This window comes from Budorcas taxicolor, chromosome 12 (assembly GCF_023091745.1).
Source record: "Budorcas taxicolor isolate Tak-1 chromosome 12, Takin1.1, whole genome shotgun sequence".
Taxonomy (NCBI): Eukaryota; Metazoa; Chordata; class Mammalia; order Artiodactyla; family Bovidae; genus Budorcas; species Budorcas taxicolor.
Window position 1 is genome coordinate 18,873,996 of NC_068921.1, and position 144,179 is coordinate 19,018,174.

At 39.2% G+C, this 144,179-nt stretch overlaps 2 protein-coding genes across 2 annotated transcripts; both read left to right on the plus strand.

Annotated features, from left to right (window-relative positions):
- The first annotated feature begins 6,136 nt into the window (after positions 1 to 6,136).
- Positions 6,137 to 117,195, plus strand: FNDC3A (fibronectin type III domain containing 3A). The gene is made up of 26 exons (XM_052650072.1): positions 6,137 to 6,181; positions 26,443 to 26,580; positions 46,470 to 46,545; positions 70,515 to 70,591; positions 83,244 to 83,481; positions 86,394 to 86,663; positions 87,749 to 87,807; positions 89,178 to 89,335; positions 91,274 to 91,333; positions 92,535 to 92,673; positions 94,521 to 94,574; positions 96,856 to 96,980; positions 97,355 to 97,529; positions 99,100 to 99,186; positions 101,759 to 101,897; positions 102,429 to 102,497; positions 103,309 to 103,427; positions 104,807 to 104,912; positions 105,000 to 105,175; positions 106,514 to 106,627; positions 107,357 to 107,506; positions 107,602 to 107,885; positions 107,992 to 108,204; positions 110,552 to 110,718; positions 111,911 to 112,038; positions 116,881 to 117,195. The coding sequence occupies exons 2-26, from the start codon at positions 26,482 to 26,484 to the stop codon at positions 117,193 to 117,195; spliced, it is 3,597 nt and encodes a 1,198-aa protein (XP_052506032.1). The 5' UTR covers positions 6,137 to 6,181; positions 26,443 to 26,481.
- Positions 117,196 to 136,524: 19,329 nt separating this feature from the next.
- On the plus strand, positions 136,525 to 138,573 carry MLNR (motilin receptor). Its single transcript, XM_052650345.1, has 2 exons — positions 136,525 to 137,422; positions 138,212 to 138,573. Exons 1-2 carry the CDS (start codon positions 136,525 to 136,527, stop codon positions 138,571 to 138,573), a joined length of 1,260 nt encoding a protein of 419 aa, XP_052506305.1.
- The last annotated feature ends 5,606 nt before the right edge of the window (positions 138,574 to 144,179 follow it).

A 144,179-nucleotide genomic window follows, 5' to 3' on the forward strand; every position in this document is an offset into this window, starting at 1 on the left:
TTCTCTATCTTTGGCTGCAAAGAATATAATCAATCTGATTTCAGTGTTGACCATCTGGTGTTGTCCATGTGTAGAGTCTTCTCTTGTGTTGTTGGAAGAGGGTGTTTGCTATGACCAGTGCATTTTCTTGGCAAAACTCTATTAGACTTTGCCCTGCTTCATCCTGCATTCCAAGGCTAAATTTGCCTGTTACTCCAGGTGTTTCTTGACTTCCTACTTTTGCATTCCAGTCCCCTATAATGAAAAGGACATCTTTTTTGGGTGCTAATTCTAAAAGATCTTGTAGGTCTTCATAGAACCATTCAACTTCAACTTCTTCAGCGTTACTGGTTGGGGCATAGACTTGGATTACTGTGATATTGAATGGTTTGCCTTGGAAACGAACAGAGATCATTCTGTCATTTTCGAGATTGCATCCAAGTACTGCATTTCGGACTCTTTTGTTGACCATGATGGCTACTCCATTTCTTCTGAGAGATTCCTGCCCGCAGTGGTAGATATAATGGTCATCTGAGTTAAATTCACCCATTCCAGTCCATTTTAGTTCGCTGATTCCTAGAATGTCGACGTTCACTCTTGCCATGTCTTGTTTGACCATTTCCAATTTGCCTTGATTCATGGACCTGACATTCCAGGTTCCTATGCAATATTGCTCTTTACAGCATCGGACCTTGCTTCTATCACCGGTCACATCCACAGCTGGGTATTGTTTTTGCTTTGGCTCCATCCCTTCATTCTTTCTGGAGTTATTTCTCCACTGATCTCCAGTAGCATATGGGCACCTACTGACCTGGAGAGTTCATCTTTCAGTATCTTATCATTTTGCCTTTTCATACTGTTCATGGGGTTCTCAAGGGAAGAATACTGAAGTGGTTTGCCATTCCCTTCTCCAGTGTACCACATTCTGTCAGCATATCAGAAAGCAAAGACATCACTTTGCCAACAAAGGTCTGTGTAGTCAAAGCTATGGCTTTTCCAGTAGTCTTGAATGGATGAGAGTTGGACAATAAAGAAAGCTGAGTGCCAAAGAACTGATGCTTTTGAACTGTGGTGTTGGAAAAGACTCTTGAGAGTTCCTTGGACCAAAAGGAGATCAAACGAGTCAATTGTAAAGGAAATCAGTCCTGAATATTCATTGGAAGGACTGATGCTGAAGCTGAAGCTCCAATAGTTTGGCCACCTAATGTAAAGAACTAACTTATTGGAAAAGACCCTGCTGCTGGGAAAGATTGAAGGCAGGAGGAGAAGGGGACAACAGAGGATGAGATGGTTGGATGGTATCACTGACTCGATGGACATGAATTTGAACAAGCTCTGGGAGTTGGTGATGGACAGGGAAGCCTGGTGTGCTGCAGTCCATGGGGTCAAAAGAGTCAGACATGACTGAGTGATTGAACTGAACAGGTAAACCCATTCAACCTTCACTACAGAAGGAGAAGTTATCATATTGGATGGTAAACAAGGTGTGCCTCCTGCTCCAGTGGGAAACACAATCTCAACCTTCTAAATCTGATATACAAACATCTGGAAAAGATAGTCTAGATCAAAATCGCTGGTGTCTCTGCTTACTAGATGTGCTGAAGTATGACAGCTCTCTGAAGAATGGTCTGCCAATGCATACCATATCTCTTTCTACTAATCATACAAAAGTTTCCTCTCTCAGATCTCCTAATTGTGTGATTCAACAACTTTCCAGAATGCCAAAAGGAACCTCAGAGGACAACATTAATTTAAGAAATATTTATTGGGCAGCTATTAAATGCTAGGCACTGTGTAAGCAAAAATAGGTTCAGTCCTTCTCCTCTTGAACGGAACAATAGACTCATGCAGTATATACGCATACCAAAATGCTATGTATGTGCGCTCAGTCGTGTCCGACTCTTTGCAACCCCATGACTGTAGCCTGTCAGGCTTGTCTGTCCATGAAATTTTCCCAGCAAGAATACTGGAGTGGGTTGCCATTTCCTTCTCCAACCAAATGCTACAAACTGAGGTAAGTCATAGAGGGAAAAGTACATTAGTTGTAGAGGGCTTCATCAACAAGGGGTCTTGAACTTGTCTGGGAAGTTAGAAATGTTTTTTCCATACTCAAGTTAAAAGGGAGAAGAGGGTCATGTGCACAGAGCCTGTGCTGTTGAGACTGCAGCATGTTTGAGAATATAAAAGGTGGTGGGGAAGTCTTCCACACAGGAAGCCAGGGGAGAGTGGTGTCAGATCAGATTAGAAAAGGCAAGACCTCACATGCTCTGTTAGGCCACCTTAAGAATGCTAGTCTTATCTTAGAGCAGGGAGATGCTGTTTAAGGGTTTTATGTGAGAAGAGAAATAGTCTTACTTGCTTTTAGAAAAACTGTTTTAGCTGCAAAGTGGAGAATTGATGGAAGGGCTCAGATCATATGCAGTGAGACCAGATTAGATTGGTGACAACAGGAAAGTAGGCCAATTTGAGAGATTTTGGAGAGAAAATTGCCAGAACTTGCTGTTGCAATGAATCTAAGGGAGATGTCAGGGGCTGATTACTGCCTGATTTGAACAACTGGATAGATGAGGATAGGGCTTCCCTGACAGCTCAGATAATAAAACAATCTGCCCGCAATGCGGGACATCTGGGTTCCATCCCTGAGTCGGGAAGATCCTTTGGAGAAGGGAATGGTTACCCGCTTCCAGTATTCTTGCCTGGAGAATCCCGTGGACAGAGGAGCCTGGCCGGCTACAGACCATGGGGTCATAAAGAGCCTGACAACTGAGTGACTAAAACGTGCACACACACACATAGATGAGGAGAAAGGAAAACAAGAAGAGTTTATCAACTAAGTTGGTCTAAACTTTGTGACTTTGAGACTTTAAGTGACTGAGTTACTGAAGCAGTTGATTTGGAATTTAGGATAAGGGTCAGGGCTAGAGACACATACCTGGTAATCATCAACTTTTGATGGTAACTTAAGTACGACTGAGCAACTGAACTGAACTGAACTGAAAGTAACCGGGGTGGGTGATGATGTTCAGACCAAGAGATTATAATGAAAACAGAAAGGAACCCAGACTAAATTGTGAGGTACTCCTATATTTACCAGTTAGGGAGAGGAGAAGGAATCTGTGAGGGAATTAGAGAAATGATACCCAGAAAGGTAGCAGGAAAAGGCAAGAGTATAGTGCCAAAGGAAGAACTATTCAAGGAAATAAGTGATCCAACTGTTGGGTATTACTTAGAGCTCAAGAAAGATGAGGATTTTAAATAACTTTTATTGATAAGGAAAATGAAGCACTGAGAAGTGACTTGTTCAAAGTCAGTGTAACTTAGTGTCGCTCTCTGGATTCCCAAAGAATTCATACTGGTGGCCACGCTAGGGTTATTTATGTGTGTGATTCATTCTCTCCACAGAACATAAATTCCCCAGTCCTCACTTGACTCAACCTTACAGCATCGTATATTGTTGACTAATCTATCTCTACTTCGATGGTATTCTGAATTACGTCTTCAGTTCAGTTCAGTTCAGTCGCTCAGCCGTGTCCGACTCCTTGCGACCCCATGAATCGCAGCACGCCAGACCTCCCTGTCCATCACCAACTCCCAGAGTTCACTCAGACTCATGTCCATCCAGTCAGTGATGCCATCCAGCCATCTCATCCTCTGTCGTCCCCTTCTCCTCCTGCCCCCAATCCCTCCCAACATCAGAGTCTTTTCCAATGAGTCAACTCTTCACATGAGGTGGCCAAAGTACTGGAGTTTCAGCTTGAGCATTATTCCTTCCAAAGAAATCCCAGGGCTGATCTCCTTCAGAATGGACTGGTTGGATCTCCTTGCAGTCCAAGGGACTCTCAAGAGTCTTCTCCAGCACCACAGTTCAAAAGCATCAATTCTTCAGCACTCAGCCTTCTTCACAGTCCAACTCTCACATCCATACATGACCACAGGAAAAACCATAGCCTTGACTAGACGGACCTTAGTCGGCAAAGTAATGTCTCTGCTTTTGAATATGCTATCTAGGTTGGTCATAACTTTTCTTCCAAGGAGTAAGCGTCTTTTAATTTCATGGCTGCAGTCACCATCTGCAGTGATTTTGGAGCCCCCAAAAATAAAGTCTGACACTGTTTCCACTGTTTCCCCATCTATTTCCCATGAAGTGATGGGACCAGATGCCATGTCTTAGTCTCCTCCAAAATAGCTTTTCTTTCTTGTTGTGCCTATACACGTAGGTATGCCCCAAATATAATTTTTAATAATATAGTTTTTTAAATGACATTTTTCCCCCTCACCCCCACACCAATTGCAAAGGAATTAAATCTTGAGGGATAGATTACAAGATTCTGTCTTTTTAAAAAGCTCCTGAATAGGAAGCTTTGGAAATTACTTAGAGTTGGCTTTGGAAACCACTAGCTTAGTCTCAGACCAAATAGAGCTAGGGAAGCAATATGGAGAAGCCACCCAACTCACCCACACTCTGATAAGTCCTATTTTAAAACATACAGTTATGCTTCAGTTATTCAGAGATCAGCTTTCCAGCAATTGTCTGGAAGAGGGCCAAATCTGAAAGTTAAGAAAAGGAAACACCTCTCTCTCTTGCAGGAAAAGAACTTTTGAGAGTGAACAACAATGAAAATATCTCAAGATACCACTTGATATCACTGTCCTATTTACTGATGGGAAGAAGAGGAAGAAACCAAATCTCTCATTGGCTGATTGTGGGTATAAACACCTCATCAATCATTACCTGGAGCTATAGAGATAAAGCACAGAAGAAAGGAGAAAAGAGTGAAAAATAAACAGTAAAGTAGAAAGGATGAGAGGAAGGATCTGAGTGGTTCAAGAGGCAGGTGAGAAGAGGAGAAGCAGTAACAGATATTAGAAAAGGTAATGAGAACATTCCAAAGAGAAGAAAACAGAGATCACCTAAGAGACCCTATATACCTCAGCAATCCTTTGGGACTTTAGGTTATGGCCAAGGTATGGCATCTGATGGCCAGTCATCAACAAAGGAATTCATTAACCATTGTATCCCTTAAGGTAGGGAATAAATACATTTTCAGAGAATTCCTGTTAAAAGGTGGAGGAAAAAACCACTGCTATTTTTGAAAGGCAGCACAATTAATAAACCGAAATAAAGCCAGACAAAGAAGCCTGGTTACATCGCCATTGTTTCTGAAGAGTCAGTTCCTGGGTTAGACGCCCCGTCCCAAGGACTACCCCTATCCCAAGTCTTCGAGTAGAACCCGCAAAAGGAAGCAGCCCAGGGCAGCCCTCAGGCATTATTGCAGCGCCCCCAGTCGCTGGAGGTTCAGGGAAATTTCGGCTGCGTTCCCTTCCAGGTCTTCGGGCTGTTGCACAAATTAAGGTAATGGGATTCCATGCGATTTGACTGGGGACGAGGCCAAAAAACTAACCCCCACATTTTCAACTGGAGTAAATATCTAAGTGTTTTTTGCTTGCTGAGGAGATCCCGGGCACTAAAGCGTTTGGAATTGAAAACATCCAAGCCCACTTCGGTTGGCTTCCTGTTCCTTGGGGGAGTGTCTTTAAAAGCACCTGCCGGCATCAAGTTTTGTGCTTTCGGAAAGAGGCAGACCCGGTGCGCCTCACAAGGAGTCTTTTAGAGTTTGGACTGAAATTGTGTGAGTGGTCCCAGGAACGTCCATTATTAACTCATTCCCCTAGTGTCGCCAGCAGCCTGGCCGCCGCGGCGGCTACGACGACTCGGGCGCAGTCGGGCCTCGGGAGAGAGCCCGGAGCCCGAGAGGGCGGTGGGCGTCCGGGGTTGCGGCGAGGTGGGGCTACTCGGCCGCCCGGCGCTCCGAGGCAAGACCCGCCGGGCGGCGGGCGCGGGCGCGGGGCGGGGACGCGGGGTCCGGGCCGGCCGGGGGCGCCGTCGGCGGGGCTCGCGCAGCCGCACTCGGCGAGCCGACTCCGGGCTCCTCCTCCCGGCTCCGTAGTAAGCATGGCGGCGGCGGCGTTCGCGGTCCCTCGGGTGAAACAGAAAGCGGGAGCTACGCGGAGAGGGAGCGAGGAGCGGGGCTGAGGCGGCGCCGTCACTGCCGGGAAACCACCCCAACAGTCAGTGCGCCGGCGGCTGCGGCGGCCCCGAGAGCTGGCCCTGCCGCTGAGGTGGAGCGAGGACGATCAGGAACCCGAAGAAGAGGCACCGGGGTCGCCGCCTTCCTCCGCCTCAGAGCGGCGTGACTCGGAGGTGAGAGCGCGGGCGCTCCCTTCGGGAAAGGCGGGCGAGACTGCGGCGTCCCGGTCCCGTCGCGCCCCGGGGCAGGCGTCACGGAAACCGTTAGGCTGAGTGTGAAGGGCCGGGGCTCCGAGCGGGGGTTCGGGCCCGTCGAGGGGCGCGGCCCACCCCGTCCTGGGGGCGCGCGCTCTGCCGAGCGGGGGGGGTGGGCCGCGGGCGGGACGCATCCGCTCGTCGGGCACCTGCCGGGCCCGAGTCTCTCCGGGAGGCGCTCGCGGGGGCGCGGCCACGGCCCCGCCACCAGCCCGCGGAGGCGGCGCGGGGGCGCGGGCGGTCCTCCCTCCGCCCCCCCTGGCCGGCGGCCCGCGGCGAGCAGCGCCGCTCCTGGCGGCGCGGGGGTCGAGTGCCGGAGCCCTCCCGGAGAGGATCGCCGAGCGTCCGCAGCGCCCGGGCTTGTGGCCGCCCGGCGGCCGCCGAACTTGAACGCCCCTCTCAAGAGACTCTCCCCCCGCGCCTGTTGGGGTTCAAACCTCGAAAACCCGGCCCGGTGTGTTTGATCTTATTGGCTGGTGCCGGTACCTGGCCGTTCCTCAGCGGGCTGAGTTAACCACCTGTTCAGTCGCGGGCGGGGGTTGGACTCCAGGCTGCAGTCCTCGCCCTGTTTAACAACCTGGATCTTTGAACTTTTGACACGGCGGTGGAAGGACGTCATGTGTTAGGTAAAGGAAAATGAACTCATAATTTAGCCGTAAAATCGCGGGCAGAAAAGCGGTTATTTTAATTAATGTTTGTTAGTCGTTCTTTTATTAAATTGTTAGCGTTAAAAAAAAAAAACCTTGTTTTTTTTTTTTTTTGTAGGGGTAGGGGGTGCATAGTGGGGGTGCTAGGAATCGTAAATTCGGGATTTTCTTTTGTGAAATTTCATATAAGTTCCTTTGGACACCTTTGCGTCTGAGCATCTATTAACTAAGAATATCAGGCTGACGGGATTTTTTTTTTTTTTTTGAATGTAAAGCTCATGTGCATGTAGGTTTGTGGACTCGAAATTGAGCGGCAAAACGATTTTGCTTCTTTCCGTGTTTTTAGTTCTAGAAAGCAAAATTGGTATTTTTCTGTACTATAAGAATGAAAAGTTGAACTGTTACTATAATATTTTATCACCATGATAGTACCAGCACTAGTGCTAAACATATGCCACCCAGGAGTTGGAGCCATATGTTAGGCAGAAACTAATTGAGTCTTATGGCTATGATCTTGTATTTGGATAAATATTTAGTTTTTGTGTATTTGCTAAATCTGTAGTTCTTGCCATCGTGTAAGCTTTTAAATCACCTAAAAATAGTCCAGAGAAATGAGTCTCCTGCCTTTTTGATATTTTCTCGGTTGATTTGATTTTGCTCAAGTAATGAGATAAAAGTGCACACTGAGACAGATGGTGGACTTAAAACAGTGATAAAAGGGATTGGTTGTAACACATCTTCTATAATGTAGTGCCTAAAATTTTGCTTTCAGCTTCTTAACCCACTGATAATTCTTGCCATCACCGCTTATACCAGTTAGTGGGAAGAGAGGATACTGACTTGACAGGGAAAAAAATTTGTTAAAATTTTTATAAATAATTTTGTTTCTGAATTTTAGCACTATCATAGTAAATTTTATGAAATTTTCTTTTTTCCTTTCAGAGAACCTCTCTCAGTTTTCTTGGGTAGGTTCACTGAAAATTTTTTTATCTCAGGCTGGCTGCTTTTAACCACCTGTATGCTTCTGAATGAACTCCCTCTTTTTCCATTTTGTCTGAACCTTCAAAAGTCATTGACTGTTTAGGAAAAATTAACTGTTAGTTAACATTGGTTTCAATCAAACATAGGAGTAATTTACTTCTCCTAAATTAATGATATGCATTCAAAAAAACAGATTTAGAATTACCTTTTGATGTCGTCTGTGTCATCACTTTCCCCCTTTATATGAGTAACTGAAAGCTGATTTATTTTCCCTTGCATTTAATAATTATGTTCTAATTTTTAAAGTTCTATGGTATACTGTTGAACATATTTTATTACTGACTAAGAAAAAATTTCTTCCTCTTCTCTAACCAGCCAGGCAGAGGTCAGGATTTAGAGGCTACAAAACCCAGGAAAGAACAGGGATGCATGATTAATATTCTCATCATCTTTTGTAGCTTTACTTGGGTGAAGAGCATTTAATTTATAATTTTAGTTTAGATTGATGGTTAATTGTTATGTCTGTTTAAAAAAATTTGTCTATTTTAATATGTATATACCCAAGGCTTGTGCATCTATTTTGCCTGTATTTTTAAAATACAGTTTGATGAGATAACCTAAAGGTTTTTTTTTTTTTTAATGTTCTTGGGGCATTTTTCTATGAAAATGAGTCTAGGTGATGTCTTTGAGAATGATGTAGGGCTATGCATATGATTTCCAGTTTTATTAGCCAGGTGATCAAAAGATAAATGATTGCTTTTTTCCCCCGAGCAGTCTCTAGCAGATTTCAAATAAATTCACAATATTGTAAATCCAAAGGTTTAGAATGCTCTGCCTGCAATTCCACTGAGTCTTTTTCAGTGCTTCTGTTTATCACATTGCAAAAAGAAAAAGAAAAATGGCCCCTGTGGATATCAGTGTCGAGAGCTGCTTGCTTAAAAGAAATGAATGACCGATAATGGTAACAGACAATTTTTTTTTAACCGGTTTTGGGAGCTTTTACTATTTTCTTAATATTTTGGCCTCATTTTATTTCAGAGTGTTATGCTGTGGCCTCTTTATCCCTTGATCTTATCTCCACCCTCCCACTGTGGTAGTTTCGCTTACCTTTCACATATACTTTATAAGTTTGTGGTGTAATCTATGGTCTTACATCAAGTTCCTTTGTACGTGTCTTCCTTTGATATTTCCAATCACTTATCATCCATTACCAGGCCTCGGGCTTTTTTTTCTCAAGATAGAGAGTTGAATGTGTCATCTCTGGAGAGATGACATGCTCAGAGGATGGTGAGCTATTAAAGTGGGGATACAAAAGCAATAGGATGTGTTTCCTTCCTTCAAGTAGCTTACAGACTAGTTGGGGATACTAGACTAACACACAAGAAATCCTTAACAAAAAATACAAGATGGCCTTATTAAATTATGTGGCAAGAACTGGAATTTAAAGGAAAGTGAGGCTACTGAGGGCAGGAATGATCTTGGAAGGCATTCAGAAGAAGTCAGACTTGAATCTTAGGAAGGATTTCGGGATCAAGCAAAAGGAAGGACATTCAAGGAGACCAGTCTGAGAGAATAAGTATCAGGAGGAAGAAGAAAAGAAGGTTCAAGTCAAGATTTTGGCTAAAAGCGCCGTAACATGGTCAAGAAAGGAATAGGCAGGGCTGGACAGGACAGTTTGCCTGTGTCATTGTGAAGCCATCACTGGAAGAATGCTGCATCTACCTCGACATATTAATAACTTAAGCTTTATGTTTGAGGAATAGCTTATATATTTTATATGTGTGTGTTTGTTATAGCTTAGATCAGGGATCAGCGGACTTTCTGTAGAGTGCCAGATAGCTAATACTTTAGGCCTTGTGGGCCACTTATAGTCTCTGTTGAATATCCTTTTTTATTTGTTTTCTTCCAATCGCAGAATTTGACCAGTGGGCCTACTTTGCTGACTGTTGGCTAATAATTGGCTAGTTAATTGTCCATATAGCACATAATGTGAGCTGCCTTACATCATTTGCCTACATGGTTGTTTTGTGTGTTTTGAGTATCATTTATGTTTTTCCATATGTTAAAATAGAAATAAAGAGAACAGGCAGAAATAACTTCTATTGTAATTGTTATTTTGTGACCAGACTTCTAGCAACTGCCTAGACTGAGTTTCAGAACTAGGAAGTGAAAGAAGAAAAGCCTTTGAGCTAGTCCTTAGAGCAGTGAAAATAGCTACTCCAGGGCTTGATTTAGCATCTGAATAGGGTTAAGTATATCAACTGCCTATTCAGGTTGTACATTTTTTAAACTACAACTGTCGTTGTAGAAGCCTTGGGTGGGATGCTGCTGGCCTGTGACAACTGGGGAACACGCAGCAGGAAACAGTGTCTGTAAAAGTAGTTAAGGAGTTAGTAAAGAGAAGAGCAGTTGCAACATCCCTCAGTAACTCCGAGAGTCACATAATTGACATTCACATTGATGAGCTTGAGTCATCAAGAAAAGATTGTATCACATGTAGATTGAGGCAGAGAAAAAAGACCTAGAAATCTCTTTTAAAATATTTTCATTGTGATTGTTTAAAGATAAGTTACAGTGATTTAAAGGGTAAGTATCAGTTATTTTGAAAATTCCTCTACATGAAATATCTCTTTTGAAGTTTCTAAATTTATAGGTGTGTGTTTCGCCAGTTCTATTTCCTTCAGCACATTGTGTTTCATGTACCATTACCAGATAAATAGTGGTGCTTCAGGTTATGGTTGCATGAATAAAATTGGCTAGGGTTACTCTGTATTTTGTCTTACCAAGAAAGTAAGAATATATCATGAGAAGTTTATTTGAATCAGTAGGTATTAGTGAATACATTCTGTATGTCAGAGATAGCACTGGGTGTTGGGAAAAGTAAAGATATATAAGATGGAGAGCTGTCTGGGTAAAATCAATAGAGTTTCTTTTTTTCCTCTTAAAGACATTGAAAGCAGACAAACCAACAAAACCCCCAAACTGAAGTTAACTCTTGCCCTTTTACTTGTACTAGCATTTTCCATACTTTGTGTATGTGTTTACTGTTTTCAGTTTTAAGGCATTATAGACCTTTTGAACTAAATTTCAAGCCGTCATGAATTGCTACATAATAAAAGTTCAGCTTTTTAAATTTCGCTTTAAGGAGAAATTAACAGTTCACTCTGCCACCCCACTTTTGTCAGTATTTGAAACAGCTTCGTTATTCCAGCTGTTTCCGTTTCCTAGATAGGAGATAAAAGTACTTTGGATTTTAGTTCCAACTTTACCCTTATTGGCCATATGATTTCAGATTACGTGTTTTATTTTTCAGTCTTGGGTTCCCAGTTCTTAAAATGGAGAGTAATATATATCCTATTTTCCCCACAGAAATATCGTGAGCACCCAAAGAGATGTTGGAAACCATGATGGTATTAATGTACCATATGTTTTTACATTGCAAGCAATGCAACCTTTTTTTAGTAATACCAGAAATAAGTTCAAGCTTTATCCTCCAAAGTTCTGTAAATAATAGTATTCCAGTAAACATTTAGTTTACTCAAAACTTTTAACTGCCTTCTTGGCAAAGAGAGTGCACATTTTAAAAGCTTTCTTTCCATTCTTATTAATCTTTCATTGTCCCTATCCAATGCCTGTGTTCCTCTTTGCAGGAGAATACTGATCTATTCCAAGGAAATTCAGCTAGTCTTTCCACAGTGGGATAGAAATATGCAAAAGTGAATTCCTTATGTGTTTTTTTTTTTTTTTCAAGTAGATGACTATTTCTGTATATATAGTAATAAGATCCACTTGAACTCTGACTGGAAAGTTGATTATATTTTTTAAATCCCATATAGACTGCCAGATATGTGGTAGTACTCTCATTTTATAGATGAAGCTATTCTGATTGACTTCTATCTCTTCCTGCCTCACTTCTTGAGATTGCTTATGTGCTAGTTGTTGGAAATACAAAGTAAGTATGATATGTGCTTTGAAATAAACCTCGGTGTAAAAGATCTCTGCATTTGATAGATTGTTAATCAGACTCTATCAAAAATGTCTGAAAGTTACCGTGTTCTGCTTTCCTTCTTTAGAATCCACATTTTAACATATATTTGAACAGAACAATTTAAACAATTTAAGTGATTTCTTAGTGAAATCCAATTCCCTAGTGAGGAGGAAAAAAAATCTGCCTACTTCTCTGGCAGTTCTAAACAGATGTTTAAGTACATTTTAAAGCACAGTTAAGACATTTCTTTAAAAAGTAATTATATGCTTTCTTTGCAGGAATAGATGTCAAATACAACTGTGTACTTTTGTTGAGATCTAGCTTGAAGGGAGTAATGATTTCATTTACTTCAAAATCCATTTGTCTTTAGATTGGCGTAAATGAAAATAAAAGTGAAGATGTAATTTTTTGTGATTTTATTATGTTTTCATTCTCTAAATTTTTTGGTTGGCTTGTGATAGCCATTCTTTTTTGTTTTCCAAAGGTTTTTTTTAATTGGAGCATAGCTGATTGACAATGCTATGTTAGCTTCGGGTGTACAGCAGAGAGAGCAATTATACACGGGTCTATTCTTTTTCAAATTCTTTTCTCATTTATGTTGTTACAGAGTATTGAGCAGTGTTCCCTTGTTGTACAGGAGGTCCTTGGTGTTTATCTATTTTATATATAGCGGTGTATACATGTCAATCCCAGACTTCCATTGCATCTCTCCCTCCCATCCTTCCCCTCGGTAACCATAAATTCATTCTCTTAAGTCTGTGAGTCTTTCTTGTGACAGCCATTCTCAATCACAGTTTCATTCTTAGACTTAATTTTTTTTTATGTAATATTTTCATTTGCAATATATATTTTCCCTTACATTTTAGTTAGTGGTTTATGAAATATATTTTTGTTTCTTGTGTATTAGGACTAGCTCTTGCCAATACTTCAGATCATTATTCTTCAAAAGCCATAGTGTGCTAGAATCATATTTTTTTATCAATTACTTGAACCTGACCAAAACTGGTCTAATGTGTGTGACAGAGTAGACTTTGGGTAGAATGTGTGGGCAGCTGTCCCTCTAGTTCATCTTCAGGCTGCTTCCAGACTATTCCTTCAAAAATACAAATTTATTTAAATCATTGCTCAGTTTTAGAAATTAAACTACACTACAGTTCCTGCTGTGTCAATTATAAAGTATTCTGTCTTTATCTTAAGAGTTTGTACTCTGATGATATCCTGTGGCTGGGCTTCTTGGGTGGCTCAGTGGTAAAGAATCTGCCTGCAATGCGGGAGATGCACGTTTGGTCCCTGGGTCGGGAAGATCTCCTGGAGAAGGAAATGGCTACCCACTCTAGTGTTCTTGCCTGGGAAATCCCATGAGCAGAGGAGCCTGGCCGATTACAGTCCATGAGGTCTCAAAGAGTCGGACATGACTTAGCAACTAAACAACAATAAATTCTTTGACTATATCCATTTCCCACCACTTGCCAACTTTGTAGTATAAACAGCATGTATTTTACGTTAGGCAGGTATAGGTTTCTTTGTTGACTTCTTCCTTTACTGGCTGTTATGAACATGAACATATTACTTTACCTTAGTTTCCTTACTTTAAAGAGGGGTAATACAGGGATCTGTCTCCTAGAATTAGCTGTTACAGGGATTTAAAAAGAGCCTATTTAACATGACAAGTAAAATACTTGCCGTGGGATACTTATATCTAGACCTTTGATAGGCATTTCTAATCGTTGTTAGGTATCCAAATTCTTGTTTTCACCATTCACTTATATATCTATCATTTGTTTAAAAGCTTAAATGTTCTGGATACTTAGAATATGAATGTCACAGAAATCAACATTGTATTCCTTTTGTGTAGCAATTCACACAGTTGGATAAGAGAGAAAGGCATATAAAAATATTTTAAAATGAAAAGTAAATAAAATACCTCTTCTTTTATCTCTCTTCTCTTGTGTGAATCCTTTCTGTAGTTTAGTACTGAACTGCCGTATGTTTCCACAGTATGCTCAGAATATCATGATTGTGTACATAACATCCTGTAGCATATATATATATGTGTATATATATTTTAACTTGACTGTCTCACCTGTTAGACTGAACTCTGAGTTTGAAGAGTGCTTCACAGGTTGGCAGTTTTGTTTTGTTTTTTTTCTGTAAAGGAGCAGATAGTAAGTATTTTAGGCTTTGTGGCCATATGAACTCTGTTGCAACTACTTAACTGTGGTTTAGGAGCCTTACAAATAGCCATAGATAAATTATAAATATTGGGTATAACTGCATTCCAATAAAAGCTGGCAGGAGGCCAGATTCAGTGCACAGGTCTTAGTTTGCTGACCCCTGTAATGCTGCATACCTTTTGGCTGGCAAATGTAAGGCACTCAGTAAATGGTAACAATTATTTATGTATTAAATGCTTTCTGTATTCTGTATACTGTTGTAAACAACTTTATATATATTAGTTTACTTAATCCTTAAAACAACTCTTTGAGGTAGATATTATGGTCATCATTTTTAAAATGAAGAAACTGAAGCACAAAGAAGTTAAATAACTTGCTTAAAATCATATAACTAGTTAGTGAAAGATTTGGAATTTGAACCCAGGCATCTGACTCCAGAGCCTAGCTTTGAATCATACCAGTTCTGATACGTAGAATTCCAGGAGTGTAATATTGATTCAGTATTAGGAAATATATTAATGTAATTCACTATATTAATAGGTTAATGGAGGAAAGTGTATGTTTCCCTCTTTGATGTTAAAAAAAGAAATCATTTTCTAAAATTTGGTTATCCCTGACAACTTTTTATCAACCAAAAATAATATTGTAAAGAGACTACCAGAAACCTGTATTAAATGTCATAGTGAACTATTAGAAGTATTTTCATTAAAAGAAGGGAACATTGGTCAAAGTAGCCAGTACATTAAGAAACAAGAAAAATAACCTCTAAATACTGGGGAAGAGGAGTGAGGTGGAATATATTATAGTTACTATTTGCAGTTGATACAATTATCTACTTAGAAAATGTAAGACAGGCAACAGAAAATTATTTAAATCAAAAAGAGATTTCAGTAAACCAAGTGGCTATCAGATAAACTTAGAAGATTCATTAGCTTTCTTATAAACCAGCAATAACCAACTGTGAAAAACAGTAAGAAAAGTAGAAGCCTAAATTATAAAATACTTAAGAAATTTTTAGAAATATGTTGCACCATCTGAAGAAAAAAAGTACAAGAAGATCTTAAACTAATAGAATAATAGTATATTCCTGACTGTGAGAACTTAATTACCAAGTTAATCAGTAAAGACAGTGTAATCCTAATTAGAAATCCAACAGAATTTTTAAAATGGGATTTGACCAACTGATGTTTCAAGTTTTGAGAAAGTGCACCAGTCTTTCGGACTCTGTGGGAGAGGGAGAGGGTGCGATGATTTGGGAGAATGGCATTGAAACATTTATAATATCATATGACATGAATTGCCAGTCCAGGTTCGATGCATGATACTGGATGCTTGGGACTGGTGCACTGGGATGACCCAGAGGGATGGTACGGGGAGGGAAGTGGGAGAGGGGTTCAGGATGGGGAACACGTGTACACCTGTGGTGGATTCATGTTGATGTATGGCAAAACCAATACAATATTGTAAAGTAATTAACCTCCAATTAAAATAAATTTATATTTTTAAAAAAGTGCACCAGAATGGACAGATACGTTTCAATATGAAGCATAACCAAAGGGAATTTACCTTTTGTTTTCAAAGATAAAAAAAATGCTGTAAAATTATAATTATTAATAAAGAGTTTGGAGTAGGAATGAGCATGTTGATCAAAGGAACAGAATAAGGAATTCAGGAGGAGCTCCATGGTTACAGAAGAATTTGTTATATGATAAACGAGTAGTGGAAGAGCTAGTCTATAAATGATGCCAGCCAATTGGCTGTTCTGTTGAGGTAAAGATCATTTAAGTACTCACTTTGTGGCACTCTCAAAACGAAGTTCCAGTTGGACTAAATACATTCAGTAAGTAAAAAATAAAGTGGCAAAAATTTTGGAAGAAATTAAGTTTTAAAAAATTTCAGGGCAGTGAAAGCCATTTCAAATGAGATGTCAAACTTAAATGGCATTAAAAAAGACAAGCATGGTGGCTTGCGCTAAAATATTTGACATGTAATAGACAAAGTAATATTCAAGGTATATAAGGTGTGCCTACAAATCAACCTGGTAGAAAATGAGAAAGGATGTAAGTAGGAAATTCATAGAAGTAGAAATAAAGCCTATACAGTTTTGAAGAGATACTCAAACACACCAATAATAAGAGAAATTCAAAACATCGATGAGATAAGATGTTTTTAAATCTTTGTTAATTGGCAAAAATTGGAAAACCTCAGCTAAGTATCAGATTGGAAAGTAGCCACTCAAACTGTTGAATTTCGAGTATGAACAGTTTTATCTTTTTAGGGTAGAAGTTTAGCTATATCTATCAATTTTGAAGGCTTCCCTGATGGCTCAGAGGTTAAAGCGTCTGCCTGCAATGCGGGAGACCTGGGTTCGATCCCTGGGTTGGGAAGATCCCCTGGAGAAGGAAATGGCACCCCACTCCAGTATTCTTGCCTGGAGAATCCCATGGATGGAGGAGCCTGGTGGGCTACAGTCCATGGGGTCGCAAAGAGTCAGACATGACTGAGCAAAAAGTGTGTACTTCTAAAGTTTCATTTCTGTGTATCTGTAATACAGAAATAATGTCATAGCTTCATAGAGAATATTACATGATTTTTCCTTGAAGAAAGGGAAATACATGAAGAAAGATGAAAGCATGTTGTGCTCATCATTGGAATTATAGTGTACCCTCCTGGTAGAATATTAGACAGTCATGAAAAAGGATGGAGTAGATACAGATATACTTCTTTAGAAAACTCTTAAGACATTTTACATGAAAAAGCAAGACACTCACCAGTCTACACAGTTATATTTAAACCACTCCCCTAAACCTCATACAGGCTTCCCAGGTAGTTCAGCGGTAAAGAATCTGCCTGGCAAGCAGGAGACACTGGTGCACAGGCTTCAGTAGTTGCGGTTCCCAGGCTCTAAACCGCAGCCCCAGTAGTTACGAAATGTGAGCTTAGTTGCTCCATGGCATGTGGTATCTTTCCAGACCAGGGATCGAACCTGTGTCTCCTGCATTGGCAGGTGAATTCCTTACCGCTGAGCACCAGCGAAGCCCTGGCTGTGTCAGGTCTTAGTTGCATCTTGCAGGATCTTTACTTGTGGTGCACAGACTCTCTAGTTGCCATGTATAGGCTCAGTTCCCTGCCACATGTGGGATCTTAGTTCCCTGACCAGGGATTGAACTTGCATCCTCTGCGTTGCAAGGTGGATTCTCGACCACTGGACCACCAAGGAAGTCCCAAATTACACATATTTTTAAGAGTCACTCTTCTGGAGTACCATTAACATCAAACAGGGTAATTGAATTAATTATAATTAGTCTTAGGAAAAATATAATCTAACATCATGTACTTATTGCCAGATCTGTGAAATGTTTGTTTTGGGGTGGTGGTAAGAAATAATAAGATGATTTTGCATAGTGGTTTCTGTGACTTTCATCTCGGTAAGTTTCACTGCAGGGGGATTTTAAAATGCTCCCCCTCCTCTTTTTTAATCTAATGTAGTCAAGTTTAGAAAGTAAAAAATCGAGACATTTGAAAAAAAATAGGATCTAAATTGGAAAAGTACATTTTAGGATATCAGTTCATAAGATGAATTAGTAATTTGGATAAAAGTCCAAGTTCAAGCAGAATTTCTTGAAATTTCCCTGAAAGGATATTTAGATAGTTTATTACAGCTGGATGCAACTCTGTAGTTGCCTTGAGAAGTTGTGGCTTCTCAAGACCGTTCATTTTTAAATCAGAATTTTGATAAAAGTGAAAAAACCATAGCCATATTACAAAACAGTTGACAAAATAGAGAAAAAAATACTGTAATTCCACTATCTTAATATAGTTGCTACTGTAATTTTAATATTTTTACCTGATGTTTTTTCATATGTATATTTTCAAGTAATCCTAAAATGTAGATTTAAATGTACTAAATCTACCTTGGAGTGTATAAAAGCCTTGTGATTTCATGTGTGGCCTTGGAATCCTATAATTTTTAGTTTCATTGATTTAGACAAGGCAAAAGACCAAAAAAAAAATTGGATTTCTCAATATATTAATAAATGTACATAATTTTCCTATGTGTCTGTCAGTTACACTCTGGCTGTAATCCAAGTAGGATCTTTCTTTGTATTTTCCCACATCGTTTTTGAACAAGTAGAGCTGAAGTTTCAAACCCCCGGCCAAGCTTATTTCCATGAGTTATCTACCTTGGCTTCTAGGTCTCGACTGTTATCATTATGACAGCAGCATCATTAAAATAGAACAAGTTCATGTAGAATGGATGGCTGTTAATAAAAAGGTTAGGAAGAGAAACTTTGGTAAAATGTATGCACAAGGAAACTGGTACAGTTTCAGAATTATGACAGGGACTGAGTGAGAAAACAGTACTGTTCCTAAACCTAGTAGTGTTGTAACCGAATATCTCCTCCCCCCACCCGCCCACACAAACTCACATCTTGAAGCCCTAAACCTCAATGTGATTGTTTTTGGAGGTGGAGTCTTTGGAAGATTATTAAGCTTAGATGGAGTCATGAGGCTGGAGGTCTCATGATGGATTCACTAATTCTTATAAGACACAGAAGATACAGCAAGAGAGTAGCCATTTGCAGGCCAGGAAGAGGGCCCTCACCAAGAATCTGTGCTGGCACCTAATCTTGGACACTCAGCCTCCAAGAACTGTGAGAAATAAGTGTGTGGTGTTTAAGCCACCCAGTCTATGGTATTTTATTCCAGTAGCACAAGCTAAGACAGTAATTGGTATGATAAGTAGAGTGCAATGGTAACATATTTATCTAAAAATGTGCAAGTGGCTTTGGAACTGGGTGATGGGTAGAGTTTGGCCACCTCATGTGAAGAGTTGACTCATTAGAAAAGACTCTGATGCTGGGAGGAATTGGGGGCAGGAGGAGAAGGGATGACAGAGGATGAGATGGCTGGATGGCATCACCGGTTCAATGGATGTGAGTTTGAATGAACTCCGGGAGTTGGTGATGGACAGGGAGGCCTGGCATGCTGCGATTCATGGGATCGCAAAGAGTCGGACATGACTGAGCGACTGAACTGAACTGAACTGAATGGGTAGAGGCTGGACAAACTTGACGTATGTGCCAGAAAAGGGTGTGCTGCAGTCCATGGGGTTGCAAAAAGTTGAACGCAACTGAATGGAACTAAGGTCCCTAGCATGAAAAGACTGGGCTGGGGAGAAGGAACGGCAGTTTAACCCATGTATTTGACCCATGTTAATTTCACCTACTTGGAGAAGGGGCGGGAGCAGTGGAGAGCAGTAAAAGTCACTGTTTCTTTAACATTTTGGTCTTTGAATTACTCCCACTTCTCATTTCCCACAGTAGGACACTAAACCCAATCAGGTATCCCTTGCAAAGAGGACAAATAACCCTTGGACCCACAGTAACTTTGACTCCTCCAAGAAAGAAATGATGAGAATCAACATGCACTGAGATCCTACTGTGGGCTAGATGTGGTCCTGAGTGCTTTGTATGTAATGTTAAGTGATACAGGCAGCATTCCTGTGAAGTAAGCAGTGTCCTCATTTCAGTATGAGGACACTCCAGCTCAGAGAAAAAAGTAACCTGCTCTAAGTCACGAAGAACTTACTTGTCAATCACTTGTTGCACCATCCAGCACCAGGGAGAATAGAGCACTAAGTGGTCTCACCCAGCGTAGTTTTCCTCCCCATGAAGTGTTTTGGAAATTTGTAGAATTTATCTTCCAGTTTAGCCATGTATGTGTTGATATACATATCAGGTTATATTATTTATATTTCTCTTTCATATGACAGGTGGTATTTCACATTTATTTTTTATCTGTATAGTTAGATTGCATTACCTGTGAATTTCATTTCAGAATAGGAAAGGGATATCTCAAAATATGTGATTATATTAAGGTAGGCTCTGAGTCTGAGGAACCCAAGAACTACTGCATTAACTAGTTACTCCCAAGTTCATGGAGAGTTGACTAAGTTTTGGAGGCAAATTCTTTACCAACTGAGCCACCAGGGGAGCCCAAAGTTGTCATTAAGGGACTGCTAATGGCAAATAGTGAGAGCTTAGAAAGAAGAGAGGAGAGCTGGAAGAGAAAAGCTCCATCATTTCAGAGAATTCATAAATGATCATGGACAGAATGTTGGTAGAAATATAGACTGTAATGGCCATTCTGAGGAGGTCCCAGATGAGAATGAGAAACTTGTTATTGAACAATGGAGAAATGGTGATCCCTATTATAAAGGAGTGGAGAACTAGGCGGTGTTGTGTTCATGTTCTAACATTTTGTGGAAAGTGAAACTTGTGAGTGATAAAATCAGATATTTAACTGAGGAGATTCTAACCAAAGTGTTGAAGGAGTGGCTTGATTCCTTCTGACGGTGTATAGGAAAATGTGAAAGAAGAGAAATGAATTGAAGAAGGGTTTGTTAAGCAGAAAAGAACCAGAAGTTAAAAGTATTTGGAAAATTATCAGCCTATCCAGGTTGCAAAAATGAGAAAGCACCTTCAGAAGAAAAAACACCAAGAGTGTGGCTCACCAACCATTTAATAAGGATATTAGTGTGGACCTGAGCCAAGGACTTAATCAGCATCTCAACAGAAGCTAGGAAGAGATGGAATTATACCGTTAAAAACACTGCCAGGTGGGGCTAAAGGGCCAGGTGTGAGACTCAAGGAAGCAAGGAGAATGCAATGAAGGAAGGCTTTAAACATGTGTTATTCTTCAAGAATAGAGAAGTATCCCAAAGGTGACTCAGGGTCATCAGGGCTGCTAGTACCACAGGGTCAGAGTGCACAGGCCTGAAGGGCAGGGTACCTCCACCTTGATTTCACAGAATGGAACTTCTGCCCTGCAGAGCCACATGGATAAGACTCTGCCAGGCGAAAGGAATGTCTTTGGAAGTGATGGCACACCCCTTAGGGTCCAGAGGGCAGAGCCTGGAACCAAAGATATTCTTATTCTCTGGCCTGAAAATCTAATGGTATTTGCCTTGCTAGATTTTGAACTTCCTTGGGACCTGTCACCCTTTGCATCTGATTTCTTCCTTTTGTAATGAGAATATCTAATGCCTATTTTACTGTTGTAGTTTGGAAGCATGAAACTTAACAGGTTTCACAGGTTCACAGTGGGAGAGGAATTTTGTCTCAGGATGAATTGTACCTCAAGTCTCACCCAAATCTGATTTAGATGCAATTTTAGACTCTGTGTTGAAATGGGTTAAGACTTTTGTGGCTCTTGGGATGGAATGAATGTGTTGTTTCTGTGTGTGTGTGTGTGTGTGTGTGTGTGTGTGTGTGTGTGTTTAATTTACATGAAAAGAGGATATGAATTGGGGGGGGCAGGGGCAGAATTTAGTATGGATTAAATGTTTGTGTCCTTCCAAAATTCATATGTCATAACCCTGTACCATTATGTGTTGATATTAAGGAGTGGGGCCTTTGTGAGGTAGGTGATTCATGAGGGTGGAGCTCCTATGATGGGATTAGTGCCCTTTAAATCCAGGAAGAGGAAGACAGACCAGAGCTTTCTCTCTCTTGGCCATGTGAGGGTACAGAAAGAAGATAGTCTTTTGCAAGCTGGGAGAAGGGCCCTCACCAAAAACCTGACCATGCTGGCATCCAGATCTTAGACTTCCTACCCTCTAGAACTGTGAGAAATAAATGTCTGTTGTTTAAGCCTCCCAATCTGTGGTATTTTGTAGCAACTGGAGCTAAGTTTGCAAGTACTTTTTTTCCATTTCCATAGGTTGCCTTTTCACTCTATTCAGTGTGTCCTCTGACGCACAAAAGTATTTGAGTTTGATGTCCTGTTTGTCTATTTTTGTTTTTGTAGCCTTTACTCTTGGTGTTATATCTAAGAAATAATTGCCAAGTCCAGTGTCTTGAAGCTTTCCCCCTGTTATCTTCTTGGAGAGTTATGGGTTTCACATTTGGGCCTTTAATTCATTTCAAGTTAATTTTTGAATGTGGTATACAAGATAAGGGTTTAACTTTTTTTTTTTTTTTGGCATATGAATATGCAGTTTTCCCATCACTGTTTGTTGAAGAGACTGCCCTTCCTTGTTGACTGGTCTCGGCATCATTGTCGAAGATCATTTGCCCATATAAATGACAGTTTGTTTCTGGGCTCTCTGTTTTATTCCATTGGTGTACTTGTCTTTATGCCATTATCACACTGTTTGATTACTATGGTTTTGTAGTATGTTTTTTGAAATCAGAAAGCTTGAGTCGTCCAACTTTGTACTTTTTGAAATTATTTTTCTGTTTTGGATTCTTGAGATTCCATAGGAATTTTAGAATGAATTTTTCTGGAAAAAAAAATGCCATTGAGATTTTGATAGAGATTACATTTGCTCTTTGATCTTCCCTGGTGGCTCAGAGAGTAAAGCGTCTGCCTCCAGTGCAGGAGACCGAGGTTCCACCCCTGGGTGGGGAAAATCCCCTGCAGAAGGAAATGGTAACCCACTCCAGTATTCTTGCCTGGAGAATCCCATGGATGGAGAAGCCTGGTAGGCTACAGTCCACGGGATCGCAAAGTGTCGGACACGACTGAGTGACTTCACTTTCACTTTTCACTTTTCACTTTCACATTTGGTCTGTAGATTGCTTTCGGTATTATGGACATCTTAACAATATTAAGCCTTCTAACTATGAACACAGGATATCTTTCCATTTATTCGGGTCTTCTTTAATTTCTTTTAGCAATACTTCATGGTTTCAGAATACAAATCTTTGTTCTCCTTGGTTAGATTTGTTCCTAATTATTCTTTTTAAAAGTACATGAAACAGATATCAGATTGTTTCAGTTTATAGAAATGCAGCTGATCTTCATGCATTGATTGCATGTCATGTATTTTTACCAAATTTATTTGTTCTAATAGTTTTTTAAAAAAATCTTTTAAAAGATGACCCACAGAGATGTTATGGGGAGGGAGGTGGGAGGGGGGTTCATGTTTGGGAACACATGTAAGAATTAAAGATTTTAAAATTTAAAAAAAAAAAATCCACATCCACATCACAAAAATAAATTAATTAATTAATTAAAAAAAATAAAAAAATCTTTAAGGTTTTCTACATTTAAGATCCTGTCATCTGTGAACAAAGATAGTTTTACTTATTTTTCCCCAGTTTGTATGTCTCTTATTTCTTTTTCATGCCCAATTGCTTTGCCTATGACTTCTAATACTGTGTCCGATACTATGAATAGGTATGGTGAGAGTGGGTATCTAACCTTTTTCCTGATCAGAAGAAATCTTTCAGCCTTTCATCACTGAGTATAATGGTGGCTCAGGTTTTCACACATGGCCTTTATTATGTTGAAGTAGTTTCTTTCTGTTCCTAGTTTGTTTCGTATTTTTATCATGAAAGTTGTTTAATCTTATCAAGTGTTTTTTTCCTGCATCAATTGAGGTGATCATGTGTTCATTTTAACTTTAAAAAATAATTTTATTGAAGTATATGCAGAGAAGTACATACATAGTATAAAGCTAAATTTATAATACACTGAAAGTGAAGTCATTCAGTCATGTCTGACTCTTTGTGACCCCATTGACTGTAGTCTTGCCAGGCTCCTCTGTCCATGGGATTCTCCAGGCAAGAATACTGGAGTGGGTTCCCATTTCCTTCTCTAGGGGATCTTCTCCACCAAGAGATTGAACCCAGGTCTCCCACATTGCAGGCAGATTCTTTACCCTCTGAGCCACCAGGAAGCTTATAACATACTAGTAATTACCATGTAACAGCCTCCCAGGTCAAGATGTAGAACAGTAGCAGCAGCCCCAAAACTGCCTTCGTGCCCCTCCCGGTCCCCATCCTTTCTTCCTTTCCAAAGGTAATCACTACCTGATTTTTAATACCAGACAAATCTAATTAGTTTTTAAACTTTCTATAAATTCTTCAGTATGTACTCTTTTTTTGTGTGTCTGGTTTTCACTCACATTGTATTTATAAAATTCATTTTTGTTGTTCTCTGTATCACTAGTCCATTACTTTTTATTGCTGTATAGTAGTGAGTTGGATGAATCAGATACCGTGTTCCATTTACTGTTGAGGGACATTTAGATTACTTACAGATGGCTATTAAAGATGAATGCTGCCATATATACCTTCATGTACTTATCTTTTGATACACATGCTCATGCATTTCTTTTTGGCATATACTAGGAGTCTAATAGCTGAATCATAGCCAGGTCATAGAATATTCATATATGTTCAATTTTGGTAGATAATATCAAACTGGTTTCCAAAGTGATTTTTATGAGTTTTCATTCACATTCCTTATGATTGTGTCAGTTGCTCTGTAGCTTCGCTAATACTTGATATCATCAGTCTTTTCCATTTTTATCATCCTAGTATGTGGTAGGCATTTCATTGTGATTTTAATTAACTGTTTCCCAATAATGAACTTGAGAATCTTCTCATATGTTTATTGGTATCTTGAATTTCCATTTTTGTGAAGAGTGTATTCAGGTCTCATCTCATTTTTCCTTTTTTTAAAAAACTCAATTTGTTAGGAGGCCTGAATTTGCTAAATATGTGCTCTTTTACAGTTATATATGTTGTAAATATCTTTCATTCTGTGGCTTGCTTTCTCATTCTCTTAAAGATTTTTTTAAATGAATCATAGTTCTTAATGAAGTTCAGTATGTCATTCTTTTACTTTATGATTTAAGAAACATAATTTATACCCTGTTTAAAAAACCTTTCTCTGTCTCACAGTTATGAGATTTTCTTTTGTGTTATCTTTAGCAGCTTTTTTGTCTTACCTTTTGCATTCAGATATGCAATCTGTCTGGCATCAATTTTTTAAACATTGTTTAATTTGACATTAGTTAGAAAAAAAAATTTGCAATAGTACAAAGATAGCCAGCTATTATTCTTCACCCAGACTTGCTAGATGTTAAATTACTATCACAAATATTGATATATAGATATCAAATATTGATATATAGATACAGAGAGTGATATGTTGGAGCCATCTTGTACTTATGTACAAAAGTGATTGTTCAAAATTCAGGCATTTTCAGGTCAGTTTTTAAACCATGGTGGCTTGGAATGGACTGTGGGGGAATGTGTATTCATTCCATAGAAATTAGCAAGTGTGACAAATCACTTCTCTTTTTTTTTCACATATCAAATTTACTTAAAAAAAAACAAGTGAAAATAGATACATAGGATTCATGTTGATGTATGGCAAAACCAATACAATATTGTAAAGTAAAAAAAAAAAATAGAAAATAAAACAAGTGGGTATTTGTGGTCACAAGATGAGAACATAGGAACTGAGTAGTAGCAAAATTAAAAGAAATTGATTGAAAGAAGCTGACAGTTCTCTGGGCAGGAATGAAAGGAACTTTTAGGTTTCCAGATGCAACATTTTAGTTGCATGACTGAAGTTTCCAGTTTGCAAGCTGAAGTAAAACCAGCTGCTTTGCATGTAGTGTGAATATGGCCATACAAGAAAGCAATCCAAGAAAACTGCAGGGGGCGAGGGTTTGATACCGGTCATGGAACTGAGATCCCACATGCCGTGCAGCACGGCCAAGATGAATAAGTAAAAACAAAATTCCATTTAAAAAAGCTAAACATTTTGACCCTACTGAATTGTAGACTACTACAAGCATCCAACAATGTTTATTTTACCTTTCAGTATAGATTTGATAAAATTTACGATTGACCTCAGTTGTGCTCATTTTGACATGTAATTTGCTGACATTGGTTGATGTTATACATGGTAGATTGATACTACCTCAAATCTTTTGCTTTTTATTAAAATAAATAACAGGTGATACTGTGTATACAGTTAAAGTGTTCTAAATGTATGAGCTTTTCTCACTGAAATGATTTGGCTTATTGTAAGGTTCTTAGGAAGAAACAATAAAACCAGAATGACAGAAGACCAAAGCCAGAACTTAACACTGAAAATTTGAAGTTTCTTTTTCTAATCCTGAGGAAATTTTTCTACCATTTTGCTCTGTCTGAGGAATCAATAAAAGATTGTAGTTCTTGTGTAGCTCCTAGAGATTGATAGGGTGATGAGAGTTAATTGTTTCTTCATAAACACCTTCTCAGCTCAATTAAAAAGAACCAGTGATAGAGCTGCCTCACTCAGTCATGCATTTTAATTCTTATTCCAGGGTTTAGCTAAAGTGTAGTGGTGGTTAAATTAAATAAATGGTATGTAGAGATGGAAGGAATAGACAGACAGACATGGAATTTAAATAGAAGCTCCTAATAACATATCTTGATTTGCTGTCTACATTGACAGATGGTTGGTAAACAAGAAATGTGTTTCCTTAAGTGATCTGTTGACAGAAAGAAGAGTCAGAATATCTCTTTATCTTGAATGCATTGTATTTTAGTGTATTTTTAAGGATGTACATACAAATGGCTATATATTTTTGTTTTTCAGAGTTGGAGGGTTATCCGGTATATTAATGTCTTATTGATAATGGCAGAACATCCACCACTACTGGATACAACTCAGATTTTAAGTAGTGATATTTCTCTTCTGTCTGCCCCTATTGTAAGTGCAGATGGAACACAACAGGTAAGGAAACTGAAATGTTTATTTTCTAATATCTAGTACACGTGTATTTCTTTCAGAAGAATGCAAAATTTCGAACAGAATGAGGCATCACAACAATGGGTTCCTGTTAATATTTTAAAATCCAGTTCACACTGTTGTTCTGGTTTCATAGGAAAATGAAGTGAGACTGTTTCTGAAGCTGCTTCTAAAATGTCTCACTAATTAATGGTTAAATTTCTTGTGTTTCTATTTAGTTGCCACTGAACTTGTTTTTAACATTTTACTTTAGGCAAACAGTATACTAGTCCCTGAACGTTTTTTAACTAAGTTTAACCTTGTGCCTCAATGGTTAGTATAGATCATTACTTCAAATCAGTATGAAATCATGATTTAATTATATGATTAAATGACTGCCTGCATTATATTATAATAAAATATTTTCTTCTCACCAGAATCCCTCTCCCCCCTAAAAGCAAACACACAATTCCTGGTGTGTTTTTCTCCCAGGGCTTTATAAATAAAGTTCTGTTATTTCGTTGATGCCTCATTCCCTCAGAAATCCTAAAGGGGTGAGAATGATGGGCTTTCATAAGTACCTGTGATGTGCCAAGCTATGTACTTAATTCTCACGGCTACCTTGTATGTTCTGGATTTTAATATTGTGAGTAAGGAAACAAAGATTAAGGACATAATAAATAATAATGAGGGAAGAGAAGGAACAATTCAGCTTCTCACTATGGGAAAAACATGTGCTAAGAACTTTATGATCTTATTTAATTTTTTCAGCAATCCTGTCCCTATTGCAGATGAAACAAAATGAGTTTCAGAAAGGCCCAAGATCACACAAAGCTTTTTTGCTCCATTATTCATATTGCTTCCTTGGGAAACTAAGAGAAATATAATCATATTTTGTTATTTTATAAACTTAGTATCTACAGTGGGCAATTATTTGCTTACCAGATAACGAACTACTTTGTTCACTTTGCTATTGAAAAATTGAGTGATGAGCTTGTGTTCTACATTTTTCTGTTTTGAATAAACGTGGTATGAAAAGTATACACTGGTTTTTATTTTCACGCATGCTCTGATAGCTTGTAGCAGCAACTTCATTTCACTAAAGTTGCTTTTTATGATAAAATTCAAGTCTCTTAAACAGGCTTTTTCTCCCTTAAAAATAATAGATGTGGCAGATATTCGTTTACTTCAAGGCTCTGGGAGTGCCTTTTATCATTGTTGCCTCAGGCAAATCACTGGCTTCAAGTTGTTTATAGTGTAATACAAGAAAGAATCTGAAGCTGTTAATTACAGTACACTGATGTAGTTCCTGTAGTGTATAGTCTGTTAAAGGGAAGACAATAGGCTGAAACAAGACCAGCATGCCCTCTTAAGACTTATTTCTTTCTTTTCTTTCAAAAGGAGATTCTTTTGGCAGAATTTTTCTTGAGATCTTAAGAGTACCATGGCTAGCATATAGTAGTGACTGTGTAGACGGATACAGAGAAAGGAGCTGGGAATAGAAGAGCATACTAGAGCAAGATTTGAAGGATCAGGTGGAGTCAGTAGTTCTAGAAGACAGGTTTTTAGGTAGGCTTTGAAGTCAGGTGTCAAGAGGTGGAATAAAGCCTTAAATTCTAACTAGCACTCTTTGCTAGTTAGGGGAGAGATATCAGTGAGTGGAACGAGCATAGGATTGGTCGATAGATTTGATTTGGGTGACTTAAGACAAATAATTTAACTTCTTTCTGAGAGAGAGGTAATAATAACTGCTTACAGTAGGTGTACCTTTGAGGGTGAAATGAGCTTCAGTAAATATTTTCTGAATTTGAATTGAAGCACTCAGTGAATGCTTAAAAGACTGAAGAAACTCTATAGGTATGTCAGTCAGGACTTAAGTCAACAGATGTAGTTATAGTAAGCTGAGAAATAATCATGACTGATACTGAGTATAAGTGTAACAAAATAGACCAATAGCTATGGTAGACTGTAAGGAGCTGAAGCTAACAATAAGTAGGTAACGGTTGACAACACACATCTCTCTGTCTTAACTCAGGAACTTGCTGCTATGCCAAGCATGGCCAAACTAAGAGCTTGCCTGTGGTGATATGACACCACCTGGTTGGTGCCCAGAGTAAAGAGGCAAGCTGAAGACAGTTCCTGACAGAAGGAAGTCTTGTGTACATGCATGATGTTAACAATTTAGGATAACAGACAGGTTGTCCTTTGTCTTTACTGTCTTGGGAATATCATTCTGTTTCTTCTTGGGAATATGAGATGATTTCTGTTCCGCCTCTTGAGATCAAATTAATTTTCTTATGGTTGACCATCCAGATTATCTAAAATACTCATCAATATTTTCTTACTTTTTTATAGCAAATGCATTTTATACAATGTCACATACATAGTGGGTCTTTTGGCTTATGAATTACACTGGAAGGAATCACTCCTGACATCATTACTGCTAGTGTTGCTTTTAGGGAAGCTATGATAGACATTTATGTTTCATTTTGACTGGCAGCACCTGAACTGTTTTTTGTGTTTGAAAAATTTAATTCATCTTTTTTAAATTTTTGGAGTGTTTTAGGTTTACAGAAAAATTGAGCTGAGAGGTTTTCTCATTGACATCTTACACACAGTTTCCCTTATTATTAACATCTTATAGGAACATTTGTTGCAATTAATAAACCAATGTGCTTAACTGCTCGGTTGTGTCTGACTCTTTGTGACCCCATGGACTATAGCTTGCCAGGCTCCTCTGTCCACAGGGATTCTCCAGGCCAGAATACTGGAGTGGGTAGCCTTTCCCTTCTCCAGAGCATCTTCCCAACCCAGGGACCAAACCCAGGTCTCCCACACTGCAGGCAGATTCTTTTCCATCTGAGCCACCAGGGAAGCCCAATAAATAAACCAATAATAACCAGTATTGATACATTATTGTATCAGTAAACCCATATTGATACATTATTAAGTTCCACAGTTTACATTAGGGTTCATTCTTGGCATTGTACAATTCTGTGGGTTTTGAGAAATGTGTAATACTATGTATCATTATTATAGTATTATACAGAACAGTTTAACTTCCTTAAAACTCCCCAATGCTCCATTATTCCTCCCTCACTCCCCACCCCCTGAAACTTTGGCAAATAGCTGTATTTTTACTGTCGCTATAGTTTTTATCTTTTTCTGGAATATCTTATAGTTTGAATCATGCAGTATGTAGCCTTTCAGACCAACTTCTTTCACTTAGCAATGTGATCTAGAAAGTTTCTTTTTGTGGCTGTTTTAGTAGCTCATTTCTTTTTATTATTGTATGAATGATACTGTTGTATCAACATTGTATGATTGTATGAATAATACATTATATGAATGATGCTTCATTGTATGAATGTACTGCTCAATTCATTTACCTATGAAAGGACAGCTTGGTTGTTTGTAGTTTCTGGCAATTATAAGTAAAAGTGCTTTAAACATTTATGTGTAGGTTTTTGGTTAGACATAAGTTTTCAACTAGTTGGATAAATATCTAGGAACATCATTGCTCGATCTGTGTTTGGCTCTATAAGAAACTAACAAGCTGTTTTCCAGAGTGGCTGTGTCATTTCACATCTTCAGGCATGTGCTTGATCTGAGATTGTATCTTTTCTTGGTAAAGCCCTTATGAGTGCTCCTCCTACCCTGTTAGAACCCACACGTGTGCTTTAGGGAATTTGAGCTTTAAAGTACATAATATGCTCTTAGTTCTAGTCACTATTGTTACCAACAAAACGAAAGTGCAGATATTTTGGTTTCTTGTGTGGTTCAGCACTTTCCTATTTTAACTTTTACCTTCTCTAATTTCTGTTCATTTACCTTCCAAAAATATTGAATGCATGTAAACTTTTGGTAATCTGATCACACAGACCACAGCCTTGTCTAACTCAATGAAACTAAGCCATGCCGTGTGGGGCCACCTCAGACAGGTCATGGTGGAGAGGTCTGACAGAGTGTGGTCCACTGGAGAAGGGAATGGCAAACCACTTCAGTATTCTTGCCTTGAGAACCCCATGAACAGTATGAAAAGGCAAAAAGATAGGATACTGAAAGAGGTACTCCCCAGGTCAGCAGGTGCCCAATATGCTGCTGGAGATCAGTAGAGAAATTACTCCAGAAAGAATGAAGGGATGGAGTTAAAGCAAAAACAACACCCAGTTGTGGATGGGACTGGTGATAAAAGCAGGGTCCAATGCTGTGAAGAGCAATATTGCATTGGAACATGGAATGTTAGGTCCATGAATCAAGGCGAATTGGAAGTGGTCAAACAGGAGATGGCAAGAGTGAACGTCAATGGCAAAAACAAGACTGGGAGCTGACTGTGGCTCAGATCATGAACTCCTTATTGCCAAATTCAGACTGAAATTGAAGAAAGTGGGGAAAACCACTAGACCATTCAGGTATGACCTAAATCAAATCGCTTATGACAATACAGTAGAAGTGAGAAATAGATTTAAGGGACCAGATCTGATAGAGTGCCTGATGAACTATGGACAGAGGTTCATGTCATTGTACAGGAGACAGGAATCGAGACCATCCCGAAGAAAAAGAAATGCAAAAAAGCAAAATGGATGTCTGAGGAGGCCTTACAAAAAGCTGTGAAAAGAAGAGAAGCAAAAAGCAAAGGAGAAAGGAAAGATATGAATGCAGAGTTCCAGAGCATAGCAAGGAGAGATAAGAAAGCCTTCCTCAGCGATCAGTGCAAAGAAATAGAGGAAAACAATACAATGGGAAAGACTATAGAGATCTCTTCAAGAAAATTAGAGATACCAAGGGAACATTTCATGCAAAGATGGGCTCAATAAAGGACAGAAATATTATGGACCTAACAGAAGCAGAAGATATTAAGAAGAGGTGGCAAGAATACATAGAAGACCTGTACAAAAAAGATCTTTATGACCGAGATAATCATGTTGGTGTGATCACTCATACTCACCTAGAGCCAGACATCCTGGAATGTGAAGTCAAGTGGGCCTTAGGAATCATCACTATGAACAAAGCTAGTGGAAGTGATGGAATTCCAATTGAGCTATTTCAAATCCTAAAAAATGATGCTGTTAAATGGCTGCACTCAATATGCCAGCAAATTTGGAAAACTCAGCAGTAGCCACAGGACTGGAAAAGGTCAGTTTTCATTCCAGTCCCAAAGAAAGGCAATGCCAAAGAAGGCTCAAACTACCGCACAATTGCACTCATCTCACACGCTAGTAAAGTAATGCTCAAAATTCTCCAAGCCAGGCTTCAGCAATATGTGAACTGTGAAGTTCATTCCAGATGTTCAAGCTGGTTTTAGAAAAGGCAGAGGAACCAGAGATCAAATTGCCAACATCTGCTGGATCGTGGAAAAAGCAGGAGAGTCCCAGAAAAGCATCTACTTCTGCTTTATTGACTATGCCAAAGCCTTTGACTGTGTGGATCACAATCAACTGTGGAAAATTCTGAAAGAGATGGGAATACCAGACCATCTGACCTGCCTCTTGAGAAACCTGTATGCAGGTCAGGAAGCAACAATTAGAACTGGACATGGAACAACCGACTGGTTCCAAATAGGAAAAGGAGTATGTCAAGGCTGTATATTGTCACCCTGCTTATTTAACTTATATGCAGAGTACATCATGAGAAACACTGGGCCAGAGGAAGCACAAGCTGGAGTCAAGATTGCCAGGAGAAATATCAATAACCTCAGATATGCAAATGACACCACCCTTATGGCAGAAAGTGAAGAAGAACTAAAGAGCCTCTTGATAAAAGTGAAAGAGGAGAGAAAGCGTTGGCTTAAAGCTCAACATTCAGAAAACGAAGATCATGGCATCTGTTCCCAACACTTCATGACAAATAGATGGGGAAACAATGGAAACAGTGGCTGACTTTATTTGGGGGGGGCTCCAAAATCACTGCAGATGGTGATTGCAGCCATGAAATTAAAAGACGCTTACTCCTTGGAAGGAAATCTATGATGAACCTAGACAGCATATTAAAAAGCAGATATTACTGTGCCAACAAAGGTCCGTCTAGTCAAGGCTGTGGTTTTTCCAGCAGTCCTGTGTGGATGTAAGAGTTGGATTATGAAGAAAGCTGAGTGCTGAAGAATTGATGCTTTTGAACTGTGGTGTTGGAGAAGACTCTTGAGAGTCCCTTGGACTGCAAGGAGATCCAACCAGTTCATCCTATAGGAGATCAGTCCTGGATGTTCATTGGAAGGACTGATGTCGAAGCTGAAACTCCAGTACTTTTGCCACCTGATGCAAAGAGCTGACTCGTTTGAAAAGATCCTGATGCTGGGAAAGATTGAGGGCAGGAGGAGAAGGGGACACCAGAGGATGAGATGATTGGATAGCATCACCAACTCGATGGACATAGGTTTGGGTGACTCCGGGAGTTGGTGATGGACAGGGAGGCCTAGCAGTTCATGGGGTCGCAGAGTCAGACATGACTAAGCGACTGAACTAAACTGAAACTTTTGGTTGAGGTCTTTCAAAACTCAGTGCCTGTCTAGTGTCTTTATCAGAATCTTCTCCATTTCATTAATTTATTAATTGTTATTTTATAAATCTCCATTACTATTTTATCTCACTTGTCCCTGTAGGATTTTAATTTATGGAGGTGACTTGAGTAATGACAGAGAGAGACTAAATTTATGTTACTTATATTTCCTGAAAGAAGAGAGCATGCCATGCCATGTTGGGCCACAGGGAAAACACCAGATTTTGGTCCGGAAGTAGAAGCAGAAACAGGCAGGAAGCCTAGACCAAAGCCATTAATTAGTGCTTTCTCAGGAAAGACACAACAGGGTAAACAGCTTTGGATTGGCTGTTCATTAGTTGTTGCAGGGAAGAAATAACTATTGATCAGGTTGTGGAGAACAGGGCACTGTTGTTCACTGTTGATAAGAATGTAAATTGTTGCAGACATTATGGAAAACAATATGGGGATTCCTCAAAAAATTAAAAATAGAACTACCACATGATCCTGCAATTTTACCTCTGGTATTTATCTGAAGTAAGTGAAGTCAGTGTCTCAAAGAAGATATATGTATCCCTGTATTGTGTTTGTTACAGCATTATTTGCAATAGCGAAGACATGGTATGGTCTCACTTATATATGGAATATATATTTTTATTAATTAATTTATTTTAATTGGAGGCTAACTACTTTACAGTATTGTGGTTGTTTCTGCCATACATTGACATGAATCAGCCTCAGTGTACACCTGTTCCCCATCCTGAATCCCCCCTCCCCATCCCGTCCCTCTGGGTTGTCCCAGTGCACCGACTTTGAGTACCGTTTCACGCATTGAACTTGGGCTGGCCATCTGTTTCACATGTGGTGATACACATGTTTCAGTGCTGTTCTCTCAAATCATCCCACCCTCTCCTTCTCCCACTGAGTCCAAAAGTCTCTTCATATCTGTGTCTCTTTGGCTGTCTCATGTATAGGGTCGTTCAGTTCAGTTCAGTCGCTCAGTTGTGTCCGACTCTTTGAAACCCCACGGACTGCAGCACACCAGGCCTCCCTGTCCATCACCAGCTCCCGGAGTTTACCCAAACTTATGCCCGTCGAGTCAGTGATGCCATGCAACCATCTCATCCTCTGTCATCCCCTTCTCCTCCTGCCTTCAGTCTTTCCCAGCATCAGAGTCTTTTCAGATGAGTCAGTTCTTCACATCAGGTGGCCAAAGTATTGGAGTTTCAGCTTCAGCATTAGTTCTTCCAATGAATATTCAGGACTGACTTCCTGTAGGATGGACTGGGAGGGTCGTCATTACCATCTTTCTACATTCCATATATATGCATTAATATATTGTGTTGGTGTTTTTCTTTCTGACTTACTTCACACTGTATAATAGGCTCCAGTTTCATCCACCTCATTAGAACTGATGCAATGCATTCTTTCTAATAGCTGAGTAACATTTATATAGAATATATTTTTAAATGAGCTCATAGATACAGAGAACAGATTGGTTATTGCAGACGTGGGGAATCAGGGTGGTGGGCAAACAGGGTGAATATGGCCAAAATATACAAACTTTCAGTTGTAAGATAAATAAATCCTAGGAATGCAATGTACAGCAGAATGACTGTAGTTAGCAGCACCATATTTGAAAGTTGCTTTTGTCAGGAGAAGGAAATGGCAACCCACTCCAGTATCCTTGCCTGGAAAATCTCATGGACAGAGGGCTGCAGTCCATGGGGTCGCAAAGAGTCGGGCACGACTGAGTGACTAACACACTTACTTACTTACTTACTTACTTTGTGGATCACAATAAACTGTGGAAAATTCTGAAAGAGATGGGAATACCAGACCACCTGACCTGCCTCTTGAGAAGCCTATATGCAGGTCAGGAAGCAACAGTTAGAACTGGACATGGAACAACAGACTGGTTCCAAACAGGAAAAGGAGTACGTCAGGGCTGTATATTGTCACCCTAGTTATTTAACTTACACGCAGAGTACATCATGAGAAACGCTGGGCTGGAAGAAGCACAAGCTGGAATCAAGATTGCTGGGAGAAATATCAATAACCTCAGATATGCAGATGACACCACCCTTATGGCAGAAAGTGAAGAGGAACTCAAAAGCCTCTTGATGAAAGAGGAGAGTGAAAAAGTTGGCTTAAAGCTCAACATTCAGAAAACGAAGATCATGGCATCCGGTCCCATCACTTCATGGGAAATAGATGTGGAAACAGTGTCAGACTTTATTTTTGGGGGGCTCCAGAATCACTGCAGATGGTGAGTGCAGCCATGAAATTAAAAGACGCTTACTCCTTGGAAGAAAAGTTATGACCAACCTAGATAGAATATTGAAAAGCAGAGACATTACTTTGCCAACCAAGGTCTGTCTAGTCAAGGCTATGGTTTTTCCAGTGGTCATGTATGGATGTGAGAGTTGGACTGTGAAGAAGGCTGAGTGCCAAAGAATTGATGCTTTTGAACTGTGGTGTTGGAGAAGACTCTTGAGAGTCCCTTGGACTGCAGGGAGCTCCAACCAGTCCATTCTGAAGGCGATCAGCCCTGGGCTTTCTTTGGAGGGAATGATGCTCAGGCTGAAACTCCAGTACTTTGGCCACCTCATGCGAAGAGTTGACTCATTGGAAAAGACTCTGATGCTGGGAGGGATTGAGGGCAGGAGGAGAAGGGGATGACAGAGGATGAGATGGGTGGATGGCATCACTGACTCGATGGATGTGAGTCTGCGTGAACTCCAGGAGTTGGTGATGGACAGGGAGGCTTGGCGTGCTGCGATTCATGGGGTCGCAGAGAGTCGGACACGACTGAGCGACTGAACTGAAGAGAGTAGATCTTAAAAGTTATCGTCACAAGAAAAAGCTTGTAACAGTGTGGTGGTAGATGTTAACTAAATTTACTGTGGTAATTATCTTGTAATATATTCATATCAAATCATGCTGTACACTTAAAACTACCAATACAGTGTTTTGTCAATTAAATATCAATATTAAGAAAATAAAAAAATGATTCTGGCAGATTTGGGGCTATACAGGTGGTCTTTAGTTGCCTGTTATTTGGCCCTGGGATGATTTAGAGCATTAGAAATATTGGCTTGTAAGAGTTCAGTAAGGGGGTTAGTTGGAGCTGTAGACTTGTAATTGGTTGGTTTGCATATGAGGGGTGTGCTCCTAACTGAGCCCTTTGCCACTTCTAAGAATTGGTTAGCCCTGGGATGGGCAGTCTCTTCCCTAGCCAGCTCAACCATAAATGCCAAAGCATCAAGAACACAGAAACTAAGAAAATATGGTTAAAGTAATTGGTCCTGTGATAAACAGATGCCAGAAAGAGAATTTAAGAAAACAGGGAACATGCCCTCAGCTTACTCTTTTCAAAACATGTTTAAATTGTAAACTATAACCTATATAGATAGAGAAGTACATAAAACAAAGATATAATATAGCACATGACTATAAAACATAAATTCTTACAACTGCCAGCCAGACTAACTGCCACCATCGTAGAAATCCCCTGTGTGTGCCTTCTACCTCACAATACCCTCTATATTTGGAGGTTACCATTATCTTTACTTTTATGGGAATTACTGCCAGACTCTTCTTTACAGTTTTATGTATGTACATATCACTAAGCAATAATGGTTTAGATTTGCCTATTCTTGACCTTTAAAGTAATCTTTACTATAGCTGATCTTTTGTGTCTTCCTGGTTTTATCCAACAATGTGATTCATTTATTGTTGTATGTTGCTGAAATGTGTTCTTTTCCTTGCTGTATAGGATTCCATGTATGGATTTACAGCAGTATATTCACTTATCTCTTCTATTCTTGATGAACATCTAGGCAGTTTCTAGTTTGTTGCTGTTTTTTTCTTTCGATTTGTCAAAACCCTTTGTATATATTCTGGATATAAACCTTTTATCAGGCACCAGTGTAGTGAATTAGAGAAGGCAATGGCACCCCACTCCAGTACTCTTACCTGGAAAATCCCATGGGCGGAGGAGCCTGGTAGGCTGCAGTCCATGGGGTCCCTCACAGTTGAACACAACTGAGCAACTTCACTTTCACTTTTCACTTTCATGCATTGGAGAAGGAAATGGCAACCCACTCCAGTGTTCTTGCCTGGAGAATCCCAGGGACGGGGGAGCCTGGTGGGCTGCCGTCTATGGGGTCGCACAGAGTCGGACACGACTGAAGCGACTTAGCAGCAGCAGTGTAGTGAATGTTTTCTCTTATCCTTGTAACCACACTTTTCAGTATCTTGATGAACAATTCTTAATTTTAATGTAGTCACGTTTATCAGTTCTTTTATCTATTTGTGTTTTTTGTTTGTTTAAAAAATTCTTCCCTACACTGAGGTAATGAAAATGCTTTTCTACATTATCTTCTAAAAAGTATGGTTTTACTTTAAACATTTTATTCAAAAATTCACTGGAGTTTTCTTCTGTGAATTGTGTTAATTTGATTATTTTTCCATATATATATCTAATTATCTCACACCATTTATTGAAACAACCGTCATTTTCCTGTTGCTTCACAGTGATATTTATGCCATAAATTAAGTGACCATAAATCTGTGGAATCTTTCCTGAATTATTAATTCTATTCTGTTGATCTGTTTTGATTATCCCTGTGCCAAGAACACACCAATACTTTAAATGATGTCTTGGAATCTGGTAGGGCAAACTGTCTCACTTTGTTGTTCTTTGAGAGTGTTTTGACATGCTTGGCCTTTGTGTTACATACAAATTTTAGAAATAGCCTCTCAGTACACACAGACACAACCTTCTGAGATTCAGATTTGGATTACTTTGCATCTGTAGATCAAATTAGGAAAGAATTGACATCTTTACAGTATCGATTCTTTCAGTCCTTAAAGTTCAAGTTGGTATATCTAAGCTATTATAAATTGTATGCATGTATATAAAATATCATGTTCTGTTGTTGGTAAATAGAAACATAGCTTATTTTTGTATATTGCTTAGTATCTAGTAACCTTGCAGGATAATAATCTTTTATTATATTTTTATTACAAGAGAGTGGTATCCCTCCCATTTTTATCCCTTGACTCTTGGACTTGGACTGGCTATGAGAGAAACAGCAACATATATTGGACACCAATTTAGAGCATATGCCACCTCCTAGGAAACCTTGCTCCAGCCCTGCAATGTATTGACGCTTAGCTGTTTCTATAACTTGAAACATTAAATTTTTTACATTATTTTAGTGAAATATTTATGAGTATACACACACACTTAAACCTGTTGTGGAAGACAGAATCATCAAATCTAAAGGGAATAGCATCTTAGTGAAATAAAGCATAATGGTCATGGAATTTTGATGGACTCTGATCTAAAAACAATAGATATTCTATTAAATTAACTCCTGGATAGTATACAGTCAGAATAATTCCTAATTCTCTAGTTAAGGAACTCTGTACTTAGTCAGCTCCTGTGCCCCAGAATCATGTAAGAATTGTTGACTTTTAAGAAATGTAAGTTGGACTGAAGTGAGGAAGAAGTAAAGAATAACTGGTAAGCAGCACTAAATAAATAAGGAAGTGCGTTCAACTGAAATTTATCCATGGGATACTGAAAATTCTTTAAAGTGAATCTGATTATAAGCTTCTGTAATAAGAGACACTAAATGCAAAGGAGCCTTCTTACAAAGATGGTTTTTCCCATGATCTTTTGTATGTTCTTACGTTAGCTTAATACAAATCGAGATTTTTTTTTTGTCACAAACTATATAGATGTTTGTAGAACTAGAAGTTGAATTCTGCTTTTTCAGTTCTCATAATGTTTCCCATAATAAACTTATGGTTGTTTTATATTCAAGTGCTGTTGTATATCTACTTAGCACCAGATAGAACGCCCAGGATTCAAATTCCTGAAATGCATTTATGTGATATTTCAAAAAAGAACATTTTGAAAATCAGACAAATATGCACAGGTATATAAATACATGACAGAAAATTATACAAGAAATTATAAGCAGGGACTGACCCCAGAAGAAGAGTTTACATTTTATACAACATTTTGTACTGTTTGAGTATTTTTTTAATCTTGTGGATTTATTACTTTTTAAACTTAAAAAAAAGTTCTAACAATTTGAAAAAGGTAAAAAGCTATGCAGTTCCAAGTGTACATACACATATATCATAAGAAGAAAAGCTCTGTACACATACATATCCATTTATTAACAGTGGTTCTTAGGAAAGAGGAGTTTATTGGCAAGAGGTTAAAATTTTGCTTTATCTGAAATGTTTAAGATTTTAAGAATGTCTTTATTTAAAACCAACATAAGTCAGAGAAGTGCACAAATCATTTCTGTACAGGCCAATTAAGAAAACTAAAAGGAGCGTAACCCCTGTAGCCATCCTCAGGTCAAGCAGTAGTACTTTACCAGCACCCCCAAGAGGCTTCTTGGGAAGGATTTGAAAGGTAATCAATCCCAAGAAGTCTCTTGGGAAGGATTATGCTTTTAATCCTTCCGAGAAGTATTCCCTCTCTCCCAAAGATTATCTATCCCTTTTTACTTCCCCAAACCAAAGATTAGTTTTGCCTGTCTTTGAACTTTACATAAGTAGCATTATACAGTATGCATTATTTTGGTCAACATTCATTCCTGTTACCATTCATAGCTGTACATAGTATTTGCTGTATAATATTCCATCCTATAAATATGCCTCAGTTGCTTCAATTTATTGTTGATGGAAAATTGGGTTGTTTCCGGTTTTTGCTTACCACAAGTGATTTCTTCAAGAACATTCCTGTACACAACTTCTGCACATGTATATGCTTTTCTTTGGGGTATGTACCTGGTAATAGAGTGCATGGGTCATAGGGAATATATTAATATATGTTCAAGTAGTAATGCTATTATTTTTGTTAGTTTATTTCTAGTTATACATCCCCAATACCTCAAATACAATTGAACTCTTCTCATATTCCCTCAAACACCAAGCTTTTATTGCTGCTTCAGTTTTTCCTTATTGTAGAGGACTATAATTTTCCTCAAATAGCTACTGCTTCCTTCTAGGGTAAGATTATTTTTTCCTGTCCTACTATTGGCAAAAAAAAAAGGTTTGCAAAGAGACAGCACCAGTTCTACAAGCAGTATGTTTTTGGCTATTGCTCTGCAGTCAAATCAACATTTGGAATTCTCTGTTTGTTTCATTTTATCTATTATCATGATAGATATATATACTATTTGAATTTTAAAGGAAATATCCACATGCCTCTTGTGGAAACAAAAATCGATATGCCTCCACTTGGGGAATATCTGAATAAAATACCTATTATTAGTAAACATCAGTTCCAGTGTGTCATAAGTATCTGTGAACATACAATTGACCGCTTATTGGTCTGTGTACCTATGTGTGCTTCCCTAATGGCTCAGTCGGTAAAGAGTCTGCCTGAAGCGCGGGAGAACCAGGCTTGATCCCTGGTTCGGGAAGATCCCCTGGAAAAGAGCATGGCAACCCACTCTAGTATTCTTCCCTGGAGAATCCCATGGACAGAGGATCCTAGTGGGCTACGGTCCATGCAGTCACAAAGAGTCGGACACTACTGAGCAACTTAACACATGCCTGTGTAATATAAAAACTGATGTTTTAAAACTAAAACCACTGGTAAACTTAACTGGCACATTAATGAGTGCTTAGTGTGTAAGGAAAGAATTTCATGTTAGCTGCAAAGTTGGCAACAAAGTGCCTGTATGTAACAAACTACCCTATCTTCTTGGGATGATTCATTGGACTAATTAAGGGTTTTGGGAGAAAAAGGAGTTTGGAACTGTTTTGAAGAAGGGAAATGCTAATTAAAACCTTAGTGATAATGTAAATATTAAGAAACCTGAAATATAGTAAGTCTGTGGAGCAGTGGAATCCTTCATACACTGCTGGTGCAACTCTTTTTGGAAGTAGCCTGGCAATATTTAATAAAACTGAAAAATGCAGACCTAAAATCTAATATAATATTCTTCTAGGTAGTTATCCTACAGAAAATCTTATACATGTATACAAGGACACATGTGCGTGCCTGTTCATTGCTTTGTAATAACAAGAAGTAATATAAATATCTAACAGTAGAGAAATGAATAGGATTTAGAGGATTCATATGATAGAATGCGTGTGTGTGTGCTGTCACTTCAGTCATGTCTGACTCTTTGATACCGCATGGACTGTAGCCCACCAGGCTCCTCTGTCCATGGGTTTATCCAGGCAAGAGTACTGGATTGGGTTGCCATGCCCTCCTGCAAGGGATCTTCCCGACCCAGGGATCAACCATGTGTCTCTTCTGTCTCCCGCCATTGGCATGCGGGTTCTTTACCATTAGCGCCAGCTGGGAAGCCTCATATGATGGAATGCTAGAATATGATCACCAGTATTCCATTGTCTGAACCTATACTATGGCTAAATCTTAAAAAGTAAAAGGGTGCATGAAACAGCAAATTAGAAAGGGATATTATATATGATCATTATATTACTATAATGATGCCACTGACGTAAACTGGAAAAAAAAAAGCCTTACAAATCAGTAGTTATGTATCAGTACTAATATTAGATATATACAAACATGAATATTGAACAAAAATGAAAAAGATACACCACAAGTTTAGGAAAAAATTAACTATAAACACATTTCTTTTTTCCAAAGAGCTTCTGATGCAACATTGTAAATCTGTCAGATCTTGTATTCAGAATATTTACAGAACTCTTAGAACTCAGCGATGAAAAGACAACCCAATTAAAAACTGGGCAAAGGTTTTGAATGCTCATTTCTTCAAAGAAGGTATGTCCATGACCAATAAGTACATTAAAAGTTGTTCAACATCATTAATGTTTCAGTTCAGTTCAGTCGCTCGGTCGTGTCTGGCTCTTGGTGACCCCATGGACTGCAGCACGCCAGGCCTCCCTATCCATCACCAACTCCCGGAGCTTACTCAAACTCATGTCCAGTTAGTCAGTGATGCCATCCAACCATCTCATCCTCTGTCATCCCCTTCTCCTTCCGCCTTCAGTCTTTCCCAGCCTCAGGGTCTTTTCAAAACAGTCGGTTTTTTGCATCAGGTGGCCAAAGTATTGGAGTTTCAGCTTCAGCATCTGTCCTTCCAGTGAATATTCAGAACTGATTGCCTTTAGGATGGACTGGTTGGATCTCCTTTCAGTCCAAGGGACTCTCAAGAATCTTCTCCAACACCACAGTTCAAAAGCATCAATTCTTCGGCACTCAGCTTTCTTTATAGTCCAACTCTCACATCCATACATGACCACTGGGAAAACCATAGCCTTGATTAGGGGCTTCCCTGGTGGCTCAAGAGGTTAAAGCGTCTGCCTTCAAAAAAGGTAGACCTGGGTTCGATCCCTGGGTCTGGAAGATTCCCCTGGGGAAGGAAATGGCAACCCACTCCAGTATTCTTGCCTGGAGAATCCCATAGACAGAGGAGCCTGGTGGGCTACAGTCCACGGGGTCGCAAAGAGTTGGACACGACTGAGTGACTTCACTTTCTTTCTTTTTGGCATTAATGTTCAGTTAATTTAATTAATGTCATCATTAATGTTTAGAAAAATGCAAATAAAACCATACCCAGTAAAATGGCTAGAATAAAAAAGTCAAATAGTAGCAAGTGTTAGCAAAAACATGGAAAAATTTGAACGTTCATACGCTGCTGGTGAGAATGTAAATTGGTCTATCCACTTTAAAAACAATCTGGCAATTCCCCAAACAATCAAAATGCAGTTATGATGTGACCCAGAAGTTCTTCTAGGTATTTACTCAAGAGAAGTGAAAACATATGTCCATATAAAAATTTGTACAGCTTTTTTATTAATAGCCCAAAGGTGGTAACAATCCAAATGTCCATCAACAAATGAATAAACAAAATGTGATGCAGTGAAATGTTATTCTGCCATAAACTGTAATGAAGTATTCCACAGTCTAGATAAAAGATTAAATGCAAAACAAAAAGAATCCTAATTAAAGGAAAAGTTAATTGTTTTTGAGGGTCTGCTGTATATCAGGCACTGTGCTGGCATTTTACATACAGTGTTTCTGTTAATCCTTCAAAAACACTACATTTTAGAAAAGAGGACACTGAAGTTCATGGAGTTTAAGTAATTTGTCTAAAAACCACATTTATTAAGCAATAGAGCAGAATTTCAGTATAGAATTGTCTAATTCCAAATTCATATTTTTCTATTATAGTGCTTTTATTTCTAAAAAAGCGATTGTGAAGACAGATGACCCTAATAGAAAGTATTTTCTGTTTATCACATTTTATATTGCATACCTTTTCTAGCTTAGCATTGTAATTGGCTGTAACTAATTTCCCTTAATGATTCATCCGTATATCCTCAGCTCTGCAAAACATGCCTAACGTTTAGTATTTGCTCATTAATTACTTGTTAACAGATCTCAATTGTTTCTCTATATGCTGGTATTCTTACCTGAGTTTGAAATTGATTTTCCTTCATAGGACTAAGAATTAAACTCAAATTCATTAGTTTGATAGCTGCCCCTTTATTTACAGTTGTTAATCTCTATGTAGACTTCAGCTGACATGTGTTACATCAGCCAGCCCCGCTACAGACTGACAGCATCCAGTGAAGAACAAAGCATGGTTCAGAGCTCTTAATAGTGAAGTCAGCTTAATAACATTTTGATGTTTAAGTAGTTCATGCTTGTTTGTGAAATCAATTTCCTGGCTTAATTTCTTAGGAAAATCATATAATGAGTTTAAATTTAGACATAATAAGATTAGGTATCTGTAGTTTATCAAGGTAAGTAAACCCAGAAATTAGTTGGAAATACAGTTTTGGAGTTTGGGGAATCTAGAGCTATACTCAGTAGCCATTAACTACATGTGGCTATTTAATTAAAATTAAGAAGATTAAAGAAGATGAGTTCTTCATTCTCACTGGTCACATTCCAAATGCTCAGTAGCACTTGTGTACATTTTCAGGTCATGTATAGCCAAATATAGCTAGAGGCTATTATCAGACAGCACCATTATAGAATACATTCATCATCACAGAAAGTTTTATCAGCTAGCCTTCTCAAAGCCAGAAGGAAAGATTTAGGAGCTATTTAGAGACTGAACACTAGTGAATTCAGCAAACATTTCTTCACCTTCTGTAGTCTCTGCATGTAAACGTAAATAGACTAAAAAAAAAAAAAGCAAATAGACTGAAGTAAAAGGCTCATGTGTGTTGTAGCAGAGCTGACAACATGCAAACAAGTGAATACAGTCATGCACCGAGTATTTTAATAGAAGGATATACAAAGTGCTGTCTCTAATACAGGAGTTACCTAACTGTGCTTTAGGGTGTCAGCTTGTTGAAGGATGAGTAGTGTTTCCTGAAGAGGGAAGTACTTCCTCATAGGAAAATGTCAGCAGAAGTCAAGTGTGAATCAGATTGTGCTGGAGAATAGTAAATAAGTCATAGGCCAGGAAATGAAGATGAAACTTCTGACTATGGAATATTAGATTGAACGGGATAGAGCAGACAGATAGCTGAAAAGCTATAGGATGGTCAGTACAGGAAAATGCGGAAAGTAAGAGGCAGGCAGGTGTCCAGCATCAGCTCAGGAGAAATCTTATAAACAGTGTGTCCTGTGTGTGTTCTTTCTCTGTCCTGTAAATTTGTGCGTTTCTCCTGCGCTAGAGAGCATATCCTTAAAGCAGCAGATCTGCACTGATAAAAATAATAAAAAACTGTTCACTCATTATTGTGTTTCCTTTAAAATATATGTAGATATTACTAATAAATAATTATGCCCTGACATTTGGATAAAGTTAGGCACTTTTATGTAGTAGTTCAGATTCCAAGGTGGTAAATGTTCATTTGAAATTGCCTCACTTTAAGTAGTTAGCTGATAAGTTTTAAGTCCACTGCACTGGGAGTTTACCTTAAGGGAAAGTTTGTTTGAATGGTCTTGTAAAATGAAGTAACTTTTCAGTAACAACGATAATCTCTTATTGTACTTTTAAAGAAATAAATCTGTGTTGGACTAAATGATATCTCGGGTTTCCTTAGCTCTGACTTTCCCCAGGCTGTATGCCGTTTGTTTAGAGGTATTCATGTCAGGCTTGCTGATTTCTGTTATCTATCTATGCATCTTGGTCCTTCTCTTTCCTTCTCATTCCAGAGATGTCTTTTTCTTCTGTCTTGCTTTTTTTTGAAAATTATTTCTTTCTTTAAGAAAATAATTTTATATTTGATACTCTTAAATTTTATCTGTTCCATAACTTCACCAAGCCACTGTATGTTTTTTAATTATTATTTCTTAGGAAATTTAAGAAATGTTTAGTGTTAATCACATTTTTCTAGATTTCTCTAGTCTTCATTAGTATATATACTAAGCATGGTTGTAACTTTAATCAGGGACATTTTCATTATACTTCTTTGTGTTACGTTTATGTAACATTTTTTATTAGTATTTGCATGTGTCATAAGTCACTAAGTTGTATCTGACTCTTTCAACCCCATGGACTGTAGCCCTCCAGGCTCCTCTGTCCATGGGGTTTCCCAGGTAAGAATACTGGAGTAGGTTGCCATTTCCTACTCCAGGGGATCTTCCCAACCCAGGAATTGAACCCACATCTCTTGCGTTGGCAGGTGGATTTGTTACCCCTGAGCTACCCGGGAAGCCTATGTATCATCACGCCTACTTGTAAGAATAATTTAAGAGTCTCCATGATATGGCATTATTTACAGTCATTGTCAACTTTAATCTGCCCTTTGGTGGTAGCCATCTTATCCAAAACATATGTTTCAAGCACATGTTTTATCTGTTATTCAGGAAGTAATATAAATATTAGTAGTATGAGTATTTAAGTTCAGAATGCTTAATGCTCAATAGCTGTATGTGTCTCTGTTCAAAATGCTAAGAGAGCTAGAAGTTAACTATTGGCAAATATTCAGGCAATTCCTTTTATCAGTTGTCCACTCACCCCCTGTTGACAGTATTAACGGAAATCAGGCATTAAAAGCATTTTCTGTAAAGAATGACAAAAGAAAACTGCCTAGCTGATCTGTCCTGAGAATTGAGTGAGGTCTTAAGCATGGCAGCATGGATACGAGGATGTAAGAAATGAAAGAAGCTGAGTGGAGAAGAGAACCTATTCAGTAATTTTACAGAGTGTAGTGTAACTGTCAGATCTGAACTCTGTTTTTTTAAAGGGGTTAGGAATTGGAAGGTCAGCAGTGCAGTGTCTTGTTTTTATTCCCTTACTTTTGGCTTAAGTCTGATCTCCAGAAAAGTGAAGTAATTAATTTTTTCAACAAATGCGTAGTCCCCATTTTCCTTCCCTATTAAATAGCATACATCTACTCTCTTAACTTGCAACATTTAATATCTTGATATGCAGATTTGATCTGCTGTTCTTATAATTAATACTTCTTCCCCTCATTTTAAGGTTATTCTGGTACAAGTTAACCCAGGGGAAGCATTTACAATAAGAAGAGAAGATGGACAGTTTCAGTGCATTACAGGTAAGAATGGTAATTTATTATCTTCTGAGACAAGGCTAAAGTTTATGATAACATAAAAGTGTTATATGTTTGTGGTTTCTTCCTTTCTTTCTGACTGCCACCACACCAAGGCATGAACTTCGCATACTTTATGGCTTAACTATTGTAGTAGCATCCTAATTAGTCTCTTTCCCAGGGTTTCTTGGTTAATATACTATAATGTTGTTCATGTCAGTCTCCTGCTCAAAAATCTTCGGTGAATCCAGTTCAGTTTCCTTAGTCTTTTTGAAAGATCATTTCATCATTCTCGCTTGCTTTTTTCCCACTTTCCTTTCAATACTATTTTCCTTTAGTCTTGCTAAGTTGGCTTATCTGCTATCTCTGAACCCTTTTTATTTGAATACTTTCTGTACCGTTCTTCTTATCTACAGTTTACCCATATCACCAATACCTCCAGCCTATCCAAGTGCTTCCAGACTGAGCTCAGATCTTATCTTTAAAAGGTTTTTTTTTATAAAGACCCATCATTATGTGTACTCATGTACTGGTTGGATGAATAACTACACAATTCTTGTGTAGTAAAAGAATTTTGGTTGTGTAAGTTCCAGCATTCATTCTAACTGAAGAGTCCTTGATTCCAAAGTAACCTGTTAATTAAACTAAAATCTTAGTTAATTTTGGAAGTGAGTGCTCTGAATGAGAGTCCTAAATTTAACAAGTATACCTATGCAGAGGCACATTTCAAAGAGTAATCAAGCTAATGAATAGTTATTGCTCCTAATAGACCTGTATAAATAGGATGCCCACTAGCTAATTTACTAATTCAAATTCCTAATGAAATAAACACTTGTAAGAGAAATTTCCACTAAACTTCAAAACTTACAGAAATAATGATACTGTCTTTAGCTTGGTACATAAAACCTTACTTAATAAAAATGTTCAAGGAGTAATAGCTTCCTTCTGTTTTGATTTCTTAACAACAAAAACTGTGTCATTTTTACTTTTGATTCTCTGTGCTAAAATAATGCCTTTTGCTTAGTAGGTGTGCTGTTGATATTTATTAAAACTAACTGCTAAAATATTTTTAAGTATATTGGTATGCTTGTTTGCCTTGGTAACTACTATGTACTGAAAATATATTTTTATACTCAGAGGTATTTTAGTGCCTTCGAGTTTTCAATATGAGCACCAATTAAGATTGCATGGTAATATGGAAATTTTAATGTAAAAATATAAATGTAGTGAGCCATAAGTAATGCCTAGATGTCAATCATTTAGCCACATCCTGGATTTCTGGCTATTTTTTTATGATTTGACTCTCACATGTAAAAAAAAATGTTAAAGTAAATTCAAGTTTGTTGAAAGCAGTAGCTCACCTTACCTCGAGAAGTCAGGAACTAATCGGCAGTTCCCCAGCGTGTTAATTCCACGCCCCTTGACCCGCTACAGTTAGTGTGCCATTGATGCTACCTCTGCCTCTAAATCTTCCTGCTTTCCTTTTTGTTTCCAGGTAGCTCTGACCAGCTTCTCAGTGGTTACTGATGTGTGTTTCACCATTTTGCTGCTGGTGTCACTTGCTAGTCTGCCAGTGGGAGGTTATTGGACCCTTGGTGCTTCCACTGTCATCTAACTCAGAGAGCGACCAGCACTGTTGCTCCTGGGGCGGTTATTGTCAGCACCTCTGTTCCTGTTTGTCTTCCCTTTACTGCTGCTGCTCTTTATTACTGCTTTTCTGCTCTCACATTATCTTCTCATACACCTGATCTTGACTCTCCCTGCCTTTATAGGGGCTTCTGAAGTTAGGGAAGGTTTGTCCCCGCTAGTAAGTACCACTCTGTTCTCCATGTGTTTGGGGATCATGGTGAGGATAAGCACACACGTGGTCAGCTCTTTCATATTTGCCATCTCCTTTGCAGAGCATTTTGTTAGTAAGTCTCTCCTAAACTGAGCCACATGACATTTAGGTCCTTAGTAAAACAACATTTTGTTAAATACTTACAAGCTCTGTATCCCAGTTATCCCAGCTCTGTTACCCTAGAGTGAGTTCTCTGCACTCCAAATGTTAGCACTTCCGGCCTCTGTGTTCTAGTCTGAATCCTTGTACTCGTTAGGTCTGTTCAGAATGCTTTTGTCTTTATAGTTTTACCTTTGCTAGTAGTAGCTTGTAAATGAAAGCATATACAGAATTTTCCGTTTGGCTTCTTTTCACTTAGTATAACAAGTTTGAGGTCCATCCATGTTTTCATGTGTCATTAGTTCGCTCATTTTTATTGCTGAGTTGTGTTACATTGTGTGAACACCCCCATATTGTGTCTGTTAAATCATTTGTTGAGGGACCTTTGAGTTGTTTCCAGATTTTGGCTAACATAAATTAAATGGTTGCAAATATTCGTGTTTTAAAAAAGAGCCATTTTCTCCCAGGATGTCTTTGTTGGGGATGGGAGAGGAAGATTTCATCCAACTAGGACCCCTAGTGACCTGCTCTGATATCCTAGAATCCCTGAGACGTGTACAAACTACACCTTAGGCCCCATGAATCTTGTTAGATATATCAGATCTTTGATATTAAAAATGTCTGAAATTTATTAGAAGTTAAATGTCTGTTTTATATATCATGGTCACTATATTGTTTGCTATAATTACTATAACTTGCAGAATGAAATATAATTTTTCTTACTAAATTCACAATAAAACTTTAAAGAAATATTAATAACAAAATGTATGAATTACTTAATGGTGTATTTTTAAAGGTACAAGTCTGGGAGTAGGTCAGCTTGGGTTCTGAGACTAGTGGGTGGGAGTTAAAGGAAAACAAATTTAGCTTAATATGAGGAACAACTGTGTAATAAACAGAGCTGTCAGAGAGACTCAGGAGCAATCAGTTTCCCATCTGCCTTTGTAGGTGGTAATGCATCTACTGAGTCTTCACTTGATGGTGCCATTAGCAGGTTTAATTTCTCTTCAATGGATGGTTGGAGTTAATGCCTTTTAGGTTCTTCACAAGTCTAAAATGTTCTGATTGTATATCCTTCAGTAGATTACTTAAATTCTGCCCATTATTTTGCACATCTGTGAAATGAGGATGCACTAGTGTGAATTAGATTCAACTATTTTCTACCAACTCTCAATTTTTTAGATATTCATAATTATGGTAATATCTTATGCCATATCTTAAATTTATTTTAATAATAAGTAGATCAGGCTTCAGCAATAGGTGAACTGTGAACTTCCTGATGTTCAAGCTGGTTCTAGAAACGGCAGAGGAACCAGAGATCAAATTGCCAACATCCGCTGGATCATTGAAAAAGCAAGAGAGTTCCAGAAAAACATCTATTTCTGCTTTATTGACTATGCCAAAGCCTTTGACTGTGTGGATCACAATCAACTGTGGAAAATTCTGAAAGAGATGGGAATACCCAACCACCTGACCTGCCTCTTGAGAAACCTATATGCAGGTCAGGAAGCAAGAGTTAGAACTGGACATGGAACAACAGACTGGTTCCAAATAGGAAAAGGAGTATGTCAAGGCTGTATATTGTCACCCTGCTTATTTAACTTCTATGCAGAGTACATCATGAGAAACGCTGGGCTGGAAGAAACACAAGCTGGAATCAAGATTGCCGGGAAAAATATCAATAACCTCAGATATGCAGATGACACCACCTTTATGGCAGAAAGTGAAGAGGAACTAAAAAGCCTCTTGATGAAAGTGAAAGAGGAGAGTGAAAAAGTTGGCTTAAAGCTCAACATTCAGAAAACAAAGATCATGGCATCCGGTCCCATCACTTCATGGCAAATAGACGTGGAAACAGTGTCAGACTTTATTTTTTTGGCTCCAAAATCACTGCAATTGGTGACTGCAGCCATGAAAATAAAAGATGCTTACTCCTTGGAAGAAAAGTTATGACCAACCTAGATAGCATATTGAAAAGCAGAGACATTACTTTGCCAACAAAGGTCCTTCTAGTCAAGGCTATGGTTTTTCCAGTGGTCATGTATGGATGTGAGAGTTGGACTGTGAAGAAGGCTGAGCGCTGAAGAATTGATGCTTTTGAACTGTGGTGTTGGAGAAGACTCTTGAGAGTCCCTTGGACTGCAAGGAGATCCAACCAGTCCATTCTAAAGGAGATCAGGCCTGGATGTTCATTGGCAGGACTTATTGAAGCTGAAACTCCAATACTTTGGCCACCTCATGCAAAGAGTTGAAAAGACTCATTGGAAGACTCTGATGCTGGGAGGGATTGGAAGCAGGAGAACGGGACGACAGAGGATGAGATGGCCGGATGGTGTCAATGACTCGATGGATGTGAGTTTGAGTGAACTCTGGGAGTTGGTAATGGACAGGGGGTCCTGGTGTGCTGTGGTTCATGGGGTCGCAAAGAGTCGGACACGACTGAGCGACTGAACTGAACTGGACTGAGATCAGTATTCTAATTTTTTTAAAGACCACTGATAATCTTTGGACTAAGGACTTTTTTTTTTACTACATATGACTGAACTAAATGAAGTTCTTTAAGGTATATGGAAATTATAATTAACTCAAGTCCAAACCATATGTAGTAGGCTTTTCCCCATATGATTAGCTATTATATTTTTTTCATAATTTAACAAACTAAATCATGGAGAAGGCAATGGCAACCCACTCCAGCATTCTTGCCTGGAAAATCCCAGGGACGGGGGAGCCTGGTGGGCTGCCGTCTATGGGGTCGCACAGAGTCGGACACGACTGAAGTGACTTAGCAGCAGCAGCAGCATACATTACTTAGGAAAGCTTAACTACCCTTAGGAAATACTCTAAAAGCATAAGTAACTATGTGGTGGAAATCCATTATTTAAAAATTTGCCCTGTACATTTTTCCTTCTAAAATGAAAACATCAGTTTCACTAGAGAGGCTCAAAAGACTCATTTTGAAATATTAATGAGTCTTGTTTTTGAAAATGAAACATAATGGATCATCCATTCATAAATTCAGCCCATTTTAGGTTAAGTGAATGATTCATCCTGAGTACTTTGTGTAATAGTCCCAGATTGTCCCTAAATGCTATTAAATGTTTCCTTTCAAGAGAAACTGTGTTATATATGACTTAGTTAAGAGAAAACTGCAATGTTTATGCTAAAAAGGAAAATTCAGGCAAATTAAGTTGTCTTCAATTCTTTATGTTCCTAACGAATAAAATATCATTGTTAAAGTTGTTCTCTTGAAAATAGGAAATCTCAACCAGTTCAGTGAGTTCTGTTTTTTTTTAAGTGATAAAAATCTCAATTAAACAATTTTTAATGAGTGGTGATGGCAAAAGGAATGTAAGATCTAGAAATATAATTGTGTAAAATAGCTAACAAGGAAATGAGAATCTTAGTCCTAGAGCCGTAAGAATCTCAATTCCGCCACAGCCTCATGAGATTGGAAAAGGACTCCAGCCTCCAAATGAGAACACACCCTAGCCAGTACTTTGATTTTTCACTTTGTGAGACCCTGAGTAGAAAACCCAGTTTATACAACACTCGGATTTATGAACTACAGAACTGTGGGCTAATAAATGGGTGTTTCTTAAAACCACTAAGTCTGTGCAGATGTTAACAAAGCAATAGAAAACTATGACAATTATAACGTGAACATTTTTTCTCTCATGTGTCACGTTCAGAGGTCTGTTAGTACTTGTATGGAGTTCTTTGCTCCATAGGTAGTAAAGGAATTCAGGTTACTTCCATCTTGATCTGCCATCCCTAGAATATTACACTCGTCTGCATGAGCCGTGGTGGCTCACCACCAATGTTCATGTCCCAGATAGAATGGAAAAGAGGAAGAGAAGAAGAGATTAAAGATATGCCCTCTTTCTTTAAGGACATACTTTGGAGATTATACAGGTAACTTGTGCTCACTGGCCATAGCTTAGCTGATCACTTCTAACTAAATAAGAAAACTAAAAGTTGCCTTTGGATGAGGTGCCCATGGATCCAACTAACATTCAGAAGATTATTACTATGGAAGAAGTGAAGAACAAATACCAGAAAATAACTGATAGATGCCACAGGCTATTTTAAATAATAATAATAATTGAAAATCTTCAAAGATCTTCTAAAAATAATTACAGTGTTTGCTTATGGAGTGGTGGTGCATGAAATTGGGAACAGGGATGAAGGGGAAGTTTTTCTTCTCTTCTTTTTTATACTTTTTCATTTTTGAATCTTGTAAAATATAAGAGTTGTATATAAGAACCACCCCCCTTTCTTTTTACCCAAAAGATACTTGTCTACCTTCCCTCAGCCACATTTCACCTGTCCCAATGTGATTAGTATTTCTCCACTGTTCCTCCTTGTCCCTCTTGAGATTTTCATCATTTGGAGTGGAGGCCATGTCAAATATATATATATATATATATATATATATATATATATATGTATGTATGTATGTATGTATGTATATACATTGCATATACATATATATATATACCTTAAGTATATAAGGTATTTTTAAGTATTTGATACATTCTGATGTATTTTACAGTAATAGGAAAAGGTCATTCTACTCTGTTGTCATTGCACATGCACAATATTTTAACTACTTTTTAGGCCATATCAGTATTTATTTTGTGAGTTTTTAATTATAGCAGAGCCTTACTACCATTTATAAAGTTGAAAGCATGGAGTAGTACATTCTGGGTTTCAAATATCTATTTTGCCAGTTGACTTTCTAATAAGTTGAGTACTGTTTGTATGAAGCAGCTCCTTCCTAAATGAGGACACCAAGGCTGATGATACTGTAATTTAACAGATGAATCTGACTAGCCATATAAATTGGGGAAAGTGAAAATGTTAGTTGCTCGGTTGTGTCCCCAACTCTTTGCAACCCCATGGACTGTGGCCGCCAGGCTCATCTGTCTATGGAATTCTCCAGGCCGGAATACTGGAGTGGGGTTGCCATTCCCTTTCCAGGGGATCTTCCTCCCCCAGGGATCGAACTCGGATCTCCTGTATTGCAGGCAGATTCTTTACCATCTGAGCCACCAGGAAAGCCCTTAATAAACTAGGGAAATTTCCACAAATAGCCACATTAGAGAGCTATACTTTCTAACTGGATTTGATTAAAACTTGTCACAGAAATCTGTGTAAGTATGTATTATACCTAATTGAGTAGTTTCATGCCCTTTTGAGCACGTTACTGTGAAAGTCGCTCAGTCATGTCCAACTCTTTGCAACCCCATGGGCTATAGAGTCCATGGAATTCTCCAGGCCAGAATACTGGAATGGGTAGCTTTTCCCTTCTCCAGGGGATCTTCCCAACCCAGGGATTGAACCCAGGGCTCCTGCATTGCAGGCAGATTCTTTACCAGCAGAGCCACCAGGGAAGTCTTTTAATAAGCACATTAGTCCCACATTGATTTGGATTCAAATTTCTTTACAGAAATGTTATTTTCCATATTTGTTTCTGTAACTACAAGTTTGGCCTTCCTAAAGCATGACTTTTTTTATTACTATGCTAAAAACAAACTAAAAAACCTTGCCGCCTTTCATTTCATACAGCATAGGACTCTTAGCCTCATTTTCTAGCACTCCATCAACTCATTCCAGTCTTTCTTTCTAGTTTTAGTTTCAGAAATTTCTACTCCAGATATACCAGAATTAGTAGATACTCCAGTTTCTACCCCTGGAGGAGAGCATGGCCACCCACTCCAGTATTCTTGCCCGGAGAATCCCCATGGACAGAGGAGCCTGGTGGGCTTCAGTCCATGGGGTCGCACAGAGTTAGACACGACTGAAGGACTAAGCACAGCACCAGTCCCCATATATTTCTTACAGAGACCCCTCTCTTACCTTTGTTTACATTGCCCCTTCATTAAAAATTACACAAGAGTGTGCATTCACATGTGTACACACGAGAGCTTTCTGAATATTTGCAATTCTTCAAAACTCAGTACAAACTAGTTCCCCATCCCTTGAGATTTTTTCTGACCACCCCAGGGTTAAAAAATGCTTCTCCGTTTCCTTTGGCACTCATTGTCTGGCCTTTATGTCTAACTTGGCATATGTCTTTTATTGGTTTATATGTCACTTACTGGTTTTTCTCTTTTTTTCTATTTTAGAGTCCACCACTAATAATGTAATTGAGTTCTCATTGTCTGACAGCATTGTGGTGTGTACAATTAATCTTACTTAAACCTTAACAGAGTGAGAAACTTGAGGTTCATTAAAGTCTCATAGATAGTTACTGAAAGATCTGGGACTCAAAGGAAGGTCTTTCTGACTGTAAAGATTATAATTTTTATCCCTCCACCAAGGGATCAGACTCAACAGGGAAGTTTAAACATGCAGGTGTCTAGACCCACATTAACCTTTCTCAAATGATTATGGTACAGACCATATTGTGTCTAGATCTCCTTTCCTTTCCCCATTAGCACCTGGAACTGTCCCTTGCATTCATAGAAACTCTAAATGTTAATCGACTTATTTTAGGAATAAGCAACAAGTTGTCTTTATTTCAGCACTTATTTCTAACTGCAAAACCAGTGCTTTATAGAACTGCAAGTAATGGGAAAAAGGGCAGAAAGTGACTTATAATTTAATTAGCATGTATGATACTATCTAATGGTTATTGAACAATTACTGTAGCAGTTACTTTTGTAAACATTCTGAATGTAATTAATCTATATAATTCTCCTATCACCCCTGTGAGATAGCTATTACTGTCTTCATTTTATGGACAAGAAAACTGAGACCTAGGTTAATAACTTGCCCAGTTTCGGGTGACTGAACAGCTGAGCTGGGACCTGAACTCTGGTAGTCTGGCTGCAAAATCCACACTTTACAGCCATTTCTCAAACATAAGTATCTGAGATGGCATTCTGCTCATGACTTAACAATAGTTAGCTTCTCTCAACCACATACTTTTTTCCAAAATATTTTCACATATTTACTACAAGTCATTTAAAATTCTGTTCTAGAAATGGGAGTGTGTTATTTCAAAAGATCCAAAACCAAATTACTATACCCTAAGAACTCTTGCCTGGAAAATCCATGGACAGAGGAGCCTGGTAGGCTGCAGTCCATGGGGTCGCTAAGAGTCGGGCACAACTGAGCAACTTCACTTTCACTTTTCACTTTCATGCATTGGAGAAGGAAATGGCAACCCACTCCAGTGTTCTTGCCTGGAGAATCCCAGGGACGGGGGAGCCTGGTGGGCTGCCATCTCTGGGGTTGCACAGAGTCGGACACGACTGAAGCGACTTAGCAGCAGCAGCAGCAAGAACTTAATAGTCCATCTCTGAACCCTAAGATCAACCCTATCAAAAAGTACAACATAGCTTTGTGTATGTTGTACTACATGATGCTGGGTGGGGAAAGACCTCTTACTTTTAATTGTAAGATACAGTTTTTTCCTCAGAGCACTGAGAAAGCATGTTTCATTTCATTTATTGATCTTCTTCGAGGAGAGAATCTACTATAAGAACTTAAAGGAGTAAATAGCACCATATTTTATATATTGGGATTCCCTGGTGGCTCAGACAGTAAAGTGTCTGCCCACAATGAGGGAGACCCGGGTTGGATCCCTGGGTGGGGAAGATCCTCTGGAGAAGGAAATGGCAACCCACTCCAGTACTCTTGCCTAGAAAATTCCATGGATGGAGGAGCCTGGTGGGCTACAGTCCATGGGGTCTCAAAGAGTCGGACACGACTGAGCGAATTCAAACGCTCTAAATGTTAGAATTTGAAAAGGTTCTTTTCTCATTTATACTTGAGAAAGATCTTAATTTTTATTACCCTAAAATAATGGGGATGGTCTACAGGAAGATTTGTATCTTTCGATTCTACCTTCTCATCTTTTGGGGAAGAAATTTTCATCAGTTGGATTTAAGTATTTTTGCTAACGATGATATTATTAGAGTGTTAATTAAGCAGTCTAACTTAGTACGGCATAAGGTATATGCCTTAAACTTTAACCTGGGGCAAAGTGTTCTTGTTAAAATATTTTCTGATTAACTGAAAACCAGAAAATCTTTTTCCAAATCATGTGACTGAAAATATTTACAAAATAAACACTTAGATTTAGCCTTAGTGAACAGAATGTACTGAAAATAATTTAGAATCTTCCAGTGCCCTAAATCATTATAAGCATTAAAACTGATTGTTATGGTGGTATAGTGCAGATTGTTTAGAAGATTGAGTTGCCGAGTAAATTGCTGAGTCTAGATTAGGATATTAGGTTTCATTTAAAAGCCATTCTTTTATTTAGCAAATTATTATGAACTCGATATGAACAGTCACTATTCCAAAACTCTGGGGATTTACTGGTGAGTAAGATAGACCCTATCCCTGCCCTTCACAAAGTTCGTGATCTCATAGGGAAGATTGTCAGTAACATGAGAAAAGGAAGAAAACAGGAAGGGTGCTATAGAAGCTCTGGTAGGAACATCCAAACCAGGCCAGGGACTAGGAAAGACGTCCTGGAGGACACACAAAGGATAAGCTCTGGTTTTACTTTTTATTTCCCCAAAATGGAAGATTAAAAAGATTATTAATTAGTAGTTTTGTTCAATCAGGACTTGAATCTTGAAGTCTCTTTATTGATTATAAATTACTGAGGGTATCAACATAATTAGCTTTTTTGTAATAAGGAAAAATATTACTTTTAATGAGTATATATGCATCAAAACTAATTTGAGCACATTTCCTTCAAGTGCCTGCCCCTATGTGGTAAGATTATAGGAATCTCTTTCCTTCTTTATGTTTTCTGTACAACTTGATAATTTTGATCAATATTAATTGCTTAAATAACCATATAAATGTTGTAACTCTTTTAAAATTTAGTCCTGATTTTATTTTATAAAATTTAGAGTTTGAGTTTTTTTTAAGCTGAGACCCTAAGCTTATTAAGGAAAATGGTGGACCATTTTGGTGCAGATAAGTGATTTTTTAACTAGTGAAAGCTAAAAATATGGGACATACCAAGCTTACAAGTATATAATATTAATAATAGTCTGACAATTTTTGAAATCAAGGGGGTGGAAAAAAGAAATGTGTAAATTTGATACCATAATTTAGAACTGGCTTAAAGAATTCTGACATTAAAATGGACAGATATGAACCCAGGGAAAAACCATTAGATGTTGAGGACTTTTGTCAGCCCCCCAAAAATACCAGTGTAAGTAAGCTAGTCCGTATTTATGAAAGAAGAAGTGTTTGTTTGGATCCCCTCTATTTAACCAAATCATTCTGTGAAGGGATACTAGAAAAGAAATAAGTATTTACTACAAACCTACTTTGTGCTTTGCATTCTTTTTCTTAACCTTATGTCAGAATGTCTAGAAAGATCACTTTCCTTATTAAAAATAAAGACCAGACTCTCTAAAGTTAGCATCACTGGAAGGATCTCCTGGTGAGAAGAGCAACTGAATACAAACTGATACAGAGAGTTATCTTATTTTAGCCCTGTAGTGACTGCAGCCACGAATTTGAACTCAGGGAAGTGTTAATTAAGCAGTCTAACTTAGGCATAAACATTTCTGTTTTTTTTACCCCCAAAGTGTAGCTGGGGCAACACAAGGCTACGATCTTCCATGAACATTTATATAAAGTTATAAAGAGACTACCATGAATTAATTATATAATCTGACTTATATATCCTTTTACCTATTGCAAAGACTGTCCCAGGAAAAAAAAGATCTTTTCTGGTTCCTTTCTTTATATGGCAACAATATTGAATGTGATTTTTAGTACCTACCTAGATAATAAAGGGCTGGAAAAAATCATTCTTTCACAGTTCTTATCTTCCTGTGTCACAGCAGCTAACACGAGCATAATTTCATATCTAGTACAGACCCTTCTTATCTTTATAAAAGTATGACTTTGCCTCTGACTGTGGTTGTGGTGTTACATTAAGGCACATCTGAACACGCTCCCATTAACCATAAGAGTCAGGCCACAACATAATAAAGGTGGTGGTAGAAGTTTTCCTTGCATGTCTGTTTTAGTTTCTCTAAGGCTCCAGAGGCAAAGTTACTGTCTGCCAGAGTCATAATTTTAACATAGGACTCTGATCTCAAAATATGTGCAGTAACATTATTTAAGGATGTTGATTCACTTTTAGAAGGTGAACTTTAGTCAAATCCCATTCCCATTATTTGTGGATCAGCAAAGTTCTCTTGTCTTTGACATCCTCTTCTGCTTCATTTTATCATATAATCCCTCAATTTTTTGGAAAAACCCTTTACCATTACAGTGAAAGATCATATTTAAAAATTTTACTTTATTTTTAGTCTTAATATGTTGGAATTTCTCCCCATCCTGTACTCAGTCTCCCATGCTTGGGTGTTGCCGGAACACAGAAGACATGATACCTAAAAGTGTATGCATGCTCTCTTCCTGGAAAGAGAATTTGCCCCAGTCTGTAACTGTTCTGGAGGACGACTCATTCTTGACAGCCATTTGAAAGACTTAGACCCTGCCTCACAGCACAGTGGGGAAGAAAGGCAAGTAATCTACAGTTAAAACCGAGAGGGTGATATGTTCTGTGATGGAATTAAGTGTGCCCAGATGTATGTGGGAGGCCAGAGGAGACATACCTAACCCAGCTAAAAATATTTGTTGAGTACAGTCCAAAGGGTTGCACAGAATTGGACATGACTGAGTGGCTGGGCACACACATGTGCTGGAAAAAGCTTCCCAGGTGGCACAATGGTAAAGAATCTACCAGTGCAGGAGACGCAAGAGATGCAGGTTTGATCCCTGGGTAGGGAAGATCTCCTGGAGGAGGAAACGGCAACCTGCTCCAGTATTCTTGCCTGGAAAATTCCATGGACAGGGGAGCCTGGTGGGCTACAGTCTTTAGGGCCCCAAAGAATCAGACACGACTGAGTGACTGAGGACACAGACACGCACGTGCAGGAAAAGGTGATGGTTAAAGAAATAGTTGTTTAGCCAAGAGGAAAAATAACTGAGAAATATCTTAGAAGTAGAAGGAATAGCATGTGCAAATGCATAGCACAGAGAAATTAGAGGAGACTGAAAAGCTATGAATAAAGAGATATAATGGAAAACAGAATACACTGAGGAGTATCTGAAAATGAGACTAAAAATGGAAACATAGGTGCTCAGTCAACCCAGAAGTCAAACCCACGTCTCTTGCATTTCCTGCATTGGCAGGTGAATTCTTGACCAATGCGCCACCTGGGAAGCCCCATAGTGTGTGTTACAAATACCTTTATAGCATGCTAAACAGTTCAAGTGTTCCCTGAAAAGAACAAAGAGCCACTGAAGGATTCACTTGAAGCAGGAAAATAGCAACAACAAAAGCAAATAAGTAATAAGGATAATAAGACCTGGGCACTCAGTGTGGAGGGTAAGAAGAAACTAGAATGGTTTACAGATTTCATAGTCAGTTGAGCATAAAGATAAATGACAGTGTCTTTCGCTGTGCTGCAACATATACAAGGAAGAGAAAAAAAATTGGTTTGGATAGAAGGATAGAGATGATTAATTTATTACTGAGCATGTTAGGTTCAAAATGCTTTTTGGTTTTATAGCTCTTTCTCTTAAGAAAGGTTTGTAATGTGTCTTAGGGCTCTCCAGGAAGTCCCAGTTTGATAACTGCTGGTAAGGGTGTGTTGATAAGAATATAAATACAAACTCTGAGATTTGATAACTTGAAAAACAAATTCTCTTTGATATAGCTAATAGCTATTTCGCTTCTAGTAATTTATCCTGTTGACATACTGATACATCTATGAATTATGTTTGTGCAGAGATGTTCATTACACCATTGTTTGTAACAGCAAAATGTTGAAAATAAGTTGAGTATCAATAGGGAAATAGTTAAATTATGGGACATTGTTATGGTGGAGTACTATGCAGCCATTAAGAGATTGGAGCAGCCTGTGCCTGTACCCACATGAAAAGCTCTCTAAGCAAACTGTATTATTAAGGTGCAGAACAATGTGTGTAGTATACTGTCACCTGTGTTTTTAAAAGAGTAGACACATAATTGCTTTTGTATGCATTAAATACCTCTATTAAGATTTATACACTCGAAACTAACACAGCATGGTTAATCGACTATACAGCAATAAACGCAAAACTAACACAACATTGTGAATCAGTTATACTCCAGTAAATACTAAAACAACAACAACAACTCACCAGCCTTTTTTACGTTCTCATAAAAAGCACCATTAGTTGAGGGAACAACATGAAAACGGGTGCCTGAAAGCTTGGGAAAGACGTGGTTTCATGTTAGCCTGATTATGTCAAACAGTGATAGAAGGAAACACCTCCAGCTCTCATCTCCTTCCTGCCTTCCAGTTCTCCTGGGAAGTGATAGTCCTTGAGTAGAACATGAGAAATGAGAAGGAAGGGTGATGCTTTAAGTGTAGAGACCAAGTTCCTTTTCAGAAGAACCTGAACGTCCTGTGGCACATCTCCAGGGATAGGTTCTGTTCCTGTTACAGGAGATGAAATCTCTAATTCCAGGTGGGTACGCATAATTCAAAGAGAAGGGATTTTGAAACCTGATACATGGTTATTCTTAATAAGCTATCTTTTCCAATCTATCTGTAACCATAAGAAATTAATATTTTGATGCCAATAAAACTAAAAACAGTAACTGCTCAAAGAGGAAGGTGATGGTGGGAAGAAAACTGAGGGAGCAGCAAACGCTGAGGCATCGGAGTAGTGCTCCAGATCTAAATCTGACTATTGTTTGCTAAGCATACGTTACATAAAATACTTAATCAGTGCTGGTGGTGTAGTCTTCAGAAGATGGGTCCAAAGAGCCTGGCTGCGGAGGCCATTTTCCAGATAACTCATGTGGCTGGCGGAGCCTTAACATATGTTTTAAAGGTCCAGACCTTAAACCACAGAAGCTGTGAAGAAACGTAAAGATAAATATAGAGTCTATATGTGGAAAATCTATAATTAAAATAAAGTTAAACTGTTGTATAAAAAGGACCTAACACAAGCCTCTTCATCAGCAGCAGTACTGATTTAATCCAGTCTGTACATGTTGGATGACGGGTCTGCCCTGCCAAGCAGGCACTTTTTTTTTTTAACCTTTGTGGCCTTAATGTTTGATCCTGACGGGATTTTCGTCACTGATCCATATCACTGCCTGTGTGATGTCAGCATGTGGGTGTACAGTTAGTGAGACCTAGTTAACCTCATGTGCTGTAGTAAATCCCAAGCACTATTTCCTACTAGAATAACAAAGAATGATTCGTGGTTGTTCACATTGGACTGGTACTAAAAATAGTAATGTTCACAACCTGCTGCATCCATGCACATTAATATCAGAGCCTTTGTAGCTTTCTAAACAAGAGCCCTAAAAATAACTAACTCTTGTTTAGAAGCAGGTGCTTGCTTGGTAAACATATCTACTGTTTTCTATCTATATGCAGCTTGATTTAGTGCTAAAGATAGATTCTAACCATAGTATGATAGTCATTCTTCATCCTTTTCCTACTTGATATGCTTGTCATTGATACATCTAAATGCTTAGCAAGTCTGATTATAGAAATTTTTAGTTACCTGTACACAGATAAATGAAATTACCCATAATTCTAAATCATCCATAGACCCCTGATTTTAATAGTCTACTTCATCCAGCCTTAAAAAGGAATAATAAATTTTCAAGGAAAAGAAAGTCTCCTAAAGCAGTGAATAATAATTACCTTGATCTTTTTTCTTTAATCTCCTACTTCATTCTTTTTCCCAAATTACAGTTGTCACACACTTCTAATGCCCAGGATTAGTGTTAGAGTCCATACTTTCAAGGACCTTTCAGATACACTAAGAAAAATATATGATTAAAAAAAAATACATACAATCAAATTACAATCGACTAACTCATTTCAGTTCCAAGACTATATAGGCTTGTGCTGATTGCCAGCCTCATGTGAATAAACATTATCAGGTGTTTTGTAACCTTAACAAATAAGCATCGCTTATTAATAGGGTGACCTTATGTCCCATTTTGTCTAGGACAATCCCAGTTTATTCCTCTCATCTTGATATCTGACTGGTTTAACATTTGTTCCAGGCTTTTCATTTTTTAACAGAGAATAATTAATAGTTCCATTAAAATAAGCTGTGATGTATTGATCAGCTTTCATTTCGTGTTGCTAGTTTCTGCCATGATCTCCTCTAAGCAGCTTGTCTATCTCTTGTTTTTACTTTAACCTGTGATTATACTTAAAGGCAACTAGAATAAACCGTTTCTCTTTTCCTGACCCCTGTCAGAAGCAAGTCAAGCATGGCAGTTAAGGTACTTAGCAGTAGAGCAGAATGTTCTTTGATAAGGAGGGCTAAGGGCAGAACTCTTTCCAGTCTCCTGCCGGTGGCCACAGCAGTATGTGATGCTCATGCCCCTAATGGCCACTTGGTGTCACCAGGCCTCCAGTAACCCTCTGCAAACATTTGAGGCAGTGTTGAGAAAATAAAAACCAGGAGCCTTTTGTTTGTTAAAATTGTCATATAATCAGGTACAAAAGGGAAAATGAAAAATGTATTCACCACTGCAAAATGTTTTCCTGTAATTGTGGTGTTCTCAATGCATTCTCTCTCTTTATTTCTGTGGAAAAATTGATGCACATTGTTAAATTAACATATCTTTAGAAAACATGAAATAAATTTAACTTTTATTTTTCTATTGTAACTGAAAAGTCCTCGAAAATATGGACCCTAACACTAACCTTGGGCATTAGAAGTGTCGCAGCTGTGGAAATAGTTGAGGATAGTGAGGGGATAGAGCTGAATCTTGTTAGGAGGGTACTGAAGACAGACCCCGTGCTTCCCAGGTGGCGCTAGTGGTAAACCAGATAGGAAACGAAGTATGTCAAGGCTGTATACTGTCACCCTGCTTATGTAACTTGCATGCAGAGTACATCATGAGAAACAATGGGCTGGAAGAAGCACAAGCTGGAATGAAGATTGCCAGGAGAAATATCAATAACCTCAAATATGCAGATAACACCACCCTTATGGCAGAAAGTGAAGAACTAAAGAGCCCCTTGATGAAAGTGAAAGAGGAGAGTGAAAAAGTTGGCTTAAAGCTCAACATTCAGAAAAGTAAGATCATGGAATCTGATCCCATCACTTCATGGCAGATAGACGGGGAAACAGTGGCTGACTTTATTTTGGGGGGCTCCAAAATCACTGCAGATGGTGATTGCAGCCATGAAATTAAAAGATGCTTACTCCTTGGAAGAAAAGTTATGATCAACCCAGATAGCATATTCAAAAGCAGAGACATTATTTTGTCAACAAAGGTCTGTCTAGTCAAGGCTGTGGTTTTTCCAGTAGTCATGTATGGATGTGAGAATTGGACTATAAAGAAAGCTGAGTGCTGAAGAATTGATGCTTTTGAACTGTGGTGTTGGAGAAGACTCTTGAGAGTCCCTTGAACTGTGAGGAGAGCCAACCAATCCATCCTAAAGGAGATCAGTCTGGGTGTTCATTGGCAGGACTGATGTTGAAGCTGAAACTCCAATACTTTGGCCACCTGATAGGAAGAACTGACTCATTTGAAAAGACTCTGATGCTGGGAAAGACTGAAGGCAGGAGGAGAAGGGGATGACAGAGGATGAGATGGTTGGATGGCATCACAGACTCAATGGACATGAGTTTGGGTAGACTCCAGGAGTTGGTGATGGACAGGGAGGCCTGGTGTGCTGCAGTTCATGGGGTCGCAAAGAGTCGGACACGACTGAGCGACTGAACTGAACTGAACTGAAGCAGACCCCAGTAGAGGAGGAAGTGGAGATCAGCTCAAGACTAGAAAGGGGGGGAGATAGCTTTAATCCAGTGTGAAAGGACAATGATTCTTCTGAAAATAGAAGAGGTGAGAAGAGTTTGTAAACAACATTGAAAGAGTTCAATTTTATGCTGAGATACGTAGTTGAGGTTGAATTGGGGGATATCCTTAAAGAGTGGTGAGGATCTCTGATAATCCCTGTAGAAAACAGGATATAAGTTTATTAGCCAGGAATAAATTCCTGAAAGGATTCCTGGGCAGTGCTGATGGCTGAGTTAAGGTTGGATATAATTAAATTCATAAACATGCCAGTCCACATAACATTTGATTTCTACAGTTCAGGTCTATGAGAAGATAATTAAATCTGATTTATTAGAATTGGGTATTTTTAGTGAAGGCAAGGTAAAAGGAAGACATGGATGGGAAAAAAGATCAGGCTACGAAGACACAGGTGGATCAGGAGAAACAGGAGATCACTATGAGGAAGACCTAATGTCGCAGAAGAAAGAGAACTAGTGAGATGCTAGATACAGTGACCGGAGACTTAAACATGAGAGCTTTAACATTTCAAAGACGAGATTCTGTAGTGGAATTCTCCGTGATAAATTCTAAGATATATCATTGAACATGCGTTACTAAAAACAATAGAAGAGTTCAAGAAAGGTATGTTAGGTTTTCTTGGACACGGAAGTCGTCTTGCTGATGGGCAAGAGCTGGAAAAACACTATGAACATGGTGCTGAAGCTCTCAATAAATGATGGCAGTGAGAAGGGGCAGAGGGTGCTGTATCACCATGCATTACTATGGCGTGATCTCGAGGAACAAGAAGCTGAAGCATGAAACAGCAACAGTAGTGGCACTGAGAAACAGCCCTTCGGGTGTCTGGAGCCTGCCTCAGGAGAGAATGAGAAGCCGCTGCTCCCAGCAGCTACTGGAAGAGCTGTCCTGGAGGCGAGCTGGGTTTCATTTAAAGAAAGCCCATCAGCAGGTGTTCTGTGAAAAGGTTGAGGACCTAGGGGAATTTATAACAAGGAAAATGTTCCAGTGAGCACAATGGGAAGAAATGAGAAGATCATCCGTTAAAGAAAGTCAAGAAATGGAAACACAGCTGTGTGAGAACATGAGCCAAAATGAGGAAGTGGGCTGCTGGGACTTGCTTTTTGTTTAGGGGCTAAAGATCAGAGGCATGGTTGGATTTACTGGGAGCCTGAATCCAACGTTTATGAGAAGATTCTGTTGAGACCAGGAGACTTTTAGGTATTAAGCTATGCTCTTCAGGGCAGCTTTGCCTTTTAGTGAGACTTAGAAGGTAACAATTACCCTTCCTCACTAGTGAGAATGATACTTCAGTGTCTTATCTCCTCTGAAATGTCTGGCATGTATTTATTGAAACCTCCAGGTTATCCCTTGCCAGTTCTTTTCCAGCTTTTTGGAAGACCAAGTCTTTGAACATGGTTTATATATGTTTAAAATATTGCCTTATTGTTAAAATAATCCTGGCTTTGCCTCATTGTGTGCTCTTGGCAAGTTACTTTATTGCATTCTGCTTCAATTCCCTTACCTATAAGCGATGCCTATTTCAGTTATTGCGAGGATTGAGTTAACACATGTAAAACATTGAATAGTACCCTGTCCATTACTTTCTCAAATGTGTGTGTGTGTGTGTGTGTGTGTGTGTGTGTGTGTGCAGTCATGTCTGACTGCGACCCTGTGGATTGTAGCCCGTCAGGCTCCTCTGTCCATGGAATTTTCCAGGCAAGAATACTGGAGCAGGTTGCCATTTCCTACTTCAGGGTGTCTTCCTGACCAGGGATTGAAACCATGTCTCATTTGTCTCCTGCATTGGCAGGCAGATTTTTTATCACTGAGCCACCTGGGAAGCCCCATAGTGACCATTCTTACAATAATAACTATCATTTATCAAGTGGTGGCAGCCAGGGTACTTGGTACTTTAAATTTATGTAGTTTGATTCTCACAACAATGCTATGAAGTTGATTGTTTTAACCATTTTATAGAAGGAAACTGAGTCTCACAGAAGAGCAGTAAATTGCCTTGCTAATAAATATTGATGCTGTTGTTAAAACTTACATCTTTTAATACCAAAATGCACTTTTTTCCACTGTTCAATTTATTACAAATCACATTCATTATCATTACCTGTATATTTGTATTAGCTATAAATAAATGTCCTTAACTACACAGCACCATAAAGTAATGAAAAGCCCTCCAAAGTTCTTATAGTCTTATTACCCTCTCTTATAACTGAACATTTAGTCTTCTTCCTGGTCTCTACACCTGCTTGAGTACTTTAAGTACTTTAAGCCCCTGTCATGACCTGTCTTTTCAGATTTCATGAGCATGAGTGAGAATACCATCTACCAAGTATCTGTATTAGTGTCCAGGTTAAACCTTTAGAAACAACAAGAAAAAAATCAGATGAAAAGAAAGTAAAACCAGTAATAATAATTTTTTAAAAAGGTAGTGTTTATTAACTTGAGATGTTAAATGCCTGTCTGAAATAGAAATCCCAAGCTTAAAGAACAAGTTGATGAAGCCTGTATTCTGTAGATAATTCTTTTGTGTACTGTGGGCTTTCCTTAAGGGTTGCCCACAATACACAAAAGAATTTTAAGGGATGAGTATGGAGAGTGCATCAAGTTACACAAGGACATTTCAGAGTGAGTCTTCTAAATTAGTGTTATATGTGTCCTAAAACTTATAAATGAAAAGCAGCCGGCTGAGGTAATAAAATTTGAATTAGTAGATAGTATGTAGGGCTTTCCAGGTGGCTCTAATGGTAAAGAACCCATCTGCCAGTGCAGGTAGCCTAATGAGACGCTAGTTCGATCCCTGGGTCGGGAGGATCCCCGCGAGAAGGACGTGGCAACCCACTCCAGTATTCTTGCCTGTAGAATCCCATGGACAGAGGAGCAGAACAGGCTGCAGTCCATAGGGTCGCAGAGTCGGACATGGCCGAAGCGACTTAGCACACAGGCCTATTAGTTATCAGAGGAAAATGAGAACAAAGGGAGTTATTTTACATCAGATATCTATGTTTCCATGAATATATTGATGAGCTTTTGAGTTGGTTCATAAAGGAGTCTGAAAATTTTCAAATCCAGGGCAGAATCAGTAGAAATCTTTTAATCATTTACTGTATGCCAAACACTGCCAGCAGGAACGCTTGCCTTTTTTTCCCCTTCCCTTTCCGCGGGTCACTGCAGGTCACGTGGTTAGTATCACGTGACTCGGTCAAAGGATCTTTTCCTCGTAGCTTTGCTAACAAAAAAAAAAAAAAAGGCAGCAACCGCGGTTCTCCAATTAAAGCTGCTAACGTGTACTACGCTGTTTCCTTGTTGGATTTTCTTGTTCTCTGCTACTGTAAAAACAAAATGAGTGGTAAGATTTACTGGTTTTGAACATTCTGCTTTTATTTTAAAACGTAGCAAGTATTGTATTACTCTAAAGTCATGCCGTGTGTTTTTTCAATAGATGCCAGATCTGTCGCTGTAAAAATTTTACATTGTGGCCATGTAGTTATAAAAAGATTAGACTCTGTTTAGAGTTGGGTTGATTTTATATTCCACAGAATATTCCTTTCCAGAGCCTTTACTAGGATTTTCTTTTTACAACTAAAATCTGCAAATTGGCATCAGATTATTTGGAAGCCATTGTGAAAGCTTGCTTGTAAGGAGAATGTGTGGCACGTCAGCAGCCCGTTGCATGTTACCAATTTGAACCCAGACAGATCTCTCGTTTTGTTTTGTTTTTTTAATCAGATGTCTGCTAATATCTGCTAATAAAGAAAAAATTTAAAGAGAGTTGGCATTTTACTAGATGAAATACCGTCTTTACTGAATCATTGATGGCAATTTTTAAGGAATTTAGGCTTCTCAGATTTCTTAAGGCAATTGGTAAATAGAGCTGTTTACTCTTATGCAAGATTTTAGAAAAGGAAATATGCCCTTAAAAATCTAGGTATATGATTTGTGGTAGATTTTGCTCAAATCGTATATATTATTAAGGAGTTAGTTGGTGGATCTACAGTGGTTCAGATACAGCTACTCTCCTGCCAGATGTGTTTAATGGTACAGTCTGTAACAGACTTAGCTTCTTCACTGAGACAGGAGCTCCCTCACTGCCCTCAGTCAAGAGTTTGTAGTTAATCTTTTCGTACCTCCTAAATTTAAAAGTATTGTTGGAACTAAGGAGGTGATGGAACTTCTGCATCATCAAGTATGCGAGGTTTTGGAGTTTTGCTGCTATAGACAGGAATAGCAACAGAAATGGTGCTGTAAATATTGTAGTTCTAAGCAACAAAATAAATACCTGTATTTATTTTGTTTATACAATGGGAGTTTTATAGGTTGTGTTGCATGTTACTTCACACCAGTATTTTAGATATTAAATAATGCTATACATGAAGTGTGTGGTTTTGTTTTGTTTTGTTTTGTTTTAAAGAAAAAAATCTAACCTTGTACCATTTTCCCTCAGGGTAAGAAAATTCACTTGCTAAAGTGAAAAGATTACTTCATAGGGATATGAGTTAATGATTATTCCTGGACTGCAGCTAGTTATGGGTTTACTGCTGGTTTATTTGAGATTAGGTTTGTTTTATGCTCTCTTCAGTAATCACACTTAGATATAATTAAAGAATAAAGTAGAATTTTGTACTAGTAAATTACAAACACTTAGCAGCTTTCAAAGAATATTATGGTTTGAATTGCAACTACTTAGTATTTATATATTCATATCTTTAGTGAAAGAAGAGCAACCCAAAGCAGTTATGTAGTTTTATAAGTTTAAATGTAATTGGTAATAATTTATTTTTTACTCTGATGGCTAAAAAACAAAAGCTTGTTCTGATAACTTGAAATAGGGATTAAACTTTACCACGTATGCAAGGAACCAGTCTCTGGCACATACAGTAGAAACACAACAAAGTAATTTCCTTTATTAAAATTATAGATAATAGTTTTCAGTGAATTCTCTTTCTAGTTCTCAGCAAAATTTCACACATTCTGAATAATCTCTAAGCCAGATGTCAGGATTCAGAAAGCTAGCTTGCTATAGTTTTCTATAAATTAGCTAACAGAAGTAAACCAGCATAACTTTAAAACTGCTGTCATTTCTTGAGTCCAGCATATAGAAGTTGAAAGGTGAGTTATGGATGAAGCCTCTCTTGCCTAGAGTTGTAAAGCACGTCACAAGTATTGTTTAGTAAATTTATAGGTAATGTTGACTTAGATGTAGGAAAATTTTGTTTTTGTTTTCCAAGGATATGAAAATAAAGAAGGCCTTACTTGTCCTTAGAAGCATCAGAGCATATTTCTTAAAGCTCATTACATCAGTTGCTAAGAAATACATAATATTTTAGTGTTTACTAAATACATAGTAGAAATATATCCTTAGATATGAAACAACTTTTTAAAAAAGTTGTTGGGAAAGGATATCACTATTAAAATGAAAGGAAATGTAGAATTTAAGACTAGCTGAGTTTTCTTTTTTTTTAAAAGGACTTTTCCGTGTAAGAAACAAAAAAGTTTTATTTGGGTAAATACTCACGTGTTCCATTTTTCTAACGTTCTCAAGCCCCCAAAGGCATGACTTATGTATTACAGGGTTAAAAGAGATTTTTAACCCTAAGAAAACAAGTTCCAAATTTCTAACTAATCTTCCTCTTACTGCTTCTTTCTCTTGACTTTTTCTTGATTTTTCCTATTGTTTTTTCAAATTTTGCCTTTTGTATTTTTCATTGATTTTATATGCAAAGTTTGGTTTGATTTTCCACTGGGTCAGTGTTTCTTAATTTGCACAATTTGCACAGGAATTACCTGGGACATTTGTAAGTACACTGATTCAAGACCCCCATTTACTGTAAGCATACTAAACAAGAATCTCTAGCTCCCTGACCAGGGATTGAACCCGCAGCCCCTGCAGTGGAAGTGCAGAGTCCTAACCACTGGACTGCCAGAGAAGTCCCTGTGTGCTTAAAAATCTCCCCAGGTGACTGTTACAATCACCAGGCAGGTTTGAAAAACATAACTGTAGGTAAAGAGCAGTCAGTGCCCTTTACAAGATAAACATTTCTATTTTAGCAGGTGAATCATCTGAATTTCCTTTCATGGTTATATACTATTAGTTTAAGGGTTTAGTTTAAAATGAAGAATTCAAAATGTAATTCAAATTGTTTTCAATTTTTGCTTGTGAAGTAACCCAGGATTAATAGATGATTTCTGTGATCTGTTCAGGTCCTGCTCAGGTTCCAATGATGTCCCCAAATGGTTCTGTGCCTCCAATTTACGTGCCTCCTGGCTATGCCCCACAGGTATGTTTTGTGTTACTTTTGTCTATATATGTGTGTGTTAGTGATCGTAATATTACTATTTAATGCAAACAAAATTTAGATGCCGAAGCTTATTACCCAGTATAGTATATCTTTGGTGAATCTATTTCAAATTTAGCACAATCAGTGCTATTTGGAAAGGAGGAAAAATTAAGTTAGTAGCACTCATCATTTGGCCTTGTCTTTTGGGTGTTGAATTATAATAAAGAATTAATTTTAGAGTTTTTTTTCTCCTGGGATATGTGAATAATATAATTAATATCATAAGGTTTAAAGGCACCCATGCTAACATTTTGAAATTAACCATTTACTCAAAAGTAATCCAAGCCAGTGCGTCCAACTTCTTTTTTACACTCATTCACAGGTGTCCATGATCATTGGATGGCACATTGTGGTCTATACAAGAGAATTTAGACCTGTAGACCTGCAACCCTAAGGGCTAAGGGGACCAGTATCACCACACACCTGTAGCTCTTTCTTACATACAAGTTGAAAAGCTCTGACTTAAAGAAAAAAGGATAGCTTACTTATTTGCACAGGCAAACTTAGTAAAACTATAAAATCTATAGGTGTCAATATCTGCTACTGAGATTCTACGTAGTCAGCACTCATTGCTTCAAAAGCTGTTTGGAAATAGCCAGTTTCTTATCCTAGCACTGAATTTGTACTTGAAAAATTTTTTAAGATGTGTTTATTTGTTTAAATTATGGCTGTGCTTGGTCTTCATTGCTACAGGCAGGCTTTCTCTAGTTGCAGTGAGTGGGGGCTGCTGTTTGTTGCCACGTGTGGGCTTCTCCTTGCAGTGGCTTCTCCTGTTGCCACTCCTGGGCTCCAGGGACACAGGCTTCAGTAGTTGCAGCACACAGGCTGCACGTGTTGTCCTGCAGCATGTGGGATCTTCCCAGACCAGGGATTGAACCCATGTTCCCTGCATTATAATAAGGCAGAATCTTAATATAATATAATATATTAATATGTTGAATATATATTTAATTATAATTAATGTATATTTGATTATATTAAATATATAATTATATGAAGATATAATATATCTTTATATAATAAGACAGATTCTTAACCACTGAGCCACCAGTGAAGCCCCTATACTTGGACTTTTCTTCAGAACCTCTCTTATATCCTCCCTGATTATGCCAAAATACTGGTGGGCTATTGTGGTAGATTCACTGGCCACTATCTGAAGCCTACCCCACTATATGAATGACAGCAAAAGAGGACCATGATGCTGGGGAGAATGGAAATAGTATGAGAATTAGAGTCCAAAAGCTGGATCCATATCATGTTTAAAACCCTTGCTGGCTGCATGGCCTTGGACAAATCAACTTCCTTGAGCCTCAGTGTCCTCATTGTAAGATAAGATGATAACATATATGAGATAACATACTTGAAAGTGGAGAAAGAAATGGCAGCTCACTCCATTTCTTGCCTGGAAAATCCCATGGACAGAGGAGCCTGGCGATCTACAGGCCATGGGTTTGCAGAGTCAGGCACAACTGAGTGACTAATACTTTAACTTTCTTTCATATTTGAAAGTACTTTCTAAGCTTTCCAGAAGAATAATCTGGTCATTATTTCTGCTTCTGTTTAGCCCACTGACTCCTTAGCCTGCCTGCCTTTTTTACCATACTAAAACTACTCTCTGGTATACACCAAACCAAAGCCCTTTTTCCAGCATAATCCTCTTTGACCTCTAAATATTTGTTAAAAACATAGTCATGTATGGATGTGAGAGTTGGACCATAAAGAAGGCTGAGCACTCAAGAATTGATGCTTTTGAACTGTGTTGTTGGAGAAGACTCTTGAGAGTCCCTTGGACGGCAAGGATATCCAACCAGTCAATCCTAAAGGAGATCAATCCTGAATATTCATTGGAAGAACTGATGCTGAAGCTGAAACTCCAATACTTTGGCCACCTGATGTGAAGAACTGACTCATTAGAAAAGACCCTGATGCTGGGAAAGATTGAAGGCAGGAGAATGGGGTGATGACAGAGGACAGGATGGTTGGATGGCATCACTGACTCAATGGACATGAGTTTGAGCAGGCTCCAAGAGATGGTGAAGGACAGGGAGGCCTGGTGTGCTGCAGTCCATGGGGTTGCAAAGAGTCCGACACAACTGAGCGACTGAACAGCAACAGTCCTCTTTGACCTCCGAACATTTGACCCTTCCCTGGTGGCTCAGTGGTAAAAGAGTACGCCTGCCAATGCAGGAGCCTCGGGTTTGATCCCTGGCTCAGGAAGATCCCCTGGAGAAGGAAATGGCAAGCCACTCCAGTATTCTTGCCTGGGAAATCCCATGGACAGAGGAGCCTGGCAGGCTACAGTCCGTAGGGTCACAGAGAATCATACACTACTTAGCAACTAAACAACATTGATATGATTTACCCCAGATTACCCCAGATTTTCTTGAAATAATGCTATCCTGATTCTTCCTACTTCTCTTGTGCTCCTTTTCAGACCTTTCTCCATCTCCATAAAGAGGATCACCTCGTCTTTTCTCTCTAGCATAGCTCACTTTAACAAACATGTTGAATGGCATCATGTGCCAAGCTCTGTATTGGGTGCTAGTGACATAAAGGTGATTAAGACAGATTATTCAAAGGCAATTTTAGGTATTCTGCTGTTCCCTCAGCTAACAATACCTTTCATTTTTATGGCAAATTTCTACTCTTCTCAACTCACTCAATTATAACCTTCTAGAATTAACTTTCCTTGAACCTTTTCACTTGCCTTTCCATTTGGGTTCTCATAGCATATTATATATATCCCTCTTTTAACAAATTTTTCACATTGTTTAGTTAATAAATTCTCTTTCCTGAGAAGAGAAGATTATGAATTCATACAGTTCCTGTATTTAACAGTAGTCAAAAGATATGTATTGAGTGCTCTTACATGTTAGGGACTCTCTCAGTGCTTGAATAAAAAGAGGCAAGGACCTCTGTACTTCTGTAGTTTACAATCTTGTGGGCAAAAGGAAACATAAGCATAATAAATGGATAAATTATATATAATGTATTCAGTGGTAAAATGGGGGGAAAAGAAAAAACAGAGCTAGCTACATTTTAAGATAGGGTAGTCAGACTAGGCATCATTGGAAAGGTGCCTTTGAACCAAGTCTTGAAGGACAGTTGGGAGTTAGCCATGCATTTATTCAGGGAAAGAGGATTCTGGAAACAGAAACAGCTGGTGCAAAAGGCCTAAGATGAGAGCATGCTTGGGAACAAGGGGGCCATTGCAGCTGGACTGAGTCCTTAAGGCAGAATAATAGTAAACAGTGAGGTCAGAGAGATAATAATTGACTAGACCATACAGAATTCTCATTCATCTTTATTTCCTCAGTGCTGAGTACAGTGCCTGTCATGTATTAAGGGCTCAATAAATACTAGTAAATCAATCAAATGATCATCCAAGTTGAGATTCTATATCTTTTTTAAAATTTATTTTGCCATGCCACATAACATATGAAATCTTAGTTCTCCAACCAGGGGTTAAACCTACACCCCCTGCATTGGAAGCACAGTGTTAACCACTGGACCACCAGGGAAGTCCGAAGTGCTGTATTTTTAGGGCAAGAGCCACTAAAATAATCTTCCTATATAACTTCTTTAATTTTTTCAGTTCTGTGCTCATTAGTTGGCTTGGCCACTCAGTGAGGTCTAGATTTCTTGACACATAAGGCCTTAACATAGTTCTGTTCTGGTTTGTCTCTGTAGCCTTCTCTTGATAAATGTCATCACCTATCTATTTTTTTCAGCCAAACAGGACTACTCACATGCTCACTTAATGTTCTTCTTTCTCCATGGTTTTCTTAATGCTGTTATCCAGGGAATGTTATTCATTCCCTCATTTCTGCGTTTTGAAATTCTACCTATATTTGAGAACCTAGATCAAGTTATTTGTATCATTCTTTAGTTACATATGCATACCTGATACTATAATTATGTGTCTATATATTCTCCTTAAATGGGATTTTAAATTCCTTGAGTGTATGGAGGTACCTTTTTTTATTTTTGTTCTGTAGTAACTTAAATATAGTGTGTATTTTATAAATATTTGTCAAATAAGAGAATGAACTTTAACAGTAATCATTGTCTCTAGGAAATGTAATCATTTTAAATCACACAATGGTAATCCAAAGACAAAAATCTATTCTCATCATTATTGAAATAATTTAAGTACCTAGTGTGTAAGAATGAATTCTAACATTTTGACATCACCATTGACATCACCCTATTGCCCGACATACACAATTTCTCATGTTAGAAAATACTTACCAAAAGCCAAGTTCTCAGCACAGCTAAGAGCTTGGTAATTATCCAAAATTTAACGCATAAGCAAACATAATTATATTAGCAAAGATAGAAGCTGGGAGTTGAACCAAACATTAAGACACGTAGATGCATGTTGTATTTGGCTCAGTGGGAGCTAAAGGAGCACACACACTAAATCCAGGAATAGCTGTCATCTGCAGTCTCTTTTTAGACTTCTGTACACTGTTCTCCCCTTAGAGCAGCAGTTTAATCAACTCCATCCCTGCCTTCTGTGTATCTGTTGTTGAAGGCCAGTGATCGAAGGAAGGTCAAGTAATGTTTTTGCTATACCATCATGTAATTCAGTACATAACACTAACAGGATTCAGCAAATGTAAATATCCTAAAACATTTGGTCAGACAAGCAAGGACTGCAAAAACTAAAATCCAGTATGGCAGAAACTAACACAATGTTGTAAGACAGTTATCCACCAATTAAAAATAAATATATTTAATTAAAAAAATTAAAATCCAATGTTGGGACTCTCTAGCTCTACCACTGAGGAAGCAATCATGCTACAAATCAAAGAGCATATTGAGGCAGAAAAATTAAAGATTCAAAAGATAAATAATCTTAGATGAAGATCGAGATTTAACAAAGAACTTAAGTAGAAATAAAGAAATCATGATTTACCCAGGATAAATCAATCTTTAAATTTTTTTATGTTTGTACAAATGCCATTAAGTTTAGAAGCACTTCAGAAGTGCACTTATCAATAATTCACATATATTTTAACTTGATTTTTGAGAATAACAGACAGGGTATTACATGTTAGGTAATTTGGGGATTCGTTGGTTCTGTTTTTCTCATTTGCCATTTGTAAAGCCCAAAGTTGCTGTTAAAATTGCCAATTTTGTTATACTTTCTTTGCTGCTTTATCCAAGAGTTCTATAATATTGTTAATTTATATTTGTACCTTATTTCTCTGATACTTCAGCATTCTACTTAGCAGTAATGAGAATAGTCAGGCTTAATTTTTTAGTTGCATAGCTTTTGTTGTTGGATCAGAAAAATAGATCATCATTTTCTAAAATTTTTTATTAATCATCAGGTGCTTGCACTATGATTGGGAAACCTAAAGTTCATTAAAATTTTATGCATAAAGTAGTCCTGGGTGTTCATTGGAAGGAAGGACTGATGTTGAAGCTGAAACTCCAGTCCTTTGACCACCTGATATGAAGAGCTGACTCATTGGAAAAGACCCTGATGCTGGGAAAGATTGAGGGTAGGAGGAGAAGGGGACAACAGAGAATGAGATGGCTGGATGGCATCACCGACTCGATGGACATGGGTTTGGGTGGACTCCGGGAGTTGGTGATGGACAGGGAGGCCTGGCGTGCTTCGATTCATGGGATCGCAAAGAGTCGGACACGACTGAGCGACTGAACTGAACTGAAAATGTTCATTGTTCACCAGAAGCCTAAATGTCAAGGAATATTAATTTTGCTAGCAAGCCAATGGGAAATATATTTAGTGATAAAGAACAAGTATAGTTGTTCATTTTCTGATCATTATTATTTGGAAAACATGTAAAAGGGTAGGGAAAAAATTCCATTGAGTGTTATAACTGAGAGATACTCTCTGTAAACATTTAGTATGTTTCCCCTTAGCCTTTTCTCTAATTACAGACATAATTTTAGACATGACCTTAAGGAACTTGATTATTACAGTTTAACAAATAAGAAAGGGAAATGTATGAGCGGTTTGACATACTGCATAGACAGAAATACATGCCAGCTGAACTCAGACACCAAAGGGAGAAACAGTACAGTAAACAAAAGCAGTGAAAACAAATGGCACAGAAAGCATATGGTGACAGCTGTAGAAGGAACTTAGTTTCCTGGCAAATAATAACAACTTGTGGTCCCTAAGGGTATTGCAGCTCAGAATCACACTTGATATTTTAGTGATGAAGTTAATGAATTATCAAGAAAATAGTGTAGACTTAACCTGAATGGGACTCCTAAAAGGTAATACCAAAAGGTCCCCCCTTCTGCCTTTCTGTAATGGCTCCTTGTTTTTTATGGAATGTGGGTTGTTATGGTGATGAGAGGGTACCTAACAGGGAGGGGATTGTAGATCTCATAATGTGGGGAAAGGGCCTGTGTCAGCTTCATGAAGTTTCAGATTACTCCTTTGAGCTGGACTTGGTATTTCACTGTGTCTTTATGTCAGCACACAGCAGTGAGGTTAGTAAATCTCTCAAAGAGTGTACAAACAAGTCTGATCTCAGTCTTTGGCACTCCTGGAAGGAACAACCAAAACAGATGGACAGCAGTGTAAGAGACTGAAAGGTTTAAATGAGGCTGAAGAGACACAGTAAGAGCTGGACAGAAAGGTTGTAGTCGCTTGTGTTGCTGTGTGCTTGATTAGACATTGGGTGAATCTGTTAGATGAATGGCCAGAAATATCTGTAATACTGTTCAGTAGCTTGAATTTGGAGTAGTTCAGAATGATGCAGTAGAAGTAGGTTGCTAGAAGTAGCGGGGAAGCAAAGGTGGTAGGTATTGAAGAAGTCACAAAACCCTAGTAGTTAGCTATTGTTAAGAGGGGTGGGACATTTGAGTAGAACTAATAGCATTTATTTCTGGTCATATCAGTCATCAAACAAATATTTTTTGAGCATCTGTCATACACTACATGTACCGTACCAGTTATTGGGGAGAAAATAGAATAAAGAACAGATCTGTCATGGAATGTCCATTCTGGAGCACAATATAAAATATCAGATAGCAAACACAACCTCCTTTCTCTGCAGCCCCTCTCAATTACGTCTGTGTTCAGTGAAGGAAATAAAACAGGACTTTTTGTCTAATTAGATATTATATGGTGTTTGTGGTTAGGTGGTCAGACTGTGTTGATATTTCCATTTATCTCATTGTCTTTAATTTTTTTAACATAGACTAATTTGGATTATATTTTACCTTTTTTTCCTTCTCAGAACTTGTTTATCTTAATCTCTGCCATCACTGTACCCTGTTGGTGTAAAATTCAGTGTCTTGGCTATTTCTTGGCAGCTAGAGACTAGGCAGATAGTTTTGAGGTCTCTGGCCTTACTCTGAAGTAACTGGCTGCTCAGATGATTTCTTGAAGTGGTGGAGTTCTCCACACCCTCTTTATCCTGATCTGGCTTTTGTTTTTTTAATCTCTGTATCTTAGTTTTATTTTGTTTTCTTTTAATAGTAAAATACACATTAAAAATATACCATAACAGTTTTAAAGGTACAGTTCAGTGGTATTAAGTATGTTCACACTGTTGCGCTACCATCCATCCCAAGAACTCTTCTTGCAAAACTGAACTCTGTACCTTATCAACCTTAAAAATAAAATACATAGTTAACAGCAAAATGATGTTATTCAGGAATAGCAGAGAAATTGCAGTACAGGACATGCAAACTATGGCAAACCATAGGCAAGTTCCCAAAACAAAGAAGAGGACCATTCTTAAAGAAAAGAGGGGAGTTGGGAAGGGGTGGTTTTTGAGCAAAGTCCATCAGAGGAAAGAGAGTTGAGGGTTATGGCTGCTTCTGATTAGGCTAGTTGTGGTAGCTTCTCGTTGGCCATACTAAGCAAGGAGAAAAATTTTCCTTCCTCCAGCTGGGGTATGAAAGTAAGCTTCCTTCCGGTTGGGAAATGCAAGGTATGTGATTCCTGCTAGAGTCTGCAAAGGACAGCAAACAGTAGTGCATGAGAGTTCCCCCTCTTCAGGGCTTCCAGACTATTTTAAATCAGGTTTCTTGTTGAAATCTCATTTCACAACCTTTTAAAACAGTTAACTCCCCAGTCTCCCTTCCCTCAGCTTATCTGTATATTTGAAATGTTCTTATTCAGCAGAAAAGTGGTTTTAATTTCATAAGCAATTTAGCCATTTCTTTTTTAACTGATGAGATCTCACTTGTGTTTGTGAAATTTAAAAAGGCACTAGGAGCCAGTTATTTGTGGATTCTGTGCTGACAAAGTGAATAAGAACATGGAATTGAAGCCAGCTTACCTGAGTTCAGTTACTAGTTCCTCCACTTACTGCCTGTGTGACGTTGCAAGTTCTTTAACATCTCTATGCGTCAGTTTCCCTGTCTAAAAAAAAATGGAAATAATAATGCTACCTATCTTAGCATTGTTTTGAGGATTAAATAGTTAACACATGTCCCTTGAGAAACTTAGAGTTAAATTATAGAGTAAGACATGTTGGAAAATTAACAAATACTACAGTGTTAAGGACACCAAACAGATGCTAGAGAATATATGCAATAGAATTGATAGGAAGGAGAGAACACTGAGATTCTGGTATCTAGGGAAGGGTTCACAGAGAGCAATCAAGGAAGCTACAGACTCCTAACCCCGCATCTCTATCGGCATCTGAAGTTACATTCTTCACCTTCTCATCTCATCAATCCGTACTTTTCTTTCATCTAGATCAGACAGACTTTTCTGCTCCTATCTAAATCCTGCGCCCCAGCTGGAGTCCTGTCTTCTCCTTTTGCCTGCTCAAGGACATTACTCTAGCTCGCTCTCTCTCGCCCCTACATCATCAGTTTCTTACTCTCTGATGGATCATGCTCATTAGTATATCAGCTTGTTGTAACTGCTCCCACTAAAAACAGCAACAGATTTTTTAAGCTGCTTGACTCTTCTACTGTCAGTTACCACCCTACATATTCCCTTCTACAGGAAAACTTTTCAAAATTGGGAGGAAATTTAGCTCTGTAATTCTGCTCCCCACTTTCTCTCTTCAGTCCATTCCACTCAGGCTTTGCCCCTATGATTATGCTAAAACTGCTCTCATCGAGGTTCCTGTGACTTCCAAATTGCTGAATCCAATGATCAGTCCATAAGTCTTCATCTTATTGAACCTATCAGCGACACTTAACAAATCAGTCCATTCTCCCTGATATACTTAACCAAACTCCACACTCTCAAGTTTTCTTCCTGCCTTACCTGTGTGTCCTTTCCTATCTTTGTGGAGCTACAGGCCACTATTATCTAACTGCCTACTCAACATTTCCACTTACAGACTTACCAGACTTACATGTGCAAAACCTAAAACTCCAGATCTTCTCCCTACTCTGCTGAAGTAGCTTGTTCTAACCTACAGCTTTCCCTCTCACTGTTGGTGAAATACCATCATTCCAAAACTTTCTCACACTTCTCCAATGGAATTATCAGCTAAGCTTGTTGTTTTGCCTTTAAAGACATGCAGACTGTGGGCAGCTTCTCACTCCCTGCACTGCTGCACTGTGGCCCACGCCACCACCATCTCTTGCCTAGATTTCTTCAATGACTTCCTGAATGACCTCCTCATTTTTGGCTTTGCCCTACAGTCTGTCCTCAACTCAGCAGCCAGAGTAACCCTAGTAAATGTAAGGGTATATCAGGATTTCTCAATCTTGGCACCATAAACAGTGTAAGCCAGTAATTCTTCGTTATGGGGGGGCTGTCCTCTGTGGTGTAGGGCATTTAGCAGCATCCCTGACCTCTACTCGCTAAATAGTTAGTGCCTCCAACTCCAGGGGTGACAACAAAAAATGACTCCAAGCATGCTCAGTCGCTTCATTCATGCCCGACTCTCTGCGACCCCATGGACTGTAGCCCACCAGGCTCCTCTGTCCATGGGGATTCTCCAGGCAAGAATACTGGAGTAGGTTGCCATGCCCTTTTCCAGGGGATCCTCCCGACCCAGGGATTGAACCTGCATCTCTTACGTCTCTTGCATTGGCAGGCAGCTTCTTTGCCACTAGCGCCACCTGGGAAGCCCTAAAAATGACTCCAGATACAGCCAAGTGTCCTTTACAGCAAGGGTCCCAACCTCCAGGATCTAATGCCTGATGATCTGAGGTGGAGCTAATGTAATAATAATAGAAATAAAGTGCACAATAAATGTCATACACTTGAATCATTCCAAAACCATCCTTACTCTAAGTCCATGGAAAAACTGTCTTCCATAAAACCAGTCCTCCTAAAAGTTGGAGACTGTTGCTCTATGGAGTAAAATCACCCCTCGATGAGAACCACTTGTTTCTGTGATGGTCCTCCATCTCACTGAGTACATATAGTCCCTAATAGCCTATACAGTACTACCTGCCTGACTTGGCCATCATCTCTACCATTTTGTATCTGTTGATCTCATCCGCTTCTGTCTTTTCTCCTCCTTTACGCTGATCCAGTCACACTGGCTTCCTCCTAGCCACTCCTACTTTAAAGGCTTTGTTCTGACTGTTCCCTCTTCCCAGAACAGTCTTTTCAGATTTTTGCGTGGCTAATTCCCTCAATTCCTTCACATCTCTGCTCAAATTTTACTTTGCCAATGAGGCCTATCCTGATCATTCTTTTATACTACAACTGTTCCCCTCTCATGGTCCTTCTGACCCCCCTCACCTGGTGTGTTGATTTTGTCCATGGTGTTTATCGCCATGCAGCATGCTAGATAACTTACTTTTGCTGCCATGTTTGTCTGCCGCTGTTAGTGTGTGCCCACACAAACGTGTCACTGGTTTTTTCTCTCCTAAATTACCACTATCTTTTTGTTCAAAAACAAATTTTGTTTTAATGAACGAAGGTGGTTAGTGCTAGATTTGGAAGGATGGATGGGACTTTCATAGATATAGACTGGGGGAAAGTAAAATGAAGAGGGAAGATGGCATAAGCCAAAGTACAAGATAAAGAAATATGCAGGTAAGTGTGAAAATAGGTGTTTTAGTATACCAGCCTGGCTGGAATGAAGGGTTCAGAGTTTGGTGTGGAAGAAAGATAACAGCTATAATGAGAGGTTGGAACCAGATGGAATGCTAGGTTGAAAAGTATGTACCATGCAATCCTATCAGCAGTGGGGGTCATTTAAGATTTATGAGTCAGACGTTGATAAAGGTGAAAGTGGTATGTTAATGGCAGACACTTGTGGTTTGGCTCACTCAGAATCCATTTCAGACTTCCTCTCAGGTCCCATCCTGTAGGTTCTCAGGTCCCATCCTGTAGGTTAGAGGCCGGAAAATGGTAAACAGATTCCGGATTATCTTCAGCTATGGTTCCAGATAGGACGTTGTTTCCACCAGTCATAGGCAGTTGTCCAGGCTTGAATCCAGAACTGGATTAAATAGGGAGACATGGGATATGCAGTCTCCACTGTGCTGAAACAAACGTACTCTTCACTGAGTGTATCAAGACAGCGATTCATTTGCTCTTCTGGTTCCGTGTTTTCTCACAAGTCATCTCACACTTCATCAGGGAAAGTTTAATAATCTATTTAATAGCAACTATATTCTTTCTAAAGCAGTAATTTATTTGTAACTTAGGCTTATCTGTATCCAAGTACTGTGCTTTTTAACATCCTTACCAAGCACGTGTGTTTATGAACAAAATTTGCTATTTGTTTAGGCATAGTAAAACTTATTCTTCCATAATAAAATGTGAAAATATTCAGTTCAGTTCAGTTCAGTCGCTCAGTCGTGTCCGACTCTTTGCAACCCCATGAATCGCAGCACGCCAGGCCTCCCATTTGCCTTTAAGATACTGCTTTACATTTTAATCATTTTCTGTTATTAAAGTCTAAAAGATAACGAACTCTTCTCATAGAAGGATTTCTAATTTTGAGGTAAAATCTTGTATCTTTTTAGTCCTTCCTGTATGTTCTCCTTGTTCCAGTGAGGTTCAAAGGGAAATCTTGTCATTTTTAAAAATATTTTTCCACAGAGTGACCCCTATGTGGAAATGTGTAATTTCTAAGACTTAGAGCCACAGATATTTTCCTTAACTGGGAGTGTTTTTGCCTACCTTGACATGATCTTCAGCTATTAAAATTGTTCTGGTCATGGTTCTAAGAGTTTTATGCCTAGATTCAATATACAGTTGATCTGGGGAGTTTGGATCCAGTTTTTTTCCCCATTGCTGTTTCACAGTTTCTGTTCTTTCCACATCTTATTTTTTCCCTACCCCACAAAAAGAAAGAAATTCCTGACCCTGATATATTGAAACCAGAAGGTCCCTTGAGACACTTGGTCCCATTGCTACATTTTAACTGTATCACTAAATGCATGTCACGCCTAAGATAAATACTGAATATCCTAACTCACTGTGTATCTTACTATTTAGCCAATCTTGTGTTTTAAGATTTACATTCAATTGTGTAACAAAACTACTTGATGTTGTTCAGTGCTAATTCATATGTATATAATGTATTTAATAAAATCTTTTCATGTTCTCTAAAATTTCTTAATTAACTTCTAATTGGTGTAATAATTCTTACTTTCACATATCTGGAAAAACCTGTAACGTCCTATGGAAGAAACGTTTAATCTGTTGTTCATTTTATAGGTTATTGAAGACAATGGTGTTCGACGAGTTGTTGTGGTTCCTCAGGCACCAGAGTTTCATCCTGGTGGTCACACAGTCATCCACCGCTCTCCACACCCTCCTCTGCCTGGTTTCATTCCTGTCCCAACCATGATGCCCCCCCCACCACGCCACATGTACTCACCGGTAACCGGAGCCGGAGACATGGCAACGCAGTATATGCCGCAGTATCAGTCTTCACAAGTATATGGAGATGTAGGTAAGACATCTAGAAAGCATTCTTGTTTTATGGAGTTGGCTGGTCTTTGCTTGGATATAATAGTTACTATTATCACTTTATATAAAAGAAGCCAAAAAATGGTAACTATCACAATAATTTTCTAATCACTCAAACACTGTGTTAAGGGAATTCTAGTCAGTACTCTGTAATGACCTACATGGGAAAAGAATCTAAAAAAGAGAGGATACATGTATATGTGTAACCCATTCACTTTGCTATACACCAGAAACTAACACAACATTGTAAATCAACTATGCTCCAGTAAAAATTAACTTTAGAAAATATGTTAAATGTTTCATCTTCATGCCCACCCTTCAAGGCAGGTGAGTAAACAGAAAATCAGAAAGGGAAAGTAACTTACATCGTGCAGCAACATTCCATTGGGGACACATTCAAACCAGGGGTCTACTTGTCTGTCCTGCTGCTCTCTGAGGAAACTTTTTAGTTAGGAATGATCATGCTACTGTTAAATTCTGAAGCCTCTGATGCCACTAACTAACATTGCTAGGTTCTATAAGATACTGGGGGGAAAAAAAACAAAACATAATCTCTGCCCTCGGGGAGTTAATAAATTGTTGGGAAGAATAGACAGCTACATATACACAAAATAATCATCTTACTCTTTCCTGTGGCTTTAAATACCATCCATAGACTGACAGTTTTTTTAAAAATTTGTATCTTCAGTCAAAAACCTCTCCTCTGAGCCCCAGGCTTTTATTTCTGTCTGTGGGTTTTTTTTTTTTTTTTTGGACTGTGCTGCATTCCCAATCCAGGGATTAAATCCAGGCCGTGGTATTAAAAGCCTGGACTCTGGAATCCTAACCACTAGGCGACCAGGTTACTCCCTAACTGCCTTCTTGATAACTCCACTTAAGTGTCTCATATATCTCAGTTATAGTATTTTAAAACATAATTATGGAACTTGATTTTCTGTGTCATCTTCATCTCCATGGACGGTACCACTGTCTACTCAGTTTGCACAAGTGAAAACCAGATGACCAAATTTGATTCCTCCTCTTTCAACCCCCACATCAGTGGGTGTCTTACTTTCAGAAGATTCCCAGATATGACTGCTTTTCTCCACTGCTACTCAGACTTAGTCCACCATCACCTCTGGCCAGGACACCTGCAGCAACAGCCTTCCAGTGGCTTTTCTGCTGTCATTCCTGCCCACAGCCACCCACACTCAGCCACAGTAATCATTTTAAAATGTATACTATCATGTAAGAAATGAATCGCCAGTCTATGTCTGACGCAGGATACAGTATGCTTGGGGCTGGTGCATGGGGATGACCCACAGAGATGTTATGGGGAGGGAGGTGGGAGGGGGGTTCATGTTTGGGAACACATGTAAGAATTAAAGATTTTAAAATTAAAAAATAAAGAAAGAAAGAAAGAAAAAAAACGTAAATCAGACCATTCTTCTAGTTAATAGAGTTCAGTGACTTTCCCCTGCATTTAGAATAAAATCCTAAACCCTTCCCCTTGACCAGAATTTCTCAACCTCAGCACTTTTGATCTTTGAAGAAGGATGACTCTTTACTGCGGAGGACAGAACTGGCTTTGTAGGATGTTTAGAAGAATCCCTGCCCTCTACCCACTAGATGCCAGTAGCACACAACTCCACCCCTCACCCTCATCCAACCCAGCTGTGACAACTAGAAGTGTCTCCAGACACTGCCAAATGACTCCTGGGGCCACAGTTGGGCCTGGTTGCCAGCCACTGCCTTGGACAAGATCCTGCTCTGTGGCTTCAGTCTGCCTTGTCTAGCTTGTTCCCGTGTACGCACCCCACCTCCGGTCTTTCAGAACCAAGCTCTTTCTTGCCTCAGTGCCTCTACACATGGTGTTCTCTCTCCCAGAAGTGTTCTTCCGCCCTTTACATGTGAGCTGCTGCTGCTTTGGGGTTTTTTTCTTTTTTTTTTTTTTTTTTGCTTTAGATTTTAGCCTTCAGAGATCTTCCCATAACCTTTCCTTGTCAGTCTCTGAAACCTGTTTCTTTCACAGAACTGAACACAACTTGATTATTTTTGTTTCTTTAGAAGTCTTTTTCCCTTATGTAACTGTAAAGCCCTGAAGAACTGAATCTGTTTTTTTATCACTGTTTTCCTTGCACTTAATCAGTACTTGTCATTCAAGCTTAGTAAATTTGTAGAAGAAATAACTCTAAATACAAATTTTAAATTATGCAACACAGCCTGTAAGTCGTAGATAAATTACATGTCATATATTACATTTTTTTCAAACTTATTTCTATTGCCCAAGTAATGCGTATTAATTCGGTAGATCTGAGTGTGGTTTGGTTTTCTGCATTTCTAACAAATTCCCAGGTAAGTCTCGTGCAGTAGCCCAATGAACATACTTTTGATAGCAAGAGTTTATACTACAAATCAGTCTCTCTCATTTTTTTTACTCCTAATTATGACCTAGTTTTCTTAAATGTGAGAAAATTATAAGAAAAATCTTAATTATTACAGTATACTACTGTTTTACATTGTTAAAAGCCATTGTTATTCAGAGAAGATGTTTGAAGTTGAAAGAGGTGCTAAAATTAATGTAGAATAAAAGAACTCTACACAGCTCAGTTCAGGTCTTATTCCCCTCCTGTGACAGTCATAGCTTAGGACCAGGCTGTTTCTATGGAGATTAATACTGAGAAAAGAGGAAGGAAAAAAATATCTGTAAGATTATAATTATAATCCAGTCATAAAGCTTGGTTCTCTTCAGTTAGTGGAGACACAGAAATAGCTTTGTGTTGTGCAAGATTTTTCTTTGAATTATAAGTTTTATATAATATAATGATAGATTTATTTCCTACTCTTTTCTCATGCCATAAATGTGTTTGGAGAAAGCGACCTTTTCTAAATGATTTTTACTTTATTTCTTCTTAGATGCTCACTCTTCACATGGAAGGTCCAACTTTAGAGATGAAAGATCTAGTAAAACATACGAACGTTTGCAGAAGAAATTAAAGGATCGCCAAGGAACCCAGAAAGATAAGATGAGCAGTCCACCATCATCACCCCAGAAATGCCCTTCTCCTATAAGTGAACATAATGGGCTTACAAAAGGGCAGAATGCTAGTGGTACAAACACAGGATCAGTGAAGAACAAGTCAGGAAAGGGGAAAGGCGGTGCACAAATTGATACAGAAATAGAAGGTAACTATTTAAAATATATTCTAATTGTCTTTTTATCATCTTTTAACCTACTAAAAGTATATAGTCTGACCTTTCAGTCATTTCATCATGCTTCACATAAACTGTAGGTTAATAGCATAACACGGTCTAAATGTGAGGGGTAAGTTTTAGAACCTGAATTGTTACTAGGGTATTTCTTTTTACATTTTGGGAAAGCTCAATTAATACACCTATATCATAAATTTTACTAACCTTGAGAAATTTCTGTTTGATAGGAAAACTCAAAGTTCATCCAGATTCTGTTCTTCTTCCTGAACCTAAATAAGGCTAAACTGGGGTTTTTAATCAAAACTCTTATTCTTCCCAGCTTTTGCTTATACAAGTTCCTGATAGCAACCAGTTATGTAGTTCACCAATCCATTTATATACTCTATAAATGTTATAGCTAGGACAGAGTCGTTTCCATTTCTTTGTTCAAAAGTTCTTTTCTGTTTCCCTCAGATCCTTCATCTAACCTGTGACTTCCACCATAAGAAATCTGAGAACACTTCCTTTTCTTTAAAATTTCTATTTCCCATCAATTTAGTGCTTTCACAGCCTCTTGGCTTGTAATATAAACATTTATTAAAATGTTCTCCCATATTTTTGAGACCTGCTGATCATTCTTTTCAGCACTGATGTTTCAGAGGAGTTAAGCTAAAGTTTCAAATACTTCAGTGGTGGTTTTAAGTTATGGTCAGGTCAATTATATTCCTATTTGGGAGCCACGATTAAGGCATATATGAAACAAACGCTTAGTTAACTTGTCATTAAGAGGTATGAGATTGGCAAATAAGGACTTTTAAGAGAGAGTACTTTATTTTTTTAAAGGGATATATATAGTGGCACTATAACTAGTTATTATGGTTAAAAGGGCAATAGAAACTGAGGCAGAAGAACTCTATAAAAAACCACAAACTGCTGAATATGAACTAAGGAGTAAAAACTAGAAAATAAAATTCCCAAACACCAACCTCTTGTTACATGTTTTAGAAGACATATTGTGAAGGGAGCAGGATGATTGCATTTAAGTTGGGGTTTTTTTATTCCTTTTTTTTTTTTTGAAGAAAAAGATGAAGAAACTAAAGCTTTTGAAGCACTTCTTTCCAACATTGTCAAACCAGTGGTAAGTATCACATGTATTTTCTTGACATTTACATTTAGTATATTCACATAGGATTTTGATAGGTTTAGGGCTTATGTAAAATTTAACTATATGTAAGGAATGTGAGATCAGTAATAATAGATCAATACAGATCTGACATAAGGAGAGCGAAGCTGTTAATCAGTGTGGCAGAATACTCAACCAGCAATTCATTTTTAAAACAAGGTTTTAGTATACGCTCAGTGACATTCAAAATCACTGGACCAGGCAGAGATCTAATGAAGAGTGTAGGTACAACTGCTAATCATTTAAAAAAAGAAAATTATTTCCATATAAAATAAATCCAATAGCTCCAGTTGCAGAAAGAGTTAAAATCAAACCATTGAAGAAGGTTAATATTCCCCAGTCCTATTTGTGTGCAGATGTAATAGAAGAAAGCAAATAGAAGACAGCAAAACTGGCTGCATAAAATTTTCTGGGTATTTTACATGCACGCGTGCTAAGTTGCTTCAGTCGTGTTCAACTCTGCAACCCTGTGGCTATAGCCCACCAGGCTTCTCTGTCCATGGGATTCTCCAGGCAAGAATGGTGGAGTGGGTTGTCATGCCCTCCTTCAGGGGATCGTCCTGGCCCAGGGGTCAAACCTGCATCCCTGCCTTGGCAGGCGGGTTCTTTACCACTAGCGCCATCTGGAAAGCTAATGTGTGTTTTAAAATAGCCTAAATAAAGGCTGTCATTCTGATAGGAAAAATATTTCCATCAGATAAAAGATTAATATTAAGTAAAATGCTCATACAAACTGAATTTTTAGACCCATTAAGCACCCCAAAGGGTTCTTCACTAGTAATTAAAAGAAAAATAAACTTTTCTGAAATGGTGAGGTGTTATTTTTCAGTAAAAAACTTATACAAATGAAAAGAAGAGAAAGTTATGCTATGTATAGATTATTTAATTATGAAGGTAGTTAGATATATTTTGTTATTTAAATATGATTCAGTTATTTTTTTTTGACAGTCCCAGTCTTTTACTCATTTTTCTCTTAAGGTTTTGGTCTTTTTCTTATTGTTAGACACTTTCTAAAGTGAGGAAATGAATCCTTTCAAGTATGTTACAAGTGAGTTTTTTCTGCCATTCTTTCAACTGTATATGATGTTTACAGTAATTGTTTTAAACAGCCAAAAAAAATGGTCTTTGAACTTTGTCGAACCCATCTATCCTTTCATGGCAGATTGTATCTCATTTACAAATGGGCAGGTTTCTATTGGTGAGTCATTTTATGTAAGTAACTACAGATACATTTTATTTAATCTTGAAACCCTATTAGATTTTGTGCTGTTTGTTGTGCACATTACAGTTGTTTCAGAGAGCTTTTAAATATTATGTTTTTGCAGGCCTCCGACATCCAGGCAAGGACAGTAGTTCTTACCTGGTCACCGCCTTCCAGCCTCATAAATGGTGAAACAGATGAGACGACTGTACCAGAGCTCTATGGTTATGAGATTCTGGTCTCAAGCACTGGGAAAGATGGGAAATACAAAAGTGTTTTTGCGTAGGTATTTGTTTTGTTTTACTCCTTCCCGTTATATAAGTTAATGATTTATCATAAAGAGCTTAATACTAATTCTGTGCTGTTTTCTCTCTTACTTTTGTTTTGAATCTATAAGTTGACTGGTGATACTGATTTCAGTGTAAATAGTCCACATGCCAGCTGGTTCACATTTCTGTCTACAGCTCCCTTGGAATAATTCACTTTCATTGGCCACATTCAGCTTTTTTATTTTTCAATAGGCTCCCTAACAGATATTTCACTATCTACATATTCCTGAGACATAAATATAAATTGTAGTATGTAGAAGCCAGGACCAGAAATGGAGAACTCTTACATTGTGAGCTCATGCAGTGTTGCTCCTCTAGGGAGCTGGTTTTCATTCCTACATATACAACCTCATGTCCTATTGTGAAATGAATTTAGTACCCTTGCTCCTCATTTGTGTGTTGAAAATGCCATAGTTCTCTTTTCTTGGTTCAAAAGTGTGTTATGCTCCAGCAAACCTTAGAAAGTGTCAGTGGCTAAAATTGTGACTCTGTGATTGACAGCTGTAAAATAAATTATTTTTCTGTTCTTGTTCATATAGAAGTTGTTTATTCTGGTGAAAAAGAGTAAAATCGGTAACTGTTATATAACTTCACCAGGAAGATTGTAAAGGAGGACGTGGTTAGCCATTTGAATGATCATTACTAACACAAAACACTGGATAAATCAACCATGGTGTATTAAAAAAAAAAAAAAAAAGCTAGTATGGGGAAGAAAGGAACGTGAAACTGCTTCAGTGACTGTCATCTAGTAACAAGGTCCCCTCCTTTTTGTTGAGACTCCCTTGTGTGTATTTTATTTCATTTTCTTAAAAGAGCAAACCTACCTAACAGGCTAAATAGGGAGTAAAGGACCATCAACATAAAGGTTTCTTTTTTGTGTTAATGGCTGTTCTAGTTTGATATGACTGCTTCCTAAGGGAAAGAATTTATCTCCATTTGCAGCCTGACCAGAGAGCACAAGAGGGACATTAGTCAGCCTCAGTCATCTCATTATCCTGCACCAATTAAAGTCTCTTTCTGAGGCTGCTACTACAACTGCCCCGGTTCAGTAAGGTGTCCTTCCTTCAGTGAGACATGTTTTCTTTCTCATGCTGTTCACTGGCTTTGATTTGAGAAACAGGGTACCTGGAAGGAAAGTGGGAGGGGGACAGGAGGAAGAAGTCCATTAAGTGGAGAGGAGAGAAACTTGACTGAAGGAAATGGAACAGAGAACAGTGATTTAAAAGAAAAGGAAGAGAAAACAGGCTAACTTGTTGGCTACATGTCCAAATAATAGTGGTAGCAAATAATTATTTAAGAAAATATGTGCTATTATATTTGAAAATGTAATAGTGTCTATGAAAAATCCTTTACCTTAAATTGTGATTCACTTTTTAGAAACCTACTCATTAAATTGTAACATTTTAAATAAAGTTCCACATTATATTTTAAATAAAATCCAATAGTGGCAGACTCCTTGTAAAAATTTGATAGTTTTGATTTCAGTTTTGATTTCATGTGTTACTTAGCATTTTAACTATATGCCAGTAATTGAAAATGGTTCCATTTCTTCAGTTAAGCTAAATAGCTACCCTAACTACACACACACACCATACACACAGTCTTGCTTATACAGTCCATTTACTTAGCACACCTTTTTGTTTTCAAGTGTTATGCAGGTACATACCTAAGTGTGGCATGTATCCTAAATACGCAAATTGCTTATTGATACAGTCTGAATGTGGTTCCAGTTGGGAACCACAAAGTAAGTAAGAAGTAAGTATAATTTCAAGTAAGAAAGTAAGAAGCAGTATAATTTCATAAAATTCCACAAACTGTAGTATACATAAGACACATTCTCTAAAAATGCTATATTTATCAAATAATGATATGTTACCTTTTTTCCCCCCAGAGGAGAAGAAACCAGTGTCACTTTAAATGATCTCAAACCAGCTACAGATTACCATGCAAAGTAAGGAATTCCTATATGCTACTTTTATGTGATATATTATAGCATAGTTTGTTTTTAATGATTTCCTTAAAAGTGTAGACTATAATTTCAATATTAATTTTGGATTAAAAACATGGAGTTTGTGGATTTTGATTTTTCTTTTGCTATAATTATCAACACATTCGCCAAAAAAATTTTTATCTCAAATGTTATATTGAAGGGTAAATGGCCTGGTTTGTACAACTTAGGGATTAGAATGAGTATATATCACCAACTCAGTGGACATGAGTTTGAGTAAACTCAAGGAGTTGGTGATAGACAGGGAGGCCTGGCATGCTACAGTCCATGGTGTCACAAAGAGTCGGACACGACTGAGCAACTGAACTGAACTGACAGATCATATATATACTATATCTGTAATACCTGATTTAGCACTGGAAGACTGTGCCAGCTTTTGAAATTTTTACAAAGCAAAATCATAAATAATAACTTCCACTTATGTATATTTATTCCATCCTAATTTGTAAGAATTTGGAATATTAAAACTCTTAGAATTTGGTAACATTTAATTGGGATAGCTTAGATACTACTGTTTTACTCTGCACAGTTCTTCTGTTATGATTTCACAAAATTATTTTTTAGACTATAGGGCCTCTCCAGCTGGGACTCGTATAACAGTTTATTCAGTCACCTATTTTTAAAAAGAACACTTGTACTTGAGATTATCCTATTAAACTGTCTTCAGTTATACTCCCAGTGGATGAACTCTAAGTATTATCCAACCTAATATTTTTCAAACTCTGGATTGTAACCACTATTGAATCATGAAATTAATTTTGTGGGTTCTAGTCAGAATTTTTTTAATTAAATATACTCAAATGGAATAGAAAATATCAGTATATTACCCAATTAAGGATATTGTTTCAGAATACTACTTTTGTTGTGTGTATGACATATATGTGTGTGTATGTATAAATACATATTGCAGAGACAGTCATTGTTGAAAATGTATTTCTTTGAGCAGTTAGAAAAATATGAAAGCCACTGGTTTATTCTATTTTTCTATTTTTTAAAGGTTACCCTTTATTTCTGATATGTGTATTTCTCAATAGAACATTTAGAGGGCACTTTACTGACTTGCAGATACTTAATGCTGATGCTATAGAATGGTAGGATACAGTGATTCTGCAGGATAAAACTACAATTTATTTTATTACCACAGAGTCCAGGCAGAATACAATTCTATAAAGGGAACTCCTTCCGAAGCTGAAACCTTTACCACCTTGAGCTGTGAACCTGACATACCTAATCCACCAAGGATAGCCAATCGGACCAAAAATTCACTTACTTTGCAGTGGAAGGTAAGACTATAGAGTGTTTCCAACTGGACATTTATTTCTTTTTTTTTCTCCCTGTACTATTAAACTTCTTCATTTGTTTTCGGAGACAAACGGAGGTTTAAGCTAACTTGCTCTTGCTCTTCACATATATCAAATAGGCATTTTTTCCTTGTATCCTAAAATAACACTCTTAACAGTTTTTCTTATATAACACAAGTATAAATGTAGCATAAATGTAACAGAAACCTTGTTATAAATTATATATATATGTTATCTATAACAGAAACATAAAATATGTTTTTATGACATTTTTATGACAGATACATATTTATGACACATTTTTATGACAGAAACATAAAATATATGTTATATATAACATGTATATAACAGAAACAGAAAAGTATAACATACATGTGACATAAGTATAACAGAAAAGATTGGCTTATAATTAGCAGTACTTATACTGAATGTGTGCTGACACTGCAGTGTGTGTTTCTCAAACTTGCTGCTCTCTATATTTTGTAATAACACCTTTATATCCTGAATTTTATCCTAAAATGAGATTCATAATAACCCAAATATTAATATGATGCCATAAAGGAGGAATAAAATTATTTTTGATAGAATTCATGCTGTGTCATTTCAGTCATGTCTGACTCTTTGCAACCCCATGAACCGTCTGTGGGATTCTCCAGGCGAGAATACTGGAGTGAGTGGTTTGCCATGCCCTTCTCCAAGGGATCTAACCAACCCAGGGATCAAACCCACGTTTCTTACATTTCCTGCATCAACAGGCAGTTTCTTTATATTTTTTTAGTGTATAAATATTTGGACCCACTACTACACAAGAAGATGTAATAAAGTGGATAGACACTGGACAGAATTGGATCCCAGATAGAACAGGCATTGTTGTCATTGGTGACATGATTTTCTGAAATCATAACATAGGTCTTGGTAAATTTCTGAATAAAATTAAGTACAGTCTTTCCCAAGTTGCATAGTAGTTGGATTTAGGGGAATACAGTGTTAAAATTATACCACTGATACCTTGGAAAATGGAATCAAGTTCTAGGCTATAATAATTATAAACAGATATTCATCTATATGGATATCCAGGAATACATTCAGAAATCCTAGAGGAAGAAACCTATACAATATTGTAAAGCAATTATCCTCCAATTAAAAATAAATAAATTTTAAAGAAATTACCAAAAAGAGGATGGAAAAAGAAACAGAAAAAATTTAAATTATCATAGGCTCTCAAAAAAAAAAATGTCCTGGAGAAAAAAATACAATTTTTCCTTGTTCTGAAATAAAGGTGAAATTCTTTAGTTCTAGAGTGACCAAATCCTGGGGGAAATGACTAGAACTAAAATTTTCACCATTGAAAATTTAACACATTGATGAATTAACAGTCTTAGGCAATCAACACACGGAGCCTAGAAGTGGAGATCCAGAAAATATGCGCCTTTGGAGTTCCTCTCAGCACACTTGCTCTTTTTCTTTTTAGTGTATTACATGGTATCACTTGCAGATTGTATTGATAAGTTGAGTTTTAATGAAAATGACAGGATCTAACCCAGAAGCTTAAAGATGATAAAACCTTCTGATAAAACATAGTTCTTGATAAAAGAGATTGTTCAGAGTTTAGAAAAATCTGAGTAGCCTCCTGCTTTGTTTTCTTTTCCGGCAGTTAAAAGGATTATAGGATGTACATCTCTATCTGTATTCTCTGTGCAGATTTTTCCGGGGTTAAATCCCAGAGAACATCTATAGCACAATAGGTGCCTTAGATTAGATCATCACCAATACCTTTTATAAACGTACTAACTTGTACTCATTTGGGGTTTTTTTGGTGTTTGTTTTAGGCACCTAGTGACAATGGCTCTAAAATCCAAAGTTTTATTTTAGAATGGGATGAGGTAAGTACATTTGAACTTTTAAAATTAGCCTAAAATGTATGTGTACCTTCAGGCAGAAATACCTTTCTGTTTAATATTTTTTTCCTCTTTAAAAACAATATGAATGATTTCATGTGGTGCTTGAGTCAGTTGATGGTGTTCCTAGAAAATGTTACTGACCAGACCTCCTGATGTTTTAGTTTCTTCCAACTAAACCAACCGTCAAAACAATCACTTGGTTAATTAACTTGATGGAATATTTTCTTTCACATCAGCCTTAAAGGCAAGCATGTTTGTTTACTGTGACTGCTTTAACAAATTACCACAAACTGGGCGCCTCAAAACAACACTTTTATTCTTATAGTTCTGGAAATCAGAAATCCAAACTGGCTTTCACTGGGCCAGAATCAGGGTGGCACCTGAGCCCTGCTTACTCCAGGGACTCTAGAGGAGAACCCATTGCCTTGCCTTTTCCAGCTCCTGGAGGCTTCCTCATTGCTTGGTTCATGGCCACATCAGATTGCCTTTTCTCCCCCTGCTGCCCTTATCACATGGTCATCTTCAGGTCCTTCTCTGCCTTCCTCTAGAAGAGATACTTGTAATTCCATTGAGGAGGCACCCAGATGACCCAGCATAACCTCTCCACTCTCAGGAGCCTGACTTCCGCCACATTTATACAGCCTCGGCTGCCATCTGAGGTCACATTCACGTGTTCCAGGGTGCAGGATCTGGGTGTCTTTGGGGGCCTACCACAGCAAGCATCCTGGGCTTTACTGTTCAGTACTTTGTTTTACTGTCATTTGCCATGTTCTCTTTTGCCCTGCTGCTTCACTGCAGCAAAGAGGAGGGGCCAGAGGGGGTAGAAGAAACTCCAGCCATATATTAAAACAGTAATGAGGCGCAGCCCAAGGAAGTTCTATTCCGGAAGTTCTAAGTGAATACAGAATTAGACAGTCTATTGCAGCATCAGAGTAATTGAGAAGAAAAACCATATCATCTTGATTAATTATGACAAGTATTTGATAAAATTTATTACCAGTTTCATTTAAAACTCAAATTAGGAATAAAAGGGCAATCCCTTATTTGATAGTTTCGTATTAAGAGAAGTACTATCAGTAAACAATAAAAGCATTTCTAGCCAGACAAAAATAAGTCAAAGTTACCAGTTTTTCCCACCTTTATTTGACATTCCTCAGGAAATTATAGCTAAACAGTAGCAAAAAAAAAGAAGTAGAGCTATGGTGGCTGGCCTGGGGGACAAAATTATCATTGTTTAGAGATGATATGAGTTTCTATTTAGATAACTCAATAGAATACACTATAAACATTATTAAAACTAGAGTTAAAGCAACCAAATTCAGACTAAAAGATTTTCTGACAGAGGTCACTGTAACCTTTTACGTGTATGTATGTGCGTGTATGTGTGTGTGTGTTAAGTCACTTCAGACTTTTTGTGACCCTGTGGACTGTAGCCCACCCGCAGGGGTCCTCAGTTGAGGAGATTATCCAGGCAAGAATACTGGGGTTGCCACGCCCTCCTCCAGGGGACCTTCCCAACCCAGGGATTGAACTCGTGTCTCTTATGTCTCCTTCATTGGCAGGCGGGTTCTTCACCGCTAGCGCCACCTGGGAAGCCCTGTCCTTTACCTCTACCACACAATAGAGAAATGGGTAGAAAATAAGAAATTTGTCGATTTTATATAACACTTAAATTTCTGAAACTCTTCACTTGTCCTAACTGTAGACTTTTCTCTCTCCCATCTTAATACATATAATGGAGTTTTTCTATCTATTTATACTTTTTCAGTGTTAAATCTAATCAGTAGTAGCATCAGTCTTTACTTTAAGGATGTTGAGCAGCTGTCTAGGTGGTTTGAAGATGCATAGGAGGGACCTTTTCTAAAACTGTTTGCATAGAACTTTTCATAGGTTACGGAGAGCAGCCAGATACTCATGTTGAAGATCAACCTATTTCTACCACTACCAGTCCCCCCATAGAGTTGTGGGGTCCATACCCAGAAAGAGTTTCTTTTATTAAAAGCCAGAGGTTTAGCATCAGCTCTAAAATGGGATGTTTAGTTCAAGAAGCTATACAGAGATGCCTACCCTTTGATTTTTTAATTTTGCATTAATGAACGAGTGTCGTATAAAGGATGTGTTATCTCAACCTTCTCTTGAGATTCATGACATGTATGTAACGAAGATGACTTTAAATGTATACTAGCTAATATGTTACTGTCAGGAATTAATGTGGATTTCTTTTTACATTAATGTACAGTGATGTTTAAAAACTTTCTTTTAGGGAAAAGGGAATGGAGAATTTTGTCAGTGTTACATGGGCTTACAGAAGCAATTTAAAATTACTAAACTGTCACCAGCAATGGGTTGTAAATTTAGACTATCAGCCAAAAATGACTATGGTACAAGGTAAGATACATTTTAATATAGGTATTTAGACTGTTCATTTGTATAAATTATTTACAGTCCAAATTAACCACTAAAAATTCTGCCTTAGTTTATTATCACTTTGTTGATATGGTTAAGATGTGTTACTAACCTAGCAAAAGCTATAAGAGAAATTTAATTATGTAAATGGCAGTTTTAAAAGAATAATAATTCATTGTTAGGTATCTGACCTAGTTACCATAAAGATATTATCACATCAAAGATACATTCCTGGATTATAATTCATTATCAAATTTATCATTTTCACCAAAAATGTCATTTATCAAAACTGTGTTCTTTGGCTTTAGAAAACTAACTTTTCTTCATTCCTTCTTAAAAACCATTTGTTTCGACAGCGGTTTTAGTGAAGAAGTCTTATATTACACCTCAGGCTGTGCCCCATCTATGCCAGCAAGTCCTGTATTAACTAAAGCTGGGGTTACTTGGTTATCCTTACAATGGAGTAAACCCTCAGGAACGCCATCAGATGAAGGAATTTCTTACATTTTAGAGATGGAGGAAGAAACTTCAGTAAGTATATGTATTTTAAATAGGGTATTTAGAACATTTCAGTGTGACATTAATCCTGATACAGTAAATACCGCCACAATAGCCAGCTCCTTCCCCGGACCCTTTGAAACCTTGGTTGGTTACTGTTTGGAAAGGACTGGAAGTGAGGAACAGCTCAGTCTTTTGCTTTCTCAATATGTTGGAGGGGGGTTTGTTTTTTATGTGTGTGTGTATATTTGCACTTTGTGCCTGGGAACAACACGGACCCCATGTAAGTATATATGTTTTGGGGAGAATAAAGAGAGGGCAAGATCATCACAGCCTTAGACCAAGCAACTCTAAAAGATAAGAAAGAGCGTGTCTGCATTCTCCACCTGTGTGCAAACGCTGCTTCCCCAGGTGCCACAGAGACGTTGAAGAGCCTCACGTGATACTATCCAGTTACAGTGTCTCATCTCCTGTGAGACAGCGCTGAGCTGAACAAGTGTTAGACTGTCCTCTGTTAGTTACTTATAGCTCCATAGCTTTTCAGAGTTACTTTGAAGCAATATGAATCGAAAATAGTTTGGTCCATCCTAGATATATACCCAGAATAATTGAAAATATGTTTGTACAAAACTCTGTACCCCAGTGTTCATAGCAGCATTAATCATAATAACCAAAAAGTGGGAATAACTGAAATGTCCGTCAACTAATGCTAATAATTGGATAAACAAAATGTAACATATCCATCTAGTAGAATATCATTCAGCCATATAAAGGGATAGAGTACTGACATATGCCACACATGAATGAGCCTTAAAAACATCATGCTAAATAAAAGAGCGCAGTCTGATCCCATTTATATAGGTATTGGCAAATTCATAGAGACAGAAAGTATATTAGTGTACAAGAGAAGAGAGGAAGTGACTGCTAACCAGCAAATAAAGGTACTTTATTTATTTAGGCTTTATTCTGGAACTAGGAATTAAATGATGGTTTTACAAGCTTGTGAACATACTGTAAACCAGTGAATTTTATACTTTAAAATGGGAATTTCATGGTTTGTGAATTATATCTCAGTTTTTTTTTAACTTTAAAAAATAACATTGTGAAAGTAGTGAAGCATTGTCCCTAGGGCTAGAAATAATAATGCCAAATCTAAATAACATCTCAACCTGCCAGCCCAACCAATCATTCATCTTTCACCTAAACACAAGTGTGTGTGCACGGAGAATTAAATATGTTAAATAGTTATAGTTTTGTTTAATTCTTGCAACGTCCATCTGGGAAATTCACCTTAGTTCTAGGGATAAGCTTACTGATGGTGATGTTACCATTGTCTCTGATTTTCCCTCAACACAAAGATCTTCTCTTGGTTACTGTATTTACTGAGAATAAGTGGGGGTCTTCATCCTCCTACAAGTGGTCAGTAGCATTTCTTGATCTGTCTTCTCAAGATAGAAACATCAAGGAGAAGATTACAGTCAACCAGGCATTAGTCACATTGCACATAGCAGAAGATGAAGAGGACCTGAATCTTTTCACATATTGCTTATTCCCCATATTTCTGCTGTAAGGCATCTAATAAAGACTTTTTTTCCCTTTCCAGGGATATGGTTTTAAGCCTAAATATGATGGAGAAGACCTTGCTTACACAGTGAAAAATCTCAGACGTAGTACAAAGTATAAATTTAAGGTAAGCTTTGAAAGCCCTTGAAAGGTTTATTGTTCTTACTGTTCTGTTTTAAAACCAAGTACATGCCTTATTCTCATAATTTTAAATCTTAAATATTTTGGCCTTTTCTAATGAGCTTTATTGTTTTACTCTCTTACTATGTACTGCTTCTTAAACTTTATGTATTTAAATTCAAAGCAGTCTTAATGTTTAACAAGACTCTAAAATGTGAACAAAACATCTTTTAAAATGTGGGTGTCATTGAACATAGTCAGAATATGCTTTTTTGGCAGGTATATCAGAAAAAAGTAATGCTGTTATGCTCTTTGAAGTGGTGGGCCACTTACTAGTAGCTATAAAGGTGATAACTACCATGTTTCTTTGCTGTAAAGTTGTTCTTTCTCCCTTTGTAATAAGTATTTTGCAAATACTGTATAGACATCTTGTTCCTCATCAAAGTCTCACCCACTAGTTTTAACATCCATTGATAATTCTTGCCCTAAATCATTCAGTAACTATGATTAATGGTTGCCAAGTGGTGGTTTTTAAAATTTCTTCTACATTGATTACTTGGCATTATACTAAAAGGAAAAGCTTTCTCTTCTCATTTATATTAGTATGAACTCATGGATTCCTGTTTACTGAGTGGGTTATATTTTGTTACTGTGGTTATCAGTTATGAGGTTCAAATTGTCTTAGATTTTGGGAGCCCTTGTCAAGCTGACTTCTAGTTTTTTTGACATGTCCCCACCCCATCATTCTTTGAGCCCCTCCTTTCTGGCACATGATATTACATTCTCATCATGTAGTTCTCTCCTTCAAATTTGACATTGACCGTTTCTCAGAGCACCTGAGACAGTGGTGTTAAGAAGTTAAGCAAAAAAAAAAAAAAAAAAAAGTTAAGCAGACACTTAACACACTGTTAAGCAGACAGTGGTGTTTAGAAGTCAGGATCTGGGTAGTAAGTATACTTAATGCTATAGGATTTTGCTACTCCTAGGCCTCTTCTCAGTGGACAAAGCCAAGAACTAGATGTACATGTGTATGTTTTGTGTGTGTGTGTGTAGACACACATAGACCCTTTACATGCAGGAACACATATTTCTACATACATATCTATTTTTAAAAGTCATGAGTTTGCACCCTATACCTCCATTTGATCTAGTGCCACAGATTAATTCTGATTTTCTCACTTTCCTTATTTCTAACTGCCATCATCACCAGTGAGAAACTCTTCCCTGTTTATCACAGTATTTTACTTACTGGATAAAACCCCTCTTGCCCTCATAGCCTTCCCTAAAGTCCTATCCAGAGCAGTTGAGTTTGTGCAGGGTGAATGCTGCTGCCTCCACCTACCCTTCATCCATCCCCTAGCACCCGTGCTTGTCTCACTGTCCCATCTGATGGCCTTCAGACTTAATTATTTTAGGAAAGTAGAGATACTCTATATGTCATTCTTGCTCATTGGAGGCCTGGAGATTCTGCATATCATTCTTGCTCACTTGAAGCAATAGCAAGCTTTGAAAATTCTCCTGTGAGCATTTCAGGATTCTCCTGAAATCATCAATCTTTCCAAGCGTCCATTCTAGGATATAGTCTATCTTTGACTTGGTCAGTGATACACATTGCTATTGCTTGGCAGACAGGGCCTTGAATTAGCTAATAATACAGTTTAATACAAGCCAGCCTTCATTTTCGTACAGAGGTTTTCCCAAAAAGGTAACAGGATGCTTACTCCTACCATTGTTTGTTTAAACAAATTATTCCAAATAAATGATAGAAGCCATTGTAAAGTGTTTTCACTATTAAAAAGAAAAGTTTTATTACTCCTTGAGAACCTAAGAAAGAAAATTTTAGTGCTATCAGGAAATTTGTTTATGTGGTGCATAATTATATCTGTTATGTTTTATTTTGGGGCTTCCCTGGTGGTTCAGACAGTAAGGAGTATGCCTGCAATACTTATTTTGTATACTAGCTTCATTTTCAAAACTTCTGGTAACACTGGGTCATTTTAATTTTCAAATACAGTTTTTATATTGACATAATTTACAAAGTATCTGAGGAATATGTAGATTTATTCCAGTTTTCCTCTTACGATGTTGGATTGCATTTTTGCTTCAGTTATCATTATAAAACCTCACCACATGGGCTTCTCCATAGGGGAGCTACACACACCCTCGTTTCTGCTACACACTTTGTTAGAAGCAAGTTATTAAGGACAATTCAAAAGGAGGAGGAGTTAACCTTTATCTTTTAAAGAGAGGAAATTCAGAGAATCTGACATTTTTTTAAATCCCTGAAGAATATTAAAAGAATAAGTTAAATCAAGCCTCGCCAAGTATCATCAGATTATATAGCTTGTTCCAGTGATGACTCTTATTTAGTATCAAAATATTAGACTCACTTGTATTTTTAGGACTGACTGAAAGGGGATTATACCTTAATTCTCTTCATATGTGCTGAGTTCCTTTTGAAGACAAGCAGTTCTCACATAAATCATTTGATTGACCCTATTTGTCTCCCATCACTTTGTTCATTAAGCCAGTATCATTAAGTATCAGACATTAATTATGTCTTTGTGTTCTCATCATAGGTTATTGCTTATAACTCAGAAGGTAAAAGTAGTCCAAGTGAAGTCGTAGAGTTTACGACCTGTCCTGATAAACCCGGAGTCCCTGTAAAGCCTTCAGTTAAAGGAAAGATACATTCACATAGTTTTAAAATAACCTGGGGTAAGATATTTTGCATATTTGTATGTCACTACTTTTATATTTGATTTAAATGATTTGAATATTTAGATCATTTTTAAGATACTTGAGTAGATTTGTTAGCTCAGGGAAGTTCAGTGAGAAATGTGAGACTCACTGTTTGATGATCTGCATTATGGAGAGCATTGTACTCATACATACTAAGTTCAGGTTTGATGGAGGAAGAACTTGGGGTCAACTGTAGAACTCTGAGCAGGGGCCGCCTGTGTGAGATGAAAGATTATTGAACTCATAGCTAAAGTGTTCATGGCTCATTCTGGTTTTCATGAGAAATTAAAATCACTTATTCATTTAAAACAAAAATGTATTGAGAATCTGCTTCTGTAAAAACAAAAGAGTAAATAAGGTGCTGGTATTAATTTTTAAAAAGTCATTGCAGGTGATTCTTATTTCTTTTAGAGCAATCTTGAGTTTGGTGTTCTGTTTATTATGAGTTTATGTCATTTTTTGAATTGTATATACTCTGCCTAATACCACTTTTGCTTCTTTGGATAGACCCACCAAAAGACAATGGAGGGGCAGCCATCAATAAATATGTAGTAGAGATGGCAGAAGGTTCTAACGGTAAGAATAACTATTAAAACTGATAATCTATACCAGTCAGTCTACCTTTAGTCTTCATGGTTCTAAATTTTACATGATGTCTTTTCTTTCCTCTTGATTTTTTTCCTGTTTGTAGCAGATAAGATTTTGCCTGTTATGAGCGACTTTAAGTAGTAATCTCCAGATATACAGTGACTCAAATATAAGACTGCTGTATACTTATATTATTACATTTTCTTATTTTTTTCCTCATTGGTTTGCATTGCTCAATTCCAGTATGCCTAAAGTCTTCTGAAGGTTAGCTGACTCAGATTTATACCCAGATGTATCAGAAAAATCTTCTAAAATTTAACTTACAGTAGTTTTAGTAATAAGTTCTTTGTCTAGTGAACTTTATTCTTGAATCACACATTTTTATCTTTATATCAAATGGCCTATTTCCTTGCAAAAAATAAAGATGTCTTTTAATTAAGACTAAACTTCCTATGGTATTGGTTTTTTCTATTCTTTGTGTGTTATAATGTTATTACTGGGCCAGTAAGCACATTTAAAATGTTTAATTAAAAGCAAATTATCGATCTAAGTCAGAGTCTGTACAGAGTTACAGAGATATTTCACTTCAACAGAGCCATGCAAATTTGTCTAAGAAGCTGTACACATGAAGAAAATTACATCATTTCCAGGAAACTCAAAAAACAGGCTTAAATCATTTCTGACAAATTACATAAACGCTTACTTAGTGAAGTGAAGCTAGGATACCTGCCATGTCCTTGATACCAAAATGTTAACCATTACCTTGTCGCTGATGGAGCGTAATTCTTCCATCTTACAGGAAACAAATGGGATATGATATACAGTGGCGCTACCAGGGAACATCTTTGTGATCGACTGAATCCAGGCTGTTTCTATCGTTTTCGAGTTTACTGCATCAGTGATGGAGGACAGAGTGCGGTAATACTTACGTGTAGATTTTTTTTCTCAAGTTTGGTCAAATGAAATGAAATCATCAGATGCCACCTCAAATATTGAAATATATCCATAAAATGTATAACCCAGGTGGTTCAATTTTTAGTGACCAGACTAGCCTAATGTAGTATTTAGCTTGTAGTGAATATCTGTTGTCTGGTTGCTGTTTAGCTTTGGAAAAAATAGGTTTTAGAAAAACATTGCAGAAAATGTTTTGGAAAAACATTGCAGAAAATTTTATAAAGACAAATTTTAGGATGATGCTCAATTAACCCTCCCTAACAGAAATAGAAACAAAATCATTATTTAAACACAAATTCTAAATATACACTTATTTCAGAAAAGTTTGGCAATTATTTTCTTACTAGAGACAGAAATGGACTTAAATGTGCCATTGATTATATATGAGACATTTGTAATGTTCTGGAAAAGTATAATGTTTTTTAATAGGAGTGATTTTTTTAATGAATTCAACCAATAATGTATCTTAGAATGTTCATAATTGTTATTTTTTTCAAATGAGGTTTAATGCAATGAAAGTAATTTTTTTTTTAATGAATTAGCATTTTGTTGAAAATGAGAGTACAGTGAAGTTGAGTTGCAAGTCCTGTGCAACAGGCTTTGGATCCAATTGCTTCATTTTCTTTAATAAGAAATCTTAAGAGTGAACCTTACTATTTATAAAATGTTAAGTATAAACCCTAATACTGTGCAGATAATGAATATAGCACTGAGTTTGTGTCAGTGCTTTTAAGAGAATGTCTTTTAAAATAAAACTAAAAGTTTTTTTTAGTAGCATAGAAATGAAAAGTAATACCAAATACCTGGAAAGATGCTAAATACTTGAGAACACTTATCTGATTTTTAAATTACTTTTAGGGTGAAAGAAAAGATTTTTTTGTTGTTAATATTAGCGTTTAGGTTGAAAAAGACAGTCAAGTGGTCAAAATAGGCTAAACCTCCTAAAAACACAGCAAACAGCATTGATAGAATGTTAAAACATTCTTCAGAAGAGATATGTAGATCCATTTGGACACCAAAAATAATGTCCATTAGGTTATGAGGGAAGCTTTTTAATTATGGAAGGAAGAAGAGAGTTCTTTGTTGGGGTTTGGTTTTTTTCCTGGTAACTTTATATCTAGTAGGCACATAATAGTTGTCCTTATTTTACTTGCCTGTATAAAATTTGTGTTGTAATGATTTAATTAGATTTGATTTTATTCAGAACGTTATTCCTTTTCTGTTGATACTCAGGTGCAAATTATTGGTGCAGTCTTTGTGTTTGTCTTACTTTCCTTTAACAAAAGCAGTCTGATTATTTGGCTTGGGGCATTTTTGTTTTGTTTTTGCTTTTGTTTTGGCAGGTATCTGAATCTTTACTTGTGCAGACTCCAGCTGTGCCTCCTGGCCCATGCCTCCCTCCCAGATTACAGGGTAGACCCAAAGCAAAAGAAATACAGTTACGATGGGGTAATTTTCATTTTGGTAATAAATTATAATTAAGTCGGTACTAAATATATTCCTCTTATTTAACTGCGTGAATCTTTCCACCTTTAGGACCCCCTCTGGTCAATGGTGGATCACCCATTTCTTGCTATGGGGTGGAAATGTCTCCTGTAGAAAGAGATGAACCCAGAGAAGTTTACCAAGGTCCTGAAGTAGAATGTACAGTGAGCAACCTTCTTCCTGGAAAGACTTACAGCTTCAGACTACGTGCAGCTAACAAAATGGGGGTAGGAAAACCGAGCTGACTGAATTATAAATCCCAGTGGTATTTCATATAGCATGTCATTGTGCCCATTATTTGACCATTTTGCTTTCAACATGTGACTCCAAATTTTACAGTTTTTAATAAGCCTCTATTGATAAATGAGAATTCAGTATGTACCATAGGTTAACAGTTACAGAATATGAGTACTTTAAAACTCCAATTACTAATATGTGACACTTTGAACTTGAGCTGAGCCTTTCAGGCAGTGCTAATGGAGTTTACTTGGTAAGAAGAGTAGAAACATGATCATAAGATGAAATACTTAAGAGTAAGTAAGTGTTTTGAGGCTGGTTGTATGTAGTGTTTATTTCCAGTTGACAACTACTCATGATTCTTTTTTTTTTTTGCCTAAGGGAAAAAACTGACATTCTAAGCATTTCTGGTTTTGTGTATTTTTTGTTTTTGTTTTAAATTATCTCTGTATCTGTATAACTCCATAAAATGGACAGAATAGGTGATATCTCCATTTTACAGCTGAGGAAGCTGGGGCTCAGGAAAGCTCAACTGCTTGCCTCAGCAGTCACACACACTAAAAAGTGGGAGACATCAGTCACTCTGTCCAACTCTGGAGCCAAAACCCTTTCTGCTCAACTGTGACATCTCTCATCTCTCTGAATTAAAAGTTTTCTGAGGACCAACCAGTCACTTGTGACTTTGAGTTAGCACTGTGTTTCTTAAAACTACAGTATAATTAAAATTTCATGAAATTAAACTGACAAGTCTTTCCCCATTACTTCAGATTTTAGTAAACCCTGATGATCTTGGCAGCCCCTCAAGGCTGCAGTACACGGGGTAGCATCTTTAATACTAGTGTCTATAATCTGGGTTTTCAGGTTTGAGATATCACTTATCAGAATCATCTCAAGTAAATATTTGTTCCCTATGTTTTCACAGAATGCATTTTTACACCCTACTAAAGCATTATTTAAGTTATAATTTATGCCTACAATCTCTTGTGCCTTTGATTGGTATTCATTTCTTCACTCCTGACATGATTTCTTCCTTTTATTCGACCTAATTCCTAAATTCCCCTCCCTTCTTACAAAAAATCAATTCATAAAAGAATAAGGGGCAAGAGAAGAAACTATAGTAAATGAAACTTTAAAATAACCTCACATATTTACTTCCATGATCATTAATTAAATCTTTACTTTCTGTGATTTCTTTTAGGAGAATTTTATTATGACTAATTAGTCTTAAAGGAAAGGGATGATGAATTTAATTATCTGTGAATATTTATGGAGAGCTGTGCAATTGGTAGGTGAAAAATGAAAACACTGATTAATATTTGTTTTTCTAGTTTGGGCCATTTTCAGAAAAACATGATATTACTACAGCCCCTGGACCACCAGATCAGTGTAAGCCCCCTCAAGTGACGTGCAGATCTGCAACTTGTGCACAAGTGAATTGGGAGGTATTGTAATTTCCTTCACGTATATTTGCTTTAAATGATTAAAATAATTTTACATAAAAGAATGAAGATACTATTCATTTCATCTCCATAAATTATACAAAGAGTAAAGTCCTAGTTAAATCCACTTGGTAAAAAGTAAATTCTTTTCTCTCTTTGAAGTATTTAAATAAGGTATATGTTTACAAGTATTTAGATTCTTATTCATGATGGTGCCCCATCTCAGTACTGAGATATTTAGCCATGGTGCACTTAATATTCAGAACAAACATTCATAGAAATTAGTGTATACCATTTCTCTCATGTTTATTATCTCCAATATACTTACTGCATATAGTAGTAATCAATAATGATAATTACATTTTCTGTTTCGTTTAAAATTTAACAAAGAAAATAGCCTTGTATGATTTAACATTTATATTACTTAATAGAATTATTTTAAATTCTTATTTACCTTAAGATACTCTTTCTAAAGTGACTGAATCATATTTCTACGTCTGATTGAAAACAAAGTTATATTTTTTGAAAACAAAGTTATATCTTTAATTCAGGTGGCCTTAATGAATAAAAATGTAATATTAAACAGTTTATGTTCTGTTAAACATTCTTTTAGAAATCCAAAAACAGTTCAGTTTTTTATGTGCTTGGGGAAATGACATTTTTGCCCCAAAACTATGTAATCATTATTAGAACTTAAGACAAAAGACTTTATCCCCTTTTCTTACCTTTAAGGTCCCTTTGAGTAATGGGACTGATGTCACTGAATATCGATTGGAATGGGGAGGAGTTGAAGGAAGTATGCAGATATGTTACTGCGGGCCCGGTCTCAGTTACGAACTAAAAGGACTTTCACCAGCAACCACCTATTACTGCAGAGTCCAGGTAAAGGTGGTCAGGATCTTGACACTCTAGAGTCTTGTGTTTTGTGAGTATTTGCATGATTCTGTCTTTAATTTTGGGGCTCTGTTAATTTGTAGGCTCTGAGCATTGTGGGTGCAGGCCCATTTAGTGAAGTAGTAGCCTGTATGACTCCACCATCAGTTCCTGCTATTGTGACTTGTCTTCAAGAAATAAGTGATGATGATATAGAAAATCCCAATTATTCACCATCTACATGCCTTGCAATAAGCTGGGAAAAGCCTTGTGATCATGGTTCAGAAATCCTTGCCTACAGCATAGACTTTGGAGATAAACAGCCCTTGACAGTGGGAAAGGTTACAAACTACATTCTGGACAATCTGCAGCCAGATACAACATACAGGTACACAGTAAAAACTATCTTAATGTTTGCCTAGACCAGAGAGACACTTTAAATAGAATAATCATAAACTAAACCTTTTTTTTCTTTTTTTTAACATGGCGCTTAGAATACGAATTCAAGCCTTGAATAGCCTTGGAGCTGGTCCTTTCAGCCACATGATAAAATTAAAAACTAAACCTCTCCCTCCTGATCCACCTCGTCTGGAATGCGTTGCCTTCAGCCACCAGAACCTTAAACTGAAGTGGGGAGAAGGAACCCCAAAGACGTTGTCGACAGATTCGGTTCAGTACCACCTTCAGATGGAGGATAAGAATGGAAGGTGGGTGTTTCTAATTGCTTCTTTATATAGTTTCTTAGGTCTTCAGTATATAAGTTTTTTTAACACTAGAAATAAATTGTTTTCAAAAACAGAAGTCTCATAAGAAATAACTTTTTTTAAGTATGCCATTTTTGAAACATCAGAAGACATAGTGAAGAGAGAAAATAGGGGAGCTGTTCTTTGGCTCTCTAACCCATTCACTCTCTTCAAGCTAGTAAAAGGAGCAATCTTTACTGCAAAATAAGTTCTTCAGTGCTGATTTCCAGCAAGAGGTAGTTTTTACAGTAAGCGGTTGATTGGCATAAGACCTTTGAGATCCTTGAGGGTTATGTCTCACCCGCCTCCATACTCACGGCGTGAACACCATGTGAATGCAGGAGTGCACTTCCTCACCATCAGATCTTAGGCCCTCTGATGCATAGTCCAGTCCCCTGGCTGCTCCACTGGCTGCTCAGGTTCTTCTCTGTTCTGTCTTTGGCCATCTCATTATATGCGTGCCGTTTTATTCCACTAAAACATGCATTTGAATTACAGTGTTGCTCAAAGTAATTAGTATAAATTATTCAAAATCCAATCTGGGGTAGTAAATTGATATTAAATTTAACCAAAATAAACAGTGCCATACATCTTCCTCAGTTGATACTTTAATCTTTTAAGAATTTTGTTTTGTTTTTGTTTTTTATGTTTCACTCAATTTGTTAGAAATAAATTTGTATGTTTGATAGATTCAGAGTATTAGTGACAGTTTTTCCCAAGGTTACTTTGTTTTTTTGTATTGGGTTTATATGTCAGCCAAATATTCAATAATGGAATACTCAAGGTACTTGTATATCAGTACTCCCTATCAGAAATAATTATACATTTAAAATAGCATATAGAATTAAACATCCTGTATCAATCATAAGAGCATTACACAGAGCAAATAGTATTGATCATTTATTTCCTGAAATCTGTGCCTCTCTGAATGTTAGCCTTTGCTCCTGGCAGAATTTTGTGTACTCTTTGTAATCTGATATCTGGAAGGAAGTTTTTTGCCTTGCTGCACGTTTTTGGTATAGCTATTTATCTTTAATATATGTTGTTATTGTTAGGTGAATTAATTTATTTATATTTAGGGTCGTGCAAGATTTACTAGAAACAGATTTAATTGGTATTTGGTTGAAAAATAATAGAACAAAGATTCTATGAAGTAGAGATGATATTAGTCTATATTTAGATATTATTGTAGATATTATTCTATATTGTAGAACTTTAAGCATGATTAATGTTTAGCTAGAGAACTGTTGCAGGGTATGGGGTATAGCTTATGGTCTTTGTGGAAAATAAAGAAATTAAAGTGTTTTATGATATTGTAAATTTACCACATAAATTTCATAAATTAAATCAATTTAATATCTTTAGTTACTTTCCTTTGATTTTTCACAACTCTTCACATTTGTTGTGGGATTGTTTTGGAATGCTCCCTTATCTGTTCCCTGACCATAGGTTTTTTATCATGGTTCAGCTTTTTACAACAGTGGCTTTGCCACTGGTTTTTTTAATCCTCTCAGTTTTTTTTTAAAAAAATGGAGATTCAAAAGGCAAGGCTTGTCCAATTACTACTTCTTGGAAACAGTGTTACTAATGATCATTAAGTATTCCTTCATTTTAAACTAACTACACACAAAAAAACAACAACAAAAAAAAACTAACTGCAATTTTCAGAATATTAGAACTACATGAGCATTCATTATTCATTCTTCATTTTCCAAAAATTTTTAAAACAGCCAATTAAAAATGTGGAGAACATTCAGCATGTGTATGACATATAAGACACTAAACTTTCCATTGGACAGTTCAAGTGGGTACTCTGTGGGAAACTATACACAGTATCATCTCATACTGTTAGGGAAATATTAAGGAAACCTCACTAAATCAATTAAAGTTATGCCTAGGAAAGGGAATTATCTTTTTTATATGACAAACTGTATGCTTGTAACTCTAGTTAGAAATAATTGATAATGAAAATTGTGATGTTCTGAGTATCTTTTAAGATGTATACATTAAAAAACAGCAGTCAGAAGCAAAGCTATACCAGAAGCCTGAAAAGAAACAGTTACTGTGATTGTATATAAAATTTTGCAATAAATTTTCAGGAAACTATGGCAAATTGGGAAATTAACTAATTCTGTGATTTTCATCTGATGAAAAATAAGGGTTTATTGAGTGACAAACCATTGTGGCATTAAATTCTAGGAGTAACTTATTGCTCCTAAATAATGTCTGAGCTGTTCTTTTTTAGCGGTTTTTAAACATTTTTCATAAGGTTGTCAAGGTTTATTTTTCATAAGAGTCATTTCCATTTTAGGTTTGTATCCTTATACAGAGGTCCATGTCATACATACAAAGTACAAAGACTTAATGAGTCGATGTCCTATAAATTCTGTATTCAAGCTTGTAATGAAGCAGGGGAAGGTCCTCTTTCCCAAGAATATATTTTCACTACTCCAAAATCTGTCCCAGCTGCCCTGAAAGGTAAGTTCTCCATCCTCAAGTTACTTTCTTTAATAATAAATTATAATTTTAAATGCTCTTTCATAATGTACTTTTTGTACAGTTAAAATTTATCATCTAGTATGTGTCTAACGTTTAAATTATAAAAAGGAAATGAGCTAGACAAGCCTACTTACTGGGAGTTTCACTTAATAGTAAAAGCTATTTTATCTGGCATAATCAGTGCTGGTTTTTGTCACTCATCTTTTAAATAAATATAAAAGTACTAAATTGAATAGACAGGCTGGTTTTCTAATAGGGCCATTTACTGTTTTCACTGTTGTTATTTAAAGAAAAAAAAATCACAATTCTTGTTGTTTTGAGTCATTGCTATTTCATTTATTTGGATTTCAGGAGGAAAGTCAAGTCATCTGTTTAGCAAAACCTAAGTACTCAGTTAATTTGAATTTTTGAGTCACACATTCACACATTTGTGCATGTAATATATATTTAAGATTAATTTCAGCAGAGTTCTTATTTTAAAATGACCCTGGCAAGTATTGTACTTTGTGCATTTAGCCAAGGAAAAAACTAAAATTCCTATCCCTCTGGGGACAAATCACAGACACATCTAGTACAGTGTCCTGGATCATATACTTGAATGTACCATCTGTTAACCGGACCCATAACAGCAAGATTGTTCTTGAATACTCCTCCTAGTAATGTTGATGGCTTTCACGGAGTTATTTTCCTGTCCCTTCATCCGGTTTAGTTGTCTCTCAACCTTAAGAAGATTACTGCTTTTGACACCTTCTACCTCACTACTGAGTAAGGTAGTCATATGTGTGGCCAAGAAGTTGAGGGTGTTTTTGAACTCATCCTCTAAGGAAACTTATTAAATTATAAAATTTCATGTCCTGGTTATGCTCTTTGAAGTGCCACCATAAAAGATGTTGTAGAACTACCACGAGCTTTTTAGCTCAGTGAAAACAGTGCTTCTCTTGACAGATCTTTTGATCAGTCTGCATTGTAATGTTATAGATTGCATGTGCTGGAGGATGGTAAGAGTTAGCCATTGACCATTTCTAGGCAAATTTCAAACATTCACTGATGCTTACTTCAAGTTTATAACTAGGTTTGAAAGTCTGTTGATTTTGATTAAAACAAATGTCTGTGTGATGTGCCAAGTGAAAAATCAAGTCAAGCAGATTTTATTTATATTTCTTCTCTACAGCCCCCAAAATAGAGAAAGTGAATGATCACATTTGTGATATTACATGGGAGTGTTTACAGCCAATGAAAGGTGATCCAGTTATTTACAGTCTCCAAGTTATGGTGGGAAAAGATTCAGAGTTCAAACAGGTATGTGTCAAAATATAATTCTATAGATACATGTTTTTACCTTTTTTCACTTTATTTGCAGTACAAGATTTGACTAACCTTTATCTTCCTAATTCAGAAACGTTTGTTCAGTGCTTACTGTGTTCCAAAGATTGGTAACTATACACTACATCAGGATTCAAAATCTTCTAGGTGTGAGCTGTACTTAAACAGAGTTCATTCATTTGATAGGCTTTATTGAACTCTGTGCCGGGCACTCAGGATATGCACGGAACAAACAGTCCTTGGCTTCGTGCAGCTTACTTTCTAACAGAAAAAAAGAGATACTAGAAGCAGATAAGCACTTCACTGTATCAGTGTTAGACAGTGATGAGCACAATGGAGAAAATAAAACTGGATAAAAGGAGTAGCGAGTACTAGGGCACGGGATAGCTAGTGCTGTTTCATACAGGCCAGCAGGTAACATTTGAACAGACTCAAAGGACGTGAATATGGGGAGAAGAGTGTCCCAAAAAGCAGGAACAGTAGGTGCAAAGGCCCTGAGGTAGGAGCATGCTTGTTAAATTTAACGGACAAGAAGAAAGTCAGTGTGGCTGGGGCAGTGTGACCCAAGGGAGGAGTAATAGATGAGGTCAGGGAGTTAATCATAGAGGGTCTGTGAGTGGCATGGAGGTCATGCAGGGTGTTACAGGCCACGCTCCAGCATTTACTCCACGTGAAATGAGAGGCCAGTGGCGGGTTGTAGCCAGAGTAGTCACATGATCAGACACAAGGTCATTGTGACTAGAGTAGGATGAGGACAGATGCAGAGACACCACTGAGGAGGCTTTGACAGTGTTGGTAATAGCCCTAGTCAGAGTGCAGAGTTGCAGTATGGAAGCCTAGAGGAACTATCACCTTCCCAGCCAAGAAATTTCAAAGACGGATTCCTGATAGAGAGTGAATAGCCGATGAAGTGAGGCGCTGTCAGTGTTCATTATAACTTAGAAAAGAAGTCTTTATGCTGCTCAAAAGCCTTATTTCTTTCAGGCATTTCATCTGCTTCTCCCTTTTTGCTGTCAAACTTCGTGATTTTTGAGGGCTTTTAAACTGGGTTGTTTTCAATTTAGTCTCTAACCTTGTATTTTCTTTTCTCAGTAGAAAAACCAGTCATTTCATCTGCTTTATTTCACTCTTGTGCTGTTATAATTATTAATAATAGATTACTTCTCAATATAGGTATAATTTTTTCCTTTGAAGTTTTGCTAAATATGGAAGCATAATTTCTTAACCAAAATTAACAGAAGGCCCCAAAGGGTCAGATTAAATTTGGAATGTGGTTGTTTTCTTTATTAACTCATCGGCAAATTGACATGATAATTGGATTTGAATATAATTTACAGATAAGCAGGTTTCCTTCCAAGGAAGAAATCAAATTAATACTAAGAAAATGTAATTGCACTACATGTTTAAAGGAAATAGGGATCCCACATTTGAGTAGTATGTGAACACATCACTACATGAAACAGCAGTGCTAATTGTAATTTAAAAGCTAAATTATCCCCATCAACACTGTTACTTTAGATTGTAAGCATACTGTAAAACTGATTTCCTTAGAACTTCATCATATATATGCATGTACATATGCTCATCTAAATCTCTTAAATGTTTATATAATTTTATAATTTACTGACAAATTATATTCTAAAAGTTTGAAGGTCATTTTTTAAGAGTTTGATCTCATTCGTGGAATTTAATATTTTACTTAAAATTTACTTGATATTCAACACACGTGTATTAAATGCTACACATGAAGAAACTGAGGCTACATTATTAATATTACTGTTCTTATTTTTCATTTATTACACATTAGCAAGCAAGCAGAAATAACTATAATTGACATTTTATGTAAGCAAACAAATAAAAGGTCATAATAAAGATAAAACACACTTTATAAAAAGGAATGATTCCCCACCCCCACCCCAGGATTTTAGAATGTTTTCCAAAAGGATTATCACTGAAGGGACTCTTGAGGGAGCTGGTGACCTCTCAAGTGTGAGTTGAGTAAGGCTCAAGAATGGAGTGTGGAGTGGAGGAGGCCAGGTCTTGGTGGGTCTTTAGTCTACAGCAGTAGGAGCTGTTGATGTTTGTAAGAAGGGGATTATCTTTTTTTAAGTTGGTGGTTGACTTTCTAGGTGAGCCTATAAAAACCTGTTTAACCTGTAGTGTTGCTGGTTTGGGGGATCTGAAAGCTAATTAGCGTGGCAGCAACTAGTGCTTCTGACCCTAGACCACACTTACAGTTCTTTATCTTCCCTTTTCCGCCCTGTTTGATCAGTCATTGGCTTTGACCAGACTTCCCACTCTGTAGCACCTCGCCAAGGCCTGGCCTAGTTCTCTAAAGTTACACTCTTGCCCTGACTCTTGCCTCCCTCCCTCACATATATTGTAACTCTCATCTCCACAGGATAACTGACCTTATGGGCATTAGGAGAAATTTTTTTGCTTGGAAAAATTCATATCAAAAGTCAAGTGTCTACTGGCTCTTTGATCCTCCCAGCAGTGTATACATTTTTTAAACAAGTGCTTTTTAACCAAAGCAGCATTTCAATTGGTACAACAGGGTGAAGTAAAAATATTGGGGGACAGTAGAACCACCTTCAAAGTAGATAACTCCCATTTGGGAGTCTGTATCTGAGACCAAGCTCATTAATGTTACAAGTACCAGGAAAATTAATTCAAATTGGTGTATAAAGTATAAATCCTCTTAGAGAAAACCCTGTAGGTAGGCAGGTTGATCCAGGAGCTTAGTGCAGTCATCAGGGACATAGTTTCTCTCAGTGTTCATTGCCTGCCATGGGGAACTCTTGCTTATTCATATTCAGCGAAGTCCTGTATCTACAGTTACCTATAGGATGTCTCCCTGTTTAGACATCTTCCCGACATCTAAAACAAAATGATCTTATCATCTTCCTTCCCAGTCTCTTCTCTCCAGCTTCCTCCTAATTTATCACTATCATAAACACTTCGGTATCCATAAACACTTCCCTGATAGCTCAGCTGGTACAGAATCCACCTGCAATGCAGGAGACCCTGGTTCAATTCCTGGGTCGGGAAGATCCCCTGGACAAAGGAATGGCTGCCCACTCCAGTATTCTTGCCTGGAGAATTCCATGGGCAGAAGAGCCTGGCGGGTTACAGTCCATGGGGTCACAGAGAGTCAGACACAACTGAACAACTAACACTTTCACTTGAAACCTTGTGCTTTTATCACCAAGAGGCCCTGTCATGCCCCATTCCCTCAATCCTTCACTCAACCTTACGATCAGGATTCCTTAAGCACTGTTTAAATAGCACACAGTAAAGCCCCTGTGGAATTAGACCTTAATTTCCAGTTAGTGTAGTAACATGCTCTTCTTCTCGGTGTCAAATCGCCTCACCTGTCACCCTCATGCCATTTGTTGAGGCTTTTTCCCAAATCATTTTACCGTGATCATTTGGAGACAAATGGAAAGTAAAGATTTCAAAGGCAAAAATGAGTATCATCTACTGTACCTATAGGACAAATACATATTTTTTAACTTTTACTAAATTGACCCATTGTATGTATATTGTTTCACACTGCTTTCTAATACAGTGTTCTGATTTACTTAACTTCATCCTTTTACCATCACTGAAACATAAATCATTTCTATATTCCCACTCCCTGAAATGCTCATCTGCATCTTCAGGACTAAGGCATATTCAGCATTTTTTAAAGATTCATGTTTCAATAAAAATTCATTTATTGAATGAATTTATGAATTTATATCTTTTCAGTATCTACCAATATACATTTGATATATACATAGTCAATACTGATATAGTGGCCTTTTATTAACAAGTACCTATTATATGCTAGAGACACAGAATTGAGGGAAAGATCTTATCTTGCTCCTTTGGGAGCAAACCAGTATGTAAAAATTTAGATTTATAACACAGATACAAATAAGGCAGCCAAAATTGCCTGACCTTACTTGTAACCCACCAGCTAGCTGGGGAAACTCAACTGGGAAGCCACTGAGTCTTGGTCTTTTCATTTAGAGAATGAGTGAAGGGATTCAGTAATGGAAGTGAGAGCTTCCATATATTAAGCACTCGCTGTGTGCTGGGCACTGTGCTAAGAAGCGCCGTAACAGATTAGTTTCCATACAGGATGACTGCTGTCACCATCACGGCGTGTGCAGGGGTAGAGCAGAGCTCGGAGCCCAGTCCCTACAGTCACTAGCACTCTGCCTTGAAAATCTGGAATTCCATTCCTATTATTGCCCTTCTGGGGGACTGAGCAGAGTAGTTGGGTTTTAAGATCTAATTCTTTGGTTCTAAGTGATCTCTCACTTTAAAGTTTATAAAGTGATTTGCCACAGATACCTGTAGCGAGCTCTCCTTTTTTATTGTTTCATTCATCACATCTGTTTGAAACATGACAGAAAACCAGTTTTACGAAGACACCATGGGAGAGGAAGCTCAGACACTGCTCCTCTTTTCATGGAATGGCTTCACACAAGTTTGACTTCTTACATTTGGTGAAACCAGAGAAATGCCCGTGGACTGATTGTGCTTATTCTGTAGCTACTCTGGGGGCACATCTTCCCTCTTCAGCTGGTCTGTAAGCTCTGTGAGGGGAGATAGCACACCCTGACTCTTCAGATTTCCCCTGCCATTACACAGCAAACAGTTGAGTTCTTTAATATATAGGTATTTTTAAATCTCATTTTAAAAAGCCAGCCGGTGGCTATCACATGCTTCCATGTCAAAAATAACTCTAAACCTAGCCAGTTTTAACATAGATTTTCTACCCAGCCTTCACATACAATTCTTCTTTTCCCCATGTCTTGCCATCAGGTTTACAGAGGTCCTGACTCTTCATTCCGGTATTCAAGCCTTCAGCTGAACTGTGAATATCGTTTCCGCGTGTGTGCCATTCGCCAGTGCCAAGACCCTGCAGGGCATCAGGACCTCGTCGGTCCCTACAGCACGACAGTGCTCTTCATCTCTCAGAGGACTGAACCACCAGCCAGCGCCAGCAGAGACACTGTGGAAAGCACGAGCACCGGGCGGGCGCTCAGCGACGAGCAGTGCGCGGCCGTCATCCTTGTGCTCTTTGCGTTCTTTTCCATTTTGATTGCCTTTATCATTCAGTACTTTGTAATCAAGTGAAAATATAACTTTATTTTTAATATTACATTTTATTTTGTCATGTACTAAAATTATTTCTGTATTGCTTTTACAAAAACAGTGGCATTAAGCACTGGCATTGAGACTCTAGTACATCATTTTGGCCATTTTTAATGCTTTATATTGCTAGGTAGAGGCTGGCACCTTATTAGAATGCAAGCCACAGAAATAGCAATTTTCGGCTTTTTGTTTGGTTGGGGCTCTTTTTTTTTTTTTTCCTTTCTTGCTTTTTTTCTTGTTTTGACATGCCTTCTTGTGAAACAAAATTTCTGAGAGGCAACAATACAATATATAATTGATATTTTGACCAATCGGCATGAGTGTAACAGTGACATCCTGATCTGTTTGTTCTAAAGATTATTACCTAGTAAAAAATTCAGAATGGTTAAAATTCACACTAACATGCTATATAAAAATGTTAAAGTATGATGATGCTGTGAAAGCAATCTAGTGCTATATTTCTACCTCCTCATTTGTCTTAATTTGGTAAGTGGGATTATGATGAATAACTGGAGGGGCTTAGCAGACAAAAACTGGATGAAAGAATATGCATGGAAAAAAGCTTCTTGTTTGATAAATGTGGAGTTCTTCATTACAAGTATATATTCATGAATTCACAGATAAGTCACTTAAAGAAAGCACAGACAGTTTACTTGGCCTAAAAATATTTTAACGTTTACTCAGAAACACATCTTCAGGTCTTGAAAACATGGAAAAGAACAGAGGGCTTTTAGATAGTTAACTTTTTAAAAGTAATTCGTAATCAATCCTGAATTTCAGACTTACTTTATTTTTGAGCCTTTGAACTCTACGTGTGTGTATAAGGACATGCACGTACATATGGCTTTATATATATACCAAGTGTAGAAATATATAATATACACACACAGACACTCTCACTCCATCTATCTGGTATAGGCTAATTTTGAAGAACTCCCGTAAGTTTTGCTGCTTCTCCAATAACTACTGCCATCACCATCAGAATTCATAATCAAACCTAACCTTTTTGTTTGGGGCACCAAATCTGAAGACAAAATTAATTTGCACCAGTAAACTACTTCAAGCTGCTTTCTTTCTTGAAAAACTAATGTTTAATGTAGTGTCTGTCTGGATACTGTTCCAGTTGTTGATTGCATGTGGTTAATGTTGCATTAGAGCACTTTGCAATTACATAATTCATTAATGTTTTGTGAGCTTGCATTTGTGAGTTATTGGATGATCAGACTGAATCTTGTCAAGTATCACATTGTACATCTTGCATAGATGTCCATGACTGCCAGTAATAATACAGTTCGTAATGAAACTATCTAAAATTCTTGTTTTACCACATCTGTTATCTGTAAAACACTTGTAACTAGCCTTTTTAATTTATTATTTGAATTTTAGGATAGTGAATCACTAATTTTTAGTTGCTGAGGTTAGCATTTTAGTGATTACTAAGCACTTCTGTCAGTCTTTGAAAAAAAGGACGTATGTTTTGTGCTTTGAAGATCCCTGAAGAATTTCTTCTATTAGAATGGGCATGTATTGTAATTGTTTTATGTCAAATGATCTGTGCTGTAGAAAAAAACATTAACTTTTGTTCAAAAAAGAAATGGATAAACTTGGCCTTCCCAAGTGGTAAGAATGATCTGTCACTATAAAATACTGTATGTTTACATTTTATTTAAATTTAATCTCTTATATGTAGGCTGATAACTTCCCCCAAAACAGTGATTGTTTTCTAGAAACTTCTGAAAAGTGCCACATTTGGCAGTACAAATGAGTTTGAGTGTAATAGCCCAGAGATTTCTATATAGTTGAATGTCTAAAATGGTAAAATGTGCCACTGTGGCAGTTACAGTGGCTTATGTTTTTCATAGTATCTCAAATGAACTCCTATTTTTGATAGTAAATGTCATTTAATAGTGTACTTGCCATTTGAGCCTCACTGCAAAACGAGTGCAGCGGAGAAACAATTTTTAATGTCATCTTGATTTTACCTCATATACTGTACATTCCAAAAACTCTAAACTTTTTAAAGATTATAGACACACTACCAAACATATCACCTTAAAATTGTGTAAGGATGAACTTCATACAGATGGTAAAATCTCATAAAAATACATAAACTGTGTAGCAAAAATATCTTTAAAATCCATGGAAAATAAAAGTTGTATCATTCTTTTTTTGAGATATGTTTATTGTATTCATAAACATTATTTGCTGCCTCTTTTGGAGAATGAAATGTTAAGGTCTTCCCTCTTGCAATTGGCTTACAACAGTTTTCTCAATTAAATCTTCAACAGGAGAAGGATCCATATTCAAGAAGGTCAAGTTTTATCCTAGTGAGCTGATTTTGTGCAACTCATTATATATCTATATATAAAGAAAACAAGATATCTAATGAATAAAGATGGGTCTGAGGTAAACTTCCCATTGGAAAGAAAGTCTGACCTCTCCTCACCTGTCCTGCATTCTTTGCCTTCTTTCCCACCTACAGGGCCCAGAGCCAGGCCTGCTTTCCACCAGAAGGTTCAACATGCCCTCCTACTTAATACCGTAAAGTTCTCACACATACCAGGACATTCAACATCCCTTCTCACTTATCTCAAAAGTTTCATCCCACAGACCTCATCCAGGGATACATTGCTTTTTAAAATCCAAGTGGATCTATAATTGCTGCAACTGTAGGCACCATGAGAAAGTTTAAAATGTTAGGCTGTGGAAGAGGAGAAACTGGACGTAGGGACATTGCTGCATGGAAGCCACTGAGTTGGAATCCACCCTTGAGAATGATAGGATACTGGAGTCACTGTTCCACAGCACCTCTTTTTTTTTCCTATAGATGGAAATAGGAATGTTACATGTTGTGCTTAAGCATTTTGTGGGTTGGTTTCCAACACGTGTACGTACCTTAACATCATCAACAGATTCTCTGCAGGAGGATCCCATGTCTGTGGTGGCTCAGTTACGCAAACAGGCTGCAAAAAGGAAATGGGTCTCCCAAACCTAACACTTGTCATCCTAGAATCTAAACACCTACCATCAACATAGGTGACCATAGTGCTTTGTGTTTTTTAAACGCCCGGGTCTCCCACATTGCAGGTAGATTCTTTATTGTCTGAGCCACCAGAAAGCCTTTAATATTACAGATTGAGAACAACCTGTATGTGTCCCTTCACTCATTTGTTTTCTCCCTGACTCTTAAAGGAGAAGTTGAAAGAAGAACTAAGATTTTAATAGTTGGGGGCAGCAAAACTTCAGTGTCTGCACTGGTGCCTTCAAATGTTTAGATGTTATAAGGACTATTTTTCATCTTATAGATAACACGATGCTGTGGGAAATTGGCCAAGAGAAAAGTTTCAAAAACATTTTAAAGCCACATGACCCATTCAAATTGTAATAGCATCTATTGACCACTCAGTGTGTTAAAGGTGTTGTATTCAGTGTTACCTTAGTTATTTCACAGTCCTCTTAATTGCTCCATTAAGTATAAACTGAGGCACAGAGCTTTATCTGCTCAAGATCACACGGCTAATAAGTGAGAAACCCAAGATTAGATATTTGAATCCGTGTGACTGGTCTAGTGCCCCCGAACTTGACCACTATCCTCTGCTGTCTCCCAGAGAAGCCCTCAACTCAAGGAAATCAAGATAATAATTGACTTTAATGGCATTTATGATAGCATTTATTGAGTACTTCCTGAATGTCAAGCTGAACACCTCACCACATCCAAAGCAGCTCACAGTCCTCTTAAAACTGAACAGAAAGAAATCAGAGAATCTGGTACAAAACAAAAACAGAAAAACCGTGAAAAAGAGCAATGAGAGAGGATTAGCTGCACTAAACTCTAAAGCCTTAGGAACTTATAATGCCACCACACACATACACAGAAAACAGAAAGCTTGTAGTCCCAAGTACATAGAGAATCTGGTACAGGCATTTCAGACCAAACAAAGCTCTTAATTTCTTTTCCTCCAACATTTCATCCTTGGATACACTGATTCCCATTTTGAGCCTCCACCCTGCCCTAGGTTTAACTCATTCTCTTAAACACTCATTCATCCACAGGTGAGACAAGCTCACTTGTTCAAAAAGGGAATATAGCTATTGGGTTGGCTAAAAAGTTCATCTGGTTTCTCCGTGCCATCTTAAAGAAAAACGAACTTTTAGATCAACTCAGTACAATGTGGCTGAAACTTGAAAACAGGCTGAGTGAAAGAAACTAGACACAGCAGGTCACATGTGTGATTCTATTCATTGGAAATATCAAGACTACATAAATCCATATAGATAGAAAGATGAGTGGTTGCCAGGAGCTGGAAGAAGGAGATGGAGAGTAACTGCTTACTGTGTACGGTGTTTTTATTTGGGAAATGGTTTGGAACTTGGTAGAGGTAGGTGGGTGTTGTGCAACATTGTGACTATACTACAAGTCCCTGGCAGTCCAGTGGCTAAAACCATGCTCCCAATGCAGGGGGCCCGGGTTCGATCCCTGGTCAGGGAACTAGATCCCACATGCTGCAACTGAGAGCTGGCACAGTCAAATAAATAAAAGCCCCTGAAACGCTCACTTTAAAATGGTTAATTTTCAGTGACTTTTTTACCTCAATTTCTAGAAGGGACTATAAGACATTCCTAAAGACTGATATACAGATAGCACATAACTAGAGAATCCCAGACATCGAGTCAATTAAATTGACCTAGTCATTATAAGTCCACATTTCTAAGCACACAGACCAACTTCTCACTTCCTTTTCCAATTTCCCTGATGTCCTTGGGTGTTCCCACTCCCTCTAGTTGGTGGGTTGTGCCTGGTAAAACGGAGTCTTTTACGGGTGTCGTTCAGTTCAGTTCAGTCGCTCAGTCGTGTCCGACTCTTTGCGACCCCATGAATCGCAGCACACCAGGCCTCCCTGTCCATCACCAACTCCCGGAGTTCACTCAGACTCGCGTCCATCGAGTCGGTGATGCCATCCAGCCATCTCATCCTCTGTCATCCCCTTCTCCTCCTGCCCCCAATCCCTCCCAGCATCACAGTCTTTTCCAGTGAGTCAACTCTTGCATGAGGTGGCCAAAGTACTGGAGTTTCAGCTTGAGCATCATTCCTTCCAAAGAAATCCCAGGGTTGATCTCCTTCAGAATGGACTGGTTGGATCTCCTTGCAGTCCAAGGGACTCTCAAGAGTCTTCTCCAACACCATAGTTCAAAAGCATCAATTCTTCGGCGCTCAGCCTTCCTCACAGTCCAACTCTCACATCCATACATGACCACAGGAAAAACCATAGCCTTGACTAGATGGACCTTAGTTGGCAAAGTAATGTTTCTGCTTTTGAATATGCTATCTAGGTTGGTCATAACTTTTCTTCCAAGGAGTAAGTGTCTTTTAATTTCATGGCTGCAGTCACCATCTGCAGTGATTTTGGAGCCCAAAAGAATAAAGTCTGACACTGTTTCTACTGTTTCCCCATTTATTTCCCATGAAGTGATGGGACCAGATGCCATGATCTTCGTTTTCTGAATGTTGAGCTTTAAGGCAACATTTTCGCTCTCTTTCACTTTCATCAAGAGGCTTCTGAGTTCCTCTTCACTTTCTGCCATAAGGGTGGTGTCATCTGCATATCTGAAGTTATTGATATTTCTCCCGGCAATCTTGATTCCAGCTTGTTTCTTCCAGTCCAGCATTTCTCATGGTGTAATGGGTGTCATTAATAGCTATTAAATGATTTGGCCTGCCCACTAGTTACCAGCTCTGTCTGACTCTTAACATTTCTAGGATGAGCCAGTGATGTTGGAGAGGAAGTTACGCTTACAGTTTCAGTTTACCAATGACAGTAGCTGTGCAGTAAGAAGTTCATACAGGGTAGCATAAGACCTTTTTCCTTACAGCCTGTATTCTGAAAAGCAACCTAAAAATCATGTGAGGAAAATGCATGTATTAATGCTTCCCTGGTGGCTCAGACGGTGAAGAACCTGCCTGCAATGCAGGAGACCCAGGATCGATCCCTGGGTTGGGAAGATCCCCTGGAGAAGGGAACGGCTACCCACTCCAGTATTCTGGCCTGGAGAATTCCACGGATAGAGGAACCTGGTGGGCTACAGTCCACTTGACTGAGCGACTTCCGCTTTTTTCAAGTACTAATACTCATAGTGTACTCACAATACTTAATTTGTGATTCTCTAAATGTGATTCAGACCTTTAAAATCAGCATGAAGTCTAGTATCCAGTCATGCTATGAAGAACGTGGATTCCAATCATTGTAAATCTGGCTCAAAATGACCTCAGGGGGACTTCCATGGTGATCCAGTGGTTGAGAACTCACCTTGCAACGCAGGGGACACGGGTTCAATCCCTGATCGGGGAATGAGGATTCCACGTGCCAAGGAGTAACTAAGCCCACATGCCACAACTTTAGAGCCCACTTGACAGAATGAAGATCAGAGTGCCACAACTGAGATGCGAAGCAGTCTAATTAATTAACCAAAAAAATTTTTTAAAATTACCCCAGAGGGGTGACAAGTATGAAACTACAAAGGATCCAGGGAGTACACATTATTCTAGAAAGAGCACACACAGTTTATGACAACACCATCAATAACATTTTAAAGGGACACCAAATTTCAAAAGACAGTATAAATCTACCGTAAATAAGTAAACTGTCATTCATTTGGGAAAACAACAATAGAAAAATGCTGAAAAAGAGCAATGAGAGGGGACTAGCTGCACTATATTATAAAGCCTTAATAATACCAGCAGAAAAGAGTTGTTCGGAACCGACTAGAAAGCCCATAGACCCAAGTACATAGAAGAATTTAGTACTTAATAAAGGTGGCACCTCAAATCAGTGGAGTAAAAATGAACAAGTCAACAAACGATGGGTGAAGAATCTGCCTGCCAAGCAGGAAACACAAGTTCAATCCCTGGGTTGGGAAGATCCCCTGGAGGAGAAAATGGCAATCCACTCCAGTAGTCTTGACTGGAGAATTCCATGGACAGAGGAGCCTGGCGGGCTACAGTCCATGGGGTCCCAAAGAGTCAGACACAGCTTAGAGACTAAACCACCAAAACAAATGATATTGGTACAACTGGGTAGCCACATAAAAGTTAAAGTTGTAGCCACATCTCACACCTTATACCAGGATGAATTCCAAATGAATATAAATGATGAAACTAAATAAATAAGATATGGGAGAATTCCTTTATAATCTTGGAGTTGTGGTGGCCTTTCAAATTGTGCCTCAAGACATAAAAGTCACAAAAACGCTGATCATTTTAATGCCATAAAAATAAAGACTTCTGTATAGCCGTAAACAAACAAACAAAAATAGTTATAGCCAATAGCCAACCAGGAAATATCTGCACTAATATCCCAGAAAAGGGCTAATCTAATCTTCCTAATATGGAAAATGTAAGTTCTGAAATATGGAAATGAAATAAGAAACAGAAAAACCCAGAAAAACCATTTTCATTCTCACTGGCAAAAATGCAAAGCTTTGATTACACACCATTGATAACGGTAGAAAAACAAGATAGTGCTGGTGGAGCTTAAGCTATACAATCCTTATGAAGGGAAATTAAATTTCTGTTTACACTCTTTGAGCAGGCAGTCCACTAACAAATATTTATCTGCAGACATGACACATTGGACAGCACCATTCATTGCAGAGCCATTTGTACCAGCAAAAGACCAGAAATGACCTAAATGAGCAACAATGCGAGACTGGTTAAATTGTACACCCAATGCAATGGAATACCATATGCAGCTATAGCAGAAGAGATTAAGGTAGCCTCCTATTGACTGATCTGGAAAGAGCGCCAAGATGAATCATTAAGCTAAATGACAAAGTGCAGAATAATGCAAGTACTCTGGTCAGGTGCCCTTGTCCTCAAATTTCCTGGATCCAGGCCAGACAATGAGAGAATGAGCTTTCAGCGATGCCATTCCCCAGGTGTCTCCCAGCCTTTGGGGTGTCAGCCTATTGATTGTGTTACTGAGTGCAAGCTCGGAGTGCTTGCTGCACGACAGGTCAGTAAACTGAGAGACCAGTTGTTGGGGCAAGTAACAGCAACTTTAGTTGGAAAGCCAGCAGACCAAGAAAGAAGATAGTAGACTTGGGTCCCAGAGAACCATCTTGCCTGAGTTGGGATTCAGGCTTCTTTTATACTAAAAGGGAAGGGAATAAAGTCAAACCTTGCCTGGTTCCGGCCAGCTGCTGGAGAGAACTTGTTAGTTACTTCCTGCCTGCAGTCATTCACAGGTGGGCCTGGTCAGGATGTTTCCTGTGAGCTGAACAAAGGTATTTACCTCAATACTCATTAGCTGGGAGGCAGGGTTCCCAGAAATGAGCCATTTATGTATACTTTAAGCTTATAGGCAACATCCCTTTAGTGATTAATTTGTAATAGAATACAAAGGTTCTTCCCTATTACAATTCTCCAGTGTCATGTCAGTTCCAGAATCTTGTGGGGAAAAGGATGAAGATGGTTCAGGCTATTTCTTACTGAATGGAGGTGATGAATATTCTTAGAATCTCTAATCAATCATTTTTTTTTTAATCTACAACGATTTGAACCTGATGAAATCTTGCTTCTTCACAACATAGCTATGTGTGCTGTGCTTAGTCGCTCAGTCATGTCCAACTCTTTGCGACCCCATGGACTGTATGTAGCCCTCCAGGCTCCTCTGTCCATGGGGATTCTCCAGGCAAGAATACTGGACTGGGTTGCCGTGCCCTCCTCCGGGGGATCTTCCCAACCCAGGGATCAAACCCAGGTCTCTGCATTGCAGGCAGATTCTTTACTGACTGAGCCAGCAGGGAAGCCCAAGAATACTGGAGTGGGTAGCCTCCCCCTTTCTCCAGGAGGTCTGCCTGACCCAGGAATCAAAGCAGGGTCTCCTGCATTGCAGGCAGATTCTCTACCAGCTAGCTGAGCTACCAGAGAAGCCCAATATAGCTAGAGTCATTCAAAAGCCGCTGTAAAGCCATAAATAGCAATTTCTCATCTCGATATGCAGGTCAGGAAGCAACAGTTAGAACTGGACATATAAAAACACACTGGTTCCAAATAGGAAAAGGAGTACGTCAAGGCTGTATATTGTCACCCTGCTTATTTAACTTATATGCAGAGTACATCATGAGAAACGCTGGGCTGGAAGAAGCACAAGCTGGAATCAAAATTGCCAGGAGAAATATCAATAACCTCAGATATGCAGATGACACCACCCTTATGGCAGAAAGTGAAGAGAAACTAAAAAGCCTCTTGATGAAAGTGAAAGAGGAGAGTGAAAAAGTTGGCTTAAAGCTCAACATTCAGAAAACAAAGATCATGGCATCCAGTCCCATCACTTCATGGGAAATAGATGGGGAAACAGTGGAAACAATGTCAGACTCTATTTTGGGGGGTTCCAAAATCACTGCAGATGGTGATTGCAGCCATGAAATTAAAAGATGCTTACTCCTTGGAAGAAAAGTTATGACCAACCTAGATAGCATATTCAAAAGCAGAAACATTACTTTGCCAACTAAGGTCCATCTAGTCAAGGCTATGGTTTTTCCTGTGGTCATGTATGGATGAGAGAGTTGGACTGTGAAGAGAGCTGAGTGCCAAAAAATTAATGCTTTTGAACTGTGGTGTTGGAGAAGACTCTTGAGAGTACCTTGGACTGCAAGGAGATCCAACCAGTCCATTCTGAAGGAGATCAGCCCTGGGATTTCTTTGGAGGGAATGATGCTCAAGCTGAAACTCCAGTACTTTGGCCACCTCATGTGAAGAGTTGACTCATTGGAAAAGACTGTGATGCTGGGAGGGATTGGGGGCAGGAGGAGAAGGGGACAACAGAGGATGAGATGGCTAGATGGCATCAGCAACTCGATGGACAAGAGTTTGGGTGAACTCCAGGAGTTGGTGATGGACAGGGAGGCCTGGTGTGCTGCAATTCATGGGGTTGCAAAGAGTCGGACACAACTGAGCGACTGAACTAAACTATTAAAAAGATGCTTTTTTGCTTTGGCATCAACCAATTAGGATTACAAAGCAGATGAAAAGACACTTGGCTACTGCTGCGACATACAATTTAAGATAATTACTAAATTTATGACCTATTATAATTTACCAGGATATACCAGAATTTTAGGAATCTCACATAATTTCTAAAATGTGTATATTAACATTTACCCATACATACAATCTAAGAAGTTCTATGATACAATTTATTTCATCACCATTTATTTGACAATGCTTCTTATGTAGTTTAACATACCAAAAAAGCCTAATTAGCTTGATATTCCTCTGAGATGGAGACAATAACTTCAGATATTCCAGGGACCCTTTGGAAAGCCTCAAACTTAGCTTAAGGTCACATGAACTTCATTTAGAATTTGATCTTTGGGCAGTTTGTCAGAAATATCAAAAGTTTCAACCAGTGATAAAAAAGTATCTCAATGACAAATACAGAACACTGAAGGAAATGCACAATTATCAAAAGCAGTTCAATACCTTAAGAAAATCTTGTCCCCTTTAGAGAACGAAATTCAGGTTTTGTACATTAATTTTAAAATTCATTTTCTTAACTCAGTTCAATGTTATCTTAGCCAGTTCTGACCATGCACAATACTCTTTCAGTGTTCCTGCTCTAAGAACCTTCTACAATTTCTGTATCTGCATTAATCTATCCCTCACTTTCTTTTCCATTCAGACACAATCAGCTCAGGACTTTCCTGTGGTCCAGTGGTTAAGAATCCACCTTCAAATGCAAGGGAGGTAGGTTCGATCCCTGGTCAGTGCCACAAGGCAACTAAACCCACACTCTGTAACAAGAGACGCCCACATGCTACAATGAAGGCCCAGTGTAGCCAAAATTTTAAAAATAAACTTACGTTATTAAAAAGAAACAGTCATCTCTAAGACAAAACCACCTTTTTTGCTTTAGCAAAATGCATTTTCATTCCTCATACCTGCTTTGCTGAAAACACATGTCCTATATCTTTGCATGCTGAAATGTTACCTTGCAATTCTGAACCTTAAAACCTTCACCTCTAGTGAAAAACCAAGAAGCGAGTAATTGGAAACTGTCACACACTTGAGCTTTAGTCTTCCTCTCCCGAGAAGGCAAAGGTAGGTAAACTGAGACATGCCCAGCAAATAATGTCCTAATATTTTATCCCATTTGAAATGACCCAGATATTCAATGGATCCTCTTCATTTAACTTTGTTGAATTTCAAGTTACATAAATCTGGAGAAACTATTTTAGATAGACATTCCCAAAACATAATTATTCCTATTTGTTGTTTAGTCGCTAAGTCATGTCTGACTCTTGTGACCCTATGGACTATAGTCCCTCCACGCTCCTCTGTCTATGGGGTTTCCCAGGCAAGAATACTGGAGTGGTTTACCAGTTCTTTCTCCAGTGGATCTTCCCAACCCAGGGATCAAACCTATGTCTCCTGCATTGGCAGGCTGATTCACAGCTGAGCTGCCAGGGAAAGAAAGTGAAAGTGAAGCCGCTCAGTCATGTCCGATTCTTTGCGACCCCATGGACTGTAGCCTATCAGGCTCCTCCGTCCATGGGATTTTCCAGGCAAGAGTGCTGGAGTGGATTGCCATTTCCTTCTCCAGGGGATCTTCCCGACCCAGGGATCAAACCCGGGTCTCCTGCACTGCAGGCAGACGCTTTACCGTCTGAGCCACCAGGGAAGCCCCAGCTATTTCTGTAGTGTTTACCTCTTACTCTTACCTCATTTATCTCTATTTTATTTACTTAAAAGCTTTGTCATATTATTATTTTTCTTGCTGTAATAGGAATAATAAGGTCTTACAGTATTTGATTTCTAGCAAACCTAGGCACAATAAAAAGTATTATATTTGATGTTGATGACCTAAAACATGTCTGTATTAATCAAACCAACAAGCTTAAGCTAACTTTAATACCAGACATTAATTCAATACTGAATATTTCCTAGGTCACATGAACCTGAAATTCCTTCTGGCCAGTGTTTTTAAAAAAAGCATTTGAGTATTTATTTAAGCACTTAAATTCCTTTGAAAATGAAAGTCACCCAGTCACGTCTGACTCTTTGCGACCAGCTCACCAGGCTCCTCTGTCCATGGGGATTCTCCAGGCCAGAATACTGGAGTGGGTAACCATTCCCTTCTCCAGGGGATCTTCACCAATGAAGGGATCAAACCCAGGTCTCCCACATTGCAGGCAAATTCTTTACCATCTGAGCCATCAGGGAAGTCCAAGAATACTGGGGTGGGTAGCCTGTCCCTTCTCCAGGGGATCTTTCTGACCCAGGAATCGAATTAAGGTCTCTCACATTGCAAGTGGATTCTTTACCAGCTGAGCTACCAGGGAAGCCTAAATTCCTTTAGGTCAATTAAATTCTTTTACAAATTAATTCTGGCAATGCCAGACATCTGTAACATGTACAAACAAACACAGTTCCCATTCCAAAATTTCAGTCATGAATCAGGTATAACATTGTATAACCCATCAGTTACAAAAGAGAGTGGATTCAAACTGGGTTTCTGTCAGAATAAATCCTATCTGTCTAGACGGCAAAACCCCTTACTAATATTTTGGGAAAGACACATCTATTTCTATTTGTAGCTTTCGGTAATTTTAGGAACCAAGTGGAAGATTTCTCTTCTTCCCGGGAATATCCCACTCTTGGACAAAAAAAGACTTTGTTTTCTCTTTGCTTTTTTTTTCCTGTTCCTTACCTCCACTTGACATCAGTAAAAAAAATTTAAATATCACAAAAGCGGGCTGGCTATAAATGGGGAAACAGTATCTAGCAAAATTTTTTTAAAAACCCAAAGGACAATCAGAAAATCTAAATAAACCCTCAATTTTGGTCTTGGAGGCTTTACATATTGTGCCAGTGACGTAGGATACCCTAAATGACCTAATCAACAGAAGGATAGCAGTACAAGGTGCCCAGGGTCCCCAGATAACCCTGCCTCAACCCCTCCTGGAGATCCTAAGAGGCACTGTGGCCACACGTTGTTTCAATAAAATATCTTCCTCTCACTCATGGGTTCACAGCTGTAATCAGATCCAAAATGCACCTCAGAGGACTTTCTTCAGGGATAGTTGAAACATTCTCCGTTTTGAAAGACAGAAATTCAAGACAAACAAAGCATTCTGTAAAGCTATTATCCTTCAATTAAAAGGTGAGTAACTTTAAAAAAAAAAAAAAGCACAAACGGCACGTACGAACACTAGCACCCCAAGAAACAAATGAACGGGCTCACAAAGCAGGTAAAAGGCCAACAGCTTCCCTTTCTTCAACAGGGTTCCCCACTCACATACAAACAAACTGGCTTATTCTGGAGAAAGGCCCCAAACGCAGAGGAAAGAAATTTTTTGGCTGTACACACCAGAGCAACTCACCCTACCATATGGAGCCGGTCGGCCTCCAAATGCTGACTCCCTGCCCCAGCTGCCAAGCACTGGGGCAGCCAGAGCAATTCTGGGGCATTTTGAGGGGAAGATTTTCAAGACAAGTGATCCTAGCAGTTGCTAGGGCCTTACCTGAAAATTCCCCAAAGGGGACCAGCTAGCCATGAGTAGCAAGGCTCCTGGCTGACTGCACCAAAATTTGTTATCAAGTCCAAGCTGGTACTGCTCGCCACACGACGGACCAAATCAATCGAGCAACTTTATTCAGAAAACCAGCTGACCAAGAAGCCGGGGAGCCATCTTGCCCGAGTCAGAATTCAGGCTTCTCTTTAGCTAAAAGTGTAGGAAGTAAAGACAAACACGTCCAGTTCCAGGTGAGCCTCCAAAGGGGATGTGTTCATTTCTTCCTCCCTTCAGTCATTCACAGGTGGGCCTGGTCAGGGTGGTTCAGCTACCCAAAGGTGTTTTAGCTTAATGCTCATTACCTGGGAGGCAGGGCTCCTTAGAGGTGGGCCATTTACGTTTCTAGGCAACATCTCTTTAGTGATTAACCTGTAATAGACTACAAATGGAGAAGGCAATGGCAAGCCACTCCAGTACTCTTGGCTAGAAAATCCCATGGACGGAGGAGCCTGGTAGGCTGCAGCCCATGGGGTCGCTATGAGTCGGACACGACTGAGCAACTTCACTTTCACTTTTCACTTTCACACACTGGAGAAGGAAATGGCAATCCACTCCAGTGTTCTTGCCTGGAGAATCTATGGGGTCGCACAGAGTCGCACTCGACTGAAGCGACTTAGCAGCAGCAGCAGCAAAATACAAAGGTTCTACTCTGTTGCAGCTGGGTGGAGAACCTCCACGCCGAGCCCTCACTCTGCCTGCGGACCAGGCTGGGTTGCTGTGGCCCAGTCTCCAGAAACCTGTGCAGATGGGAGAGGCTGCAGCCCGAGGGCAGCTCCCAAGTGAGGTGCAGGTGAGTGGCAGGAGCCTGCTCAGTGATGACTCAACCCTACAAGGGCTCCAGGAGCACGGGGGATGGCACTGTAAATGAGAAACTAACGCAGCCTGGTAGATCAGCTATGGTGGTGGTTTAGTCGCCGAGTCATGTTCCACTCTTGTGACCCCCTGCTCTATACCCCGCCAGGCTCCTCTGTCCATGGGATTTCCCAGGCAAGAATGCTGAAGTGGGTTGCCATTTCCTTCTCCAGGGGATTGTCCCCATCCAGAGAACGAACCCAAGTCTCCTGCATTGCAGGCAGATTTTTTTTACTGCTGAACCACCAGGGAAGACCCCAAATCAACTATACTTCAACTGAAAAAAAAAAACCTTCTGTTTCCATTTGTCCACAAAAATCTGGTTTATAGAATACGAACTAAAAGATACTTTCCGAGCAGAAGCTGATCACAGGAACCATTCCTAAGACTGGTTGTGCTATGGCCTACCAAGTGAGAGACCCTGGCTCAGAGGTCGTGCCTTCAGCCTTGGGAAGCAGACGCTCACCGGCTGCGTGACCTAAGGCAGCTTCTCTGTGCCTTGGTCTCCTCATCTGTAAAATGGACATACTGAAAGCACCCGCTCAAAAGGCTGTGGTTAAAGACTCAATGAGTTACCATATGCAGGTACTTGAAAATGCGCCTCACACATAGCACAAAGTTAGCTTTTTTTTTTTTTCCAGTACATTCCAGCCTATGAGGCTTCCAGCCAGGGGCAAAATGCCTATTAAGGACACCAGCTTCCAGGGAAGCAGGGGTCAGACCTAGGCTCGGTTTTGCCCCACACAAGCAGCAAATGTGAAGGTAGATACTTCACATTTGGTAGAGGAGGAGGGTAGCCACACACCTGGACTACTGAAAATTCTCCCTCTCCTCCAATGAAATACAACCTCATGAGCTGGTGGATGGCTCAGAAATACAAAGTAGAAAGAGGGTTTAGTCATTCTTCAGATATCTGGTCCCATTTCTTCCTAAAACATGGAAGGCCAAGCCATCATAATAGGGTTCAGATCTTCCCCAGAGGCCAAGTCATACTAAAACATAATAAAAACCTGTCCATGAATCTAATTCTCCATATCAGTATTCTATCTCCAACTAGATTATCAAGGAGTGCTTGCTGAACAGCCCCTGTAATCAGAGTACGGTTCTCAACTGCTGGGAATGGTAAAGAAAATAGTGGTGCCCTATTCTGGAAAGGCTTATTCATGCTCTGAGATTAAAAAATATTTATTGAATTCTCACTTGGTACCAGGCACTAGGGAAAGATGAAATCCTGTCTTCCGGAGCATGTGATGTCGGGAGATGGAGGGGGCCAGATAACAAACAGCTAAGTAGATTTAGTAGCAGGTCAGTTGGTCATAAGCTCCACAGAGAAAATACAGCAGCGCAGGGGAGGGTCTGAACGGAGCTGTGCAGTACAGACGAGATGGAGAGTTGGCTTTTGTGAGCCTGATGTGCAGACATGCTCTGAGCCCCACTGGCTCTTTCTCAGAGTTGTCATGTGGCGGAGATGGGTGAGGGAGCCTTTCAGCAGACGTGGGCAGACCACCAGGCCAAGGAGCAGAAAGGACCCAAGGACAGAGACTTGGGGGGGCTGTAGCCTGTGACAGCCGACAGCTGGTACCTACCAGCTGCTACCTGAGTGCTCCTGGGGGCATCGCGGGAGTCAAAGAAAAAGACCACAGGTTCATGAGCCACAGACCTCTGCCTTCAGGTCAGCAGAGCGCCTGGTGACCAAGGGGGATGAGGACCCCTGGACGAGTTGGAGTCCAGCAAATGCCAGCCCCCTAGGAACCAACACAAAGCTAGGCACCCCCCTCCCTCCCTGGTTTCCTAAGGCCCGTTAAGCCACCTGACCTTCGCTTCCCGCCCACCTGGGCCCTCTTAGGGAAAGACGGGTCAAAAGGAGGAAGCTATCAGAGAGAAGAGGGCTGAGCACTGCTGAGAGGAGCTGTCTAATTCATTCAACTGGACAATGCTTTACGCAGGCTAGATAATTGTTTCTTGCTACCCGAGGGAGTAAGGGAGAGTTCAGATCAACTAGAAATGGAGAAATTACATTTCCGCTGCTTAGGCAGAGAGGGAGGGGGAAGGGAGGTAAAGGGGAGACGGTGGATGCAGACACTCTTTTGAGTTTTGCTGAAAACATGAAAACGATCCAGAAAAGGGAGGAAAATCTGATGATGCGTGTGAGAGAGAACTTCCAGAGTGATTTCTAAGATTTTGAGGAGGTGAATGAAGTGCCGAGTGGCAGAGTTGAGTTCAGGTACAAGTACCATCCACTCATTCATCTGTCCAGGGAGTGGAAGGGGGTGTGTGTATCGAAAAGCAGAGACATTACTCTGCCAACAAAGGTCCACACAGTCAAGGCTATGGTCTTCCCAGTGGTCACATACTGTTGTGAGAGCTGAACCATAAAGAAGGCGGAGTGTCAAAGAATTGATGCCTTCAAACTGTAATGTTGGAGAAGACTCCTGAGAGTCCCTTGGACAGCAAGGAGATCAAACCAGTCAGTCTTAAGGGAAATCAATCCTGAATACTCATTGGAAGGACTGATGCTAAAGCTGAAGCTCAAGTATTTTGGTCACCTGATGTGAACAGCTGACTCATTGGAAAAGTCCCTGATACTGGGAAAGATAGAGGGCAGAAGAAGAGGGTGTCAGAGCATGAGACGGCTGGATGGCATCACCAATGCAATGGAAGTGAACTTGGGCAAACTTTGGGAGATAGTGAGGGACAGGGAGGCCTGGAGTGCTGCAGTCCATGGGGTCTCAAAGAGGCAGGCTGGGTGACTGAACAACAACATCCACTCATTCATCTGTCTGGAGATTGGGGGGATGGTGTCTGTGGTGATGGGAGCATGTAGTTCTATTCCAGCTGTTTCTATTCTTCCCAGGAATTAAAGTACAAGGTCACCACCTGAGTGTGAGGATGGGAAGGAAGTCTTGAGGATCATGGAGAGAGGAGGATGTACAGAGTGGTCTGGAGGGTGGGAAAAGCAAATGAAATAGGATAAGGATGAGGATGGTGGGAGAAAACTAAGCCCCCAGCTAAAGGCTGTGAATTTCAAGAGATGCAACTCTACTCAAGGTACTTGGAAGACTGCACAAAGTAAGCAGAGGGTTCAGCTTCACCAGGGTTACTCTGGCCAAGGAGATCAGAAAAAAAGAGCACAGGCATTGAGAGTGTTTTCCTGGAAGCCATTAGTATTGCTCTTGGAGTTTAAATTCGTTATAGTCGGGAAGTGTGGACCTGGGGCTCGTGAGGGACAGGGTGGGGCAGAGGCTGAATGCAGGTCCCACTGAACTCCTGCAGTTGAAGAGCTGCAGGAGGTATCAGAGAAAGTGAGCTAGACAGACAGGGGGTGGAGGTTAGAATCGGGTGGCTGAAACTGAGATGAAGGCAAGCCCCTGGGAACAATAAGGCGTAAAGGATGTGTTTCACAGGGGCCACTGCCTGAGGCTGGGTGGAGGACAAGACCACGGATAGAAAGGAGAGGCAGAGGAATTGTGTAGGGGTGTGAATTTTATTATTATCAGGAGCTCTTGAGAAAATGAAGGTCAGACATCAAAATTCTTAAGAATGAGGGGGAATGAGGGGGGAGGGGCTGGAGAGGGCACAGTGTGAGGAGGTGAGATTTAAAGATAGGTTTTAGGACGACGGGGACAGTGATGATGAGGGCGGTGACCGGTACCCCTCCTCCGGAGGACTGAGCGGAGCAGGGGAAGCCAGGCTAGAGCAAAGCCTGCTTTCAGTTCCAGGAAGAGGAAGGGAACTCGGGAAAAAGAAATTGAGGATTTAAACCACGGTTGGAAGGATGGAAAAATCGCTAGACGGTGTCCATCCACAAAGAACTCAGTTCCAATGACTCGAAAATTAAACGGAAAGCACAGCACCGGACACATCCTGAGCTCTCAGCGTCAGCTTCTGTCATCAAGACCACAATGAATGGACTCATGACTCAGTTTTCAGTCTTTCCCCCAGGATATTAGTTCTTCCTGTGTGACTGTCGCTCAGTGGGGTCCGACTCTGCAACCCCATAGACTGCAGCCCGCCAGGCTCCTCTGTCCATGGAATTCCCCAGGCAAGAATACTGGAGTGGGTTGCCATTCCCTTCTGCAGGGGATCTTTCAAACCCAGGGATCGAACCCAGAAGTCCCGCATTGCAGGCGGATTCTTAACCGTCTGAGCCACCAGGGAAGCCCCTTAAAATGAGTAGACATGGTCATGTCCATAGATTTCAGTCATAAGAGATAGTTCAGATTACTTGGTCAACTCCATCACCATTTGAAAATTTACAGAAGAGGAGAACTGGCTGTTGCCCCCTCAGGCTGGGGCTGATCTGAGATGACTCGGCTGTCGAGCCACCACCAGAACCCAGGAGGGGCTCTAGATTCTGGTCTAAGCTCCTCTCCCGCTATTGGTCCTGCGACTCCCTCCCGAGCCGTCAAGACGCAGCCACCAGCCGAGGTCCCTCAGAAGGTCCCTCTCAGAACCCAACCCCAAAAAAGCGCCCGCACTCCGCTGGGTGCAGTAACCTACATGGTTGGGGGCTCAGAAATCTCTTTCCCGCGTCGGGGCAGGCGTCGTCCGGGGCGGCCGCCTCCCGCGCTCAGTTGGGGAGGGAAGCGCCTGGAACAGGAAGGGCCGGGGAGCGGGAGCGCCTGCCGGGCCGGGGCGGGCAGGGCGGCGGCCGGGGGCGGGGACTGCGCGCCACCTGCTCTGCAGCCCTCAAAGCGGACACCGCGGAATCGCGTTCCGGCGCGCGCTGCAGCGGGGCTCGAGCCGTGCGGGCGGCGGGCGCGCCACGCGCATTGCGCGCGCCGGCCGCCGAAGGAAGCGCTTTCGCTGCGGGGCCAGGCGCTAGGCACCCGGCCCTGCCCCGGGGACCCCGCGAGCGTCCGTGCGTCCGCCCCGCGCGCCGCGCCCATGGGCAGCCCCGGGAACCGCAGCCACGCTTCGCGGGGCGCCGGGGAGCCGCCGTGGGCCGCGCTGCTGCCGTGCGACGAGCGCCGCTGCTCGCCCTTCCCCCTGGGGGCGCTGGTGCCCGTGACCGCCGTGTGCCTGGGGCTGTTCGCCGTCGGGGTGAGCGGCAACGTGGTGACGGTGCTGCTGATCGGGCGCTACCGGGACATGCGGACCACCACCAACTTATACCTGGGCAGCATGGCCGTGTCCGACCTGCTCATCCTGCTCGGGCTCCCCTTCGACCTGTACCGCCTGTGGCGCTCGCGGCCCTGGGTGTTCGGGCAGCTCCTCTGCCGCCTCTCACTCTATGTGGGCGAGGGCTGCACCTACGCCACGCTGCCGCACATGACGGCGCTCGCCGTGGAGCGCTACCTGGCCGTCTGCCGTCCGCTCCGGGCGCGCGTCCTGGTCACCCGGCGCCGCGTCCGCGCGCTCATCGCCGCGCTCTGGGCCGTGGCGCTGCTCTCCGCCGGGCCCTTCTTCTTTCTGGTGGGCGTCGAGCAGGACGCCGGCCACGACGCGCTCCGGGACCTAAACGGCACCGCGCGGCCCTCCCCCTTGCCGCCGCTGCCGCCGCCCTTCCTGGGGTCCTCTCAGGCTTCCCCGCGGTCCCCGCCGTCGGGGCCCGAAGCAGCTGCCGCCGCGCTGTTCAGCCGGGAGTGCCGGCCGAGCCCGGCGCAGCTGGGTGCGCTGCGCGTCATGCTGTGGGTCACCACCGCCTACTTCTTCCTGCCCTTCCTATGCCTCAGCGTCCTCTACGGGCTCATCGGGCGCGAGCTGTGGAGGAGCCGCGGGCAGCTGCGAGGCCCGGCCACCTCCGGCCGGGAGAAGGGCCACCGGCAGACGGTCCGCGTCCTGCGTAAGTGGCGCCGCCTCTGTTCCAAACACCCCGACCGCGCGGTGCCCCTTCCCGGATCTCCCAGCGCTCAGCACCCCTTCTGGCCACGCTTCCTTTTGTGGTTCGACCCCAGCTTGTCTCCCCAGTCTCCGTAGAAAACCATCTCCCGTCTTCTAGGAGCTCTGTGTCACCCAGGGAGCCCCCCTAACGGTGGGATAGCCGGGTCTGGTAAATAACTATTATTTTCCAAAGCCTCTGTGAGCAGAGAGCTAGACTGATCCAAGATGAATGATTGCAGGCTCTTAAGCCCACTGCCTGTGTCCGTTAGATGCCGCAAATGTGGAATTACTCACAGAACCCTGGAGAAGACGGGATACCTCACGTTAGGATAAAGTTTCTTCACTAAATGTTACGTTATCCTGAGGACTAAAGTGAATAGTGCCCATATCAAAAAATAAATAAAGATCGGACAGACGTTGCATAATTCTTTTCAACGGAAAACAGAGAACATGTTTCTGAAATAGGTTTGTGGAAAGAAACGATTTCTACTTGTTAGTAGAAATCACTCTCTCTAGTTTATGTCCGTCCTTGCTAGGGCATGTATGAGCCGAATGTTCAGTTGGTGGTGGTGGTTCTCAAATATTCAATTTCAAACCAAACATCGATGCTGCCTGTAACCCGGTAGTTTTTCTGGGGTGGGGATCTGGCTAGGCAAGAGTTTTATTTATTCTGCTGTTAATTATTGCTTCAGTGGGAACTCTTGTTTTCGGATGCTTTAGCTAATTCTGGTGCCTGTGTTTTGTTTTGCAGTGGTGGTGGTTCTGGCGTTTATAGTTTGCTGGTTGCCTTTCCACGTTGGCAGAATCATTTACATAAATACCGAGGATTCCCAGATGATGCACTTCTCTCAGTACTTTAACATCGTTGCTCTGCAACTTTTCTATCTGAGCGCCTCCATCAACCCCATCGTCTACAACCTCATTTCAAAGAAGTATAGAGCAGCGGCCTGGAAACTGCTGCTGGCCAGACGGTCCAGACAGAGAGGTTTCTGCAGAAGCAGGGAGGCCGAAGGGAACCCCGCCGGAGACAGGGCTGGCTGCACGGAAAACAGTGCCAACATGCAGAAGTCAGCAACCAGCACTGGCGCCCTGTCCCATGGCTCTGGGACTTAAGGGAAAACATGTCTGTAGGGAGGAAAGAATCGGGAGGGGGTAACGGATACTGTTAGGGAGAACTGGAAAGAGTAGTTGACATTTTGCAATATAAGGAAATCAACCCTAAATACTCATTGGAAAGACTGATGTTGAAGCTGACACTCCAATACTCTGGCCACCTGATGGGAAGAGCCGACTCACTGTTAAAGACCCTGATGCTGGGAAAGATTGGGGAAAGAAGGAGACAGGGGCCACAGAGGATGAGATGGTTGGATGGCATCACTGACTCAATGGACATGAGTTTGAGCAAGCTCCAGGAGATGGTAAAGGACAGGAAAGCCTGGCGTTCTGCAGTCCATGGGGTTGCAAAGAGTCGGACACAACTTAGCAATTAAACAACAAGAAAGAGTGGTTGATGTTTTGCAAGTTTGTCAGCAACTTAGCATGAATTTTTTTTTTTGTAAACAAAGGTATGAGATGTATCTGTACCAATCTCTCTGGCCTTCCTTTCATGTACCTCCTTGGGGAAGTTCATTTCATCCTCCTAAAATCCCACATCACAAAATGTGCTCTGGGGAGGTTTTCTAAGTCCTCACTCTCCTGTTCTTGGGATATGACACTCATTTTCCAGTTAACAAGTAATCCAGACAGATGCTGCCATAAAAACTGTCACCTGTGAGGTCAGAGGTGTATTTTGTTTTAGATATACGTTATGTGTTGTTTTCGTTTTATGCTTTAGATAAATGTGATGGTGCATCTACAAGGAATCCAGGATAATGAGAGTTTGATTCAAGAAATTACTTAATGTTTACATATGGCAGCAAAAAATGTTTAGAAACAAGTGAAAGGAATTCTGGGTAGAGTCAAGTGACCAGGGGTCTCACCTCTCTCAGGCTTGGAGAAAATCATTTACTTTAGGCACAGTATCCTCTGTTCAGAACCTAGTCACTGAAGCCTGAGGGCAGGGAGCTGCAGCAGGACTTGGCTTCTACAAAGAGACTGCTGATCACATTGATAAGAGCTTTAATATGCCTTATTCGCCTTGGCTTGGTGGGAGAAGTAGTGATGGATTCAAGTCTCAGGCCTGAGTCTGATCTCTTAAGAGCCTTACCCACTTCCACCCTGAGAAGCTACACTTACAGAAAAACACGAGTCAAGGGAAAGATAGGGGGCGACAGAGGATGAGATGGATGGCATCACAGGCTCAATGGGCAGGAGTTTGAGCAAGCTCCAGGAGACAGTGAAGGACAGGGGAGCCTGGTGGGCTGCAGTCCATGGGGTCGCAAAGAGTCGGACTCGACTGGGTGACTGAGCAACAACAGTAGATGCAGTCAGGGTGAGAGAGACTGTACTGGATATTCTGGCCAACAACTGTGTAACGTTGTTTTTTACAGTTTGAAACATAAACCTGTTTTTAGACGGCTGCTGCTGCCTCTGGGAACTCCAAAGGGCCTCAGCCACTGCCAGGGTCTTATGAATGGTGGCCCCTGGAGGTAGGCAGGATACAACTAGCTCAGCTGTGAGCTACAAATGGTGACTCCATAAACAAGGGTCTGCTCCACATGCTGACCAGGTCCTTTTTCATGTGATTAGCTATATACGTGATGCCTTCAAGTCTGCTTGAAGCGTCCTAACACCCTGGCCCTGCCCTCATACAGCAGCGAGGAAGCCTCCCATCTACACTGTGTTTCTTGCAACTAGTGGAAGAGGCATACTGGTCACTGGGGGCAGCGGTCTCTAAACTGTGTTCCGCAGGTTTTAAGAGAGCATTTCAAGAAAGGATTCTGTGGTCAGTTATGACAGAAAAACACTGCATGCTGTACCCACCTTCCCAAGAGTTACACAACACAAAAGAGCACATCGGAGGCTCTGAGAAGCTGTTGCTGGGGACACTGATTGGGGGACTCCCTGTGCTCTCGGCGCAGCCCTGTGCCTCCGCCACTCGTTTGTCTGGTGGCAGTAAGTGGACACGTGCTGGAGCTGCAACCACACAGTCTTTCTTCTCATGGGAGTTCCTCTCTGGGGCACTCAGAAGTGGCTTCTTCCCTGTGGAAAATCATGGCTAAGAATTGATACATTATTTATAGTATAATGCTTTTATGTGTTTATTTATGTTTTATTTATGGTATAAAGTTTAGAAGCAAAGAGCTCTCCTTTGAGCTTTCTTGTTCGGATTCTAGAAAAGAAGGATCTGCATCACACTTTCCTGTGACAGAGGTGTGTTTCCAGGGGTCACAAGGAGCATCAGCCTTCCTTACCACTGGGTCCCTGAGATGGAGTCTCTGAATTCCATCGCTCCTGTGGATGGCTGGGCACCTGCTTTCAAAACGCCCACCTCATCCATTGGCAGATTGTGAGATAAGTGCAGTCTGACACATGTTTATTGGAATGTGAATAATCAGTGTATCTGTAGTAAGGCCAACTGTTATGTTGTGAAACTTTTGTTGCAATTATATATCAGTTGGTATCTTTCATGGTTCATAAAATGTATTCTCATTGTGGGTCACAGTCAAAAATATTTGAAAAGTTGTTCTAAGGTCTAAAATTGTTCTGTGTTTAGTCACGTCTACAGAGAAGGCACTGGCACCCCACTCCAGTACTCTTGCCTGGAAAATCCCATGGACCGAGGAGCCTGGTGGGCTGCAATCCATGGGGTCGCTAAGAGTCGGACACAACTGAGCGACTTCACTTTCACTTTTCACTTTCATGCACTGGAGAAGGAAATGGCAACCCACTCCAGTGTTCTTGCCTGGAGAATCCCAGGGATGGGGGAGCCTGGTAGGCTGCCGTCTATGGGGTCGCACAGAGTTGGACATGACTGAAGCGATTTAGCAGCAGCAGCAATCATGTCTAACCTTTTGCAACCCCATGGATCGTAGCCCATCAAGCTCCTCTGTCCATGGGATTTTCCAGGCAAGAATCCTGGAGTGGGTTGCTATTTCCTTCTTCAGGGGGATCTTCCTGACCCAGGGATCAAACCCATGTCCCCTGCATTGGCAGGTGGATTCTTTCCTACTAGCACCACCTGGGAACCCCCAAAGTGTTCTCTAGCACAGCAGAAAGTGTCCTCTCACGTTGACCACTAGCTGTAAAGGGGAGAGACATCATAGAAAGACGTGAGGAGTGGCCTCGTGGGTCTCAAGTCAAGGGTCACTGGAGAGGGATGGGTGGCTGTGATTTCAGTCCTGGGCCTCCCTCTGCCCTGGGAGGTGTCCTGGAAGCCCTGACTGGGAACTCTCGCTGACCCCAGAAAGAGCTCTCTTTGAGCCGCCCAGCTTTTTTCAAGTGAGGTACCAACGTTGGGGAAGGGTTTTTTTCATTAATTGACTGCACAAATACTCACCGAGCAAAGTGTATGACAAAATACTCTAGAAACATTAGTTCATGTTATGGGGCTGAAATCATCTCGACTTTTGAATGGCCTTTTGGCCTTGAAATGTATGACTGTATCATCCAGACTAACCACAGATTCAGCTCACAGGCCAATAAAAGCACTGACATCAGAAAGGCCTGCAGAATTTCAGGTGATTAAAAAAAAAAAGTGGTTCTGTACAGATTCTGCTTTGGTAGTTTTGAAGTAGGGCCCAAGGTGCTGCATTTCTAATAAGCTCCTAAATAATGCTGACGTTGCTGGTCCAACGGCCTTAGCTTCCTTGCCTGTAAAATGGAGATGATGAAAATTTGCATCACAGATGTTGTATTAAATGAAGTGATGAGCATTTATATCTTTCTCCCACCCTCTCAAGCTGTGTCTGCTTGATCAAGGTACTCAATGTCTCAGTTCCTATCAGTAGGGATAAAAATAAAAATACATACTTCATACGGTTGTTGGAAGGAGTAAATGAATATGTAAAAGGGGCTGGGCTTCCCAATTGGCTCAGTGGTAAAGAACCTGCCTGCCAACACAGTAGACGTGGGTTCAATCTCTGGATCAGGAAGATCCCCTGGAGAAGGAAATGGCAACCCACTCTAGTATCCTTGCCTGGGAAATCCATGGACAGAGGAGCCTGGCAGGCTACAGTCCACGGGGTCACAAGAGTTGGACATGACTGAGCGACTGAGCACTGAACACATGCAAAGTGGCTAGAACAGAGTCTGGAATGTAGAAAACGCTCTCTACTGTAAGATACCATTATCATTACCATTATTATTGTTGTAAAGTTGATTCAAGTAGCTGTTCCACCAGCATGAGTTCCCTATTCCGTCTTACCTGTCCTCTCATTCCTACCCCTCCCTCCAGTCCCTTGACTTCTAACATGAATCATCAGAGAACCTCTTCAGGCTGCTGATTCAGAAACACCCAAATCCAGTCCAGACGGTGCTGCACACATGGGGACCCTTACGAAGCATGGTCATGGACCATGGTGCCAGGCCCACTGCCTGCCTGCTCCCAGGCCACCGATGGCAGAGAACCCCAGGACATCACAGGAGGTGGGCCTGCCTGTCCTTCCTACCTGGTGGGGCACAGTGTCCTCAGGGTCCCTGGACAGTCTTACTTTGTAGCACACTGACCTATGTGGCACCAAGTTTACTTTTCTGAAGACACCAGTAGGGACAATATATGGAAAACTTGAGAAGTGACTTCTCTCTGGCAGCACTGCCCTCCATAACAAAGCAAATGTGCCATGAAAGGCGTCTGGACTTTGTTTTGGCTTCTCTTTGCTTCTTTGAGGTTGAAGTGCTGCCAGGAACTGCCTTCCAAGAACTCTTTAGGAAACCTCAATTTCTGGATTCAGGGTGGTGCTTATGGTTACATCCTTGCCTAAAATGACCACATGAGGGCCGATCCTTTGTACAAGGGTGCACTGGCCAGCAGGGGTCCCTGTCAGTCCTGCGGCGACCTTGTCTCCAGGCGTGCAGGAGGCATGGTCATTGGTGTGCCTTCCACATACCCGAGCAAGACGGAGGGTGAGGTAGGTTTTCTTCTACAAGCCAGGTATTCGGTCTCTGCCGAACCTCACCAGTACCAACAAATCCAGCACAGACACCTCAGCTTGTTTTATTGTAAGAGGATTCTATCCAAATACACACACTGCTAAGACCAATGTTCCCAATCAACAGGACCTAGAATAAAAGGAAGAGACCCGGGTTATCTACAAAGAATAAGTAAATGAAACACAAAGCAGGGAAGGATACTATTTAGTGATGTTGAGCACCTATTCTTTACCAGCACTGCGCTACCTGGGATCATTGAGTTTTTAAGAAAACTTGTGATAAACATAATAACCCTCCCCCCTTCCTCCATCCCCTCCATCTGTCTCTCCCTCCTTCTTTCCCCATTCTCTGAATAAGTTGGTCAAAAAGTCATTTGACAGGACTTCCCTGGCGGTTCAGTGGTTAAGACTCCACCCTTCCAATGCAGGGGGTGCAGTTTGATCCCTGGTTGAGAAGCTAAGATCCCACTTGCCACAACTAATATTTTGCATGTGCAACTGAAGATCCCGCATGCCACAACTGAGACCCAGCACAGCCAAATAAATATATAAATATTTTAAAAATAAATAAATAAAATAAAACGTACATGGAAGATTAAAGGGTCAAGAATAACCGAGATACTCCTGAAGAAAATAAGGTGGCTTTTTTTAGGGGGGGTGGGGGGAGTCAAGGGGGCAGAGGTATAATAA

What these genes read in the sequence shown, in the direction of transcription:
- FNDC3A (XM_052650072.1), top strand. Translation starts at nt 26,482, where the DNA reads ATGGCAGAACATCCACCACTACTGGATACAACTCAGATTTTAAGTAGT. An exon ending in CTCCTGGCTATGCCCCACAG is followed by an intron (nt 70,592 to 83,243) that starts GTATGTTTTGTG and finishes TTCATTTTATAG; the next exon opens with GTTATTGAAGACAATGGTGT. An exon ending in ATGGAGGATAAGAATGGAAG is followed by an intron (nt 108,205 to 110,551) that starts GTGGGTGTTTCT and finishes TTTCCATTTTAG; the next exon opens with GTTTGTATCCTTATACAGAG.
- MLNR (XM_052650345.1), top strand. Translation starts at nt 136,525, where the DNA reads ATGGGCAGCCCCGGGAACCGCAGCCACGCTTCGCGGGGCGCCGGGGAG. An exon ending in GCAGACGGTCCGCGTCCTGC is followed by an intron (nt 137,423 to 138,211) that starts GTAAGTGGCGCC and finishes TTTGTTTTGCAG; the next exon opens with TGGTGGTGGTTCTGGCGTTT.